Below are 116,208 nucleotides of genomic sequence, written 5' to 3'. Positions count from 1 at the left end.
TTGATTTTTCAAAGTTCATTTCGAATTTCTTTCGTTGAAATGCAAGAGTTGGAATATTTCAGTAGTATTTGGTTGTGGTTTACCTTGTCACAGTTACATTTTCTTAATTTTTCAAAGTTCATTTTGAATTTCTTTCGTTGAAATGCAAGAGTTGGAATATTTCAATAGTGTTTGGCTGTGGTTTACCTTGTCACAGTTACATTTTCTTGATTTTTCAAAGTTCATTTTGAATTTCTTTCATTGAAATGCAAGAGTTGGAATATTTCAGTAGTGTTTGGTTGTGGTTTACCTTCTCACAGTTACATTTTCTTGATTTTTCTAAGTTCATTTTGAATATCTTTCGTTGAAATGCAAGAGTTGGAATATTTCAGTAGTGTTTGGTTGTGCTTTACCTTGTAACAGTTACATTTTCTTGATTTTCAAAGTTCATTTTGAATTTCTTTCGTTGAAATGCAAGATTTGGAATATTTTAGTAGTGTTTGGTTGTGGTTTACCTTGTCACAGTTACATTTTCTTGATTTTTCAAAGTTCATTCTGAATTTCTATCGTTGCAATGCAAGAGTTGGAATATTTCAGTAGTGTTTCGTTGTGGTTTACCTTATCACAGTTACATTTTCTTGATTTTTCAAAGTTCATTTTGAATTTCTTTCGTTGAAATGCAAGAGTTGGAATATTTCAGTAGTGTTTGGTTGTGGTTTACCATGTCACAGTTACATTATCTTGATTTTTCAAAGTACATTTCGAATTTCTGTCGTTGAAAAGCAAGAGTTGGAATATATCAGTAGTGTTTAGTTGTGGTTTACCTTGTCGCAGTTACATTCTCTTGATTTTTCAAAGTTCATTTTGAATTTCTTTCGTTGAAATGCAAGAGTTGGAATATTTCAGTAGTGTTTGGTTGTGGTTTACCTTGTCACAGTTACATTTTCTTAATTGTTCTAAGATCATTTTGATTTTTTTTCGTTGAATTGCAAGTATTGGAATTTTTCAGTATTGAGTTGTTTTGGTTTACCTTGTAACAGTTACATTCTCTCGATTTCTCAATTATCATTTATTCATTCTTTCGTTGTAAAGGATGCGTTGGAATATTTCAGTAGTGTTTTGTTATGGTTTACCTTGTCACAGTTACATTTTCTTGATTTTTCAAAGTTCATTTTGAATTTCTTTCATTGAAATGCAAGAATTGGAATATTTCAGTAGTGTTTGGTTATGTTGTAACTTTTAACAGCTACATTTAAATTAAATTTCATATATAATTATTTAATTAATTCGTCTCTCTTCATTATTTTTTATTTTTAATATGTTATTGGTTTTTTTTTAAAATTAAAAAGTTACATTTTATTTATTTTTAAATTTTCATTTTTATTTTTTTTCGTTTAAATTCAATAGTTGGACTATTTCACTAGTGTTTGGTTGTGGTTTACCTTGTCAGATTTACATTTTCTTGATTTTTCAAAGTTCATTTTGAATTTCTTTCGTTGAAAAGCAAGAGTTGGAATATTTCAGTAGTGTTTGGTTGTGGTTTACCTTGTCGCAGTTACACTTTCTTGATTTTTCAAAGTTCATTTTGAATTTCTTTGGTTGGAATGCAAGAGTTGTAATATTTCAGTAGGGTTTGCTTGTGGTTTACCTGGTAATAGTTATATTTTCTTGTTTTTTAAATGTTATTATGAATTTCTTTCCTTGAAATGCAAGAGTTGGAATATTTCAGTACTGTTTGTCTTTGGTTTATCTTGTCACAGTTACATTTTCTCTATTTTTCAAAGTTCATTTTTAATTTCTTTCGTTGAAATGCAAGAGTTGGAATATTTCAGTAGTGTTTCGGTGTTGTTTACTTTGTCAGAGTTACATTCTCTTGATTTTTCAAAGTTCATTATGGATTTCTTTAGTTGAAATATGTTTTGTCATGCTTTACCTTGACACAGTTAAATTTCCTGATTTTTGTTAGGTTAGGTTAGGCTAGATCAAGTTAGATTAAGGTTAAGTTAGGTTAGGCTAGGTTATCCTACGTACGCGCGCGGTCGTAGGCTATCCTAGCGTAACCTAACTTAACCTAACCTAACTTAATCTAACCCAACCTAATCATACACCTAACTTTGTTAGGTTAGGTTAGCCTACGTACGCGCGCGCACGTAGGCTAACATAATCTAACTTAACCTTAATCTAACTTGATCTAGCCTAACCTAACCTAACAAAAATCAGGAAATTTAACTGTGTCAAGGTAAAGCACGAAAAAACATATTTCAACTAAAGAAATCCATAATGAACTTTGAAAAATCAAGAGAATGTAACTCTGACAAAGTAAACAACAACGAAACACTACTGAAATATTCCAACTTTTGCATTTCAACTAAAGAAATTCAAAATGAACTTTGAAAAATCAAGAAAATGTAACTGGGACAAGGTAAACCACAGCCAAACAGTACTGAAATATTCCAACTCTTGCATTTCAATTAAAGAAATTCAGATGAACTTTGAAAAAACAAGAAAATGTAACTGTGACAAGGTAAACCACAAGCAAACACTACTGAAATATTCCAACTCTTGCATTTCAACAAAAGAAATTCAAAATGAACTTTGAAAAACCAAGAAAGTGTAACTGTGACAAGGTAAACCACAACCAAACACTACTGAAATATTCCAACTCTTGCTTTTCAACGAATGAAATTCAAAATGAACTTTGAAAAATCAAGAAAATGTAACTCTGACAGGGTAAACCACAACCAAACACTACTGAAATATTCCAACTCTTGCATTTCAACGAAAAAATTCAAAATGAACTTTGAAAAATCAAGAAAATGTAACTGTGACAAGTTAAACCACTACCAAACACTAGTGAAATATTCCAACTCTTACATTTCAGCGAAAGAAATTCAGAATGAACTCTGAAAAATCAAGAAAATGTAACTGTGACAAGGTAAACCATAGCCAAACACTACTAAAATATTCCAACTCTTGCATTTCAACGAAAGCAATTCAAAATAAACTTTGAAAAATCAATAAAATGTAAGTGTCACAAGGTAAACCATAACCAAACACTACTTAAATATTCCAACTCTTGCATTTCAACGATATAAATTCAAATGAACTTTGAAAAGTCAAGAAAATGTAAGTGTGAGAAGGTAAACCATAACCAAACACTACTGATATATTCAAAATCTTGAATTTAAATGTAATAAATTCAAAATGATCTTTGAAAAATAAAGAAAATGTAACTGTGACAAGGTAAACCACAACGAAACACTACTGAAATATTCCAACTCTTGCATTTCAACGAAAGAAATTCGAAATGAACTTTGAAAAATCAAGAAAATGTAACTGTGACACGGTAAACTACAACCAAACACTACTGAAATATTCCAACTCTAGCATTTCAACGAAAGAAATTCGAAATGAACTTTGAAAAATCAAGAAAATGTAACTGTGACAAGGTAAACCACAACCAAACACTACTGAAATATTCCAACTCTTGCAATTCAAAGAAAGAAATTCAAAAACAACTTTGAAAAATCAAGACAATGTAACTGTGACAAGGTAAACCACTACCAAACACTACTGAAATATTCCAACTCTTGCATTTCAACGAAAGAAATTCAAAATGAACTTTGAAAAATTAAGAGAATGTAACTCTGACAAGGTAAACCACAACCAAACACTACTGAAATATTCCAACTCTTGCAATTCAATGAAAGAAATTCAAAATGAACTTTGAAAAATTAAGAAAATGTAACTGTGACAAGGTGAACCACAACCAAACACTACTTAAATATTCCAACTCTTTCATTTCAACGAAAGAAATTCAAAATGAACTTTGAAAAATAAAGAGAATTTAAATGTGACAAGTTAAACCATAACAAAACACTAGTGAAATATTCCAACTCTTGCATTTCAAAGAAAAAAATTCAAAATGGAGTATCAAAAATTAAGGGAATGTAAATATGACATATTAAACTACAACCCAACACTACTGAAATATTCAAACTCTTGCATATCAATGAAAGAAATTCAAAATAAACTTTGAAAAATCAGAAACATGTAACTGTTACAAGGTAAACCACATCGAAACACACCTGAAATATTCCAACTCTTGCATTTCGATGAAAGAAATTCGACATGAATTTTGAAAAATCAAGAAGATGTAACTGTGACAAGGTAAACCACAACCAAACACTACTGAAATATTCCAACTCTTGCATTTCAATGAAAGAAATTCAAAATGAACTTTGAAAAATCAAGAAAATGTAACTGTGACAAGGTAAACCACAACCAAACACTACTGAAATATTCCAACTCTTGAATTTCAACTAAAGAAATTCGAAATGAACATTGAAAAATCAAGAAAATGTAACTGTGACACGGTAAACCACAACCAAACACTACTGAAATACTCCAACTCTTGCATTTCACCGAAGGAAATTCAAAATGAACTTTGAAAAATCAAGAAAATGTAACTGTGACAAGGTAAGCCAAAACCAAACACTACTCAAAAAATCAAACTCTTGCATTTCAAATTAAGAAATACGATATGAAAATTGACAAATCAAGAAAATGTAACTGTGACACGGAAAACCACAACCAAACACTACTGAAATATTCCAAATCTTGCATTTCAACGAAGGAAATTCAAAATGAACTTTGAAAAATCAAGAAAATGTAACTGTGACAAGGTAAACCACAACCAAACACTACTGAAATATTCCAACTCTTGCATTTCAACGAAATAAATTCAAAATGAACTTTGAAAAATCAAGTAAATGTAACTGTGACTCGGTAAACAACTACCAAACACTACTGAAATATTCCAACTCTTGCTTTTCAACGAAAGAAATTAAAAATGAACTTTGAAAAATCAAGAAAATGTAACTTTGACAAGGTAAACCACAACCAAACACTACTAAAATATTCCAACTCTTGCATTTTAACTAAAGAAATTCAAAATGAACTTTGAAAATCAAGAAAATGTAAGTGTGACAAGGTAAACCAAAACCAAACACTACTGAAATATTCCAACTCTTGCATTTCAATGATAGAAATTCAAATGAACTTTGAAAAGTCAAGAAAATGTAACTGTGAGAAGGTAAACCACAACCAAACACTACTGAAATATTCCAACTCTTGCATTTCAATGTAAGAAATTCAAAATGATCTTTGAAAAATCAAGAAAATGTAACTGTGACAAGGTAAACCACAACGAAACGCTACTGAAATATTCCAACTCTTGCATTTCAATGAAAGAAATACGAAATGAACTTTGAAAAATTAAGAAAATTTAACTGCGACAAGGTAAAGCACAACAACTCACTACTGAAATATTCCAACTCTTGCATTTCAACGAAAGAAATTAAAAATGAACTTTGAAAAATCAAGAGAATGTAACTGTGATAAGGTAAACCACAACAAAACACTACTGAAATATTCCAACTCTTGCATTTCAACAAAAGAAATTCAAAAAGAACTTTGAAAAATCAAGAAAATGTAACTGTGACAAGGTAAACCACAACAAAACATTACTGAAATATTCCAACTCTTACATTTCAACGAAAGAAATTCAAAATAAACTTTGAAAAATCAAGATAATGTAACTCTGACAAGGTAAACCACAACCAAACACTACTGAAATATTCCAACTCTTGCATTTCAACGAAAGAAATTCAAAATGAACTTTGAAAAATCAAGAAAATGTAACTGTGACAAGGTAAACCACAACCAATCACTACTGAAATATTCCAACTCTTGCATTTCAATGAAAGAAATTCAAAATGAACTTTGAAAAATCAAGAAAATTTAACTGTGACAAGGTAAACCACAACCAAACACTAATGAAATATTCCAACTCTTGCATTTCAACGAAATAAATTCTATATGAACTTTGAAAAAATCAAGAAAATGTAACTGTGACACGGTAAACCACAACCACACACTACTTATATATTAAAATTCGTTCATGACAACGAAATTTATACTTTATTAACTTTGAAAATCAAGAAAATGTACCTGTGACAAGGTAAGCCACACCCAAACACTACTGAAATATTCCAACTCTTGCATTTCAACGAAAGAAATTCAAAATGAACTTTGAAAAATTAAGAAAATGTAACTGTGACAAGGTAAACCACCACCAAACACTACTGAAATATTCCAACTCTTGCATTTCAACGAAAGAAATTCAAAATGAACTTTGAAAAATCAAGAAAATGTAACTGTGACAAGGTAAACCACAACAACACACTACTGAAATATTCCAACTCTTGCATTTCAACGAAAGAAATTCAAAATGGACTTTGAAAAATCGAGAGAATGTAACTCTGACAAGGTAAACCACAATAAAACACTACTGAAATATTCCAACTCTTGCATTTCAACGACAGAAGTTCGAAAAGAACATTGAAAGATTAGGAGAATGTAACTTTGACAAGGTAAACCACAACCAAACACTACTGAAATATTTGACTCTTGCATTTCAATGAAAGAAATTCAAAATGAACTTTGAAAAATCAAGAAAATGTAACTGTGACAAGGTAAACCACAACCAAACACTACTGAAATATTCCAACTCTTGCATTTCAACGAAAGAAATTCGAAATGAACTGTGAAAAAATCAAGAAAATGTAACTGTGACAAGGTAAACCACAATCAAACACTACTGTAATAGTACAACTATTTAATATAAAATACATTATATAAATATCAACTGTGAAAAATCAAGAAAATGTAACTGTGACAAGGTAAACCACTACAAAACACTACTGAAATATTCCAACTCTTGCATTTCAACGAAAGAAATTCAAAATGAACTTTGAAAAATCAAGAAAATGTAACTGTAACAAGGTAAACCACAACGAAACACAACTGAAATATTCCAACTCTTGCATTTCAACGAAAGAAATTCAAAATGAACTTTGAAAAATCAAGAGACTGTACCTGTGACAAGGCAAACCACAACAACACACTAGTGAAATATTCCAACTCTATCATGTCATATAAAGAAAGTAACAATCAACAGTTAAAAATCAAGAACATGTAACTGTGACAATGGAATCATCCACCAAACACTCCTGAAATATTCCAACTCTTGCATTTCAACGAAAGAAATTCAAAATGAACTTTGAAAAATTAAGGGAATGTAGCTGTGACAAGGTAAACCACAACCAAACACTACTGAAATATTCCAACTCTTGCATTTCAATGAAAGAAATTCGAAATGAACTTTGAAAAATCAAGAAGATGTAACTGTGACAAGGTAAACCACAACCAAACACTACTGAAATATTCAAACTCATGCATTTCAATGTAAGAAATTCAAAATAAACTATGAAAAATCAAGAAAATGTAACTGTGACAAGGTAAACCGCAACCAAACTCTAGTGAAATATTCCAACTCTTGCATTTCAACTAAGGATATTCAAAATGAACATTGAAAAATAAAGAAAATGTACCTGTGACAGGATAAACTACAACATCACACTACTGAAATATTCAAACTCTTGCATTTCGATGAAAAAAATTCAAAATGAACTTTGAAAAATCAAGAAAATGTAACTGTGACAAGGTAAACCACAACCAAACACTACTGAAATAATCCAACTCTTGCATTTCAATGAAAGAAATTCAAAATGAACTTTGAAAAATCAAGAAGATGTAACTGTGACAAGGTAAACCACAACCAAACACTACTGAAATATTCCAGCTCTTGCATTTCAATGTAAGAAATTCAAAATGAACTTTGAAAAATCATGAAAATGTAACTGTGACAAGGTAAACCAAAACCAAACACTACTAAAATATTCCAACTCTTGCATTTCAACGAAAGAAATTCGAAATGAACTTTGAAAAATCAAGAAAATGTAACTGTGACATGGTAAACCACAACCAAACACTACTGAAATATTCCAACTCTTGCATTTCAACGAAGGAAATTCAAAATTAACTTGGAAAAATCAAGAAAATGTAACTGTGACAAGGTAAACCACAACCAAACACTACTGAAATATTCCAACTCTTGCATTTCAAGGAAAGAAATTCGAAATGAACATTGAAAAATCAAGAAAATGTAACTGTGAAACGGTAAACAACGACCAATCACTACTGAAATATACCAACTCTTACATTTCAACGAAGTAAATTCAAAATGAACTTTGAAAAATCAAGAAAATGTAACTGTGACAAGGTAAACCAGAACAAAACACTAATGAAATATTCCAACTCTTGCATTTCAACGAAAAAAAATTCAAAATGAACTTTGAAAAATGAAGAAAATGTAACTGTGACAAGGTAAACCACAACAAAACACTACTGAAATATTCCAACTCTTGCAGTGCAACGAAAGAAATTCAAAATGAACTTTGAAAAATCAAGAAAATGTAACTGTGACAATGTAAAACACAACCAAACAATACTAAAATATACATAATATTTAATTAAAACTATATAAAAAAATAATGAAAATTTAAAAAACTATATAATTTACCATTTAAATTTTAAACAACAATAAACCAATACTTAAATATTCAAACTCTTGCATCTAAAATAATTAAATTCATAAGAACATTAAAAAATCATGAAGATGTAACTTTTACATTTTAAACCAAAGCCAAAAACTAATTAAATATTCCAACTCTTGCATTTCAATGAAATAAATTCAAAATGAACTTTGAAAAATCAAGAAAATGTAACTGTGACACGGTAAACCACAACCAAACACTACTGAAATATTCCAACTCTTGCATTTCAACGAAGGAAATTCAAAATGAACTTTGAAAAATTAAGAAAATTTAACTGTGACAAGGTAAACCACAACCAAATACTACTGAAATATTCCAACTCTTGCATTTCAACGAAAGAAATTCGAAATGAACTTTGAAAAATCAAGAAAATGTAACTGCGACACGGTAAACTACAACCAAACACTACTGAAACATTCCAACTCTTGCATTTCAAAGAAAGAAATTCAAAATGAACTTTGAAAAATAAAGAAAATGTAACTGTGACAAGGTAAACCACAACCAAACACTACTGAAATATTCCAACTCTTGCAATACAAAGAAAGAAATTCAAAATTAACTTTGAAAAATCAAGAAAATGTAACTGTGACAAGGTCAACCACTACAAAACACTACTGAAATATTCCAACTCTTGCAGTTCACCGAAATATAATATAAAAGTAAAAATAAAAATTAATAAAATTTATCAGAGAAAATGTAAACCACAAACAAACGCTTCTGAAAAATTCCAACTCTTGCATTTCAACGAAAGAAATTCAAAATGAACTTTGAAAAATCAAGAAAATGTAACTGTGACAAGGTAAACCACAACCAAACACTACTGAAACATTCCAACTCTTGCATTTCAACGAAGGAAATTCAAAATGAACTTTGAAAAATCAGACCTTTGGAGGGGGTGGGGCCGGGGGAGGGGGTCGTTCTGTGTCTCAATGCACAAAAAAGTATAAAAAATGGGGGAGGGAAGGGGGAGGGGAGGAGGGGAGGGGAGGAGGAGGAGGAGGAGGAGGAGGAGGGGAGGAGGAGAGGGGAGGGGGAGGAGGGGAGGGGAAGGGGAGGAGGAGGGAGGAGATGGAGGGAGAGGGGCTCCTTTGGGGGGCCAAAGGGGGGAGGGGCCCTTTGGGCCCCGGGGGGGGGTCTGGGGGAACCTTGAGGGCCGGGGGGCCCTTTGGGAGCCCAGTGGACCTTTGAGGACCGGTGGCTTCCTTCGGGGTTGGGGTAGAGGGATTGGAACCCTTTGGGGTCGGGGTAGGGGGATCGGAACCCTTTGGGTTGTGGTAGAGGACCTTACGACACTGTTAAAATCGAACTTGTGTATCATAACGACCACAGAGTTTTACCCTCAAATTCTCTTCTATAATCATCTTTTAGAATGTCTCCAACTGTTTCGCCGAAATAATTCCATAAAATGGTTAAAACGGTTTCGCCCAAATAATCTCTAAACGTAATTTTAGCGTGTTCCTTTTTTTTAGCATCCCTATGCTTTCACATTTGAAATTACAAAAGAAACCCTTTCGCATGCTAAGATAAAAACATTTGGTCGGAAAAGATTCTTCTGGAAGAATTCCAAATTAATTCCCTTTCGTGAATCAATTGTCTTTAGAACAACAAATTAATTCCCCTTTCATGTCAATCAATCAATCACGACATCATCTGTCATGTGTGATCGAAAATTTGCCCGGAGACATTTCTCTTGGTAGAACTCCAGACATTAATTAACTTGACGTCATCTGTCAGACATTAATTAACCTTGCCTGGAAACAATTTGATTAATGACTCAATAATCCATAAAAGTGACAGAGTTCCTGTTTTTCCATTTTCACTGACAAAGACCATAAATGTGACAAAGTTCCTGTTTTTCCATTCTCACTGACAAAATCCATAAAACACACATAACCATCCAAGAAAACAGACATAAATGTGAGAAAGTTCCTGTTTTTCCATTCTCACTGACAAAAACCATAAAAACAGACATAAATGTGAGAAAGTTCTTGTTTTTCAAATTCTCACTGACAAAAACCATAAAACATCCATAAATTGATGTTGACATCCGAGAAAAACATCAAATAAATTGACCAACACACATAACCGTCCATGAAAACAGACATAAATGTGAGAAAATTCCTGGTTTTTCAAGTGAGAAAATTCCTGTTTTTTCATTCTCACTGACAAAAACCATAAAAACATGCATAAATTATGTAAAAAAGTTGTAGGTGGCAGCAGGGTGTTATCGTCGCTCTGGTACCCCCCTTTCTACTAATAACAGACGGCACACTGAAGTACTACGTAGAACTGGCGGTGTTTGAAATGATGGATCCAAGTGGCGCAAAATACGCATGGGATGAGCAGGAAATCTTAAGAAGGTTCTTCAATAATCAACTTTCCCAAATTGTTATGCCCTTGGGATTTTTCCATGAGTGCTTAATAATGGAGATGGTGTTCACAGGTCTGAGAAGGAGGTGGATGATCGTATTTTGCCCAAACACTTTTGGTCTGGTTTATTTACGGACGTCAAAATCTATAGAAAGAACTGTAACGGTTGTCAGGCAGTCCGTTTGAAACGGGGTCAGTCTATAGTTACATTTGCGTCATAGGGTGCATCTTTATTGTAAATAGTGGGCGAGGTGGCCCTACCCCTTTTCACGTCATAAATGAGACCTCGAAGGAAGAACTCACGAAACAATGCTGAAGGCGAAGGGGACGTGATAGTTCTATACCACTTTTCTTTTTTTGTTATTTTCACTTTGTGACATTTTCTCGGTTCGTTGTTCATTAGCGTTTTGTTTGAAAAGGATTAATTATCTGTTTTGGCGGAGAGCCAAGACACGAGCTACTTTCGTTTGAACCTTTTGGTAAGAATTTGTTTTTCAAATGAATCAGACCTTTCCTGAGCGTTGAGTAATAAACATCCCTGTTAAAATATCTGAACATAGTGAATTTAGATGATGAAAAGAGCTAATGATTTCGGGCTGATTTTGGGACTTTTGTTCTGATTTCTGGTTGCTTTGACAAAATTTGTCATATGCCCTTGGTCATATTAACAGGAAAAGAAGACATTTCTCATTATTTGAAAGAGGTCATTAAAATATGGAACTATTAAATATTGGCTCTCCAAGACAAATAGAGCAATTCGCTGTTTTGCCACAACATGATCTGTGTATATTCAATATAGGCATTATATCTAAAAACATATTTTCGAATGCACTCACTTCGGGCTTTTTACAACAATGAGTGCAATATCGTCATTTCTGAGGAAAAAGAAGAAGAAAAAAGAGCACACGTTTAATGGACTGGTTTCCCAAGACATAATCAACAAGAAAACTTTACTTTGATTTCATTAAACAGACAGATTTTTTTTATCAAATGATCCACTTTTGTAGCATTAGTGTCTACGGTCAAAGCAACTGGAAACATTCAATTCAATGGGAAATCATTTCATGGAACTACGTTTATATTTTGGGATGTTTCCCCGTTTTATCTAGATCAATCGAACTTTGGACTTTCTTTTGCAAATGCTTTTTTGGGGGTATCTCCGACACATTACTCGATGTTCTAAAATAATCTGAACAATAAATTGTTTCTTGAAAGTTCAAAACTTTCGCATGAGCAAACAGCCCAGAGAAGAAATAGATGAATGTGTCGGTTAGATAGTTAGAAGTGGGATTTTGTAAATATCTATTATAAAAAAGTCTCCATAGAATATTTGTACCTTTTGATCAGATGACGGCTAAAGAAGGAGTATTTGACGGCGAACAATATGTTTTTTGGTTTTTTCATTACAAAAAGCAAAAAGAATTGCCCCCCTGATTCTTGATAAATAAATTGTGCCCCCCCAACATTTTTATAAATTGGCACCACGAGCGGCACCCCAAGATTAGACCTTAGCATGTAAAAAAAATTACAAGAAGTGTGGAAATCAACAACAGCATCCCCCAAAACTATTGCTCTTATCTTTGGACAAGACTATTTTTCGACGGATATTGGTAATCAAAAGTATAAAATGCTGATAGCGGCTCTCGTATCCACAGAAAATGAGTGAAAAAAGTAACAACAACAGACTCAACGCTTTAATCTTGATTTATTAAACGATTACTACTTAAACTACTAAACATTCACTACAGCACCAAGCTGCTTGAGGCCAACACAGCTACGCACGCTCCCCCTCTATTCAAAACCTCCCTCTTTACACCCTCCCATGAAATTCCCATTTCCCTTAGATCTTTTTTTATGACATCCTCCCACCCAAGCCACGGACGACCTGCTTTCCGTTTCGCCCTAGACGGTTGGCTGAAAAGGACAATCTTCGGCAACCAGTCATCCATTATCCACAGAACGTGCCCTAGCCATCTCAACCTTTCTCTCATTATAGCCCTAGAAAGCAGGATGGAAACACACTTTTCGTACAACCGACTGTTTCCTATTCTTCCAAACTTCTTTCAACTGTGAAAAACATCCTGAGCCCTGGCAATTCTATATTTACATCTTTACTGCACCCACCGTCTTTACTAATAATACTAACATGGAAAGTGAAGCTGTCCGCTTCATCAATCTTTTTCACCTTTTCATCTTCACTATATCCTAGCCTTAGTAACTTAGTCGTCTTAACATTAATCTTCAAACTTATTCTAGTACACTGAACTCGCAAAACCTCTAAAAGTTCATTCATTTTGCTCTAGGATGCTTAAATCATCAGCATACTCTAAGCCCAGGAAAGTTTTACTTCCCCGTTTGATTCCGTGTTCTCCCCGTGCCTTTCCTGTGCCCCTTAAGACAAGTCGATTAAAATGATCCATATAAAGAGGGATAGAAAAAAATCCTGCTTTAATTAAATTAACTCCTGATTTAATACGAAACCAGCTGTTAACCTCATTTCCTACGTTAACACCAGCACTGTTATTCTCGTACACAACACTAATCTCTAATCACTAATCTCAACACTAATGTATTTTTCTGCTATACCATACAAGGATAAGACCTGCGCTAAAGCTCTTCTAACAACTGAATCGAACGCTTGCTTATAATCTATAAAACTGAGGATTAAAGGTGTTTAATGACTCAGGCACTACACAATTATTAACCTAAGAGTGGAAATTTGGTCGACACATCCTCTACCCTTCAAAAAAACAAACAAATATTAAGCGAATAAACAGTTTATTTACCTGCGTAGTATTACTTAAAACAATGAATCTGGTTCTCAAAAGAAAACTCAATCCTTGATTTTGTCTCAATGTGGTAACGTGATTCTTATGGTATTTAAGTGATGTAGTGGTAGATGCCTTTATTCTCCCTTTATATTGGAGATAAACTCTGGCCCAAAGGTATTTAAACTTTGGTAGTGTGCCTTAGGCTATGACCGGACTAATGAGGCGTACCAGCTGGGTATTTTCGAGGGACTAAATGTAGATTGAAGAGAGGCTGGCTATAACACAATACTTTTATTCAGTTAACATGTACTGATACAAGGTTTGATAATACATATATATTCTACTGGGACTGGTTGTCCCAAGTAGACCACAAGTCTCAGAAAACTATAATAATATATAATAAGATACTTAGACGCTTACAACAATCCGTCAGTATTCCAAGGTATTTCTAATAAGATAATAAACGGGCAGAGGTTCGCCCTGCAAGTCAAAGAGTGTGTCTTCAGTCTCAAAAATCTGAGTATATATATGAAAGACCAACCACGTCCATCCGGTTCATCGACGTATTTAGCCAGGAAATTGGTTATTGAGCAAGTTCCTTCCAAGCTTACAAATTCCAGGATATGCATCTTAATCGTAATAAAAAGTGGTATTTGTAAAATTTTTATTTGCGTCTTAACACTTTTAATAAATAACAAATTGACTTAATAAAAATGCTTTACCAAAATACTCACTATTTAAAGAAGAGTTGTCCCAACTCTCAATATTTTAATTTTAAAACGAATTAATTTTTGTTTACAGCTATTATGCTGCCATCTTTGGGTCATTATGTGCATATACCCTCAATGGGTTTCCTTAGGGTAATGTTTATGGTCAAATATAGGCCATGTTCCTTTTTTTATCCAAGGATTTCAATTTGAAATCCATCCTTGTTTTTTTATTTCTCTTTTTGTAGGAATGAAAAATATTCTTCTTACCCTTATTATATGGATCTTCTGTTATAGCTTGTCCCCAAGTGGCTCAAGCCTTATAATAGTGGTTCTGCTTAAATTACATTACAAGATATATTAAAAATGTTTATGAATTATTTCATTCTAAATTTGATTCCCATTGATAATTGAATTTATCTGGGTTTTTTTGTTGATATACCATTTATTTTTCTTGGTTTAGAAATGCCCTGGATACATTACACATAACATTTTTGGTTTGTAAATTCTCACATATTTTTCCAGCACAAACCATTTTCACATATTTCAATAATATAAGCCATTTAGGCTATGTAGCACATTCTCTAGGCCTAAATTAAGTTCTGATTTTTATCTCACTTTCTGATGAAACTTGTTGTAAAGTTTGTAATACTGCATACAGTTTCCAAAATATCAGTTGATCAGGCATGGTTTGGTTTCTGATAGTATGAGATGTTAGTATCAGTATACATTTGAACTGGCTTCGAAATTTGTTACTTTCCCAAAAATGCGTCAAAAAAGTGATTGAAAAAATGGATCCATTCCAAGGTATTTCTAAATCAGCGGACCAGAGGTCAGTCCGGTATAAAACTAGTATCAGTCTACCCCTTCCCATAAAACTTATCTTTTATACATTTTTATCAACCACACCTTCCTGGACCCAACCGACGCAATAGCCATGACGCAGTGAATTCTCAATATTCCGTTAAGCAGAAACTTGGCAGGGTATGTTCCTTATCTTAATAAAAAGTGGTATTTCAAAACTTTGTATTTGCGTCTTAATATTTTTACTAAATTCCAAATTGACTTAGTTAGAAAGCTTTACCACATCAATTGTTGGCCCTGTTGATAAATGAGCTTGCCAAACCAAGCAATAGACTATGAGAAGTAGCACCAATATTCATCAGTTTCAACTTTTCTAGGTTCACATGTCGAAGTTAGTCGTTATATTGAAGTCGTCTGTTGTCAATGCGTGCAAAAATTTGAATCCAAGCAGATAAAATTGCTCGGTCTTCACTCAGTGAGTTCTAAGGAAGCATAAAGCCTTTTTACCAACGAATCTTCTTAAAATAACTTCATACTTGTATTCAAAATAGATACAGATATCTATATTTAAAGTAAAACCTCCGTACAAAGAGACAAAGATGTCTCCATTTTGTATCTTTTATGAATTTGTACATGTATATTTTATATATTTAAATATATTAATAGCTTATCTAAAGATATATAACAATCTTTTATTTTAAAATACGAATTTACTTGAGGATCTTCTTAAAGTATCCTAGCTTAGATATTTAACGGTGTTATCTGATTTGCGTGTCAGCTATACACCCATTCCAAGAATAAACACATTCTGTTCCGACAATAAAAAATTTCTATAATTATAAGTTAATATTAACGCTGTTCTAAAAATATTGAAGAAAAGATTCATAAACACTTTTTATAAAGTGAAATATGAGACACTGATAGATGAAAACACATTTTTGATCTTAAATCAAGATTGTTTGAATTACCAAAAGATATTTACCATTTCCAAGTGCAAGCATTGAGATTTTTTAAAATTATCACTTCTATTTAAACAATTTTGCCATGAGATTTCTATTATTCTATATTTTGCCATGAAAGTAGAGACTATTAGTTTGCCAAACAGCAGCCAACTGAAAAAAAAACCTGCAAAATCTTTGACGAATTGATGTATCCTTGCGCTCGTCCTTTCTTTTGAAAATTATTTCATGAATGTTTCTTCTTAAAAGCAAGCTTATTCAGAACATTTTATCTTTATAAATTGAAGAGAATTAAAATAATCAATGAAATAAGTATCTTGTGATTGCTTGTCAGTTTTAATCCTATGATTATTTAATAAATATTGTGTACTCAACATGAATTGATCGTTTTAAAAATTGATGGTTAAAAAAACGTGGCAACACCGCCTGTCAACATACATCACCACCATCACGAAGAGATTCAAGGTAGATTGTGGACATCTGTATTATATCCTTTTTGCCTGTGGAAAAAATCGATTACAATCCCAAACTGAAGAGAAAGTTTAAAAAAGTAGCAAATTAGAAAAATTGCCAAATCAAAAGACCTAGCTGGCCATTGATAAGTAGAACACCTAAAAAGTACACCGGGAAATGGGAGCTTGCCGGTAAGGGTCCACACCTCGTTCGTAAATTGTGGTAATATTAATCGCAGAGAATTTAAACTAATGCGTTCCAATATCCCATTTTTATCTGTCTGTATCTGTATCTGCATGTTCAAAATATATTGTAGATTTCCTTTAGATGTTTATTTACATGCATTTTTGAACACTTAAGGAGTTTCAAAATATGCTTATGTCTGAAATTTTAAACAAAGTAATTCTTTGCTAACATTTACCTACATTAGATTAGCAATTAAACACAGGAACGGTTGATGATCACAGGTTTTTTTCTTGATGGATAATTGTAGTCGGTTCAACTCATTCTCATTTGTATGCTAGTATTTCCTTGAGACCAAGACGATTCCTCTTTATGAAACACAAAGAGTTGTTAATTCTATTTATAAAAAATATTTATTTAGAATTGACAAAACCCAGGAAGCAATGATTCGGTATTTTAAAGTATGGCTTTTTTCAAAAGAAAAAATGTGGCGAAGCTTCTGAATTTAACTTAAAACTTCTCCGCGTTATCATTTTGAATTTCATTTTCCACATCAGATAGTAGCTATTTTCAGAAAAATATACACAGTTTCCCCCATTAATTCATTGAGCTAAGGATTTTTCTCTTTAAGACGGGATTCACCTTAATTTAAGTTACATCAAATCAAATAAATTAAGACAACTAGATTACTTACAATCAAGACAGATATAAGATGGATAATTTAGGTAAGATTTAAGGGCAATTCAAGGTCAGTTTTTCATACGGTTCTGGTTGCTGCAACCCATAAAGATCACTGGAAGTCGTTAAAACAAGTCGCCAAAAGGAGTCCCATGCCAGATTAAAAAGACACGAAAGGTGTTGCTCGTGACATGGGTTAGATAGAAGGATGAGGGGGGGGACACTTGTTTTTTTCCTTTTCTTATACCATAATACTCTTTCTTTTAACAAAAAAAGATCGAAATAATACTTTACCTGACAGTTAAAAATCAGAAGTTAAAAAGAAAAATTCGCATAATCCGTATGTTTAATTAGATGGTAAGACGCGTAAAAAATGAGCCAAGCAATAATCCATGAGTGGACTACCTAACATTTCATATTAAAAAAGTCGCCAAGAGCCCTGAGGGCATATATTTTTTTTCAAGTTTAGCAAATACTTGTATGCACTAAATTGTATTCAAGCACATATCGTCCACTTTTTATATTAATATTTACATACCTATGATAAATTTTTCTGTATATAGAAAACTAATTATTATTTGTAAAAAAGTTACTAAAATAAGCTGTTCCCTTCTTCGTAAAATTCCATATATATTTTTCTACAAACAAAACATGTCTTACCACAGTGATATAGTTATAGAAATCCAACCCCGGAATTTTTGAAAGGCATTATCTATATAAATAAAAACGAATGTATCTCTGTTCTGTATGGATTACTACACTGTACGTCTGATAGCTGAGAATCTTTAAGAAGTTGTTGAGTACACTCACGAAGGTTTAAGGTAATAAACATTTTTTTTCACGAAGGCCCTCTTAATCTTCCGAGTTATTTTCGCATAACAATCGCCGTACGGATAAGTTAATAATCCGCAGGTGTTATCTACAATGATGTGAATGCCGTCAGCTTCAAAATCCAAACGCAAAATACCAGGCGAAGCGACAACATACAAGTCCTTAGATACCGGGAAAACTTAAAAAGATGCTGTCAATTACCCAACAGAATTCTTGAATTGACTGGATTTGCCACCGCACATTTTAATATTGAAAGTTGGAGGGCCTATTATTCTTCTACCAGACATCAATCCACCACAACTTCGTAATGGTACAAGAATTTTGGTAATTTTTTTTTGTAAGAATGTCATCGAAGCCACAATCTTGAATGACAAATTTAAGGGGGAAGATGCACTGTTGCCAGGTTTGCATGATTCTACTACACGCATAGAAAAACCTTCCAATTTATTCGTGTACACACCCAAGGCCGTACCCAGAGGGGGGTTTGAACCCTTCCCAAAATGTTTTTTTTAACTCGTAAAAACGCAACAAAATGGATATAAACAAACTTCGGAGGGGGTAAGACCCCCTTCGAAAAAAAATCCTGGGTATGGCCTTGTACACAAAAAAAAAAAAAAAAAAAAAAAAAAAAAAAAAAAAAAATGTAGTGTATCCTAAAGCAAGCGAATAAATAAATAAACAGTACTAAAATAGAAAAAGCTTATTGTTTTATTTTTTTTTTCCTTGAATGACCTTGCCTTAGAGATCGCGGCAACGCGCGACGGGTAAACTAGTTTGATAAAGCTTCCAACTGGTATTTTAGACAGGAGATCGGATTCGTGATAAATCATCGGTCCCCTTGTCTCCTTTGGGGTAGAACTTAAAAATAAACCATCGAAACCCAAAATTATGTTCATGCTTGGAAGGCCTAAATAAATTTTATGTATTCTGAGACACGGGTCGAAAGGCCGCATCTAATACTTATTTGCATTTAGTGGGATATTCCTCATTTATTTTATGTCACAAGTGACCACGTTTTCACTTTTATGCTTAAAAAATTTCTATATTTTTGGAGCGAGTTCGAAATTATGAAGCTTCTAAGGCGGTGCCACATTTTCACCAGTATCGCCATACAAATGTGAAAATAAATAAGTGAAACTAACTAGCTAAATTTGACGAGGCTTTCGTTCGCAAAAATTCAAATATTAACAGTGTGTTGATTCTCAAAGCCAACTACACCTTCAAAGGAAAGCTACATCTTCTTCCTGAAAACCTCCATTTCATAAAATTTTCTTTTGGTTGATTTAAAACTATGAAGCTTTTATTGAGGTATTACATTTTCACCAGTGTTGACACACTGAACCGTGAATATAAATAAGCAAACTAATTATTTACATCTCACAACGCTGTAAAAATTCAGGCACTAACAATTTGTCGGTTCCCAAAGAAAATTACAGCTTCAAAAGAACGATACATCCCCTTAAGCCATTTGGTACCATATGTTTTTAGTTATGCTGATTTTACCCAACGTTCCCTTCTTAAGATTTGGTGCTCGCTACTACCAAAAAGGCGTAACTGTATACGGTGGTCATTTTTAATTAAAAATTGAATTTCCATTATATATGGTTTAATTCAATTAAACCATATATAGTTACGAATTTAAGATAGTTCAAAACATAACTGTATTCAATTAAAAATTGAATTTCCATTTTTTTTTCTTACAATTTCCAAACATAAATACTACTACTACTAACAACTCACCGCAGCATCAAGCGACCTGAGGCCAACACAGCCGTGCACGCTCCTCCTCCATCCCAATCTATTCAAAGCCTCCCTTGTTACGCCCTCCAATGAAGTTCCCAATTCTATTAAATCTTTCTTTACAAAGTCCTCCCAACCCCAACGCGGACAACCTTTTTTCTTGCTAGCGCTAGATGGTGGGCCGAAAAGAACAATCTTGGGCAATCTGGCATCCTTCATCCGCACAACGTGCCCTAGCCACCTCAACCTTTCTTTCATTATAGCCCTAGAGAGCGGCATTGAACCACATTTTTCGTACAGCCTATTGTTTGAAATATCAGCCGGGTACCCAGAACAATCCGTAAGCAATTTCTCTGGAAAACATCTAACAAATCTTCATCCTCTTTTCAGAGCGCCCATGCTTCAGAGCCATATTTGAACACTGTCACCACTGTAGCTTCCAATATTCTAATCTTGGTTTGCAGACCGGTTTTCATATTCTTGCAAACTTTTTTTTTAACTGTGGAAAAATACCCTGAGTCTTGCCTATTATACTTTTAATATCTTCACTGTTCCCACCATCTTTAATAATAATACTACCAAGGTAAGTGAAGCTGCCCACCTGATCAATCTTTTCATTACCCAACGTCACCTCTTCATCTTCACTTATTCCTAGCCTTAGTGACTTAGTCTTGTTGACATTAATTTTCAAACCTATTCTAGCACCTTGAACTCGCAGAACCTCTAAAAGTTCATTCATTTTGCTCACACTTTCATCTAGGATGCTTAAATCATCAGCATAATCTAAGTCCAGGAGACTTTTTTGTCCCCATTTGGTTGCGTGGTCTCCCATTGCCTTTCCTGTGCTCCTTAAGACAAAGTCCATCAATATAATCCATATAAAGGGGGATAGAACACAACCCTGCTTAACTCCTGATTTAAAACAAAACCAGCTGCTAACCTCATTTCCTACCTTAACCACAGCACTGTTATTCTCGTACATAACACTATTCACTTTGATGTATTTGTCTGGTATACCATACAAGGATAAAACCTTTACTAAAGCGTTTCTATCAACAGAATCGAACGCTTGCTCATAATGTATAAAATTGAGGACCAAAGGTATTTGACAACTCAGGCACTTCTCAGTTATTAACCTAAGAGTGAAAATTTGGTCGACACATCCTCTACCTTTTCTAAAACCGCACTGCTCTTCTCTTAAAACTTTGTTTACGGCATCTCTGAATCTAAAAAGAATCCTATTACTATTTAATTTGCTACCTGCAGAGACCAGACTAATACCTCGATAACTACCACAATCACTTTTATCACCTTTCTTATAAAGTGGCTTAATTAATGTTTTCCTAAAATCGTTAGGTGCTTCCCCTTTTTCAAAAATCATATTCATAATCTTCAGTAGCTTATTTCTAACCTCAGAGCCACCATATTTAAGAAACTCATTTACCACACTATCAGCAACCAGAGCCTTATTATTTTTTAATCCTTTTAGTAGTGTCACTAATTCTTCCTCATAAAATAAATATTCCTTCACATTCAAAGTATCACAAACTTTTTCATTTTTCTCTATATCTTTTCCTGCAACTCTATATCGGTTTAGCACATTCTCAAAATGTTCTGCCAATCTCTCTTTAATTCTTTCCTTATCGCTAATTGTGGCCCCTTTCCTATCTTTAACTATGCAAAGTCCGGATTGACTACTCCCTCTCAATTTATTAACATGCCAGTACAATATTTTAATATTATGCCGTCTAGCTGCAGTTATGTAATTTTCCACTTTACCAATTCAAGCAATCAGATATCATTTTCGTTGTCTTAAGTACTTTAAAATGAACATAAATGATTCAATTCAAGAGGGATGCTGCCAATCGCTTAATCCTCCAAATCTGCACGTTAAAATTTACCATATTGTAAGTGGAGGGCATGATCCATAGTATATTGTTATTTGAGCATATTATTATTGAGTGTCTTGTTTGCCTCTCATTCCAGGCAATCTAATGGTCCTATATCAATTTTAAATTCTTGGTCAACCTGCCTGAGACTCTAGGCGGGAGTGCCTCCAAAAACTAACACACAAGTACTTGTCCAATAAGAGTCATACTTACTTTCACCATTTACCCGTGCCATTTAAACATTTTTGTCCCTCAATTACTTGGAGTATCTGTCTTGGCTTTTTTCCTACAATTAGCCATGTCTTGATGCCTACTGCAAAATACTATATTTTCAATTCAAAATCAACTTCAACTTGAAGTTTACTTAGAATATAGTTATGTTTTGAACTAACTATGCAGTAGACATCCATAATATATTTAAATTTCAGCTTAACATTTTGGGAGTTTGATGGGGAGGTACTCTTATCCAATTTGCGATAGTTTTGAATATGACAAAAAAGGTTTAAAAAAAACTGTAAGTGAAATTAAAGAGCAACTTAAAACTGACAGAAACTATCCAATGCAAAGGAGCTGACGCTCACCACTATTTACACTGAAGTTTAGCATGCACTTTATCGAAAGTATAATTAGTATATATGATACTTTGGAAATTTAGCTTTAAAACGGTAGGCTAAGGGCAGTGATAGGCTACCTCAAATATAATGAAATGTATAGTTGTTTTAAGTTGTAACGAAATCCTTTATGTTCATTTGAGAGAAAAAATTACTTTGTTTATATACAAAATTAAATCCCTTTTGTTTAGCGAAAGGCATAAGTTTTTTATATTTTCTTCCCTTATTTTTAACTCTTAAAAAAGAAACTTTCTCGAAGATGATTCAATTATAAAAATAAAAAAATAAAACAACATGCAGCGATTTTAATTCTGATTAATGATGGCCATTTAGATAAAATACGATCAAACTATCGAAGAATATCCGGATGTGTTCTGTAGCAATTACTCAAAGTAAAACAGGAATTACGTTAAGGAAAGTATCTTACTTTGGAGTAAAAGTAGAAGAAACCCCAACTACCCACACAAACACACACTCACAGAAAAAAAAACCAGAAAACCGCAAAACAGCCAGACGAGCCATGCAGCAATCGCCGCTTTTTCAAAGAGTAAAATAAGGAGTTATAGTAAAGAAGATCAATCACTTCGGGATAAAATATGAAGAGCCAAATTACCAACTATCCTCTAGTCCTAAAAAAGCTGATTCATCATTGTTAACATCAAAATAGCGTAAAATTCCTGTTTCACATGTATTGCTATCCTTTAAATTTATACCCTTTAGCATAAATTTTGGTAAAGCACCCCTGCCATATTGTTACTCAAAAAGACAACTATCCAAGAAGCAACATTTCATAAATTCTCAGAAACAAACACAACATTTTGAGAATGCATTATATTAAAAAGACTGCTACTGTTTACAAATCAAAAATCGAATAATCGAGAATGATCGAAAAAATGACATTGTAAAAAAAAGGACATAAGAATAGAAATTCAATATATAATAAAATTCCAAGTCTCACGATTAACTGTTTCACTGGAAGTCCAAAAAAAGCCTTGGACAATGAGAGGACCTCACCAATTGAACGATTACGTCATGGAATGAACATTCATAATTCACACCTGGTATCACAGGCAAACTTAATAGTGCCGGCCATTGTCTACCCGTTTCCTGGAGTTCACCTCGGAGGGGGGTCAACTAGAACTTTTGACAATTTCAACAGGGTAATTTACAATATATTTAGTATAAGGCACATAAGGGGGCTCATATAGACGGTTAATAATTATCATTTTGGTGGCATTGGGTACAGATCCTTCAAACTGTCCGTTAAACCAACTTTGAGCCGATTCTGGATTAGGAACGTGATTTTCACGCCATGACGCATGCCAGGCGCTGAATTTCTCATGACGATCAAGGATGACTCGGCGATGAGACTGTAATAGAAACAATTATTAAAAAATAAATAATTATAACTTTTATAAAGAAAACTAATCATACAAAATTTGTATTCTGATTGTAAATAAAATAAAAAATATATAAAAATTATAAAGATTAAATAATTATAAATCTAAGAAACTCTGGTTTAAACCTTTATATCAATCCTAAGTAATGAAGATTAAAGACACAACAACAAAAAGACAGTGTGTCAATTAGAGGGTTTACCATTAATTTGGATCAAGTCCAAAAAATAGAAGAAGTAATTTTTTTTAGAGACTCTTGAAGGTAAATTACTGCGATGGAATACTATGCTTTCAATTTTAACTAAATGCGACTAGTATATATTTGAAAGACCCATTTGCTTCGATTAGCATGACTTAATAAATACTTGATTCATGGTTGGACTGAAACATGAACTTTTGGCCATATTAGGGTGTAGCTCAGTGAAAATATTAAGAAATGGATTAGATACACTTTAATATTGATCATAATATAAATAAATTCTTCTCTGGTCATTTGCAACGTTACATCATAAGCTATAGATATGAAGGGTATGGGTATAGAAACAAATCTGGAAATTTGTTTACATGATCACAGGACCTTGGCCTCTTAAACACAGTAGCAACAGATACGTGGTTACTGGCTAAAGTGAACAAAGCTCATTCTTGTCGTAACTTCCACCAAGGAAAGGGTAATTACATATACTATACACACGAAAGCCAAGGCATGTCCGAGACTGTTAAGTCATATATATATATATATATATATATATATATATATATATATATATATATATATATATATATATATATATATATATATATATATATATATATATATATATATATATATATATATATATATATATATATATATATATATATATATATGTTATATATATATATATATATATATATATATATATATATATATATATATATATATATATATATATATATGTATATATATATATACATATATATATATATATATATATATATATATATATATATATATATATATATATATATATATATATATATATATATATATATATATATATATATATATATATATATATATATATATATATATATATATATATATATATATATATATATATATATATATATCGGCGCGTACAAACAGCTCCTCTCATTTGATCTGCCATCAGCAGTCCAATTGCCCTGGAACACGTATTTTGGCAGAAACTTTCTCAAAATGCCTTTGAAACCAACTTGAGACTTCGAAACCTATTTTTAATTCCTAAAAACATCTAATAATAACATTGCACTACTAATTACCGATTTTCATGTATGTATTGGAATCAGGGCCGTATCCAGGATTTTTGTTCAGGTTTTTTTTTTTTTACTAATTTTTGACTTTTGGGAGGGGGGGGGTTTACTAATTTTTGAATCAGTTTTCGAATAATTTTAATGATTTTTACCTAGGTTTTAATAATTTTCTACTTATTTTCGACTCGGTCAAAAATTTCGGGGGGGGGGGGGGGGGTCAAACCAGGTAACCCCCCCCCCCCTGGATACGGCCTTGATTGGAATAAATTAATTTAAAATTAGTTTCTTCAAAATTAGTGTTCCAACGTTGAAGCCAAGTTTCGCGTTCAAGAGAGATCTGACTTGTCTACCCGTGAAAAGATCTAATTTCGCTTATTTTTATACCGGTGTATACATTCTCTGGAGTACTCGCACCTCGGTCCGGGTTTTTATAATGGGTGAGATAGGGAAAGATCATACTGCTATTATATATACTGTGCCTGTAACACACTACTCTTTCTATAAAGTGTTCTAAAACAGCGATTAAACATCGTGAATGCGGAAAATTGTCCCAAATATCAACTACATATATGTAAGTATACTCTATGCTCCCATAAGCAACAACTATTTGCAATAAGATACGATAAAGTATATTCCTCAATTTAATAATAATAATAATAATAATAATAATAATAATAAAAAAAAAAAAAAAAAAAAAAAAAAAAAAAAAAAAACAGTCCAGTGAGATTACGGAAATTGGATTTTTTTTTTTTTCTATGTCCTAAAAAATGACCGAATCTACTGTCCTGTTTTTCGAACTGGTATCCTACAACACGATTTACTAAGTGATGAAATAAATAGGGCAAGTTTTAAATAATAAAAGTGCCACTGTTTGAAATCAAATTTTAATTCATGACTTTGCGTGTAAATATTAGTGATATATCAGCACCAAGCTATGAAAAGGTCACAGGCAGATCTTAACCTTCCCCTGGAATAATAGCCTATAATTTTCTTATCAATTTTCATTAGGTTCAGTTAAGTTAAGTTTGCCACTTTAGCTTTAGCAAAATTACATCAAATAATGCTATCAGTAGTGCATCATTGCTGCTTAAAAATAGGTCCCTTGTGCCCACTTTTTCATAAAGATAGCATATTTGATTATCATCCTTTAAATTAATATATAACTAACATGCTTTCTATTTATAGAGAAAAAATAAATAAATAGAAAAAATTATTACCCGTCGTGCTCGATGAAGAGACCCTTTTCTATACATGAAGCTTCCACTTTTGACAACAAAGGCTAGCTTGTACCGATTCGGACTAAATTTGCACTTAGTATTGTCATCAACAACTAGGCCACGCAATTCTGGTCGTTCTTCCATGAGATCCAACCTAAAACAAAACACATTTAAAGAAATCGAGAACCCAAAAAAATATATCAGCTGAATTTCGCAGGGGGGGGGGGAGGTTGGAGTACGAAATGAAAAAAATAAATTTCTAGGTGCAAATTTTTGGATATTTGTTGGGGGATGGGTCTTCATACCGATTTCAGGATAGGGGTATAATCCCTCCTATCCCTCTATGCGTAGATATGAAGAACACAATAACTCGTGTGATAAGTCTATATTTTTATTAGGCTCTTTAAAGCCAAGGATAAATATCTTCAAGAGTCAGGGAGGGACCTAGAACCATCGACTAGACAAGCAAGCCTAGCGACACTGACAAGTGGGTCCACTGATACTAAGAGAAATTAAAACCCTCAAATTAATTTTCTGCAAAAGTGATACTTTTTATAGTTAGTCAAAACATGGCCAACGTTGACTTTTCTTCCAATAGTCCCTTTGAAATTCTGTCTAAAGTGTCGTTTAGTGAGAGAGGATAAAGGGAGGAGGGTCTCCCCCTTGGTGAGACTTCTTCATCTTTTCTTAAGGTACAAAGTCCATAAGCACCAAAAACGGATTCTTTCGCCACTTTTAATATCTGGCTGTGACTTTTATTTTTAATTATGGGACAATTCGTTGAGAAAAAACTGCTTGCAGAAACTAAAAACAAGAAGGAGAACAACAACTGGAACCTCTCTGCTTTGGTATCTTGATAACTGCCTTTAACATCTTTTTATTATCTTGGGGAGGAAGCCAAGAGTTCAGAATTATTTCAGAGGTTTCAGCTGTTTCAGAATTTTTTAGGGGTTGGAGTAGAGACAAATGCTTGAGGACTTGAGCAAGAGGCTTTAGGACTCTTTGCATAGGGGTTTTGCGATCAGTAAAACATATTGGCTGGTTTCAGTAGCTAAGAAGCGATTATGACATAGGGGAGATTGTTAATTACCAATTTTAAAAGTTCTAACTTAAACTGAACTTAATAGTTTTTTTTTCCTATGTTTAAGGGGTTACTCCACGCAAGCGAAAGCTTAAAGAGGGTTAAGTATTTTGCTCTATTACTTTTCTTTTCTAAAAAACGGAAGGCTTCTGATTTCAGTCTGAAATTTACTACTCCCTGATTTCTTGTAGAGGAAGAGAGCAACATGTATTACTTTTGATTTTTTGTGTTCTTGGTATGATATCTCTTGCATTGGGACATAGAAGTGTTTGGGATTAGAGACAGTCCTCGCAGATATCAGATCTGCCATCTAAATATATTTAACAGATTTACGGATAAAAATGTCTTCGACATACAGCAAGTTACCAGGGAACGCAACTCTAGGAGTTGTCTTCTGATTGTTTTTTTTTTTAGATTGCTGTCAGTAGAAAATCTGTTTATCTTTTGAAGCAAGGACATAGAAAATTCTGGGGACATACACTTCAAAAAATTTTCAAACCCTCATATTAGATATTAAATTTCAGCCGCAGAGGAACCGAAAAGTTGGTTAAATCTACAAAAGCAAAAAGGAACATAAGGAAAAAAGAAACAATACAAAAAGAGTATATTCATGTTCAGAAAACAACTTTAAATTTGAAGCAAGAAATAATGTTACTGTTGCTCACTTTTGATCATCAATTGATCATCAATTTGATCAAAATTGATCATCAAAATTTACACACTAAAAGTCTTCATAAAAAAGAGACGGCTCTAAAAACGACTTCCGCAACAAATACCAAACAGTCGATTAACGTAACAAATACCAAATCACGAAGCAAAAAAAAAAATTTCAAATTCGACACTTACTTCCGTTCAGGTTCATCTGATTCGAGTTTTTCTTTCTTGATTTTATCCTTGAGTTTCCGCCAATGTCTAGTATTCCTTCGGAGAAAAATTGGTTTGTCTCCAACTTCCGGAGAATCAGGGACATAACTAAATTCACCAATTCCTATAGAGGCTCCTTGTGAGTAACTGTCAACATAATTCTGCCATTTTTCCCGAGATTTCTTAGTCTCAGATTTATCGGATATTTCTGATGAATCTGTATCAAGTAATTCAATCGTGAGCTGGTTCAGGCCTTGATGCTAAAAACATAAATATATTAATGAATATTGCTTTCAACATTCACGACTTTTGAGGGCATCTAAACAGAGTGGGAGATTATCACAAAATTCTCCATTTTTTAATCAAATAATTATGATTGTTTTTATTCCTGGAAATTCCATTTCTTATATTGAATACTGCTGATAAATATAGAATGTAGGAGGAGGAGGGCATGGTAAACATAGGCATGTCCACAAAATCGTATCCGGAAGGAAGAGATGGGCATAACTTAACAAAGAAGAAGCAAGAACAAGCAAATTAGAGGAAAAATCATTCACCTTTAAGACGCTGCAGGGATGGGGGGGATGGCACGAATCTCCTACTCTCCTGCATAAGAGCCGTCATAAACTGCTCGTATGTTTTTATATTTTTTATTTTTAAGAAAGTGATTGTGAAAATTTTACTAAAAAAAAAAACGAAAAAGAAAGAAAAAATATAATAGTGAAATAGATGAAAATGTTTCAGTAAAAGAAAAATAAAAAAGAAAGAATTCCTTCATTTACTGACATCACTGCAAACATGCAATTGTTTGCATAATCGTCCAGAACTAAGGACAAATACTCGAAACCAACACAATATCTACTGAACAGCCGAGTGCGTCCAAGGTCACGATTTGCAGGCGTTTCGAACAAAAAATAAAGAAGGATAGGAAAAGGATAAGATTCTCCAGCGCCATGGATGGTGCATAAGGCATCGAATCCACGTTCCAGTTGCCGGGTCTTTTTGTAGGGATAGGTAGCAAGCCTGTCACCCAACCTTCTGGCAGCTGTTATCAAAACCCTGGACCCAGTGCTCCCAAGCAGAGCATCAATCCATTGTGCTATCAGAGGGTTAAAAAGATATATACCATCAGTAAAAACCAGTACTTCGCCAGAAAAAAAAAAATACGATGTAATATCAGTGAAAGCTCGTCAGATACCACGAGTCTGTATGGGTTCCGGTGCTCTCAAAATTCACAAGTAAAATTGGCAAGAGAGCCCATGTGGCTAGACAGGCAAATTAACTGTGTATCCCCACCAAGCTTGAAGTAATTCTATCGGCTCCAAAAAATAAGCAGCATTAAACCTCTAGGAAGATTTCAATATTTAGCGTAAAATTTAACAAATGCTGCAATATTATGTTTTTCTAAGTGTATTACTTGGATTGTAAATTTGGTTGGTCCAGCTAAATGGTATCAAGAGAAAAAAAAGTAACTGTCACATGATCTGATATGATTTTAATTATTGTGACTTAGTCAGTATTTAAGCTGAAAATGGATGTTTAATTAACACTTAAGATATTCAAAAAGAAAACTTGAATACAATAATTTGTTAAAGCATATTAAATTAAAGGGTCCACCAGACACTAAATACAATAGAGCCTCTGTTCCACAAAGCATCAGCAGCTAAATAGTTCGGTTAAAAGTCGAAGCTTTCAATCAAACTATCGAACTATTTAATCGGACGAAGTGGTAGTTTGGGCCGTTCGGAAGAGGTTTCTTTACAGTAGAACGATACCTCAGAGTGTGGAAGCCTTATTTCTTTCATTGCGTTTACACAATTTCTAGCAGGATAAATAATCCCGCCCCCCTCCCCATTGTTCAACCGTCAAGACAGACACGAAGGCACACAGCTCGGTCCAACTATCTTAAGGTTGAGGCGCCGAAAACCGAGCACTTGAATAACAGTTTTATTCGATGTTGCTCTTAGATTTGGAACGATTTTCCTGAGGACGTTATCCCTAAAAGTTTCTCTATCAACTCTTTCAAAAGAAGATTCAACAGTCATCTAAGACCTCACGATGGAACAATGTAAAAGACTAGCGGCAAATCAGATATTTAAATGTATCTGACGCTGCGAATTTAGGATAAAAAAAGGGGGTACACAAACATTTTCCCATTCCTTATTTTTGGTTTGCTCAATATATTTCAGTAAATATTAATTAACATATTACCCAAGAAGCGATTATTTATTCTATGGAGAAATAATTTGGCACACATGTGATTTCGGCCAATGAACTGGTAATGCAGTTCAGTGCCAGCAATACTTTTAATGGAAACAAGGAATTTTAAATATAGATGAAACAAATGTCACTGAGGTGGGTTTGAATGAAAGGGCTAAGAAATTTGTGCATAATCTTCCTCAGAGCATTTTTCATAAATATGGAACAATAACCAGGGAGTAAGCCCCCCAACCAAGAAAAAAGATGCCCAGTGTAAGCGCCTGGCAATAACATATCTTTGCTACTCCCTTTTCTTCTTGTTCCTTCTCAATTAATTACAAATTGACATGCATATGAGATATGCAATCCTGGCTTTGATTATACACTATGTAAATCCGTATTTGCATTAAACAAAAAAGTTACAGCTTTGAATTTTTATTTTTGATTACCATATAATCGTAATGCAATCAAGATTCCAGAAAAGATATGACGAGTCACGTGACAATGAGTCACTCTTTATATTGAGGCATAACATAGGTGAAAATTTTTTAAATATCGTAATTACTAACTACTATGATGTGAATGGGATGCGAGGAGGTAATAAAATAAGCTGGCTGTAGAGTCGTCAAGGTCAAAGAGTATTAAAAAAAAACTTACAATATACATCTTGAATACGTTATCTTCCGTAATGAGGGCCTCGCATTTTGTTTGATAGGCAGCCTCAGCAACATGTCTTGGCTGTATAAGTCGCTGCTTTAGGAATTGGAAGAAGCATTCTGTACATTGAATTGATGTCTCCTCTGATACAATATGTTGCAGCTATAAAAGATAACATAGATTACATTTTGTTCTGCTTTGGTCAGGATTCGGACTCGCCTATGTTTTAATGCACTCCTATAAAATCCCTATATTTTGGCTAAAATCCTATTATTCCTATATTTTCGGCTGAAGAGCACTAAGAACATTGCTCATGATTTGCAATTTTCACTGCTCGTTAAGTAAGCCAAGACGTACTTTTCTTTGCTTTTGAATCTGCTTGTAAACTGTGCTGTCTTTCGGTATAGATCGATAATTAATTACAACTATTGAGCTGTTTGAACTTAACTAATGCTTGTGCTAGGCTTAGTAGGTTGCTTCTGCCTGGGCTATGCTGTTGTGTTGGCTTAGTAGCCAATGTTTTGTTTTTTTCATGTTGGGCCTGTCCGAAATGAGCGAAGATCAGTATATAGGATAGCAGTCTCTGCTTAATGAGACTGGAGTTCTTTCTTGCGACTTATACGTTTCCTGTCATATCCTTCCATTCGATGTTCCCAAAATACCCGATAGAATGTCCCGATGTGCGAATAGCGATATTCGCAGTCTTCTTCTGATCACGCTTAGAAGTGACGGACCAAACGTCAACACAACTCACGTGTCTGATCACCGACGCGCTGCATCCTTACTGTAAGCAAATGCTTGTGAAGGACATTCAGTCATATTGTGCACTAGAATTTGACGAGACAACCAACAATGCTGGTATGAAAGAGTTATAGATACGTGTTCGATATTGGTCCTCATACGGAAACGAAATCCAGAGCAGACATTTATGCACAAGTTTTATGGGCCACACGACAAGTGATGACCTGTACAGGAAGATAATGTCAGCCATTGAGCAGAATCAGCTGCCACTTGAAAAAACTGATCACGCTAGGAAGTGACGGGCCAAACGTCAACAAAAGCGTTTGGAACAAGTTCAATGCCGAAAAAAAGAAAGTGTCGGAAAAAGGGAATGTTGAACATTAGTACTTGCAACATCCATATAATCCATAACGCTTTCTTGAAGGGTATTCAGGTGTTCGGAGAAGAAAGTTCCGACTTTGTTATTCTTGTGCATTCATTTTTTGACGGCTGGTCTGCACGTTGTGAAGACTATCAAAGTGCCGAAAGAAAGTGGGAGTAACAAAGAATGCTTTCATGAAGCATTTCCCAAGCCGCTGGCTGACGATCGGACGTGCCCTTGCTAGGATCATGTAGCAGTGGCCGGCAATCTTAGAGTACTTCCTGAACTTCGCGCCGAGAGAAAAAACTGAAGAATATATTGTCCACTCCGAAATTTCTGAAGATTGTGGCTTATATCAAAAGTCCGACGATGAAGGCCCAGGTCGAGTTTATTCTAGCCTCAGCAGAACTGTTCATGAGTTTCACCCAACTGTTCCAGAAAGAAAAGTCTCTCATTCATGTTCTGCACTCAGATATCAAAAGGCTAGTTGTGACGCTTTGCGGACGGGTGTTTACTCCAGATTTCGTGACCGGAGCTGAAAATTTTTCACCAGAAATGTTGAACCTTGCTGACAAAATTTGCAGAAAAGCCCATAGTTTCAGAAAATGTGAAACGAGCTTTCGGTGAGAAAGCAACACTGAAAGACAAGGCCATTTTCTATGTCAATGTGCGAAAACATTCAATTGCGGATATTCGCCATATTTTGAACAAATCGCCTTGTGAAAGCAAGAATGTCACAACTGACACCCATAGTCAAAATTGAGTTACGGACCCTACCAGTTATTTTTTACGAGCTTTCTAGTGGTGTAGTTCATTTGGTTGTACTACGCTTCCCGGCTGAGTAAATTAAAAATTCAACTTTATCGTAAGTGCATATTTTTCGCTTTTGTGAAAGCGGAAATTGTCGAAACTGACCGCAGGACTGACTTCCGGTCAGTTACGACATCAAATGAATAAAGTTTGTTCATCAAATGAACAAAGTGCTGGATTTTCAGCAGGCCTCCAAGATCTATAAATACGCTAATGGACCATTTTCCGAAGTTAAACAACTTCAGTTTAAACAAGGATACTCATAGAGAGTCAGTTACAAACTGTCATTTTCTGACGAATCAGTCTCTGAAATAAACCTTGCTGTAGAGGGTAAACTTAAGACAAGGAAAGACACTTCTTCCACAAAAGTGATTGAGTTTCTTGTTGTTCCAAACCTGTTATTCCTACTGAAAGAATCAAAGATGTGCAATCAGTCTACGGGTTTATGTCTCCTCTAAATGTTAAGTACTGCAAGTGTATTTTTGCAAGCATGAATCCCAAGGCCATACCCAGGATTTTTTTTCGGAGGGCGTTTTACTCAAAAAAAGTTTTTTGGGGAGAGGGAGGGAGGGGGGGGGTGCACAAAAAAACACAAAAAACGCATAAAAAATTTGTTTATATCCATTTTTGTTACGTTTTTACGAGCCAGACAAACATTTTTTTTGTGGGGGGGGGGGGATACAGCCTTGATGAATCAAGACAACAACCACCCACCCACTGCAGTACAGAGAGCAATCCCAGAAGAAGTTGCAACGCCCCTTCCCCCCCCCCCCATTAAAAAATCTGAGAAAGGGAAAAGGCAGTAAGAAAAGACCCAATAAGTTACCTTGCTTTTTTTATTAAGTAGTCGAAATTTCTGAAGTTGTATTATAATCACTATGTATTAAACTCAGTTTAGACGACCAAAGTAGTAAAAAAAGGTAGAAACGCCACATCTGATAAGCCTTGGCTATTCCTGAGAAGATATTGATGAAAAATTGTCGTAACAAAATGGAAAAGGAACGAAAGGGCTCCCTGCACTTTTGTCGTAATTATTTTACTAGCGAAAATGAGTAGGCTGAACTGTCGTATCCGTTTTTTGTTTGACCTTTTGACCTATTAAACTTTATCCATCCGGATGTAAAATCTGCCAAATGATTGCTCTTACTAGCGGCTTTAAATCGGCGTTCCATCCGTTTTTCTATCTACCATACGTTCAGCTCCGCAAAAACTGTTTTTTTTTTTTTTTCAGTTGCGTTATTCTCGGAATTTTAGAAGTGCTGTTACGACATTCTTGCTTTGACAAGGCGAAATGTATTCTGGAAAAGGATGGTTTTCTAAAGGCTTTACGCTGTTTGAGTACGATCAACATGAAGGATTCAAGAAACATTGCAGACATAGCGGCTGTGGCATGCGAGATTGCGATTGGAGTAAGCTCAGACGTCGCCCAGGCTGAGTGGCTGCTTTTGCGAACGGAAACTGGGTCCCGTGAGGACACTTATCAAATCGATCATTTTTGGAGCCATTATTTGGGACTAGTGAATGAGCGCAGGGACAGCAAGTACCCGGAACTTACCAAGCTTATCAAAGCGGTGTTGACGTTGTCACATGGCAGCGCAGATGTTGAGCGTGGGTTATCGCGTTCTGGTAGGATTCTCGGTGAATACCAGGCGTTAATGTCTGAACGCGTTCTGGATGCGAGACTCGTGGTATATGACGCGTTGAGGCTTTATAGAGGAAAACCAGAACGGTTCATTATTACAAAATAGCCGTTGAATTTTTTACGTTCTCGGTATCAACAATATCTGAATGAAATTTTGTTGTATATTTGTATTTGAAAAAAAAAAAAAAAAGAAAGAAAACGCAGACACTCGGGAAATGACAAATTTATGTGACCAGGCATCCCACGCCATCTACCACAGATCTGATCCCGAGGACTTCTGATTCCTATATTTGGGCCCGAGAAATCCTATAAAAATAGGACAGAGCCTGTAATTTGAAACGAACCGACCTGTCGAAACCCTGGCTTTGGTGGATAATGCCCTAAATTATTATCCCCCACTTTATTTGAACACCTTTTCTATTCCCAAAAGGCCGTTCCAGGCTTGACACAATCCAGCCACTAATTCATTTGGATTTTTTTGCACCCTGATCCCATATGACAAGGAATGTGACCACCACTCGTTCTAAATATTTGTTTCTTCAACAACTTTAATTTACAAAATATTTTTCCATTCCATTCTTCGTTAACATTCAAACAGATTATGTCTAAGAGAAGCTTCTTTGAAGACCTATAAATTCCATTATTCATAAAAAGCTCTCCTAAAATACAAAGAGTATCCAGCACACAGTATGAGAATTATAAACAATCGTCAAAAGAATTAAGGAAGTGATTTGCTCAGTCGTAGAGGATGCGATCAATCGTAAGAGAATAAAGAGGATAACACAATGAAGAAGTTATCACGAGATTGAATCTTAGAACAGACCGGCTATATTTTCCTCTTCTTCGGGAAACTAGGATTTAGTTTCTTCGTTTTTATCATAAGTCGAATCTTGTCTTCACTTGTTTATATTACTTGAGACGGCTATTAGACGTACAGCCGAAATATTCAATTAGTCTATTTTGCAATTCACTTTAAAACTTTCCCACTGCATTATCCTTTTATTATTGTGGAATGGAAAGGCAGTGTTGCCTTCGTCGTTATTTACGGGATAACATAAAAATTGGTGGGATAACAAAATGAAGATTACATGTAAAAACAGCCTCAAAGCTACTTGGATGACAGGCTACAATCAAAAGTGGCCATAAACAGTGCTTTGTGGCACTGTTTCCTGAAAATATATACAAAAAAAAGATGAAAGCATAAAAAAAAATCCTTATTTCTGCATTCTTTTTGTTATAACTCACAAAAGCAATCGACATGTATTCCTTCACACACACTTTATAGCTAAATCCAGTTCGGTGAGATGTTACATTTGAATAATTAAAAATAATGGTATGAATTATTCCCAGGGAAAAAAAATCACGGACCTTTCTATGAAGGGAAGGGCAAACATCTGAAAAAAAGGGATAAGTTCGAAAGAAGGTCTAGATTTATCTCGAGTTCAACGCTTTTTTTTTTATAAGAGATACTTTTATTAAGTGAACAAATTTGAAATAAAATAAAAAGGTTCGTAGTAATAATGACACTTCGTAGTAATTTGTCGGATTTTCCTGATTATTTTGCAGCAATAATAGAAGTTTAATCGCAGCAAATGGATTAAAACCTCATCTTATGTAAGATAAGGTAAGGGTAGTTGGGATTTTTTTGCATCATATCTACGGTTTTCTGCAAATTAAATGCGCAGTTCGAATTGCATTTTCTCGCAAAACGCAGCATGTGGGAACTGACGATAAATCTAAGAAATATTTCCACACGTAGCGTGAAAATTTATTGGCAAATCGTATACTTTTTTCTAGTCATTTTCAAATGACGTAAGACAGTACTAGAATTGATTTTGTTGTTACCTTCTCTTGAAAAATCGAAATTTTCCTACAAAAGAGATGTGTACGAGGAAACCGCAATATGTCCTTCAATTTATTTGTTGGTAGTTGCTCTTCTCTTAAGTTGCCTCTTAGCAAGTTAGATCCTGACATTCCATGTATTTTTAAAGAAAAAACCATAATTTGCAAATTAAGAACGAAAGATCTGAAAAACAAATTTAAAATTTTGTAATTTCACTTTACTTTTCAATTTATCAAAAAAGATTTTCTCTTAACAATTCAATGTATCAGTTTGAAATGCACCAAGGCAGGCAAAGGAGGGAGTAGAATCTTTATCTCTCGAGCGGCATAAATGATAAATTCATCTAAGGTAAAACAGGATAGGTGTGGATCTCAAATACTTCCCTTGATTAGCCTTAGTCTTCGAATTCTTTAAACCTATGAACATAATTCAAGACTACAAAAAAGTTTCGAACAAAACTATAGAAATACTTATGGACAATTAATTCATTTTTTAAATTTTATTTTATGTACACGGATCCAGCCTCTTCTTACTTTTACTTTTCTTTTTGATAGAAAAAGATTTATGTCAGAGGAAAATTTTGACTGTGCTTGACTTAGGTGTCTTCTACTAAAATATTTATAAATAATGCGATTCGTTGAGTCAAAGGACAAAATGAAAAGCACCAGAAGTCGCACGCAGCATGCATTGATTTTGCTTTAAATTTCCTTTAAAAAAATTGCTTAAACACTCTTAAGTATGTACAACAGACAATAAATATAGAAAACAGAAGTAAGGAAAGGGGAGAATATGATTCTTACCTGTCGAACCGCATTGATGACAACTTTATCTAAGGTAAAAGAGGGATAGGCATGGATCCCAAATATTTCCCTTGATTGGTCTTCAAAATTACTTGAATCCAAATTATTGTCCAATAGATTTTTCACCATTTCTATCAAACCACTATAATACTCCGGTGGGTTCATACCAACTAAAAGAGAAAAATTTGCAATCCCTACTAAATGGGGTATTAAGGCTTATGCATTCTGTGCAAGTTTTGTGTATGTTATTCTTCTGCAGTCCTATGGCTTGATTTTTCAATGCAAAATGACGATCCCCTACCATTCGACATCCGACATTCAGCTCTCCCAATCTACCAGATAATATTTTTGAATTTCGGTTGTTTTTTTTTGTTTTTTTTTAGATTAAAAAATAAGTTGAAATTGCAAAAACAAATACAAAACGTGCATACAAAAACGTACAAAACAAATAAATCTCAATTTTTAAAAGCAAGTTTATCATTCTTTAAGAAAAACTCAAACTAACATCATAATTCTGGTTCAATGACTGGGCGTATCTGAAATTAATGAATCCATGATATAAATGCCTTATCTTTTTCGTGCAGGTTATAACTGTGAACTTGTTGTAAAACCGCATGAATCACAGAGAAAATACTCCCTAAGATGTTTAGTTAATAAAGTTCACATTTAAACTTTTATTTTTTAGATTTTAACGTCAAAAAAATGAATGACTTTTAAATTCATATACTCCTCGACAAAAATATAATAAGACCAAAAAAATTGTGCCTTAAAGAAAAACTCAAAATAGAGTTTTAAGACAAATGTTCGAATAAGTTCATGCTAAAATCTACTTAAGCATATTCGCAGTGTTCAAACAAATCAGAAAACACGAATATTCCTGGATATTTTTTTCAACTCCATGACGGCCATAACAATATGAAAACCAATCAATTTTAAGCTTCGTTAATTAGCTTGGTTTCTCAACAGATCATATAGTTAAAGAATACACCAAAAGTCACGCCGTTTAGGAACTATTGTTATAATGCTGAATATCTAACGAAATTTTTCGATGTAACACCTTAAATTAGATATCCTTTTATCAGACAACACTACCTTTCTATGACGAGCAAATAATCGTTCAAATGGGGATAAATCCATTTATTTAGACAATGAAAACAGGTATTATTTTGTTTGTAAATACGTTGTTTCAATTTCAATACTTTAGTATATCTACTGATGACGGTCGCTGTATATGTGATCGAAGTATCTAGACTTTTGTAAATAAATAGATTTATCCCCATTTGAACATTTATTTGTTCTAACGAGATTTGAGCTGCAACAGATATCTACACAGTAAAAGGGGTAAGTGGGATCCCCAATAGACACTAAAAATCATGGTATTTTAAAATAAATTACCCAGGAGCTCCCCCCCCCCCTCGAAGCATAAACCACTGTGTATTTATGGAATATAATAACTACCTAGTTTTATCTATGAATGCTTTATACTTTCAGCTGATTTTAATGATTTATTATCAAACAAAATTCGGAATTTTTAAGACAAAGAGTAAATCTTACAGCCTTTTTTTGATATTGTTACTTTCGTCAGGGTTATCATTTTTTACTTCAGTTTTAATCAGTACAATCTTAGCAGGGGCGTAATTTGCTATGAGACGGGGGTGGAGGACAAAAACCCCCTTCAGACCCCATTTTGCCACCCCCACCACCCTAGTTTGCCCCCCCCCCCTTCCCGACCCCAGCTGAAATTTATTTTCTGCAAAAATTGTTGTCAAAATCAAGATAAGCCTGCATAATCCACGCATCCAGATAGACAGATCAATTTGCTTTAGTATATCTTTACCTTTATGGTACTATATGGCTCAATTTTCAATTTTCACTGTCATTTTCACTTAATTTGGGAAAATTGGCTCAAACTTTGCCCCCCCCCCCCCCGGATTTTAACGAAATTACGCCACTGAATCTTAGTAGCACTAATTTGCCTTAGATCGTGTTTGAACCTCAGTAAGTTACAAAACCCTAATTTTCTTTCTAGTCTTTAAATAACTTCACATGTAGTTTTCTCTCTCCCTATCTTATGTTAAGAAGCCAGGACTAGAACTTGGATCAAAGAGACTAGAATATTTTTATAGACAGGGGAAATGACACACCCGATCTATGTCTCAGCAACGAGCTGAAATTCCCCCTGTGGTGCCTGGGGAGTTGAGCTGACAAGGACGGAAGTTTTGCGATTTGAGTTGGAGCCTTCCGGGGCTACTCACTTAAACATATATATAATTTTACAAGCTTTGGCGCTCAAACAGATCACTTTTCACTGTTCTAAATTTTCAAAATAGCACATACTTAGCAATACTTGCGTCAGTAATACCTTGATTCATTCTTTCAGGTCGACAAAACCCGTGAAAATTATTGAAATATCTTACGAATCAACTGATAGCTTAGACAGTATTATAAATTTACTAGTCATTCTTCTTTCGTTGTCTGTTTCCCATGCATTCCTACAAAATATACCAAGTAGTACATGACACGTGTGGTCTTTTCTGGTCGGAAATTGAAGAAGGATGTGGAGGGGAGGGGGATAAGTTAAAGGATGTGAGAAAAGACCAATTTGAGCATTCTTGCACCAGAATCATAATTTATATTAAATAAATTTAAACAATTCTATAGATTAGTAGTAATCCCATCTGATTTTAACTCTTCCTAGTCTTAGGTTTAGCCCTGGATGGAATTACTTTCCTCGCTTAGTTCATTTTGCTTTTGCGGCAGGAAACGGCGGAGAAAGGCAAAAAGCAACAGAGGAAGGTTGAGAGGGGACGAGTTTTTTAGAGGGGAGGAGGAGTAGCTGATGGTAATGATATTGAGGTAAGCAAAAAAAATTCAGATACGTGAAAACAAAAGTATATAATAAATTATTATAAAGATTTCCAAATACCGCTGGGCAGTTCTGACTTATGAAATTTATAAGAGCTTATGATTTACTGAGATTTCCATATGAATCCCTGCTTGATGAATGGAAGGTCTCCACCTGAAAATCATACTTTTTTGGAGTCAAGAATAATAGTAACTACTTAATACCACGTCACGGGCTTCATTACGAAAAAAATAGATAATTACTAAGGATTTCCCAGAAGGACCCAAGACAACTGAGGAATTACTTTTTCCGTAATTCAGGGCAAATTTCCTCTTTTGTGCATGTTTCGCAGATTATTGGCCCGCCCCAAAAGGTGTTCCTGTACAACAGAAAAATTACATACTTGTTGGCCGCATTTTCAGGACAATGGAAGCGGGTATTTCTTTCCCTTCTTTGTAGTCACTAGCTAACTGACTTGCTATACTCTTCATTTTGGATAGCCTTTCGCAAAGTATTTGATGCAATCGCATAAAGGCATACCACGCACTATTGCCAACTAAAAGAGTATAGTCGATTCCACTCTAGAATACAAACAAAATTAATCAAAACTCTAGTAGTTCCAAACTCAAACAAAATTAACCAGAACTCAGCATTCGTAATTATACAACAATACTATGGTATCGGGATGAAATTTATTTAAAGAATTGTACGGCCATCTAGTGTTTGATGGAAAAGAATCCTGGCAGTATTCGGCTTAATAACAAGTAGGTAAAGCAAAAGTGGAAACATTGAGCTGATACACTATACTTAGCGTTTTTATAAAGCTATGGCTTACAGAGCAAAAGTTACTAATTGAAAACTAATTATTCCTTCATTTCCTGAATTTATTCCATCAATCACAAGAGGCGCTCGAGCATGCGAATGCGCAGGAGGGGGGGGGGTTGTAGGGCTCAAGGCTCCCCGTATTGTAGACATTTTCAAATTGCTCGGTATTCCTAGTTCAAATTATTAAATATAATAATAAATGGGAACTTTAAATAAAACGGATCTTCTGTCTCAAACAAAATTCAAAGGCTGAACCGTTTTAAGAACCAGAAAATATTTCACGGTTCCGACTTTTATTCTGGAACATCCCTGATCTACACAATTCCATCAAATCGTCCAGTCACTAGCCAACATAAATGTTTCGTCCAGCACATACTTCCTTGTTATGACCCACCCCATGTTTTAAAAACCAAAGACTAAGCATTGTACTTAAGATATATCTGTGTTTTAGACTCCTCCCCTCACAACCTCTGAATTAAGCTTCCCAAGGCTCGGACCCACATGCATCGTATATACAAATGCTCAAACAAAAGCTTCATCTTACAATTACAAATAAGAAAGACAATTTCCGGAACGGATTTTTTTTTTTCATGATAAACGATAAAAACAGTGGATAATTACACAATGTCTTGGAAATACCTATTCAAGAGTTTTTTTTTTCAAGTCGACATGACTGAAAGTCAGTGTGGTATTCGTAAATATCTAATATTTAAATTAACTGGGATTAGCACCTATTTCAAAGTTCACCTGCTACGAATTCACTTCAGTTTACTGGACTGCACCTCGAGAACAGGATTTCCATTCCTTAATCATAATTTTAGCCCAAAGGCGTACACAGAATGAATTATAGCGGGAATATAACTTCATTCCCGTGGCCTTCGTTGTCTAAATGAAAGAAACAGCACCCATTTTCCATAATAATAATAATAAAAAAAAAACTGGAAAAACAACTTAGAATATAACGAAATAGAGAATTTAGAGGCAAAAATTGAAATAAAAGAAAACAAAAGGGATAAAACAAAAATGAAACCATAAGAATAAGTGGTTGACAGAGGAAAATTTGAAAAGACTTACAATGTGGGATAAAGGACTAGATGCTCGTGACGCTGGTTCGCTTTTAACTTCACCATTCACAATTTTTTCTTCCTTAACTAATCCATTTATTTCTCCATTTGAACTTTTACTTCTACCGTTTCCTAATTGCGGATCAGGCGGCTGTTTTACTGAATTTCCTTTCCTTCCACTTTTCGACACAAACGGACTATTCCTTCCAATGTTTTCTTCTTCCTCATCTAAAGAAAGGAATATATGAATGAATACCATCAATAGTTTTATTCAAAAACTATATTTCCTAGGATATACCACCTTTGCAAAGAAAAGCCACAAGTACTTGTTTTCAAGCCGTACGGTCTATAGAATGGCAAAACAGAACAGGCTATAGCTGCTACTTCTACAGACATACAAGAGGTGTTTCGAGGGAGTTGAAGGAGAAGGCATAAACATACAACTCAGGATTAACAGATTCGACTATATTCATCTCAATGAAAACAAGAAGGTGTAAAACTAGCTGTAGAATCTTAGCTTCACAATAAGCTGTAATCAGACAAAAACTCATGAATGTTTTAAAATCAAGACACACGAAGTTTCTTATAGAGACAATATTTATTAGTAAGGCCGGTATGGTTGATGTCTGTGGTATCTGATGTCTATGACAGATGGCACTCCTGCTCCCTTTGGTTTTCAGCGTGTAGTAATTGGAGAGTGTCTACTAGTCATTTTCCTTTTTTTTCTTCTTTTTTTGTTTCTTTTCTTTGTCTCCTTGCATTCCCGACCATAGAGCGTTGCGGGTGGTATAAGATTATGTTTGTATTTTTATTGTTTTTTATTGCTTAAACTACGTATCATACGAACAGACTATTCCATTCCACTCAGTAAACAGATAAAGAGATTAATATTTTAAGTTTATTGATAGTTTTATTGAACACCCCACAAGTTGAAACAAGCGAGAGACTAAATATTACGCTCTGACGGAATTATAAATGATGTTCTCAATCTGCAAAGATATTGCGAGAGGAGACTTAAACATAGCTTCAAAGAGGGCGGGACAGAAGAAGAATACTACACAAGAGCCAGTGGAGAACTTCAAACTGATTTTTTTTTTGTCTTTTCCCTTATAAAACAAATGAAGCAACATTTGAAAGGGATTTCACGGTGACTCTCGAGAGCTTCAGTGGAATGAACCCTGTCATTGTTAGTTTTTGTGTTTCATCTTCAGCAAGTCTAAGTCTTAGTGACGTTTTAGGATTAAATGGCGTTTAGGACTAGAACTTGTCTTATTTATGCGGACCCCAATTGTCAAATATGGGGTACGATTTAAAAAACAAAGGTAGGACGGAACAAGGCGTGCAATGATGAGAAACCGCTATCTTTTCCTAATACAGTGAAAATGGCAACATTTTCAACAATGCTGGTTTTGAAGACAGTGAAATAAAAGTAAAATCAGGGTAATTTGGCAATACATTCAAATAAGGCCATCAGAAGAAGAAGGAATGAAAATTAGAAAACAAAATCCATAGTACATGCAATTTCATACCTTTTTCCATATTTTATATGGAAAAAGCTGAAATATTCAGTTTTGAGTTTGCTTTATTTTCTTTTTTTTTTAGAAAGCCGCATTTCTTGAGAATAACGTAAAATGTGTCCTAAAATCGTTTCTTTTTCTTTCTAAAACATGACTTTTCAGCCCTCGATTGAAATTTAAGGGAGTTGTGGACTTCTCACCTACTCCTAGTGAAGCCTCTCATAGTATTTCAGTGCCATTTAATTAAACTAAGGCAGCTGTCAAAGCTTCCTACGAGCCAGTCTTTATGTACGTTTTACTCTTCGATCTAATTCTCAAACTGAAAGTGTAGTTTTTTTTTGTTTTTTTTTTACTATCAATAAAGTCCACTTGTCACCAGACAAATATCCCTCCACTTCCTATTTAGCTTTGCAATTGGAGGCAATAATTACTTTAAAATTCAATACACTTGGTGACTTATACCATGCTTCTTACACGTCTGGGTGCTCATAAAAAAAATATAATAAATGTCTGCACCTTACTTTTCTGTAATCTGTAATTTTGATCCACGTTCAACCAGTATTATTTAATTTTGCATTTAGGTTTTATTTAAACCTCTAAAATATCCTGAAATAGTTACAAACACGATTGATTGACTCTTCGATACTTCGGACAAAAAGAAAAAAACTACTAAAAGCTAAAAAATAAAAGAGAACAACTAGAGTTTTTTTGGGAGGAGAGAAACTGAAAGCTCGAAAAGTACTCTTTATGCCGCAAAATACACTATTTAACTTCCCTAGGGGGCCTTTGTCAATTTTTGACTATAATAATAAAAAAAAAACGGAGCGCCAGTCCCTCACCAGGCCAAATTGTACTCAAAGATTCTTTATTATTGTGGCATTCTACGCCAGTTTGCATTTCACAGACAAAATACTAGAATAAATTTAAAGGCAAACAACTTCTTTTTTCACTATTATATACATTCTTTCTCAAAAACCAATTTGAGACCTGTTTCTCATTCAATAATATAGTTTCAAAATTTTGGATCGTACCATGAAATGTCCAAATGTACCGCATTGTACCAGGACCTCTAAACTGTACCAAAACCGGCATAATTGTACCACGTTGAAAACGCTGTCCCTCATCTTTCCTTTCAAAAGTAAATCTATAGCAGTTATAAGGAAAACTTTTCTATCTCCAGGATAATTTACCGCAATTCAACCGTAACCTTAACCGTATGCACGTAAATCCGTCAAAAAACTGATTTTTTTTAAATTTGCTTTACTAAATATCTAATCCAGTTATTCTATTTCTATATGCATCAGAATTTAACAAAGATTACTAAGCAATATTTCGCTTGGAAAGTCACAAACTTAAAGGTTAAAAGATCGTACATTTTTCTAAGTTTTTCTTCTTCTTCTTAGATCAACTGATTTTCTACAGGAAGAGTCATGTTCAGCAGCAAAAGACATTGAATTTCAAAAAAAAAAAAAACAATCATTTGATTTCGATACACAATACTCGCAGTTCTGTATCAATCCCGACATCACCCCTATGTTCTTTATTTTGGTTGTGTTACATGAACCAAGAAAAGCTACAACTATTACTACAAAATAGCCGCAGGGTTAAGCCACTTCAAACTAACATACGTTTCTTCAATTCCACCCAATTTTTAAATTCTGCTTTGGGCAATTAAAAAAAACCCGACAAATTTGAAAGTATTTTATAACAAATTCCGCCTAGTTTAATCTGCAGATTCATGTTATTTAGCCCCCTCCCCCCTCTGTGGATTAGAAATATTACAGGGACGCGTCTCTGCCAACCCAGAGGAAATTATCAAGACATCTAAGCTACTTTTATGATACACATACTGAGAGGGATTTCCTTCATTAGAATCACATTCCTATTGAAGGAAAGTGAAATCCCATTCCCAACGTGATCATTCCTAATGATCAGAAAATGATCAAAAACGTGACTCATTAAGAGTCACCTTTGGCACTTCATCATCAACTTATTCTAACTTATTCAATTCATCATCAACTCATCAAATTATTCTTAGATAGTTTTTTTAAAATATGTCAAGCATCGTATTGCATTCAATACAAAAATATCAAAGCCAATCAAAAATCAATGAATTAACCAGTATCATTGCTTTAGAAGCTCTGCTGAATCAAAACAACTTTTTTTTAACCCAAATATGAACGTGGTTTGCATTACTTAGCAGTGCCTTCAACGTCAGATGTACTCCCCTCCCCCCAAAAAAAAAGAAAAAAATTTAAGAGATGATTGACTTCACCAACACTCTAACGGAAACCAAAGGCCTTTAGACTAAATTGTCCTTAAGAATGATTAAAAGAAAATCGAGACAACATTAAGAAATATACGAGATACTTTTAAAGCACACTCGGCAAACCAAATGTTTATTTGGCAGAATATGATCTTTTTCTAAAAGATTTGTTGATCAGGTTTTTCAGATATGACTTCCGATCAAGCTCTAATTAAACGCTATTGAAAAGGGGCTAAGCATTAAAAACTAACTCACAGCAGTGGATTCTATTTACTACCCAGAACTCGTTTATTATCGCATTTAAAGGTATAGATAATGTTTTAAAGCAATAATCTAAAACCGGTGAAGATCTAAAGCAACTGCATATCTACACCAGAACCTATACTAGCGATGTTATTGATATTGATTCAACAATTTATATGGCAAGTGTAGAGATCATCGCTATTTTCTGTTGTTGTAAAGCAGAAAATATTCTTTTGTATTTTATAAAAATACTGCATTTTTTTCACCTCGTTTTTACTTCAAACAGTACAAAATTATCTTTCTTCAAAAAAGTCATATGTGAACACAGGTCTCAAGGGCAGATCCAGGATTTTTTTTTTCGGGGGGGGGGGGGGGGTTACTAATTTTGAATTTTTCGGGGGGGGGGTTACTAATTTTTGACTCAGTTTTCGACTAATTTTACTGATTTTTACCTAGGTTTTACTAATTTTCGACTCGGTCAAAAATTTCGGGGGGGGGGGGGTTCTAACCGGGTTACCCCCCCCCCCCCCCTGGGTACGGCCTTGACAGGTCTGGCCATACAAATACTCAGGAGTCTATTCCAGAGAGGACACACTATGTCAAAAGCGACAAAAAAGCTGAGTCAATATGAAAAGATATAAACCAACTGAGAAAAAAAGTAGCGTGGTTACGATAATTCAGAAGAGACAAAGGCTTGAGTGACCCCACACTTTTCGATTTATTTCTTTTTCAGACTTCTCCGTAAGGAGAGAGCGAATTCTCCTTACCCCTCCTTCCTCCTTGTAGGCATAAAAACGATATAATTTAGGTTAAGTTAAATTACTTAAGGTAGCCCATTGATAATTTCGGAGACCACACTGCCTTTCGATGACGATAAATAAAAGTTCAAATAGGGATAAAATCCTTTTAATCGACAGCGATAAATTTCACAAAAATACTAGATATTTCGGTCCAATATGCAGCGACCTAAATATCTAGTATTTTTGTGAAGTTTATCACTGTCGATTAAAAGGATTTTATCCGTATCTGAACTTTTATTTATCGTTAAGGTAGCCCACTATCAGAATCGAACATAACCTAAATTTAACATGCGACCAACACATTTGCGTATCCACAAAATCCCACTTTATTAATATAAATTTGCGAAACTATGATTAAATTTTGAAATTTGCATACAAACAACGCCGGTTGAGGCATGAAGGTATCTCGCTTCTCAAGATTGAAATCTACGTTTCTTAAAACGATCGAACAATAGTAATAAAACCAGATATATTTTAAGCGCATGCATTTGAAATGTCCATAATCCATAAGCTACTCACCCTGAAAACGGTGTCAGATCGAAACATAAAGTACATCATTGCGACTTGCCTTGGCTGAAAACCCTATAACGGAATACACAGTTCCTTGACTACAACAACAAGAAGAGGCTACAGGGTTTGGGAACAACAAGTTAATTAAGAAATGTAAGTGTCCACAAATTGTTGAATTGTGTCAATAATACGGCTAGTTGAAGGGCTTAAAATTCATTCTTCTTCAAAAGCTGGAATTACTGAATTGGTGCCTACAGTGGAATATAATCTAGATTAATATCATTTTCAGGGCTTGGCAGCTTACTAAATTTTTACAGCAAAGGTGGCTTCAGAGTTAGTGAAGAAAGTAAAGTGAATACTATAATATCCTTCAGCAAAACTAAAATTGTGAGAATAGCAATTTACAGTTTAATAAATTAAAAGACTATTTACAAACATAAATAACAGAGGTATCTACATTATAAAGAAATGCCAGACATCAGACATATGAGTTCAGGCAACCAAGCATAGCTTACCATCTTCATCACGTTCATCCTCAGATAATTCCTGCCTCTGATGCATAAATATATCTGGAAGAGTATGCTTCACCAGAATTTTTATTTTCTTCTTTTCCTCCTTTTGTATGCTAGCTCTCTTAGCGTGATAAATCAGTAGCTCGGCAGCGTCATCTAGAATAGTTCTATCTGAATAAGGGAGTATCATATGGGGTCCATTCGATCGCAGGGAGCCTCCTCCTCCTGTTTCTGCTTGTTCTTGCCTCTAAAACAAAAAAATTGTTTATACATTTAAGCAAGGAGTATCGGAAACCAAAAAACTAAAAACTGAAGTTAATCTCTTAGAACAAAAGATAAAAATTAACAATATCAAATATTACCTAGAAAAAATTCTTAAGCTGTCTACATTTTTGAATTTCAGTATCTGCTAGTATTGTATCGGACAGCTCGTTTGATACTCCTGGAACCTTTCCAGCTGATACAAAGTACATGTTTAGTTCCTCCGACTAACGTTAGGTTGCGCACTGCAAGTAGCTTGAAATCTCCATTAAACTCATGCTGAAGTGCCAAAGAATCGCTCCTTTTCAGCTTCCCATTTATTTTGCTTTTACATCTAAACTAAAAAATTGTGCAGGGTACCCCCCCCCCAAAAAAAAAAGAACAGCCCCTAGCTTTCTGGAATCTTGCAATTTTTTCCTTCTTCTAGAGAGGATGTTGGTGACCATCCCAAAATTAAGCTGTACATTTCTAGAGACATAAACAAAATTATGTTTCACTGTCATACAAAAACGACCAACGGATAGCTCTGATCTCCTCAAAGAAGGCTTCCTTGACACTAATATTGGTCTTCAGTCTCCCTGTAGAAACTCTGCCTTAGTAGCAAGAGAAAAAAGGCATTTCCTGTGAGTGGATAACCACTCAAAATCAATATTGAGTCTGATCACATGAATTCGAAAGATCTCTTTCAGGCAATATCAGAACAGGTTTGAATGGCAAGAGCTTGCTGCGATACGAACTTCAATGTACACAATCATTGCAAGCACTCTCCAGTAACTCTCATAGGTACAGCATGGAACTGAATGCGATTTTTTACAAAGCGTTTTCGACCACTGCCATATTGAAGAAACCCACCCTCTCTCCACTCGCTCAGCTGAACACTTTCTTTTGCAACTTAAGTGGCTTGGATTGTTTTCACTACCTCTATTGGGATTCTCACTTACACTCCCATATTTCCCATAATACTTCATCCAGTTCGTGAAATGGGCTGTTGAAGAATGGATCATTTTCCAAATATGATTTTAATGATTAAATTTAGAAGATAGATAGTTGATAGAACAAAATGGTATTAAACCATCAACGTTGCTAATTATTATTATTGTATTTCTTATTTTGATTGATGTTTGTAAAGGAAGGAGTTGAGGATTAGGTGTTAAGTTAGTGGTAGCCGGGTATATGATGCTGCAGTTGTTTTTATAAAACCCTATTGATGTTAACGTAAACTAACAGATTTTTTTTGTGGATTTTTTTGATTATCCCTCCTCCATATCATACCGTGGCATTTGGAGTCCTGAGTGGTTGAATTGTGTTAAGCTTTTGTTAATAATTGATATTATTTTTGTTTGTTTGTTAATCTTGTCTTAAAAGCGTTTTTTACATTTCATCTACAGCATGACATTGTGCTTGAATTTTCTCGAGATACTACGTATTTTACTCAAGCTCCGATTCAGGTTTAGTTGTGTTAAGACATTGCTTCTATCATGGCCATTGAAAACTGAGCAATATGCGGCTAAATAAATAAAAAACAAAAATGTGAAGCAAAATGATGTAATATTGGAAGGGGCAGGGCACCGTCCATTATACTAACGATGATACAAAATTTACTATCTGATAATAAGACAACAATTGGCAAACAGCTTTACGTAATTTTCTGTGATGACCTATTTTATGTTAGCGAAAATAGAAAGCTCGACATCAGGAACTGATAGTTTTATCCACTTTGGAAATAATCAAATTAGTCGACCTAAATTGATAATATATTGTGTGCATTAAGTTTTCCAATGTTATTTCGTCAGCACAAAAATGAAAAAGACGTATCACTCGGGAAAAAGACATTTCCCGAGCATGTGATAGAGAGAAAGTCATTCCTGGAGAGAATTGTTACCTATTGATCATACTTGTGGGGACATTTTTACTCCATAGAAACTCAACATGGAAATTCTTCTGCCCCCTGCCTCGTTTGGGCATGTATGTTTACCACCCTCTTTTGAAAATAGCAATAGTCTTCGTAGCCATTAAATAATTGCTATCCGATCGATTGAATTTATCAGTTTGAAGAAAAATCCTATTAAGTATTCTGCGAGAATAATCAACTAAAAAATCAGATTTATATACTGTTCTTTCCATTTATATACGCCAGTGAGAGCTGAGATGCTTGAGTTCGGCTACAAGTAAGTGCAAGTAAGTATACTTGTGGGGGGTATTTTTACTTCTTAGAAAATAAACATGGAAATTCTTCTGCCCCCTGCCTCGTTTGTACATGTATGTTTACCACCCTCTTTTGAAAATAGCAATGAGTCTACGTAGCCATTAAATAATTGCTATCAGATCGATTGAATGTATCAGTTTGAAGAAAAATCCTATTAAGTATTCTGCGAGAATAATCGACTAAAAATATCAGATTTATATACTGTACTTTCAATTTATATACGCCAGGGAGAGCTGAGATACTTGAGTTCGGGTACAAGTAAGTGCAAGTAAGTATATTTGTGGGGGGTATTTTTACTTCTTAGAAAATAAACATGGAAATTCTTCTGCCCCCTACCTCGTTTGTACATGTATGTTTACCACCCTCTTTTGAAAATAGCAATGAGTCTACGTAGCCATTAAATAATTGCTATCCGATCGATTGAATTTATCAGTTTAAAGAAAAATCCTATTAAGTATTCTGCGAGAATAATCGACTAAAAAATCAGATTTATATACTGTACTTTCAATTTATATACGCCAGGGAGAGCTGAGATGCTTGAGTTCGGCTACAAGTAAGTGCAAGTAAGTATACTTGTATTTTTACTTCTTAGAAAATAAACATGGAAATTCTTCTGCCCCCTGCCTCGTTTGTACATGTATGTTTACCACCCTCTTTTGAAAATAGCAATGAGTCTACGTAGCCATTAAATAATTGCTACAAGATCGATTGAATGTATCAGTTTAAAGAAAAATCCTATTAAGTATTCTACGAGAATAATCGACTAAAAAATCAGATTTATATACTGTACTTTCAATTTATATACGCCAGGGAGAGCTGAGATGCTTGAGTTCGGCTACAAGTAAGTGCAAGTAAGTATACTTGTATTTTTACTTCTTAGAAAATAAACATGGAAATTCTTCTGCCCCCTGCCTCGTTTGTACATGTATGTTTACCACCCTCTTTTGAAAATAGCAATGAGTCTACGTAGCCATTAAATAATTGCTACAAGATCGATTGAATGTATCAGTTTGAAGAAAAATGCTATTAAGTATTCTGCGAGAATAATCGACTAAAAAATCAGATTTATATTCTGTACTTTCAATTTATATACGCCAGGGAGAGCTGAGATGCTTGAGTTCGGCTACAAGTAAGTGCAAGTAAGTATACTTGTGGGGGGTATTTTTACTTCTTAGAAAATAAACATGGAAATTCTTCTGCCCCCTGCCTCGTTTGTACATGTATGTTTACCACCCTCTTTTGAAAATAGCAATGAGTCTACGTAGCCATTAAATAATTGCTATCAGATCGATTGAATGTATCAGTTTGACGAAAAATCCTATTAAGTATTCTGAGAGAATAATCGACTAAGAAACCTGATTTATATACGGTACTTTCAATTTACAAACCCATATTTTTTCTCCAAACATGGAGATAAAGGGTCTCTAAGTCTGCAAAGTAAAGGAATAGAAAATATACACATAAAATAGTTAGCATACTACCTCTTCATACAAAGTTTCGATTTCATTCAAGAGGCTTTTTGTCCGTAACAACTTCATGTCATTCTGCTTAAAGGTGATTCCTTGGTGATCCAACGATTTGAGATAATATTTCTCGTTCTGTTCACGCCATATTTTATTGAAACCCTAAAGAAGAATAATGCATAAGGTTCGGTTCACGCCACATTTTATTGAGGCCTTCAATAAAAATTTTGTATTTAAGGTAAAGTCAAATCTCAGACAAAAAGGAAAGCAAATTATTTTTCTTTTTATTCCTGATTTTATTTAGAAACTCAGAGCACCTGAAATTAGAATTTAAGCCTAAAGATTTACAATTTATTAGAGATTTTCAAAAATATTTTGATGTCCACAGCTTTTTAAAACAGCTGAAAAAATAATACATTGTTGAAACAAGTTTGTTCAAGTCTTCCTGCGATTTTCCGGTCCAATCTTGGTTCATACGTACAGATTGGCAAATATCCATATGGTTAGTTCATACTAGCTAAGATGGAAAATCTTCACAGTTTAGTTCTTCTTTTTCTTCTTGTTATTTGAAATATTATGGAAACGATTTGGCATAACCTCGTCACCAAAATCAAATTTTTTGCCCTGTGGTGGGTTGCTACAGCTGAGGTTCACCATACAGTTTAAACTCTATACATTTTAATTATACAGCTAAAAGATTGATAATGAAACATTTTGATCGGCTAGTCTTAGCAAATTCAGATAAATTGAAATACGGTACTGGCTCTAGCTAGCTCTGGAACTTAACTAAATCTTATTCTGAATGGGTCCAACGCTAGCTAAATCTCATTGTAAAAATAATATAAGATAAAGTGTATTTCAAAGCCAAAAATACGGCCATGAACACAAAAGAGGCACAAATATCATAAACCTACATCAGTAAGTTAAGCTTGAACCGTCATCGAAAACGGTTTGTAAATGAAACGGTAGCAAAAAAATGTCCAAAACATAAAGTAACTTTAAGACAATTTATCTTTGCAAAAGCATGCGTTAGGTATAGAAATAAGTATATTTAAAAACAAAAATATTTAAAGATACGAAATAGTTGGATATGTCCCTTTCTCTAAAGCTTTAACGGTTACATCCACGTTCAAATACTATTCAATTAGAAGCTTGTCTCTTAACATCATTAACACTTTTTTATTGTTTGTTAACATGGCGAAAAATTGCATGCAGTTAGAAAATGACAAAAATTATATTGGAGGAAGGGCTCAATTTGGTTTAATCTACGACAGAAGAAGTTTTTCGTTCTATGTATTTCATTTGTTGATATACAGTGTCTTTCTTTTAAAACAGAAAGCAAATTATTTCTAGGACCATTTAACTACGTTATTTTACATCTTTGGATATTTGGATGTTTGGCAGCACAAAGAATAACCTCATACGCATTTTCCATTTTTCATTTAAAAGCATTATCCAAGTATTTCAACTCTCTGAAACTTTGTCTGAAGTCTTCAAACCCCATCAACCACAGGTCTCAGAATCACTGCAGTAAAAATCCATTTCCATTACCTAATTCTTATCGTAGTTGTCACATGCTGCCAATCTCAAATAGCACTTATCCCTCATAAATATCTATTTTTGTGCAATTTCGCCGTTGTTTATAAGTTCTAATAACACGGTAATAAAACAAAGAAGATTTACAGTCTGTGAATAAATTAGGAAAACCACAAATATTTCGCCAAATATATATATAAAAAAAAAAAAAAAAAATTTTATTGCTTGATTCAGATTCTTGTTTCCCTTACTTCGAGCTGTTTTTTATATCTCAACCTCCGTTTCTTTTTCTTCAACTTTATTCAGGCTGGTGGATTTTTATTTTTAATTCTTATTCTATGTATTGTTTTTATTTTCCAAGTTTTTATCGCTTTTGTTCTCTCCGGCTTTTGTTATTTTTGTATCTCTTAGCGCAAGGTCTTTGATGGACTTTTCCTTAATTTTTCTATTGATATAAATTTCCTTAGTTGTTATTCCTTTATTTTCTCCGTCATTTATGGTTTGTCTTATAATTTTTTTCAGGGTTGTTAATACCCTAAGGGAGGTTGTTCAAGCTATTAGATCTGCTGGCATTCATTTCGTGGATAATGTTCCGTATACAGTAAATAACTGTAAACTACATATTTCAACCCCCATCAAACCCCTGTAGTATCATTTTTTTTCTCTCTTTTTTCCTTTCTTTCTTATTATAGTGAATTTAAAAGATGTTATATGTAATATGTATGTGTTTTTTTACCTGATTCACCCCACGTCAACCGTTTGGTTTTGGGTGAATAATGTTGATTTCTGTATGTGAATTGCTGTTAAAGTTAAACAAATATATCAATATCATCAGCGAGAGTAAAAACAAACAAAAAAGTTCATTTTAATGGAATTTCTGTTGTCATCCGTAACTATTTTGGTCGTCCAAAAGCCAAACACATTCCTTACAACAATGAGTTGTCATTGTGACTGAAAACCACAAGATTATATGAAAAGTGACGATTCTCAAGTGACAAGAATGAATAGAAGATTTAATGATAGTACAAATAGAAATTTAGTGAGAGGTGTACAATATGCTATGTCATTGTGGCAGATCCCAGATTTTTTTTTTTTTTTTTTTTTTTTTTTTTTTTTTTTTTTTTTGTGGCAGACTTGCATGTCCTTTGGCATATTCTATGTTCTTGTGAAAAATTTCCCTTTTACCACAAACAGGTTTAAAGGTCCCTCATAATGGGATATAACTAATACCTAGATTAACCTAAAATTAGCATTTAGCTAACATCCTAATTTTAGTTAATACAAAACCCATTGATAATAAGGTTTATCTGATTGGCTGGTTCAAACCAGTTAAAATAGATAGTGTTTACGCTATGGCTGAATTCTTATTTCATATGATCCATGCTTATTTACTAAGGATTGATGATGAAGCTCTCTGATTGGCTGGCCTTAAACAAATTATAATAAATTGAGTTTTGGAGCTGGCTCTTGTTAGCTCGAAAGTTTAACTAAATCGATCAGATAACAAACAGTTTGGTCAGGTAGCAAATCGAAGAAAACAAAGCACAACTAGCATGGAAGGTCGGTCAAATAAAAGAACAATAGAGAACAGGAGTTTGAACAGAGTAAAATAGGAGTTAATACAACAAAGTTTCAAAATAATTCAAAAAGGTATATTCATACCTTTTGAGCTTCTCTCCATTCTTCTTCTTTGGTTTTTAACCTTCTTAGAACAACAGGAACAGCTACGGAAGGGTTTCTTTTTAAACCCTCAATGATGTCAGTTGCCTTCTCGCCGTATATCCTAAAAAATGTTTACCAGGCGTAATTAAAATAAAAAAAATGACTCTATGAAAACTTTTAATGTAAAAAATAAAAACTCACAAAAACGACAAAACGAACTTTAAAACTGATTGAGGAAAAAATATATTCTTGGTCCACACCGCCTATCCCAGTCGCGGTGGAGATCAACCTTACAAAAAAGGAGATTTTCAAAGCTGCTCCAAACTTTCTATAGTTCCGTCACTGAGATGACCTATCAGCCTAAAGTAAGCATATGCCCTTTGAAGCTAAACAGAAACCAAACAAATTTTCTTTCTATCTGGACTTTCTATTACACTTTTACGCATACTGCCTCACCCAGCCACGGTGGAGACCAACGTGACAAAAATCAATCGCTTCACAGTGTCTTTTCTTTCTTTTTTTAAGTTTCTATACAACATTCCTGGTGATGGTATGTTACCATAGAACAAAACCACGCATTTTGAAGCTTATCAACTGCCTGCATCGTGTATCAAAGGTGTTTCTATTTTTTCTCTCGGGATCTATATCCTATCTAGATTTCCAAATGCTTATTTACTGAAATGGAGGCAATAACTATTATGCTGCTTTAATCAAATGTAAGAGTAGGCTACATTTTCAATCATTTTGCAGGCGTTGTTGGATAATTCAGTTAGTAGAAAGCTTCAAAGATCCAATTCGACCTGTTTCACATTGTTAAAGTTTCCTGTATTTATGGGCCAGATCTAGGGTAGCAAGGACTGGCCCCCCTCCCTTCTACACAAAATTTCCCCACATTGTATTCGACAAATGCCTCTTTGCAGCATTTTCATAAACAAACTTTATTTTTGAAATCGCCATCGAAGAAAAAAACAGTCTTCTAGATTTAGAAAACCACATATCTCTCCCCCCCCAAAAAAAAAACGTGAATTGGCGTCACTACTCCTCCATTGCGAAAAACCTGATGAAAATTTATTTCATAGATGACAACCCTCCCCTGAAGTCTAGAATAGGGACAAGATATATATATTAGAAACACATCCATTACAAGGAAGCTAAAAAAGCACTAATTTATTACAACTTGTTCCAGAGCTATTCCTATGGTGGGCGGTACCAGGGTAAAATGAACCTCACCGTCCCCCTCCTTCCCACCGAAGAATGGAATAGTAACGACTCACGAAATCGCCCTTAGAAAACATTGTCACCTCACTCCCGAGTCAAAGCGAGCGGGGCAGCTTAATCCATCCCCCCCCCCCTGAACGGCCATGTACATAATAAAAGATAATACGAGGAGGCTGCCATTAAAATAAATGTTTTAATGTTAAGTAAACACAGTTTAAACAATTCAGTCTACAAAAATTGAATATCTTCATAAGGCCAGTAAATATTTTAACTGAATTTATATAAAAAAAAAAAAAATTAACCAGAAAAGCAAAAGACAGAAAAAAAAGGAAAAAAAGACAAAGGAGACACAAAAACCAAAATAAATAATCAACACAACAATATATTCCACTAAGTAAGTATAGCCTTCCGGAGACGGCTACTGGCTTCAAGCCTGCTAGAGTACTTCAATAACCTTCTGCAGCGACATAAGGATCAGGCACTGAATAGTTCCCCATTATGCACGAATTACTTGTGCATAGTGGAACCTGGATTAAAAACGTCAGATATCTGACGAACACTATCCTTACAGCTAATTTATTTTCACTATTTAATAATTTCAAGAACGGATATAAGTCACTCTGGACTGTGAAGAGGAATTCTTATTACTGAACAGATCCGGTGACATAACAGCTCCTTGTGTAATTTCTTCTAGAACTAAAGCACACTCCAAACTTAATTTACGAGATTATCTAATACAAACTATGAGTATAATGTACATAACATCCAAATGGCAAACAGCCGCACAATTTACTCCCGCCATTGTCAATAATCCGAGAGTAAATGCTTCAACCAAAATCCTATTGCACGTCATATTTTCAGATAGCAAGACTTCTTAAGAGTGATTCTCAAGCAGGGCATTTGACACTATATGGAGCGTATGGCCACAGCCTAAACAAGACTGGAACCCAAACTGAAGGGATGGGGCTTTACATTCAGGCACTGACATCTAAAAACTTAGCTTTTAAAATAGTTTACAAAATCCAGAAGATAGTAATTGGTCTGTAGGAAGATGGACCATCTGCAGACTTATTATTTTTTAAACTGGAGTCATTGCACCTAAGCCAAATATGTCGGGAATAATACCATTTATGGGAATAATCTGGTGATAGGTAGATGATGCGTCAAAAAAGGGCCGCCATTCAGTAAGTGTAACGTACAAATTTGATCAACATCAGCGGGCAGCCTTTTTTCAACGTTTGGCAACGATGTGCTATTACACCACTAGATATCGGGTCGGTTGTTGCAAAAATGAATATGAGAAAATCGACTTAGACACAGCCTATTTGGCACCATAAAAAGTAGTTAATCTACCGTCAGCCTCTGACTAAAAACAGCCTATTTATCAAGATCTAATTCTTTTGAATATCCCTGGCCTTCGAGAGGAACTGTATTTAATTTGGTAGTCTCTAAAATTGGATTGTTCAAACTGAACAAATCTTCCATACTTTGTGGTTATGGTGTTTTAGGGGATTTTCGCCTGAAATAAAAGGGATTTAAAGGCATTAAGGAGTACCAACTTCGCTCTTTGCCTCCATTAGGAAATTCTTCTCAATGAAAAATTTCAAAAAGATGATTGAGCTGCTTGGCAATGATTAAAAACAAAAATTTTTTTTTTAAACACGAAAAACGGGTTTTAATTTTCTAACAAGCAGTGAACTACTTGTTCACTGCTTGTTAGAAAATTAAAACCCGTTTTTCGTGTTTAAAAAATTTTTTTTTGTTTTTAATGGAAAAGCAGTGTGGTCTAAGAAATTATTTGGCAATGATTTGACCAAGTTTCTCACCAAACAATTCATTTTCAACTCTATCAGGTGCTGATAGTTCATTAGTAAGATAGTCAAATTCAGACTGCCTCATTCACACCACTAGCATTCTGCCCCAGTGTCAAATATTATCTAGAAAACCACAAAATTTGACCCAAACAAGAATGTACAACCTTTTAAATCTTTTTACGTAAATCATATGTATTTTAGCCAAGAAAAGTAGTTTCATCTTTTAGAAAGCTGACATTATGCAGTTAAAAAGAAGACAAGGGATGAATGTTACCTTTTAATGGCTCGGATATGTATTGTGGGTGAAGACCCACCTAAAGAGTCATCCAATTTGAACCTCGCTACTTCTTCAGGTGTCATCCGCGCCATCTTCTTTTGTACCATTTCCAAAACTCGAATTGTTGCCAAATTAGCTTCCAAAACAACATCCATCTATTAAATACATTAAAAATATAAGCTATATTTACTTTACTTGTTACAGCAGCAACAGCTACCACAGTATTATCGAACAATGGACAAAAAAAAAAAAAAAAAAAAAAAAAAAAAAAAAAAAAAAAAAAAAAAAGAAAAGTCAGATCTTTGAGAAGGAATTGAACGAGTTAGCAACGATAATTCAAAAGGCATTACGTATACAACACTAATTTAACGGGAACAGAAAACTAAGAAATGTGCTTCGTGGTTTTCGACTGTTATTAACGACCAATTGTTAGCATAGAAGCATTTTTTTAGGCATCCAATATATGAAAAACCTTGAACTAATACATTAAGTTTTAGATACAAAAAAGGCAGAGGATGTGCCAGTAGACTCCGTAGCTCAAACAGGCGATGCTGATCTCCGGTTTATGGCCCTTCAGTCAGTTGGGGGCCAGTCATACTGTGATTTTGAACACACTTCCTGTTTACCTTCCCCAGACTTCTTCTGGCACCCATTTCGAGCTGGCTTTACTCTGGCTAACCTTACAGAGTCACGCCACTTACCCCCGTTTATAACCAAATAATCAGCAATACCAGGACTCGAACCTTATGGACACATGATTGCAGGTTCATCCTGCAAACCACTCGGCTAGTAGCAACTGGTAACACCAGAAACATCCAAGCGTCCCAAGAGAGATATATATAAGAAAAAACCGGCTGAATTAATCAACAGCATTTATTTAAAGATGGGGGACTGTAACTATTATCATAAAGCATATTGAACTACGTAAATACAGTGATTCTATAAAGTTGAGTATGGCTTGTTTGACTTTGATCTTATCATTGATGTAAAAACACAGTTCTACATACATGAAACTCTTTTATGCCCTTAAAAGCTAATACTAACATATAAAATACAAAATTTATATAAACGCTTTAAACGCTTAAATTCGTATACACGCATATACACGCTTCCAATTTGTTCAAGGACTGGAATGGAAATTCAGAACAGCATAAATAAATCCTTGCGAAGGAATGATACGTCCCTGCTCAACAGCCCTGTAAATACAGCCCCATAGCCGTCTGACTATGCTAAACATAAAAGATTAAAAGATGGTAATCTTATTTAACTTTGAAACAAATGTTGCATAGTTATGTTCGGCTCGGTTTTCTTTAGACGGTGTAATACCCTCCCTCTCGTATAAATGGGCCGTTTCCGTCTGTTCTTAGTTTTGATGTTGCTCTTCAATGATGAGGATTCTCTATTATCTGCTTTGACAGAAACCTTCGACAGCATTTGGAATTAAAAAAGTTACAGGACTCTCTCACACCATGACAAGCTTTAGAAAGATAAATGTTGTCCTTTGGGGACAGTCTGATGGGATGAATGAGTCTTTCTTAGTTTTCAGAATACGAGAATGCATAATATGAGAACCTATTTATTCCTGGAACACATGTGTATGTAAATCATGGATACATATAGCCTAAAAAAAGACTGTGGATATACAACTCCAGACTAAAGGGAATCCAGGTCTATAATCAAAAATATATTTGTAATTTAAATATCAGTATAAATAATTTCCTAGCCCACACTGCCTTTTTATTTATAGATAAAAGTGAACTGAAAATGTATAAATAACAGGTAAAACAGTCAATCGAGCCACTGAAAAAAAAAAAAAAAAAAAAAAAAAAAAAAAATTCGGCTTCATGTCCGGAAGCCTTTATCAATAGGATCAATAGGAAATCATTATCAATAGGAAAAAAAATATACCAGATTATAAAGCTAAAACACACAAGAAATAATACACTTAAGCTTTATAGTATCAGAGAAACAGGAAGGTCCCAACAAAATTAAAAGCGAGAAAGAGCAGGAGTGGTTAGAGATAGACGGATGTATAGAAAAAGGTGGGAGACAGAGGGAAGGGACTGAGATCATGAAGGGAAGGGACGAAAGTGGGCGAAAGAACGAGAGGAATACAGAGAGCAAGAGGGAAGGATAGTTATTTGGCAGCTATGATTCACTTCTGTCACTGTATTTTTTCTGACACCCAAATCATTTCAATGGAACCTTTTGGATTTAGCGACTAATGGTAAACTACATAAATTTGTGAACAAATAAAAACTAAAGTCATCCTATTTCCTTAATGATTCGTCCCAAGTGTCCCTAAAGCATTCAGTTCCCTTGTTGGTAAAAACAATCCAGCCAACAAAAGGAAGAAAAGCAAATTAAGTCGACATCTGTCGCCTTTTTTTGCCTTTTTTTTAAATAATTTAAAAAAGACAAATGGTTCGAATCACTTTCCTGTCTAAAAAGTCCTTGGCTCAATTTAGTCTAAGCCATCATAATTTTACACGTTTGCAGATTCTCATTAAAAAAGCATTTAATGTCGTTTAAGATTCAATGCATATTTTATCATTTTCCTTAGAATTTATGACTAATTTTTTACTTAAACTACAAAAAAAAATTGACGATGGAACACTCCTTATTTAGTTTGGAAATTCCAAACTTTGAACTGCTAAAAAGTGGAATCATTCTGAGCTTAATCCGCTCAAGTCTTTCTTGTTCAGTTGGTCTAAAACAAAACGTTGAAGTTCATTTTGTTGAACCATGGAACACCAGAAACACATCAAAACTAATATAGGGAAGGAGTGTGAATTCGTCGAAACACCCGCGAATAGGCGAATTAAATGAAAAGTACGGGGGAAATCGAGAAAATTATACTAATTCTCGTTTGCTTCTCAATCACTACACCTCCTTTCTATCCATCCCCCCAATTGCTTCGAGGGGCATTCATAACGCTCTTGAATGCTGCAAAGCATCCAAGCATGGAATGGGTAAATAAAAGGGGGATCCGAAATGTGTCCAAATATAAATAGACAATGCAAAATTCAGGTCCGCATATACATTAAAAAAAAGTCCTGATGCTGGATCCGGAATTTTTTTAATGATTTTTTTTCGAATTTTGCAAATTAATTTTTAATTTGGTTTTTGAAATAAACTAAACAGTGATCAAAGTTAAACGGCTGAATATTCCATTGCATAAACAGGTGACTCGGGAAAAATTTATATTCTCCGCCTGTGGTATTTAGTTCTACAAGATGTCTGTTGTTTAATTAAGATTGAAAAAAAAAGCTTCAGTACCTGCAGCTCAAGGACAATGAAACAAAATGTTGCATGTTATACACCAAAATGAAGGCCAAATAATCCACTACACATTAATATTTTTAACTAACATAAACGAAAACAGGAACTGTAAAAACAAAAATACAAAACACAAGACGTCTGCTAAAATCCCCTAGTGAGGGGCCACTGCCAATATAAACGTTTTTAATGGATTCAGCATATTAGTTTTTCAAGTCTAAAATAGTATACAAGATATTATTAATTTAAATAACAATTGCTATCTTCTATAGGTCACTTCATTAAGAAATTTGTGCTCTTTTTAATTTCCTTATATTTATAAACATCCAGATATATATGCTGGCCTCGTTATGGAAGAGCACTTCAGCCAAAGGAACAAACTTCAGGCTTATTAACAATAAATATATCTCCAGAAGAATAATTCAGGAGAAATCCCACGTCATTTCAGCTATACTAGCGAGAACCTTTGTCAAATTTTTTCCCCTTTCAAAAAGGTACAACCAATAAGCTGTATTATAAAAGGAATCAATGGCTACAAGAAAACAAAGTCTATCAAAGCTGTGAATTCCCGTTTAAAGACACCAATACACAGGAGGGACGGGGTCGTACTGAGATTTTTCTGGCAGACCGAATCGAACAAATTTGGGTCAAACAGTACGGCAAATCAATGAGTTTAATTTCAGATGAGACAATGGATAGAAGAAAGCGCAATTCACTCCATTTTCCACACTTTTGAAGTGTTATACAATTCAATCAATATTAAGCACAACTTCCCTAGAACAGTAGATCTAAGTCATAAAAAACACAGGTAAACCTTAGAATTAAAGAATCGAAAGGTTATCTGATGCTTAAGACAGAATTGGTTTGCAAAACCCAAATGCCTGAATTTTTACGTAGTTGAATATAATCATTAAAAGGCGGGATGGGTCTGATACTTCAGAAAGGATGTTTTGGGATCGAATGTCCTTGTGTATTTTAGTCCTGTTTATGAATTTTTAGAGCCTTTTTTTAACTAAGGGGAGAAACAGCCATCAATGGCCATCAATCGTTGAGAAGCTCCTCCATGCATAGGTAAGAAGCTGTACAGGAACTTTTTTAATCGCTAAAGCTTCCCTAATCTAGGAGGTCCCCCAGTCAGCAGCATCAAATTCTTAAGAAGAACTACGCTAAAAATTATGCTTTGTTTCATTATGTGTGTGAGTTTTAATGCTCCAAGTGTTAGCAACTATTAATTGCTTTAATCGCAATAAACATATCTTCATATATAAACGTAATAAAAATAAACATAACAAAGAATGAACATACAAATGGATTTATATACTCCAAGAATTTATCTTTTTGTTTGATTAGGTTGACAAAAGAAGGTATCTCAAATTAAGTCCGTTAACTAATTAAAGTCCTAAACTAGATGGTCACCAAGACAGCAGTATTAAGTTCTAAAAAGAACAAGATAGAAATTAGATTTGCTTAATTATATGTTTGAGGTCCAACTTCGTAATTTTAATTACTACTTTTAGCCTAATTCTTTTGTTATAGTATATTATATATTTCATGGTCTGCATAGAATCTCAAATCTCGTTCTTCACCCTCAATAAAAAGTAAATGATAAATAAAATTATTCCTACTAAGAGTTATATCCTAATAATCAATCACGTACACACATATGTAAAAAAAAAATGCCACCAAATTTCCAGAAGGAGAAACCAGTTTCAGCTTCTTTTTTTAGCATGAAGATGAAAGTTAAATGGATAAACTCAGATAGTTTCACAAATTAATCTTCATTAGCATTGATATAAAAACACAAGCAATTAAGATAAGATAAGATTTATTCTTCATTAAATACACATACAGTATTACATGTTATTAATCCCTCAAAGGCTCATTGGCCTGTACAAAGAGGGAAGACATATGAATTACATACTCAGAGATAAAAAAAACAAAAGAAAATTTAAAATGATCACCTACTCACATATGAAGGAGAAGAAAAGAAAATATAGATAAAATGGAAACTATAGAAAAATTAGAATAAATAAACTAAATTAATTAATTATATTAAATAGACTCAAAAAAAAAAAAAAAAAAAAAAAAAAAAAATTAAAAATTTACTATAAGCGAATTCCTATCGTTGAAACAGAATTATGTGTATTGTCAGGTAGAACCAACCTCATAATAGCTGTTAAGATATTATTCATAGCTCTTATCCAAGATATTAAAATATCATAACTTAAGCCATGTACAGCCCTTTTAAACTTATATTTAAAACTATATAAATCCCAGTTCAATCAGCTCTGCTTATTTCTGAGGCTAGGTAGCAAAATTGACGTTTATGGGTTAATTCAGTCATAAGGCTTATAATTATTGAACTGTAATAAAATGGTGCGAAAGCAATAAAATTTATCATGAATGCTACTCCTTAGTGAACTATACAAGTTTCAGCAATAAATATTGATAGTCATACCTGAGGCCTGGGAGTCATACTGCAGAAAAGACCACCATAAAACAAACTAAACATTCAGGGGACATCAGGGGACATAAACTCCACAAAAAAAAAAAAAAAAAAAAAAAAAAAAAAAAAAAAAAATGAATTATTCATTTTGATTCTTAAATAAATGGTCCTTAAGAATCCTATTGAAAGTGCCAAACGAGTGGCATTTCTGTACTGAAGAAGGCAGGGAGTTCCAAACCTGATGACAAGCGATGAGGGGATTGAAATCTGATCGCACAGTGGGAGTAGGATGAATGCAGATATTATGTGACGAACGAAGGTTATATGGAGCTGAATCAGAAATAAACTGAGAAGTTTTTTGAAGAGATTTTGGAAGATTTCCATGAAGCTGATGAAAAACAAAAGAAGCACAAGAAAGAATGTTGATAGACTGTAGATTTAGAAGCGGTCTTGGTTAAGAACGGTTGTTGTCAATAATCAGACGCCGTTTTTCATAATAAATAACAGAACGCTACCGCAGTGTAGAAGGAAAAGTAGACATGCATACTATGGGGCAATAAGAGACATATGACTGGACAAGGCAGAAAAAAAGAAGCTTCAGAATAGATCCAGGAAAGGTGTGTTTGAGTTTTCGAATGGCACCCAAACTCCGTGAAACCTTAACCCTAATCATGGCTATACTGTGTCTAAAAGAAAGGTTTTCATCAAGCAGGATACCAAGATACCAGACCAACCGATTCTTTGGTCTACACAAGGAGCCTTGTGACACCTGAAGCTGTGTCAGTTGAGGGAAAGCTACACCAATTCGAGAAAAAATAAGAAAATGTGATTTGGTAACATTCAAGGCCAAGTAATTCGCCTCAAACCATGAAACTACTCTCTCAAATATTGCCACCAGATTAGACCTGACATCACATTCTGTCCTCCCTAGAGTCCCAAACGTGCTGTCGTCAGCAAAAGCAACGAGGCAATCTTCGTTAGAAGCAGCATTGGGACACGAAGGAACATCCGGATGACACAGATTGCAGCATACTAGAGGACTGGTGATCTTCACTGCTGAAATCAGATCATTGACATAAATCAGAAATAAAACGGGGCCAAGAACAGATCCCTGGGGGACACCATATTCTACTTCAGAAGGGCTCCATAAAGTTGGATCTATTGAAATAAGTCTACCAGAAAGATATGATTCAAACTAAGAGAAAGCATTTGATCTTATACCAATATGCAATAATCTCCAAGGAAGAATCTGATGAGTCAAAGAATCAAAAGCTTTACGAACATTCAAAAATAAAGCTGCCGGGATAAGACCAAAATCTATTACCGAATGAATGAAATTCAAGAGAGATGCGCAAGCATGCTCTGTAGAGTGATTCGCTCGGAATCCAAACTGGAAATCATGGAAAAAATTTTTGACATCCAGAAAACTAAGAAGCCTGGATAGCATAGCCTTCTCAAAAATTTTGCTGAAAACAGATAGAAGAGAAATTGGCCTATAATTAGCAGGATCACTCCGGGACCCACCTTTATACAGCACTATAACCTTAGATCGCTTAAGTGATTCAGGGAAAATTCCATTCACGAAAGAGATATTGACAAGCTTAGTCAATGGTGACAGAATAGCAGGAAGAACGGCACGGATAACCCTTGTAGGAATTCTGTCTGGCCCTGAAGACGATGAACCTTTAGGTGCATTTACGATCCGAGCTACCTCAAACTCAGAAACAGGGCTCAAGACCATTGACTTTAAACATGGGGGTCCAAGATAGGCTCTGAAATCGCAACGAGGAGTTGTAGAGTTCACAGATGAAGCAGTCGCTTTTCCTATATTAGCAAAATAAGACGTAATCACTAGCAGAACATTTTAATAACCATGGACAAATTTAACGTCAACTATAAGCGTTGTTGGAACTGAAGGCTGGGGGGGAGTAGGTTTAAGTACAGAATTAGTAATTTTCCATGTCTTCCCAACATCCTTTCCACACTCAGAAAATTTCCTGTGATAATACTGAGACTTGGCCTTCCGACACAGAGAATTAAATATATTCCTATAGGCCTTGAACCGCTGATGATGAGGAGCAGATGACGAAGCCTTGTATAGTTTACACAGATAATTTTTCCTTTTCCAGCTTTTATGGAGGCCTGGAGTGATCCACGGATTCAGCAGTACTATCCTTTTCGAGGTATGAGCCTTTCGATTCTGGTGGCAAACTTCTAGGATACCTTCTTTTACTTGATCATAAAAGAAATCAAAAGAGCGGTTAAAATCCGATTCAGAATCCAAACTATCGCATGACTGATCAGTCAAACGAGATTTAAGTAGACTGATCTCACTAACACCAAAACGATAAACTGGGAGATTAGATGACGAAACTTTACGCTGCAATCGATTAGCAGTCCTATATCGTGAAATAGCAGGGAAATGATCAGAAATATCACTAATCATCACCGAATTATCTAAGACATCTAGTGACGAAAAAATATTATCAATAAGTGATGCATGCATCTCAGTAACCCGGGGTGGTATACAAACTGAAGGTAGAGGTCCCCCAGAAAGCATCATTGACAAAAAATCTGCAACCGAAGCAGAATTTTGATCCAGCAGGTTAAGGTTGAAATCCCCAATAAGGATTAGTTCGCAAGGATGCTTTTGGACTAAGTCCAAAACCTCTTCTAGAATTTTCATAAATGAAGGAATAGATCCACTAGGGGATCTGTAAACCAAACCGACAACTAAATTCTTACAATCTGACTTAATCTCAATAAAAAGGGATTCAAAGATTCGTTCCTCATTTCTACTCAAATCACTTCGGAAATTATATACAAGATGATCGGCAATATACAGGGCAAGGACACCTTTCGCCATCCGTTTCCGGTTCATCCTCTCCATCTTAAATCTTTGGATATTTAAAAGCATATCCTTTTTTGAATCCAGGAAAGTTTCACACAATCCAATAACATCCAGAGTTCCATCACTGACGATCCGTTTCAGCTCATCAAAAGAGGAACAAAGTCCCTGAATGTTTAGGTGAAGCACAGAGAAAATACCATCTTAATTCATATTGAATGAGATGGAATGAAAATATTTCATTCATATTGAATGAAAATACCATATCATTCATATTGAATGTTCCACAAAATAGGCAAGATTTGATCATATTTAAATCTGAAGGAGAAATACAAGATGTGGGTATTGACAACATTGCTCTTAACATAACTCAAAGAACAGAAAAATCTGCATCATTCTAAGTTTGAAAGACTGCAGGTGCAAAAAATTCTAAAAAAAAACAACTTTTCTTAAAATCGACAGGTGCGTGGATTGTAAACGACGACCGCGAAATAAATAAATATCAAATATCAAGGACATCAACTGAAATTTCTTTTTGGGTGGTCAAACGATGAGTCCTAAAATCAAACAAACTAGCAAATAACTGTTAGAAATAGTCTGTTAGAAACAGACCATTTGATCTCTCAGTCTGTTAGAAATTGTGTTAAGAGTTTACATACATTGAGTTCATCCGTACATTGAAATGCCTTTTCTTTTCCCTTTCTCGCAAGTCTTTCGACTACCTATACTGCTATATGCTTAGGAGACACTCAAACCAGCAGCAAGAAAGACAAATCCTAGATTTTTTCTTCGAAAATACGCGTCTGGAAAATTCTGTATGTCCAATAGACCTAGAAAACCATGAGCCAGTCAATACCACATGCCACTAGACAACCATTTGCAGCCAGTGCTATCAGAATAGAAAGATGGAGATGCTTAGGCATGTCCTACGAATTAGTTACCAAACATTCCGAATGGTTAACTTCACAGGCATCCATCAGAATCCCATCGAAAGGCAAGACCCAGGGACAGACTATGGCGTAACTACCAGACAGATCAGCATAGCCTCAATACAAATATTCAACCCAAATGGGAGGACGCAGCAGCTGAAGTAAATCAAGGGATGATAAATCAAGGGACATTTCATTTGATGCCCCGGGTGCCTCTGGTGGCACGGGCAGAACAAAGGCAAATGTGTTTTAGTATTCCTTTATACACAAAGGCGCTAGGCTACATAGAGTTGAATTCGCATTAACAAATTCCTGGCAACATTTTTACACAAAGGTACTAAGTATGGTGAATTCTAATTAGTAGATGGTTGGCAAATTAGTAGATGATTAGCAGATGTTCTCACTCCTGTAAGAAGACAAAACCAGGTGATAAATTTTTACTACGGATGTATCAGACGTCAATATCTCTGGCACGTCTTCTACACATACGGAATGAGATCTTTTGCCAAAAAAAAGTGACATTTATTTGGGTTTGGACAACGTTTTATACTTTATATTTGATTTTCACCTTCTAGGATACAGGGGGACCTACCCCTTTACCTTCAACTAGGGGAATCCTTTTGTCATATGTCTGTGACAAAACAAAAAATCTTCTCATTATAAGAAATCCACAATAAATACTTTGTAATTAGATTATTACCTACCTCAAACCTTTCATCTTCACATCTATAAATATATTCTTCATATTGAGTTTTCCTTGAGGACACAAAAGTGGAGTCTTCAGACCAAGATGGAAATGACACCCATGTATCATTTAGTACTTCTTTACACAATGCAGTACGACCAGAACATTTTGGTTGCACGTGACTTCGAGGCAGCGCGCAGTAGCTGGCGCCAAGTCTTTTGCAAGTTGAATAGTCTAAAGAGAAGAATAATACAGTTTAATAAACATTGGAACAGTTGAAGATACCTCTATTTACAATCCTTCCTTGAATTATCCCTAATTTTTGGTAAAAGTAAATCGCGACAGGCTTATATAGTGCTAATCAGTGTTGCTACTTTGCTGTTATTGATACAAAATAGTTATATCTTCTAGCAAATTGATCATAAAAATTAACTGATATACCTAGAAAATTAACTGATTTTTTTTCCAAATTAAAACCCCAATATCAATTAAGCCCCTAAAAATTTTCATATTGACAAAAACTATTTTCTGTGAATTAATTTTAATCCAAATTTAGGGAAGTTTGAAAAATTCATGAAAAAAAACATGGATCCAATATTATTTTGAGGCCCCAAAACTCCACTGGAAAAATTTTTCTGGTTCTTCTAAACTGATCCAGTCTGTGTACAATAATGTATACAATGCAAGATGGCAAGTCTTAGTTTACACCTCCTCATAGAAAGAGAGAAAATGGGATAGACCAAGAAGATTTTTCAGTATTCTAGATGAACCTAGACAAAAACACTATATTTATGGAAAACTGGCTATTTGGACTGACAAACTCGCTATATTTTTCAAGTTACAACCCACCCCCTTCAGAAGGAAAAATCTTTTTTGGACGTACACATGCATGTTGTGCTGATATTGATAACAAATAAAAAAACACTGACTACCACTGGTGTATTAGCCACTTCGAAAAATGGTGACATATCATGTTTTGTAAAAATCAGGATTTAAATCTTACAAATTATCTACCCTATAATTTTCACACAAACATGCATAGAGGATTTATGGATGTAATCCTCGGGTAAGGATCATCTGAGACCATCCATTAGGCAAATTTTGCAAAAATACCCATCCAGGCACAAATACCAGATATTGTTACAATGGTACTTTTGTATTATACGCCACTCACTCAAGTTTATGCTGTCTAAAAATCGAGAACAAACCGGTTGCTTTGTTAGTTTCTTTCAGCCTATCGTGAGACAAGACAAAGACAAACAACAGAATATATGGGAAATATATAATGTGGGCTACATATTTGCACATTAGGGGGAGGGTGGGGGCGAAGTATTTGGACAGTTTGAAGTTAGAAAATAAGTCTTACTTCATAATATGCAGAATAATTTTACCTAACACATTTTGCATGCAGACCCGCTATACTTTACCCCCCAGCCCCCTTAATGCGCAAATATGTAATCCCAATTTGTTTCTATAGTATTATATTTTCATCATATTTTGGGGTATTTCATTAGGATTGAGCGTCAAAGAAATGGGTTCTAATTAACTGAAGCACTTGAGTGAGTGGCGTATAATAAACAAGTACCACTACTACTACTAACAACAACTCACTGCAGCACCAAGCCGCCTGAGGCCAACACAGCTACGCACGCTCCTCCTCCATCCTAATCTATTCAAAGCCTTCCTCTTTACAACATCCCAGGAAGTTCCCATTTCCCTTAAATCTTTCTTTATAACACCCCCCCCCCCAAGGGCGGACAACCTGTTTTCCTTTTACCCTAGACGGTTGGCCGAAAAAGACAATCTTTGGCAATCAGTCATCCTTCATCTGCGGAACATGCCCTAGTCATCAAAACTTTCTCTCGTCATAGCCTTAGAAAGCAGGATTGAACCACACTTTTCGTCAAGCCTACTGATTGAAATATCGTCCGTCAGCTTGGTTCCCAAAACAATCTGTAGGCAATTTCTCTGGAAAACACCTAGCAAATCTTTGTCCGTTTTTCGGAGCGCCCATGCTTTCGAACCATATTTGACCACTGTCATCATTGTAGCTTCCAATATTATAATCTTGGTTCACAGACTTATCATCCTATTCGTCCAAACTTTTTTCAACTGTGAAAAAATAACACCCTGAGCCTTGGCTTTTCTACTTTTAACATCTTCACTGCTCCCACCGTCTTTACTAACAAAACAAGCAAGGTAAGTAAAGCCATCCACCTAATCAATACCATACATTGGTGCCTAAAAACCTACTTTCTTTAATACCCCCCCCCCCCCACTTCCAAAACACATTAAACCCACAGAAATTTCGCACAGTTGGACCTCCACATCTGGTTTTAATAGTAGCGATTTCAAGTGCATATCTAAAATCAGCTTCTATAATTCACTTTTTTGTACGATGTATGACAAAGGTCATGGAAAACTGCAAGCATCATTTCAATTGCATCTAGGTGAATCCAATCAAAATAAAAGAAAGATTAGAACGAAACATCTTATCTTACAACTAGTTTTTGTTCCCAGCCAGAGTATCAACAAACACGAGAAAATGAAAATCTTATCAGTGCAGAACAACAACAAAGCATCGATTGCATCAATGAAAAATGTAGTCTCGATCTTTCTGATCATTTCAGACTATTTCAGGACACATTAAATATAACATAGCTTTAACAATTACTTTTTTCTTCAAATTTGACAATTTATTGCTCCTGCTACCCTAAATTACATTTGATCATGATTCAACAGAAAGCATATAAGGCACTTGAGCCCCAAAAAAAAAATTGTTTTAAGGTTAACAAAAAGAAGAGGTTCCCCTCTTAAAAATTAAATAATTTTTCAGTTTTGCATTGCTCCTTATACAATTTTCTTCTATAAATCACTCATGATTTGCTGTTCTGCTGAATTTGAGAGCCATCTAAATTACTGCACAAAAAGAAACAAAATAAACATACAATAAGTGAACAAATGCTTTAATTCCATTGTAGAATCCATCTTAAAATAAAAAGGATGAACATTTTATAGTTCTGACTTGGTCTAAATAAAAACAAAAGGAATGGAGATGGAGATTACATTCTCGTGCTAATTGGCCTGACTTTAATTCGTTTCCAACATATTTAGAGAATTGGAAAATTTGGCTTCATGTAAGTGGTCACGAAATTATCATAAATAATAACGTATCAAAATTATATTGTTTCCCAATTATTAGCAGTTTTCTTATGTTTTCGGGCAAAATAATGCAGTATAGGCTTGTACATTTAGTTCACTTTTAAAAGTAACAACATTTATTGGGGGGAGGGGGTGATATAGAGAATACAGTTTATTTTAAGCGGAAAGGGAACAGAAAGATTGTTTTTTTACAAGTGTGTCAACACACTGGATCTTTATTTTGACATTTAATAAAAACGTGTAAAGGCTAGTAAGACATTTAATTATAATTTAATAATTATAATAATAATTTATTGTTTTGCAAAATAGTGATATTCGTTTGGGGAGGGAAAAGATAGGATGTCAGGGTCTGGAGACCCCCCCCCCCTCCCAACCTTCTATGCACGTTTTTTTTTTTTAACCTGCTTTTATGCAATACCCACAATACGAGGCATGTTTTTTAACTAAGTACCCTTTTACGATTCCGCCGCAGCAGCGCTACGGTCGGCGTTCTGCGCATGCGCGCTGGTTACCTACATCTCTTGTCTACACACTGACGCCATTACAGTCTGATTCTTCATTGTATACATTGTTTACTGAGTGTTTAAGATGCCTCCGGCAATCGTGAGTCCCGCCGATTGTGAAGTACGGGCTGTTATACGAGTTCTTAGTGCTAAAGGCGTAAAACCGATCGATAAGGAAATGGGTGAGAGCATTTAAAGATGGCCGCACAAATGTGCATGATGAAGAACGGGGTGGACGTCCTTCGGTCTTTAATGAAGATTTGGTGCAGAAAGTGGAAGAAAATGTGAGAGAAAACAGACGCCTTACAATTTCATCAATGTGCGACTGGTTTCCTCAATGTTCTCATAGTGTTTTGTATCGCATTGTGACTGAGAACTTGAATTACCGGAAATCGTGTTCACGTTGGGTTCCAAAATTGTGGACGGATTTGCACAAAACCTAACGTTTAGGCAATGCATTGACTTTCCTTGAGCGGTACCAAAATGAAGGTTAAGATTTTTTAGACCAAATTGTTACTGGTGACGAAACATGGGTGGCCTACGGCACACAAAAAAGGAGTATTGCTAGTGGAGTTTCTGCCTCGTAATGAGACAATCAATGTAGCGTCTTATTGTGAGACATTGAACAATCTGCGTCGTGCAATCCAGAACAAAAGCCGTGGCAAGTTGAGTAAGAGTATCGTTTTGCTGCATGACAATGCCCGTCCACATGTGGGTAATCGGACCAAAGATCTCATCAAATCTTTTAAATGGGAAACTAGATCATCCTACATACAGCCCTGATCTGGCACCCAGCTACTACCATTTGTTCCTGCACTTGAAGAAACACCTGGGTGGTCAGCGTCTTCAAGACGATAACGAAGTCAAAACAGTTGTGATACAGTGGTTAACAAGTCAGGCGGCAGAATTTTATGAGGAGGGCATTCAAAAACTGGTGCCACGTTATGACAAGTGCCTTAATATTCACGGAAATTATGTACGTCTTTTTTTATTCCAAAACGGTACTTACTTAAAAACATGCATCGTATATATGCCTTACATTCAACCTTACTTAGAACCAAAGTATCTTCAAATTATAAGACATGCAAGAAACAGGGGGAGGGGGGCTTTGGGGCCGTTCCCTCCCCACAAAGTCTCTTTTTTTACAAATTTCGCCCCACTTCTTACAATATTGGCGTAACTTATTATTTTCTAGGCTTTTGACAAGTTCCCCCCCCTCTCACTGCAAACTAAACCCATCAAAATAAAATTCCCTTATAAATAAACAAATTTCTTGTCTAAAACCTTTTTTTTTAACAGCAATGCAGTCTGAAAATTGGGATTAGAAAACAAATACCAAACTATATTTTAAGTAATGTATCTCTTCATCTTTCCCAATGGAGGACCTCTGAAATCAGTTTCTATACCTTTGTTGTGTTTTTATAATAAGGCGCAAAACTTCTAAGCATGCAGCAGTACTGAAAATTAGTTAAAAGAACCACAGTAAGCATAAAAGTCAAGAATAGACTGTACTGAATAATTTGAAGAAGAAAAAAACTATTTTAAAGATGTATTTTACACATTCCCTTTAATAAAAAACAAGGATTTTTTTTCAAATCTGAACTGAACTGTTAATATAATTTCTATTAGCCTACTAAGAGTCTCTAGAGACCGAAATTATTTTCCTTTTTATATTCCTTATTCATTAATAAAAATTAATCAGTTTTCACCAAAATTATTCTGTAGACCACAACGTATTACATTATTTTGCAAAAGTGATACAACCTTATGACACGAAATTCAACATCATCAAAATTTCGGATGATCATAAAATCGAAACAAGAAAAATTCTAAAAAAAAATAAAAAAAAAAAAAAAAAAAAAAAAAAAAAAAAAAAAAAAAAAAAATGGCTATGTCCACGAAAAGAATTAACCACACAGAGTTAGTCACAATCTGAGACAATGGATGTCATGACTTGAGTGATTTCACATAGAACTTTCCAAAATCAACTTCCTCAATTCCCAATGAAAGCTAAATATCAGTTGAAGATGTGGACTACATAACACCAGCATTCATTGCCATGCTGACTAAACTTGTAATTTCCAAAAATACAGTCTTATTCATTTTCTGCGAGATTCACAAGAGTGAGATTAATACTTCCTAATTAATTAAAACTATGATTACGGTTATTATCTTACTAAATTAACTACATATAATACACAACCCACTTCAAAGAATTCCCATGTCTATAAAGATTAAGGAATATTCCTTTAAAATCGAACCTTCCCTGTCGAAATCCAACTAACAAATGAAGTGACAGAGAAAATCCGTAGGGCGGTCTCAACCAAGCTTGCTCCACAGATAAATTGATTTTTAGCTTTATAGACCAGCTGATCATGACTCGGAGACTAAACACTGCAATCAAAGTAAAACCAGGTCTGCCATAAGACCAAAAACTGTATGTTTATACGAGTAGATCCAAACCTGTCTGTTGGGCAAACATCAAAGGAAAAACGCCGATAGATTTTGAATAAATAAAGAGAATACATCATAAGAAGATATTTCATAGAACAGCCTAACGTACAGAATGTAATGCATAAAAAAGAACGTCAATATGAACTTCGATACAAACTAAAACCTCAGCTGATGGATAGGGGTGACAGCGGAGGGGGGGGGGGGGTGGTGTTCTCGATTTCGAAAATAATTTTTATATTTTTACTAAAAATATCGAAAAAATTGCCCCCCAGCTCCTAGGTTCTAATATATACTATTTTTTGTATCTTCAATAAAAAAAAAACCGAAAACAAATCTTTACCCCACCCTCACATTTTCGCGAATTGACACCCCATTGGAGGCATGTCAACACAATTCGGCTATATATAAACAGAAGTCCCTGACACAAATAACAAAAAGTAGTGTAACAAGGAATCGCTTTAAGACAGTGAAATTTAGAAGAAACTTAATTAATATTTTGGCTCTATGTCTAAAAGCCATGTTCAGGAAAATAAATTATTAAATATAAAATAGAGCTTACATTCAAATACTTATTTTATTGTAAGTTTAATTTTATGTTTATATATTTATATTCCTGAACACGGCTCTTAAACATAGAGCCAAAATAATTTCACTTAATTTCAATTCATTGTTACATTACTTTTTGTAGAATGGAAAGGCAGTATGATCTTTGTCAGTATGTGGTGCCTTAAGCGTTAATTTTTTGCAGTTAACAGTTAAAACAAATTGGTTAAGTATAGGAAAATGAGGGGGGGGGGCGTGAATGTTATCCAATAAACCGAAGCATCTTGAAAAGACAGGTTGAGTAAAACTACTTATTTTTTAAGTTTAAAATACAAAAGACCCCTTACCTATTTCAAGTGCTTTTTCTGCAGTAAGTTTTTCCTGTTTTGCTACTGTACTGGGCAATACATCCACAGGTCCCAGCGAGCTCACAACTTTCTCTCCATTGGAATCCTCAGTTACACTGGTCTCATTTAAGGAGTCATTGAGCCCCAAAAAATCTCTAAACCACTTTAACAAGTCTGGAAACTTCCCTAAGAAGGAAGTCACTAACTGAACTAATTCTCCTCTTGAAATCAATTCCTGGTTAAAGAGTAACAAGCACCGAAGGAAATTCTCATAAACGTCTGTTGACTTTAATGCTCGTCTCACCTTATCAAAAAAGGCAAATTCAGAAAGAGCCATACTTGGGAGCTTCTTCTATGGATATATCCTGTATCACATCAGACGAGGCAGGCATGATCTTTGGTTTCTTGGGCACTGCTCCCTGAGGAGATGGCTCAAGTGGTCTTTTAGGTACCGACTTCACAGAACTTGGTGTTCTACCTTGAACAATTGGCTACTGCGTGCGGATAGGTTGCAGCACAACTGCTGGCTTGTTGAACACAGGACAGTGTATAGAGGGTTTTGTCAATCTGACAAGTGTCGGTGCTTTTTTCTGGTGAGCAGCAGCTTCATCGTACAACATATTTTGGTGGCTCTGCAAATAATTTAACCATGGAATTACTAATATTCAGAAAAAAATGATATTACACAATATATCCTTAGATAAAAAAGCGTAGGGAGGAACGAATGTAATGTTGCAAAACCATGATATAATGAAATACAAGGCCCCAAGCGAAAATCAAGGTAAAGGCTTACAATCATTAAGTTAAAGTCCAAGCTTGACCAGTAGTGACACAGCGACTGGCACAAATGCACAGATACATTTGTGGGGTTTCTGAAAACACATATATGTAAAAAAATACAACAGATAAGATGGATGTTTTAGATTTTATTAATTTTGTAGGTGAAGGAAAATAAGGCTCGAGCTCCATTAGAAAATATGATTAAAAAGGAAAGATAGGAATTTTGTTAAGAAGGTAGCCTACCTGAATGCAACGGAAGAAACGGAACACCGTTACTTTCTAATAATCCAGAACTCCGCTTGTCTATATTGGCATTTAATTATCATGACCTACAAAAAATTGTTATTGATGTTCTTTATTTGATTAACGTTTGCCTGATATTTAGGGGTAAAGGAAGGGGGTGTGTTCAAAACTGAGCAGATATTAAATACGTAACCTAACCGAACCGACCCAAGGGACCCTTTTCTGCCCCTTCAACCCCAAAAAACTCAACTTTAAATCTTTGTCACGGAGTGATCAACACCTGACAAGTAGCAGAAACTTGTTTTTCATTAAGCATCTCAGTCTTTCTCGATGCAGTCTTTCTCGCGTGTTTCTGGATTTTTAAAAAGTGCCGGTGTACCAATTCACAAAAATGTAAGGGGCAAAGATTTGTTCAAGAATACAAAAACATATTCTCTAAAATCTAAGAGAAGGGGGGGCAATTTTTTGTTTGTTTTTTTGTTTTCCATTGAATATACCTAAAAAAAGAAATTGTCCAAAAATAGGGGAGGTACTTGCCCCTCCCCCGACTGGATTCTTTGTCATGTATCATTCACTTCTTTTCAAAAATGAAATGGGCAACGCTTTTTGTTGTCTACCAAAGAACAAATATAATATACAAAAACACAGTGTGTGGCTTAATAAACAAGAATTCAATTTAGTATTTATCATACCAAATTTAGCATGGTGTTACAGAACAACAGTATGAAATCATTTAGATAATTTGTTTCAATAAATTCAATTTAACACTATCTCGAAAATGTTTATTTTGGGATTCTGTGATTGAATTTTAACAACAAGGATAACTCCTTCGACCTCTGCTGGGAGGGTAAAAAGCTTAATCAATAAGTCAAACAAAAGGAAACGCAAACTCAAAAACCACAATATACAGCTGAAAACTTTTTACCAAGCAAGAAAATTCTTCTCTTTTTCTCCTTATTGCTTCTTATTATGGACCTTAACATTATGATAATGCAAAATCAAATTTAGTTTTTTACGGCTTTCAAGTAGAATACAAGAACAATGAGGACACATTGTCACAATCATAGAACTTCAATGAAAAAATAGTTTCCACATTCACTATTTACAAGCTAAACTAAAGCTCCCAAGACATTGCTAATCATCAACAGTAAATGTCACAGAAGCATCTAGAAAAACAATAGAAATCGTTTCATCGAATAAAATTCAGAGAAAGGTGACAGACTAAAATCAAAACAGGTTTGGGCATCGAGTTGTAAGGTTACGGGTAAGGCTAAAGGGTTTTACTAACATTTTTGGCATTGACAAATTACATTAAAAATGAAGAACAGAACATTTTAAAGAAGTTCCTTAATTTTACATCACTAGGATGTATCAAACAGAGAAAAAACAAGGAGAGACCTATTGAGAGCAATCACATACTACCATTTTCCCTTATAACTAATCCTTTGCTTATTAGTTTAAAGTCAAAATTTAACTAATAGGTTAAATAGAATAATCGGTTCATCATTCCGGGTCAATCAGTTAGCTACTCTCTTGTGTCATACGGTTTACAGCGGTAGCTAACTGGCTTTTATTTCCTGTACAAGAGCATTGATCCAATAGACTGTTCAAAGCACCCTTGAACTTCGATAGGTTTAAAGTCCAGCCCATATGCTCAGCAATGGCTAGGTAGGATTACAACAACAACAACGCCAGTTAAAGGAAGTTTGCTGCTATATATCAAGATATATATCATATATATATATATATATATATATATATATATATATATATATATATATATATATATATATATATATATATATATATATATATATATATATATATATATATATATATATATATATATATATATATATATATATATATATATATATATATATCAAATAAACTAGAACCTCAAGAGTAAACTAGGGGGATGTTTTAAAGATACTATTTTGTTGTTAAGTTTCATTTTATTAATAAACTACAACTAAGCAATATATATATATATATATAATCTTCTGGCCTGCCCATGAATTTGCAAAAAAAAAGTTGTTCTAGGGGCGTACCAGGAATAAAAATTTCCAAAAGGCTGGTGTTAAGCATTAACTAACTACAAAACCAATGCTGCGTTTGTGCATTTGCTTTGTAACCTTGAAACCTCATTCTTCAAAGATTCAATTGGAACCTTTGAAGCTTCATTCGACAGTTAAAATCGTTTGGGAAGATTTAATTACTTGCTGAGAAACTGTTGAATGGGAAGGCTAGGAAATTGTTAATTACTTGGATTCAATACGATAATGATAGTTGGGGGGTCCCAGCCCTCAGAAATTACGAAAATCACGTGGCGCATGCCAAGCATCGAGAAATTGTGTCAAGCGTTATTGTGTCGAGCGTGGCGGAACAGTGCGGAACACGTGGTGCTTCAATATGTATACAAGGCAGCAGAAAGGGGATGAATCCTCGAATAATGCCAGTCTCAGAAAAGCTGTATTTCAGAGCTGGCTGTTAAACACATGCACGAATGTACGCTTACGGCTAGTGAATTAAATAAATCTTATGAGCACCATTTTCATAAATTTTTTCAGTTTTTAGCTAAAAATCGACCTTACAGGACCGCCAATTAAAGGAACTTCTATATGCGTTTAATAAGTAAACTGGATAATCAACCTGCCCCCCCCCCTCCCCTATTACGTCCAGGTACCCTTAAGCAGATAAATTATTAAATTTCCGTAATAAACAAGAAAAACACATTTGGCTTGTAACCGACACATATTTTACGAGCATAAACTTTTTTTTTGCTGTTACGATACATTTAACCCAAATCCCACATCAGGGAGGAGGGAGGTATCGAAAATAACTCCCCCTACTATACTTAGGCGCCTTTAAGCAGATAATTTGTTAAATTTCCGTAAAAAAATACATATTAAAACAAATGCTTACAATAGCAATAGCAACAGAGCTGGTGGCATCAGGCAAGAACTGTCCAAACTCGGCGAGTAAATCTTCTTGATGATGAAACAGTCTGGCAACTTGGGAATAGACTTCTTGCTCCGTAAGAAACCTCGATCCCGGAGGAGGCTGAATACCTTCTTTGATCATCTTTTGCTCTTTCTTATAGGTGTGAAGTATTTCCAGGAATTGTTTGTAAATATCAGGCTGTCCGTGGAACCGACTCTGTAAAAAAAAAATATATATATATTGTTCCTATTTTATTTTTATTGTTATTTGTTTCTTTTACTATTTTACTTTTTCAAAAACCTCTACAATTAACTAAAAACTGGCGTAGCAACATGTCTAATAATAAATCAGTTTATTTTTACCCTGGTTCTTGAAATGCACAACCATTGAAGTGTACAAACAAAAATCTATTTCACCAAAAAAAAAAAAAAAAAAAAAAAAAAGACATTATGAAGCCTAGTTCTTTTCTTTTTTCTTTTTTTTTATTCGCCGTTAGGAATTACTCTAACTCCGGAATAAGGTTTAGGATATCAATACTCTAACTCGATAGAAATTTATACGTCTGTGAAGAAAGCAACCCTTGATAAGTACTGCCGTTGCTATACCCTGAAAGGTGTTCTTTTAAAGTGTCCAGGGGCGGACACAGAATCTATGTTTGGGGGGGGGGGGGTTTACTTAAAAACTTGACACCCCCTATTGGTATTGTTCGTCCCTGTAATCACAACAGCTTCTGAATCCTAGGAAGGACACGTGCCCCTGTGTACCCCCTCAATACATTCCTAGATCAGGAACGTCATGAAGAGCATTCTAACAAGAAAAATACAATGTGCGCTTGACAATGCGCACGTTGTTTAAGGGCGCATAAAAAATTTATTGAACATATTTGGCTTTCACTTACAGAACATTTTTTCTGGTAAAATAGTGAGGTTCATTGTAGTGGATCGGCACATTTTTTGCTGAATTTTCACCCCCACCTTTTTTTTTCTTTTTTGACACCCGCTACTACCAAAGCCTGCATATGGAGGTATTTTTTAATAAAAAATGAACTCCCAAGTTTTGTGAACTTTTTAAAACATAAATATTTGTGCAAGTTTCCATTTGACCATTCAACCAATGAAATTCGCCTATCACACTTCTTGGGACTTAAATGTTACCGTATTCTTAGCTCGTTTTCAGAAAACAGGTTAATAAACTATGGGGGCTATTTGCGCTTCTTAGGGGAGGCAACACGTGACGATGTTAACCTCTGGGAAAAGGATGTCTTAAAGGCAAAATCTGATAAACACGCAAAATCTCATCTTCCTACAATATTTTCTTTCTGAAGTAAATATCATTCAAAACTTAGCCCTCTTCTCCATGATGTTAGCCAATCAGGTTTAAATTCACAAGTTAAGTCTAGACACTTATCTTCAACTTTTAGGATCGACCGGATCACGTCCTCCATGTTTTTCAGAAATACTCTGATAACAGGAAAAAAATGAAAAAAAAAGATACAAAAGAAAAGCAGCTGACATTGATTTTATTGACATAGCTTATTGCATGATTGTATTCCACAGGCTGGACGGATCCTTTAGTTAAAGCTGACAAAGTCCCTTGCAGTGTTGTCTGCTGTGATATCGTCAAGTGACTACGTGGTGGCGTCTGAGCTACTGGAGGCACAGGAGGTCCCACAGAACTTGGTGGAGTTGGACTATAAAATTGATTAGCAGTACTAGAAAAAAAGATAAGTTAAGGATAAAACTAATAAGTTAAGGATAAGATAATAAGTTAAGGATAAATTTTAAGTGAGGAATAAAGTAGGGTAGCGTGTCACTTCTTGTCTAAGTGAATTTTAGCATGTCTAATTCATAAAAGATCTCTGCACAGTGTTAAGAAGAAAAAAAAACAGCCTCGCGGCTGTTTTTATCCTACAGCTGAACAATACAGTAACCTAAACTTCATAATATTTTCAATTACCACCAAAAATATAAAAATAATCTTCATCCCTCCTTGTCTAAGTCCGGATAGTAGTAAAAACTAAGGTTTTTTGGAGCAGAGGTTCACGACATTTTTTGCTTTTTGGGACCCTTAAAATAATTCATGTATTAAGAATGTCCTTCACAATATATAATATATATCTTCCATGGTTTAATTGTTGTCCACGTGGTTTCATTACAGGGGTATATAAGAAAATGAGCTCTAGCGGACGTCGAAGGCGGTCCAGAAAGCATTATGTTACCGCCTAACAGGCAATAAATTTTTAAATAATTTAAAATTCTGGTTTTCAATTTGGAAATTTCTAGAATATACGGAATCATTTTAAGTTGCACCGGGCGCGGAGCGCAATACCCCGGAGGAGGACTCCATGCTCCATCTCCATGAATTTTATGATTTTTACGATTTACTCCAACAGTTCAAACAGGGGCCTTTTTCTGTCTTGTTACACCCCTCTCTCTTCCAAAAAGATTCTTGGGTACTCGTATATAGAGGCAGCTTTCCCCTTCCCCCAATTAAAATTTACTTTACCGGTGAAATCTTGAGGACGTAATTTTAAGATGAAATTCACAATCTCTTAATTGATACAACGATGATTTTTTAATTAAGGAAAAATAAAAGGTTGAAGCTAGACTCGATTCTATGTTGACTTGTTAAAACAAATCAAAAAACATACAGACTATGACTTGGCTAAGCTCAGTATTGAACTTTCAAAAAAAACAGATAAAAAGAAATAATACTAAAATATCAAAACTAAAAGAAAACTAACAAAGACAAAAAAAATTAGAATATTTGTCGATACACTTTGTTTAATTTATTCCTGGGGTCTAATCGAGGTCCATTTTTATAGATTTTAGAAGACATAAACTGAATAATAAAATTTGTTGAAAAAATCACTCGAAAAATAAGATTCTTTTTTCTCGTTGTTATTTCTAAGTTTAATTTTCTCAGTTTGAGGGAAGAGTGGAATGGATCAAGATCTTAGCCAGGGTAGGGCGGGAGAATGCCAATTTTTCATTGGGAACATGCAAACCAGCACTCTTTCAATCAAGCATCGTGAGACCCAATCCTATAATACAATCAATTTTTTAAACGGGTTGTGGGTCAAAACCATAAAAACTGCACTTTAAGGCACGTTTTCAGTTTCCTTAGGAAAGGGATTCTTTCAACCAATATCAAAGGCCAGGCAGGGCGGAGGGAGGGATATGCACCACCGCCCAGGCTTCCCTGGTTGAATTGCCCTAAAAAATAAAATCTATTTGACTTAAGGAATCGAATACTTACACTGTCATTCCAGGAGAGGGAACAGCGGGTTTTACACTCATCGGTGGTGTGGGTGCAACAACTGGTCTATTTAGAGATATTGGCGGTGTTGCAGCACCTCGTTCAACTAAAGCAGCAACATAGTTTACAGATTGTCTTTCCACCTGAGGAACAGGATACGTAATAGCACCACTAGCAGAGATGTGGTGAATTCCACTCGGAGCATGAACCACAGTTGTTGTGTGAAGATTGTTTAAAGCTCCTCCTGAAGCCGTTGTAGCCATCTACATAAGAGGAAATTAAATTAATTAAATATCACAATAGCGATGCTAATAATTGAGAAATATTATGCAATATATGAACGAACATTGTTACTATGTGGGTTCCATATATCTACTGAAAGCTAAATTTTTCGAGATTCGTGATGATTCTTATAAAAAAGAAGACTTCTTTGAATCCCTATCTAAAAAATAACACCAGTTGTGAATTTTACAGGAAGCTAAAATTTATTTTATATTTATAATTTAACCGGCCGGCAGAACAAATTTGTTAACTTTTATCCGAAAGAGAAGCAAATCAAACATTCACCACCACGGAAACATTTTCTCATCGGGTGACGTGAGGTAAGGCTGCCGACCCAACTTTGGCTTCTCTTATAACTTAGCTTTATATCAAAACTTCGCATACAATGCGGGTGCTAAGGGACTAACAGCTCCCATCTCATCGTCAAGGCGAAAATTATAACATGAATGTAATTTTAGATAATTAAACATTAAATCTAAATTCTCTCTTATATAGGAAAATTTGCCTTATTTCGAAAAAAAGAAGAGTAATATCCATTACAAGATTAACAGGAGAAGGTAACCAAAAATGCGAGTTTTGTTTCAGAAAAATAGAAAACTTTTTTTAAGCAAAGAATTTATAAGGAATATGAAAAAAGAAATAACAGGAAGCCAGAATATGAAAGAGGAAAGTTTAAACAAAATACTTGTAAAGAAAATTTACTATTAATCTAAAAAAACTATATATAAATACACAGGTTAATTGGACAAAGTTTTTAAGCTGGTTCATTTTATTGTTGGGATGCTGAATCCAAATATGAAATTAGTTTTGCTGTATTAGCTATAATTTTTGAAACGTAGCACTATCATCCACAACTAAGTTTATTGCTAAATCAATCTATATATCAATAATGTACACTGATATAACGACTAGTTTCTGTATTTTTATCTGGGTAATGTAGGAGTGGCAATGAAGCTGGTTAATTGGAGGGGTCTCACCATGGCGGTTAGGTGGATGTGTCTCAGAGGCAATATTTTTTATCAGAGTAAAGTTTTTATAAGTTTTAAAACTTTGTCATAAGTATGATGTGCTTTTCCTATGACTATGTTTTAGATTTACAAAAATAAGTTCGGGTTCAAGTAGAAGAAGTTGAGTGAATGATCCCGATGCATTTTGCTACATACGTAGTGCACTTTCACAAGGAAATAGGGAACCTATTGCTAACTTTGTAAAGAAAGCATATCTTGGGTATTTTGGTGTTGAACTTGTCGACCAAGATAATACAATGACACTGTTTGTAAACCCCTGCGGAACGTTTGCAACATCGGACTACAGGGACAAGGAAAAGTCTCAAGTTTGTTGTACTGATTGTTTTAGAGGGAACCTACAACAGTACCGGTGATTGCTGTTTCTGTGTCGTAAATATTAATGGCATAAATAGAAACAACCACATTAAGTGGTATTTTCCTGATTTATCCTCTGCTAGACGACAGTTGCTCACGACGATGAGGTACCAATACAAACATTTCATCAGCAACCAGCGCGGAAGAATATTGATTCTTTGACGACTCTCTTGATAACAATGATGGCGGTGATTGAGATTAGGAGGGAGTTTCATCATTCCCTCGACGTTTTAACCAAGACGAGTTGAATGACCTTGTTAGATTTCAATCTGTCAAAAGAAGCTTCAGAATGACTTGCCTCCAGATTGCACGACAAAATTTACTGGAATAAGGAGCCTAAATCACACCTTACTGTAAAAGAGAAAAGAATTTGCGACCCTTTTTCAATCAAGAACACAATCTCGCATTTTCTGATGATACTAATAGCCTGACTAATAGCCTTTTAGAAAAACGGATAGTCTAAAAAAAAATCACCAAATGACTAGCATCTATTCATTGACAGTTCCAAGCGAAGTCTAGAGTCTGAATTTGGATTTATACCAATTGCCCACTTGACAAAAATCAAAAAATAATGTGGCCCTATATCTTCAGTTTTGGAAAAAAATTAATTATTCTAAACATCTGGGCGATTTGTGTGGAATTAAATATGACACATTTTCTTCTTGGGCAGCAAAGTGGCTACACGAAGTTCCTTGTTTCTTGTGTTTTGGGGACAGCAAAAAAAAGACAAAAAAAACGGTTTTAGGGGGGAAATATGGTTCTAGGGAACAAGAATAACACTAATGAGACTTTAGTTGCACGAGAGAAAAATCATCCTCCTCACACTGTATTTTAAGCTGGAAATAAAGAAGCAGTTTGTAAAGGCTCTAGATATGAAAGGATCATGCTTTGCATATATAGGAAGAAAGATGCCTCACGTAACCACAGAAAAGATTAAAGCTGGAGTTTTAGATGGCCCACAAATGAGAATACTTATGAAAGAGCCTGTCTTTCAAGATTCCATGAATGAGGCTGAGCAAAAAGCATGGATATCATTTGTTTAGTCATAAGAAATCTGTTGAGTAGCCGCAAAGCTCAAAACTATGTTACGCTGGTAAAGGAGATGCTTATAGGTTTTAAAAATCTTGCTTCTAACACGAGCAATAAAGTTACACTATTTACATCGCCGCTTAAACTGTTTTCAAGAAAATTTGGATGCCACAAGTGAAGAACACGGTGAAGATTCCATCAAGACAAAGACTATGAAGGCTTGGTCTACCAATGAAGATGGGATGCTCATATGAGGGTAGATTACAACAGGAGTTTGGAAAGAGTATGTTCCAACAGTCCATTCAAGTGTCACATGATTTGGCACTGTAAAACTATATTTCAACCTTACCAAATTGTCTTTGGCAATAAAATTAACATTCTTAATCAAAGCAAACTAATGCCATAAGTAATAATCATGCCCGGCCTTGTTTTTAAATTTAAAAGAATGTGGATGCACGATAGCAACAAAAATTACATTATCGAATTAATATAAGTGAAAGAAAGAAGGCAAAAACAATTTAGGACAGTTACACTTGAGGCATATTCTCCAGCTGGATTAGCTTTCCATCTAAAATTCAAGACTAGCGGAAAGCTGCCAGGCTGATATTCACGAGAAGACAAGATCTGGCTAGACTTCAATATTAACTCCACGCCATAGTGGAGAGAATATACGGTAGCGACTTCTTTTTCCAAACATGACACATATTTCATACCTCGCGTAAAGACTCTGAGCCGTGTCGTCACAGTCTAGTTCAATTTCCATAAGCTCATCATGATGTGTAAATCGGATTCGTGCGTGTACGAAGGCGGAGTATGAATCTTGCATGGTTTTAGATCTGTGTCACATATGTTTAATGGTGAGTATAACCTTTGTCACTACTGTATATTCTCTTTACTGTGGTCCCTGTCACTGATAGAAACTTTTCCCAGCTAGTAGTATTGAGCGTCCAATTCAAATTATTAGACTTGCAAATTAGACAAAACAACTTGCAACCTACTACTTTCTTTATTTTGTGACTCAATGACTTTATTAAATGAAAGGTATTTACGAAAACCTTTCAAAATCATTACTAATGCTATTTTATTAGAAGGATAATTAGAATAAAAGCTTATCAGAACGATACGAGCATGGTCACACAGCTCTAGAACACACTGCCTTTTCAAACAAAAATTGCGATAATTTTCACTAGCCAATGTACAAGTCAGATTCGATTACACGTGGAGATCCGTAAATGACACTTTTTTACCTTTAAGGTATATGATCCCTCTGAAACAAGAGATTTTGCGACAAGCCTACAACGGTAAATTCCCCCAGAAGGACAAGATATGTACATCATTGGTTTCACTAGTATCAGATCTATCCATTTACACAGCCAGAATTTATAATATTACTTAAAAGTTTTATTGGAAAAGGATCTAAATGCGCTTTAAAAATAAGAAAATTGTCTTTTTTTCTAAATTTTTCAACTAATATTCAACATGTCGTACATATAACAGTTCAAATAAAGATAGATCCATTTATTAGACAGTAAAAAACAATGAAAAAAATTCTGAATATTTGAACAACATACACAGCGACTCATCAGCAAATTAACAGAAGTTTATCTGCTGATGACGTTTGCTCTGTAGGTCTATCCATATTTGAACTGTTATTTATTCATAATTGAAAGGCAGTGTGGTCCCCAAAGATACTTGTATTCAATATGTTTTTAATTCTATATTTAGGTATGATGTATAATATGTAGGCTGAATCCCAAATATGGAATGATAGTAAAATTTTTTTTTTCTGTTCATATATTAAAACCATAAGAGATCAGAAAAACAAAACACGAAAAATTACACAAGTACCATAAACCTCAAGTCACAGAGAGTAGCAAATATCCTCCTGTAGACTAAACCTGAAATAAAATATTAACTTACATGATTACTAGATTTTACTTCAATTTTATATCCGGGGGGGAGAGATGTATTGAAGCCAACTTTTTTTCTCGTATGACCTTGAAATAGCGATTATAATAGTTAAATAACTCCAATTTTATAAATAATTACAATAAAACAAACGTGTACAATTAAATAATCAAATAAATAAAAAAAAAACATAGACAATTCGACTTAAAATCTGAATCTGTAACTCTAGAAACAACTGTAAAATTATAATTGTAACCAGTTGATGTTTAAAAAGGAAGTAATAGGAAAGTATGATCTAGCATCTCCGCTTTCGGAAATAAAAACTTAGTTGAGATAAATAAAAGCGAAAAACTAGGCTGTGACAGATGACGGTAGATTTTGTCAGGTAAAAACGAATGGGAAGTAGCAATGTTGATTCAAGTTGGTACGTCTAATTGAAAGCGAAATTCGATGAAATCCTTCAACAAAATATAATAAAAAAACTTCTTTGAATACCTATCAAAAGCCACAATCAATCTAAAATTATTATCGATGAATAAATAGTAGGGAAAGCGAGCTAAATATTCGCTCACGCAAAACTTTTTCCATCGAGCGACGTGATATCCTGCCATCTAAGCGAAATTCGACCTTGTAGAGCATACCTTCTTCTTTTTTACCTCGAAAAAATTCTCACGAGGGACGAATATCTGTACGTTCCTTACATTTGGTATTCATCCACAATTTAGTTTATATTGACATAAGCATCCGTCCTCTGTTTGACTTAGAAAAATGATGTTTAAAGGAAAACGAAAATAAGGTAGTGAAACTATTCAACCGACAATAATATAAAGTATGTGTTTAGCACATTTCATCCCTTCCACACTTACTGCCATTACCATATCCAAAAGAGCCCAGGAGCCATTTTGGAAATGGGCAGAGGGGGCACTTGCCCCGGGAGCACAGAATTTTAGGGACGCACAATTACCATAAACAATTTAATGGTTATAATTATTTCGCAATTTTATTTCTATTAAAATAAGTTAGAGGGCGCAATTAATGAATGAAAATAATTAATAAATTAATAGAATAAAATTAAATTAGAACATAATCAAATAATAATAATAATGATTAAAATAATCAAATTAAAATAATTAATACTTGAAATGATTAATTTAAAAATGTTAAAAAAATAAATTATTAATTAATAAATGACAAATAATTTATTAATGAATAAAATTTGGTAATATTTTGGTCTGAAGATTTTATAGGAGACAGGAGGGGGGGGGGTCACTAATTAAGAATGTGCTCCGGGCGTAAGAGACGCCAAAAACCACCACTGAAAAGAGTCCTCCAAACAGAATGGTATATACGACAAGGTCTTACCCCCATAGTTATCCAAATAAAATATGGCTCAAGTAACCATTGGATAAATTGATATGGTCCTCCAAAGGAATAGATTGTGTAAACGCAATTATAAAGACTAAATCTGAATACTTAAAATCTACTTTCGTTTATGCATGAAATTAATTTCCTGAACGGCTTATTCTCACAAGCTCTCTTTTTACCTGACATTTTGAGAAGAGGATAATAACGTTAGAACACAAAATAAAAACATTCCAATTTACATAAAGTTTGTCTTCAAGATTCCTCTCTTTCTAAAAGTTTACCAAAATAGAGAATTTTCCTTTAGTATAACTCTTTATAGTAAACTTGAAAATAATTAATTTTTCTACCTGAAGGTCACCGCTAATTTCACAAAACGAAATTCGGCGAAAAGCCCGATTTTCAGGCTTCACCTTGAACTCGAAATAATCTTAAACATTGAGCTGGGAATTCTCAAAATATGAAAGCGTATATATGCACATTTACCTTTGGACGGTCATGTTATGGGGAACTCTTTATGAAAATTGGAAAGAAAAATACATAAGCATTGAAATTGTGTAGATGAATAAAAGGATACAGTTTAGAATATTTTTCTATTATGCAATATATTCTTATAAGGACAGGCACTGAACTCTTTTTAGAATTATTATTATTATTTTGTCACACATTTCTTCTGTTTGCAAAAGTAAAAAAGACCCGATTGAGATTTCTTTTGTGCAATAGCCATTGGGGTGGGGGGAAAGGGACAAAGTATGATTATTGGGCGTGGACAAAAAATCAATTTTTCCTACTTATTTTAGGATTTATATATTCATACTCATAATTTTCTTAGCAATCAAAGTACTTCAGCCATTCCATCTTCAACTGCGCAGTTATTGCATGAATTTCCTACTACGTCGCGGTAAATTTAATCCAACAAAATTACTTTCATCTTGAAACAAAACTTAGCCAAGTTTCACAGGGGTCAAAGAAGAAAAAAATTAAGGAAGCGCATCTGCTTTACCACCTTCTCAATTTCCTACCTTTCAAAGGCAACAACAGACCAAAAAAAGAGGGTTACAAATCAAAATTTTGAGCTCTTTTTTCTAGTTATGCGGAAGAGGGGTTTAAAGATACACGGTTAGACTATAAATATTTATAAATTTATAATTCTGTGGTATTACTAAAACAATGAAGCAACAAAGTTTATCAAATCTATTTTTTCCTTTCAGGTTAGACAGTTTTTCAAGGCTGAGGCTGTTCATTTAGGTTACAAAATACACATAGGATACTTCAGACTCGTAACCAGGAATTCAGTCCGATGGAAAGGAGAGGGGGATAAAAAATGAAGATCAGGAAGGCAGGTTACGTTCTTTTACAAAAAAAAATAAACTAGCGACTTTTACAAGACATTTCTTTCGCCACAAGAAAAAATAAGACAATTAAATTTTGAAAAATATTTAGTTTTTCCATCATATTTTGATCACAATTTTTGCAACACGAAGAACTCCTGAGGAGCTTCAAGAGGAAAAGGGAAATTTATTGAAAATACAAGACGGAATGACTAAACTAGTTTAATGGCCACCCCATAAAGTAAAAAAATCCAATGGGGTCCCTAAAATGCATTGATGTAACGCAAATGGATATCAAATCCAACCCAGAACACACCTTCCAATCAGCGCCAAGCACCATTCAAGTGCATGCGACCCTTAAATTTCAAGCACAGTTGATTCCTGAAACATGTTTGAACATCAAAAATATTTGAAAATAGAGGGGAGTAAAGACATGTACCCAAAAAAGCCTCTTCAAATTTCTATACATTAAAATGTAAATAAATAATCAAGTTAACGAGACATTTTTAAGTGCTTCCAGATGCTTTCTTTAAATACGTACCAAGAGTTTGTTGAACACCATCTTATTTTTCAAGTCTTGATAAAGTAGCATATTGTATTTCTTTTTAATTTATAGAAAAAAATAGCCTTTTCCCTAGTCTGGAGCAAATTTACATGCGCTGCCAAAAAATATAAGTTATAAGTATTTTAGATATTCGAAATTTCTCTTGGAAATTCCCCTATGGTCTAAAACAAGGGTCTCCAAACTGCGGCTCGTGGGCCAGATGTGGCTCTCTCATCTGGCCCCTGGAGACCTTTTAATCACCAGAAAAAGGTTGCGTAACATCATTTCATTGACTTTTCAATTTCATGGAATGATATACCATCATCTCATGGAAGAGTTGGCTTCCCCATATAGCATGTATAGCACAGCTACTGGAGAGGATATATTCAATGAACTAAAAAAAAAATTGCTGATTATAACTTGGACTAGACTAATTTCTGTTGCTTGGCCGTTGATGGAGGAAAGAACATGATTCGCATAAAGAAAGGCTTGGTTGGATAAGTGAAGCAGATGTGTAAAGAGAAACTCATTCCACAACCAATGTTCCTGTTCTGTATTATTCATCATCAATCTTTGTTTGCTAAATATATGGGTATTTTGAGTGTATTGAATCCTATGGTGAAAATGGTGAATTTAATAAGGTCACATGGGCTAAACCATAGACAGTTCAGAGACATGTTGAGAAATACAGACACAGAATCACCATATTACACAGTAGTAAGATGGCTAAGTTGTGTCTCAGTTATGTGCATATGAGCTAAGAAAGAAAAATACATGACTTCATAGAAAGCAAAGGCAAGTCACAGCCATTACTGTCTGATGAAGAGTAGGTATGGAAGTTTCTGATCTATAACCTACACTCCCCTATATGCCTTCATATCTAAACTTATCTTGTTTTTGGAACAAGTACAGGCCAGCAAAATGACGCACTTTTGGCATTGAAAAGTCTACATGGCTGAAGCAACAGCTCAGTTCTCCACATCATCTAGTCTCGACAACATCAAAGACCTTCAGATGCAGTTTCAGTAACGGTTTCCTTACTTAGATTCAAAGGCAGAAGAAGTGAGGCTATTTCAAGATCCATTTGAAGCAGATATGGCCAGTTTCCCAGATTAACTACAGCTGGAGGCCATTGAGTTGCAAACAAATGACATCCTTAGGGACAAGTTCAGAGTAGCACTTTTGTGTTTTTACCAGTTTTTGTCTAAGGAAGGCTTCCTAATGTCATAGCTTTTGCAATACGGTAACTTTCAATCTTTGGAACAACATACTTTGTGCAAATAGACATTTTAGAGGATGAAATAGGTGAATAGTAATTTGAGAACTAAATTGTCTAACGATTCTCAGGTCACTGTTGCAAGGGACATTAAATCTAAAACCAGAAATATCTACTATTTTGGCATCCAGGAAAAGATTTCACCATTCCCACTAGTGCATGTCTTCATGTGCACCGATGTATTGTTAAATAATATACTATTATATAATATTAATGTTGTAAATATAATACTATGAATAAAGTAATTAAAAACAACATTTATTTTGATTCTTTCTCATTTGGACTTTTAGTGTTTAGTCAGCCCCCAACCTGCTCTTCGACAGTTAATGGTCACTCCGGCAGAAATATTTGGAGACCCCTGGTCTAGAACAGGCAGCTGATCGTCACTTTCAACCTTTGGCTGAACCCCTGGTTGCAGCTGAGAGTCACCGCCAAAGATTTTTTGAAAGACTACATCAGTCTCTTATATTTCTCCAGGCACTGATTGGGTGTTAGTTTATCTTTTATTAGGGTTCTGGTATGTTCGTTTCTTTTTTTTTTCTGTTCACACCATTATAACATCTTTGTGCAATGGTGGGTAATAAACTTGTTGATTCATTCAAAAAGATGACACTAAAGATTGAGAAACGATTACTTATTTCAACGAGCTTTCCTAAACACAGCATTTCCCAAATCTTAGGCCTGTTTTTTCACTCATCAATGTGCTAAGATCTTACATCTTTTATCAGAAAACGCTTAAAAGTGAAATCTTTGAACCAAGATCTCACATCTTTGGTCGTTCTTTTGCAAACGTCTTTCATCATTCTGCTCTGATCAGCGGTCTGAGAACAATGGTGAGTAGATCATCAAAGTTCTCTCATCATTGTTCTATATGGCAGAGCAGTGGCGGTCTTCACACTTTTTGGTAACATCAGTGAGCTGTAAGATCTTAGAACAAAGATGAGTTAAAAAACGATAATCTTTGCAGAAAGATGTAAGATCTTAGTGCTAAAAAACGGGGCTCTTGTTAAAGCCTTGACAAAGAATTTACCCATTATTCATTGTCTGAGCACACCGCTTGAGGATAATTTATTTGAAAACAAAAATTCAGTTCTAAACAAATATCATATTTCTATACATAGTCTATTCTTTTTTCTTTTTTTTGTTGCTAAGTATTCATTTTTATGGGTATATCCAGCAACATTCCATGAAAAACAGAAAGAGTTTAAATAAAAAGCTAATAAAATTGATATTTTTACTGAGTTAAAACCAATGACATTGTGTGTTTAAAAAATAAATGATAGCTATAGCCTATTCTTTTCGAGACATAAAAAGGATTTAGAAAATCACGGCTTATAGGTACGCAGGCTTTTATAAAATAAAATACACAAAAAAATGAAATAAAGAACTAAAAAGGATACCAAGGTACTATCACACAAGAGTTTCCAAAAAAACATAACATTTTAATCTCATTTTGTGATTTTTATTAAAGATTCTAAAAATATGACTATTAAGGTAATTTGATACTTTTGGGACTACAAAATCTAGATATTTGTAATAAACGTGAAAGCAGCTAGGCTTTATTTTTATTTTTTTAAAGAAGTATGGGTCATTTTACTTGAAATATAATATTTCCAGCTTGATTTTATTTTTTTCGAGTTCATCCAATATCGAAATTGAGTTGGATTGTTTCACGAACACTTTCAATATGCTATTTCGAGGTCACTTTAATAAAATCTGCCAAAAGAATATTATTCTCAAATTTCAGGAAAAAAACCTCTATTGATAATAACAGGAGGACAAAGGTCTGAGCCTTGGATATGCTGCTTAGAATTAAAAAAAGGACTTCTTGTACTACAAATCTAACAACCCAATGCAATCTCATTAAGGAAGCAATGTTTTCCTTTTCAGATCTATAATGACATTAACTCCAAAATAATCAAACGAACAATATTTAATGCCATAGATACATATACCTAAAACAGAAGAAGGATATCAGAGGATTCAATCGGGTGGGGGGACTGAAAACCCCTCCAAAATCACGGTAAGACTAAACTAGAATCAAGTGTGCTTATTATGTAACCTGTGGAAGAATTGCTCAGCATATGCATTGGATCCGTATGATGTCAAATTCCAAAGGCTGTCGACGTCCTGCTGACAAATTCACAACAACATTTTAAATAGTCACCTTCCTTCACAAATTGTTTTTTGTTGTTTTTTTATGACAGATGTTTTCAATTCTATTCGAGTTATTTCTGCCCGACTGGAGGGGGGGGGGTGTTCAAAAATCTTAACAGACGTGGTCGGGCCAAAACGGTGCAACAGACCACTTCAAGGAGGGTGAAGAAATTCCCGCACCCGCTTTTACAGCATACATTATGTTTGTGAATATTCCAACACAAACCTCATCCAAGTTGCAAATTCTTAATATTGCAAAATGATTTTTTTTTTTCACGCGACCTTAAGTTACTATTTTCTCTTTTGAATACCTTTTTTTAGGGTTTCAGAATAAAGCAGTGCCATATACTTTTTCACAGTCTGCGTCACTTACTTGGCCATATGCTGATTATACACTGTTTATTGACTATCCAAATCATGCCGTGCAAGCCTGTGCAACTCGGATCTGAGCCAATTTTTGTTACCACTTCGGTGATCAAATAAATTTAGGTAGAAATTCATGAAAAACATCCAGCTGATCAGTGAATTAAAGGCAACCTACATAAAACCACTTGGTACTTAAAGCAGTTGCATAGATCTAGATAGATTTTATGTGGCAAACGATATACGAAAGAGTCTAGGGAAAATGTTTAATGCCCCCCCCCCCGGAACTTTTGAGACATTTAGACAAAATAAAATTCGGCACGAGGTTAAGTCTCCCTCCCTTCTTAACAATTTAAGCTATATATATTTTTGTAAATACAACTTTTCAGTTAAGTCAGTCGCCTGTCTGGTGGTGTTCCTGTATATCTTTTTTTTTCTTCAATATTTTTCATTCGTTAGTCCGACTAATTTATTGTCCTAATGTGTAAGATTTCAAACTAACGGTTATTCATTCATCTATTGTGAATTGTTACTTATCTGAGGCATGTTGTAAATGTAGTTTTTACGAGTCAGACAAGAGTTCGGGGAGGGAAAGAAGAGGTACCGGGTTTGAATCACCCCTCCCCGAAACTTTGTTAGACTCGTGAAAACGTAACAAAAATATATAAAAATAAATTTTAGATGCGTTTTTAGAGTTTCTTTTTTGTATACCAAGGCTCCAATTTTGTTTGTAAAAACTTACCTTTGAGATTTAAATTCCTTCATAATATCCAAGAAATCATTGTAAACTTGAGGTTGGCCACCAAATTTATATTTGACTTGATCCAAATAAGACAAAGCGTCTTCTACTTTTAACCTCTGAAATTGTTGCTGCTGAGCAGCAGCTGAGGCATTTGATGACAGTCCCACGGGCTGAGATGCTGATGGGGATGCAGCTGAACCAGTTGGAGATGGCGTTGCAATAGGTGTCCCACTATGCAACTGAAATTGTAAAAACGAAATTTTTTAAACAATATATTTTTCTATTTCCTACTGCACAATTCACTCTATTTTTTAACACGTTCGTTTACTTTAAGCTTAGGACCTTTTTTTGCGAGCTGAAAAGCAAAACCGGCTAAGCTTTCCAATGTTTATTTTCATCCAACTAGCAGAAAGCTGCAAGAAATTATTCGCGAGAAGATTAGAGTTGGCTAGAGGTAAAAATCGAACCCAGCCTGCTAGTATTAACAGTTTCTGGCTAGTGGATTTTGGCGCAAAATTCAAATAATTATGCTCACGAGTTTAATAGAACTTCCAATTTCAACTTTGTCTCCTTGTTATTGTCAATTACTTCCAGAAATGAATAGCATCTTTGAAAACCTTGTAAAATAATGACTGAAACTAATCATTAACAAGGTTTATCCATAAAAAATTGATGACAATGGAAACGTGGTCAATTAATTTTTAAATAATTTTCTTTTTCACTCGTTATCCGACACTAGCTGGTATAATTTTCCCTAGCCTGTCTTATAAGCCAACTTCACTTGCCATTGGTTTTCACGAGTGGTGCTTTTTAGCCGCAGAGACTTGTCTTGTCGCGAGAAACTGGCTTTAGTGTAAAACAGGACTTACAAACTGCTCGCATTCCTTGACAAGAACCTGATTTTCTGCAATTAAATAATTCTAATTTAGTAAACGTCATTATATTCAACGAGCTACCAGCTCGTTGAATAACAGACACCTTTTGAAACGTAATATTTTGAACAATTTACAGAGCATATTTGACATAAACAGAAAGAAACACAAAAACCATGCATACGATTTGAGCGATTTTTTGGTTTCATGATGATTTTGGTCGCGATCTATTTATTCGACATTAACGCAGCTCGGAAAAAAGCTAAAAGAAGTTATATGCCAAAAGCAGACATAGCGGAACTGAGAAAAAAATTCTCAGTTCACATTTTGGCGCTCTTTTGTCAGATTTTTTAGTTTGAGTACTTGAAACACGGTACACGATTCTCTAGGGTACGTAGACTATGGGATAAATGAGGGATTCACCCTTCTCTTTATCTCCCTTCTCTGTGTGCAAATAAAATAAACCTTTACTTGCTTTTTTAGTTATCCGACACTAGTGTCGGATATTTTGAAGTCAATGTGATGCTTCAGAATTCGACAAAATAAGCGGGCTATTTACTTATTTGAAGTAGATAAAAATAGAGCAAGCAAAAAGGATAAACACAAAAATGAAATTATGTGCTTAAAAAAGAAGCTTGGTTGTGGTAACTCAGGCATCATCTGGATATTCAAGAGGGGTCCATATCTGGATATTCAAGGGGTATGGGATATATAATAATTTTTTCTCCACATTATTGGTGGGGGGTAACTGCCCCCCCACCCCCCCCCAAAAAAAAAAAATTATACTATTAATTAATTACACTATTAATTAAGTGTTTAATACAGCTTCCAGGAAAAAGCACAGCTTTTTTTTATATCGTATTTATATCGCAAATAAAGAAAAACTTTGAATCCCCCCCCAAAAAAAATCCTATTCCTTTTTATACTAACAGTGAAATATTTTTCTTTTTTTAGGAAGACATATTTAAACCTAAGATCAAACAACTTTGCTGCAAAGGCTCCAAGTTCCGGCAATTTCTACCAGTGGAAAAACGCGAAACGAAAAAAAACAGGTATTTCGACAAATCGTCTTCAGTGTTCAGAAAAAATAAAGAAACAAAACTAAAATCTAACCTGTTGAAGTAAAACTCGCAAGAGGAAAAAACTGTGTTTTTGTCGAAAAAACTGTCGAAATATTTATTTATTACCGTTTCATATTTTTCCACTGGCCGACACTACCCTCGTTTTTCTCGCCTATTTTATTTTATTTTCTTTTCTTTTTTTTCTTTGCTTCATATGTCATGTATGAAGTGGTCTTAGAATCTATTTACGACGATTTCTGCAACAGAAATAACAAGACACGAGATATTTTCAAAACCAAAAAACCTTTGAGCACCTTGCAAACCAAATAATATAAAGGAAGATACTAATCCAGTAGACCCATTACAGAGTGGACTATGTACCAGCGGCGTCAATTGGGAAGGGGCTGTCCATCACAAGTTTTTTTCACCCCTCCCACCTCCCGGATTTCTCGAATTTTTGGGAGCATTTTCATTTACAAAAATGAAAATGGAAGGGGGGATTCCCCCCCTCCCATATATTGGAAAATATATTTTGCCCTCTCCCCTTTAAATTTCAAGATTGGCGCCACTTCTAAGTGTAAAAAAAATGATGCCTGAGTTACCACAACCAAGCTTCTTTTTTAAACACAAAATTTCATTTTTGTGTTTATCCTTTTTGCTTGCTCTATTTTTGTCTACTTCAAATAAGTAAATAGCCCGCTTATTTTGTCGAATTCTGAACCATCACATTGACTTCAAAATAACGTATTACAGTCTTTGATGCATTTACTTGCTTTTGTTGCTTGTAATTTTTTCCGTGAAAGTTTCTCCACACATTCTACTATCAACCTTTCTATCTTCGAATGAATTTGAATAATTGATAATTTCAAGGCTAAATTTTCCAACTAAAAATTATTTTTTATTTTTTCAATATTTCTTTAAAATACTCTAATTAGCTAATGAGAAAACATGAAATAATGGCAACGACAGGAAAAAAAAAATCAAATTTCCTTTAAATTTTTTTAGCATCAAATAGAGGGTTATATTCCCATGGAGTACTTAACAAAGTCCATGCCCTGATTATCATTTGCTATCTATTTTTTTTATATTTTAAACTCCAAAGGAAACAAATTCTTCATGAGGACAAGGCTTGTGAGTTCTACTGAGGCTTTCTGGGACCATTAAAGAGAATATTTTCAAAAAACATTTCCAAAAAAATGTATAGAATCCAAAACAAGCTAAGATAAATCAAAGACAAGCTTGGATAAGTGATAAGGTGAAAGTGAAAAAGATAAAGTGAAATTTGCACACAGAGAAGGGAGATAAAGAAAAGGCTGAATCCCTCATTTATCCCATAGTCTACGTACCCTAGAGAATCGTGTACCGTGTTTCAAGTACTCAAACTAAAGAATCTGACAAAAGAGTGCCAAAATGTGCAGAAAAGTAACCTATATATTTCGGGCTGAATATTCTTTCTATGAAATTTATGAGAATATAAAAACAAAATGGTCATATTGTTCATTTTACAGTAACAGGCGCTTAATTACTCATTCGTATAATTTATTGAATAAAGATAAAAAAAGGTAGAAAGGAGTGAAAAAGATGCAAAAAGTAGTTGATTAGAAGAATAGTTAATGAAACAAATTGAGGTAACACAAATATAAGACAGAGAAACAAAAGAAAATCAGTCACATATTTATTGTAGACCTATGGTTCAGAAAATGTGTCTTTTTTTCTACTTACAAAACTTCCCCAGCTCTGCTTTCCAAAGTCAAAACATATTCCCTACACATTAAGCAACAGCACTTTGAACTTGCTGTGTTGGACCAAGGCCGTATCAAGAGGGCGGGGGTGCGTTTTTTGAGGTTTTTTGTGTAATCCCCCCTCCGAAATTTTTTTTTAGTACAACCCCTTCCGAAAAAAAATCCTGGGTACGGCCTTGTATTAGACTATATAAAAATAATTATAGCAGGAGTGGGTGAGGGAAGAAAAACTGTGTACATTTTTAGGCTGCTATTTTTGTGCATCCTGTCTTGAACAATCCCCCTTCCATATGCTTACAAACGTTCATTTATGATCATGTACTTAAACTGTTTCAGCAATAAAAGCCATGACAACTATTTCAACAATTAAAAGCCATGACAAAGCCACAAAAGCCATATAAAATTACAGCCATGACATTTTTGGTTTGCCAGTCAATTCGTAAGCTTTTTTGAAGTATTTGTCTAAACAATATCATTAGTGAGTGGTTTAATATTTTGCTCTTTATCTCATATCAGTTTTACAAATTTGAGCAATAAGCATACTTTTTCTAGACAAAGATATACCATTTAGAAAAAAAATATCCGTAATAATTCAAAAACAGTTACAGATAATCCCTAGAAATAAATCACTCACAAAAGCATTGTGTTTCAATAGATGTTCAAACCATTCAAATTTACAACACTGTTTGGTTTAGCAGTGTATTGCATTATTTTCAACAATAAATGAAGTCAATTTATTGGGTCCCATCATTCTATTTCCAACGCCCATCAATCTTTCTTTTTTTGTTTCATGAGAGGGGGTAAACCGTATTGAAGCTGATCACAGACAGAGGAGCTCACTTTTTGAAAATTCTACAGGAGAGCATAAATACAGCTTTCAAGCATTTCACAAGAGTGGTTTTGAGGAAATTTTATTTTTTACGTAAGGGGGGGAGAAACTATAACCAGATGCTTGATTACACTGCCTCCTATCTGAACCAAAATTTAGAAAGCAAAGCAAACCTTTCCAATCCCAACATGTGCCTGTCTCATTTGTTGATGAGCCATATTTGGATGATAAACGTGTTGCTGATGAGCTGTTTGTAAATTTACTGGTTCACTAGAACCTTGGATGATCTGCTGGTTTTGAACTTGATTAATAGACATGTGAGCTGGAATTGGACCAGGTGAGTGGAGAGCTGAAGACTGAGAACTCCCACTATGCAAAATTCCCTGAAAAATTGTTTAAAAATGGGTTAGTTATCCGTTTTAATAGCACTGCAACTAATTAATTATCTAGACACAATCTACAGAGAAAGGTCACGAAGATCGATGTTTAGCACATTAAACTATGACACTAATGAAATGTAAAGTGCAACTTTTTTCTTTTTTTCTAAGAATTCCCAATGCCGTTTTTGCTACACAGCATTTCTGCTCGCTGATGGAAGAGGGGGGGGGGGGGGGGTGATGAATTTCATTCCACGCAAGGATTTGTCAGAAACTAGCATTCTCAAAAATTAGTTAATTTTAGTTTTTTTATATTCGGCTCCCTCTCCATGACAAAATTATACCCTCTTTAATAGTCAGACCTGTCTGTACAAACACACATACTACATAATATACCTTACTCAACATAAAGCCATTCCTATTTTATTTTCTATTTCAAATTCATAAAAGGTCTGCAACTGAGTTGAAAACAACAGTACTTTTGGAAATTTCATTGTTACCACAAATTTTCAGGTCACATGAATAATGCCAAAGTGAAAGCAATGCTAACCCTCCAGAATTCTTAAAATCTAGAAGCTGTTCAGGGTATTTGAACATAGACAGCTTCCAATATAATCTTACCAACTACTTTTACACAAAAAGGGGTTTTCATGAAAAGGAAACAAAAAACCAAAATACAATTTGATCCATAAAACACGAGTTCCAACTTCCAACAGGGTTAGTTTCTCGAGTTCAAGTTGGAATTCTTTTAAATTTTGGCTCTAAATACACTTTGTGGTTAAGTCATCCTATACAAATTTGGAAATCTTGGGGTCTTCTTTCTTTATTTAGAGCAGATAGTTTTCCTTTGTATACTTTTCAATATATGGGAGAAAGTTGTCCATGTCCTTCTTTGAATCTGCTTCTTAATAGCTTCTCTAATCTAACATTGATCTTTTGACTACCTGGAGACACGCTGTCCTTGAGGTTACATATAATAATAATAAAAAAATAATTATATCCAAATAATTAAGGGTCTATAATATTGGGCTTCCACTCAAAATGATTTTTTAGATGGATCGCACAAATTCCTAAGGCCACAGTCAGAGGATATCAGATCAGACTTTTGCTTCAAGATCTTGCTCTCTTGCTAAAACCATAGCTTCATTATAAGTGACCATTACCAGCACCCTCCTGAAAGTCTCACAGAACATGCCGAAAAACTGACTTCACTCCATTTAGGTGCAGAACGTCTTCGACAATGCTGGATTTAACGTCACGCCCTCGTAATCTCACCTGTTCGGGATTCTATTGTTGTTGGGGAGGGGAGGTTTCTTACGTCAACAGATGGATGAAATTAAGCTTTCTCTTCTTCAACCAAAGTGGCCAAATGGGGCACATTTGGTCATTTTTGTGCTTTTTTGAGGTGTTTGTGCATTAAATATTTCAAATCGGCGCATTTTTTTTTGGGAGGGGGATCGTTCATTCGGCACATTTTCACTAGAAAAATGGAGCTTTCGGTGCATTTTCACTTTTACAGTAGCTCAACTTCAAACTGAACGTCTGGCAACACTATCTTCAACTAGTCAGTTTTAAAGTTATTTTTGACATGACAATTCTTTACTGAAACTCAAAATAAAGTCTAGTTGTATTGACAGTCATTTCTACTACGTTCGTAGGAATAAGGGTGATCATTAATTAAACAAAGGAGGCATCACAAAAAAAGTCCTCTGGGTGTGAGACGAGTGGTGTGTCTTGTATTATAAACATGAAGACTATCGCTAATGATAATGTAATCAGATCATTAAGTGAGAATAAGTTCTAAAAATAAATAAAACAAATTTGAACTTGCTCAGAAATGAATGCATTAATAAGCCAATGCTGCTTATGAAAATACAGTGGAAGGGCCTAGATAGATTTGATTGGACACAAAAAGTTAATTTTGATAAGATAATAATTTGGAAATGAACACTTGTCTTAGGTAATTTCTTGTTATATTATAAGAAATTAGATTTGAAACTGTTGCAGATAAAAGAACAGGTTATTAGAAAAACAGAAAATCTAATTAGTCAAGACATCTTAAATGCAAGTTTGTCAAAGAAGAAGAGTAATTTGAACCAATCTAAGTTTACCTCTCAACGACTTCTTAAATTTTTTTCACAATCTATTATTATATTAGGTATTCCAAACGAGGGGTATATGTACCTTGGGGATCCAAAAACGAATGTCAGGGGTACGAGACAGAACAAGGGGGTGACTTGAGAAAAAATTATTAACAATGATCTTCTATTATTTAAAGTTTTTTTCTGTTTCAATCTTGTAGACATCGAAAGACCGTGAAGTATCGTGGTGTAAAATTCAAAAGTCTACAGCCCTAGAAAATGTTTGGAAACCCCTGATATGGACTTACGAATTTAACTTTTGAACATGAAAAGCACATTCAAGGACTAGTATGTCTTGAACTAATTCAACTGGCCATTGGAAAAGAAAAGTACAAATACCACAACAAATAATCGATGGAAAAGGGCCAGGAAAGACCCAAACTATTGAAAAAGCTTCAAAAAATCATTAAGTGTAGAAATTCTTAGTTAGGCAACCACTACTAAATTAAGCACTGGCGCTGTTTCAGGAAAACATAAAAAGATAAAAAAAACTAGATTGCTATTGTTTCTGCTACCTAGTCGTTTTTTCAAAAAAAAAGAAAACAGCCCTTAGGAAACAGGTATTCTCTCTTATTTTTTGCAGTAATGAAAACGAATGAAGTAGAACTTAGTCCTTTATATCTCTAAGACTTAGACTAATATACAACCAACTTTTCTTTGTTACAGTGCCACACATTAACTATTTACGCATCATTTGTGTTAAAGCTTAGACATTCCTTGATAATGCTTGACATCGTAACCCATTATTATGAAACACAGAAAATCAAGATGAGACAAATTTAGACAAAAAGTATAGCAAAAGAAGATAAATAGAAGAAAGTCAACAAAAAATGTAAGAAATTTTTTATAGTATAGGTCAGAAAGTCTTATAATGTCCTGAACGAGCTTTCAAGTCTTGAACCCCCCCCCCTTCTCATTTGGCTTTATGCTAAAACTTTACTTCAAGGATATGATCTAATTGTGGGTAAATTAATGTAGCTATGGATAAATTGGTCTAATTATGGTTGTGGCATCTTCTGCAAACTAGTAAAGAACGAAGTCGAGCCCATAGTAACAGAAAAGTTGAAAACACGTTATGAAAAAAACTGTAATATGTGGAAGAATCGCCGTCTGAAGCAAAATTCAGGAACGGTTTCCATGATTTTGATTAATCTTAGTGGTAAGAGTTTATTGCAAACACGAATTTACGGGAATTTCAGAAAACAGCCTGAAACCCAATAAAAATGGTGTCGAATCGAAATGAAAACTACAATACTGGAGTCACCCGAGTCGAAACCCCCCATTTAGGAGAATTACCGTCCCCCACTTTGAACTTTTTCCCATGGAAACCAGCGATGTGTCTTCTTTTTTATTATTTTTTTCTGTCACTAATCGGGCACTAAAACAAAATAGAGATGTTTAAGGGTTCATTCCAAAGTAAATTCTGTGTCTAGTGTCTTTGTAAGAAGCAAAAGACAATATTAAAATAAAATACATTTTTTGACAAAGATTGTATACAATATAGATTATTGGCTAGCAGATTTTGAATCATTCAAACGTCAGCTCCTATTACTAGCAAACCAAAAGAAGGCAGCCCTGCTTAGAAATCCTTTGGCTTTGTTTATTTACAATTTCATAACGTATTGCTTGATTTTTCAGACCCTCATTTTGCCTAAACTAGTGAGTGTTTGACTTTAATTGACTTTCCCGATATTCTTAGGTTACTTATCAAAACTATATATAAATGGCAAGGTTGTCATGGAATTCTTTTTATTATCACAGTCAATTGAAGTTTTATGAAGAAAACTTGCTTCAACTTATTTTTGGTCGATCATTACAAGTGCTTGTATATTTGATAGCAAAGGAAGATTGTGTTATTCAGGGGTATATGTAAAAGCCAATGTAATTTTTCGGTGAGAATGGGGGTAAACAGGGAAATACAATATTTTGTGTGGTTAGATGGTATATTCCGAAGTTAGGGGAAAAACTAGCATGGCATATAAAATTCTAACATTGTTACAACATTTTATGCGTATGGAGAGAAAAGTTCGCCATAAAAGAAAAAGAAATATATTACATTGGCATCATTGAAAAAAAAGAAATCTCTCTATTTTAAACGATCTGTAAACTTATTCAATCACAACAGAAAAGAGGGGGATATTAATCCCCCCTCCACTAACGAATAAAGCTGATAATACGAATTTTGGCACAACAATTAGTTTTTTTACAGACGGGCTATGTCAAGTTCTTGTTAGAAGGATAACCTATATTCTAAAATCTTCAATACTAGCTGATCTGGTAGGTTTTTTATTTCTTACTCTCAAAAGTCTACTGCAAGCAAAAAGCATTTTATCTTTATGATATCTAAATTGATATCCAAGTGCTTCAGTAATATTTTAAATTCTTGTCCAGTGTTGAAGTTATCAGGAACGCAAGTCAAATTATAAACCACCTCGGGGTTGCACACTTTCTGCCACAGGGTGCACATCTCAAAGCGTTGCATGCCCCGCAGAATCCTGTCACGCGTGGTACAATCCCCACAAGTTTTGGCACAGTTTCGCCACGCTTGGCACGCGCAACCTAGTGTACGTGATTTCTGAAAGTTGGCGACCCTTCGGGGAAAGCTATTGCTCTTTATTTTCAATGTGTCATATTTTTCCTATTCTATGGAGTACTGACTTTTTAATGAGAGTAAGGAAGCCTTCTTCTATTCTTCTGAGTCTATTAAAGAGGCTTCAGCACCTCTTCCCACGGCTAAAGGAGGCCCAAAACTGAAAAACTGTGCAATATCTAGACCCATCCACCAAGAAAATTTCCAATGACACCACTGGCTAAGGGTTTTCTTCTTTGGGTTTTGGATTATTAATGATGGGGCTATGGGACAAATCATATGGCTTAGAACCAGGGGCGTCCCGAGACTCATTTCATTGGGGGGGGGGGGTGACCTTCGTAAATTTTACCGAACCAATACCTGATTTATGTCGAATTGTCTGCAGAAATCAAGAATTTTGCAAAATTTCGGGAAATTTTGCAAAATTTCTGCCGAAATTTTTGCCTTCGGCAAAAATTTTCCCAATGCCAAAACTGTTGGAGGGGCGAAACGCCCCTCCCCCCCCCTCGGGACACCCCTGCTTAGAACTATTTCTTTTGTTTTCACTATTAAGTATGTCTGTTTCTTTTGTATTCGTTGACAAAATGGCAGGTTTGGATTAAATCATACAAGGCTAAGTACTAGAATGCTCAGCATGTTTTTCTCTTTTTTAAATTAAACTACAATGTCTCCCCAACTGACTGATATAAGTTTATCAAAAGAGGTTTATTCTTATCGCAGATGCCACTTTGAGGAGGACCAGTACAGTACACCCTACAAAAATTTACATATATGTAGCAACCATTGGGAAAATTCCCCAAAATGAAGCAGAACAAGATTATACATGCAGATTTGTGCCCCTCCTCACCCCTCGCCCCTCACGAGTTCCTAAAATAGTATCAGTTTAGTATACGTGAATCAAGTCAAAACCCAAACGTATTTCAATTCTCAAGCCCTTATCCACAAAATAACCCTTTGTATTCACTGTCAGGCAAATAATGCCAAACGTAACAAAAAAAAAAACAGAGAATATGCAGTTTAACACCACAAGTAATAAATATCTTTACCCCAATTTAGCTGCTTATTGAATCTGTTGTTTCTGTATTTTTGGGAGGGAATTTAACAGACAAATCTTAAATCAGCTGATTCCTAGCAGCTAACTACCCGTCAAGAAAGAAACCAGTTTTGGTGAACCAAATCCAGCGGCTAAAATGGATGGAAGCCACAGTCGCCTCCCAGACTGAGAGATTGTCTCAGTCTTTAAAACCCCAACAATCATATCGAAATTTCCTTTCGCATTTAAATGAGTCAGTGTTTTTGGCAAAACGTGATGAATGTGCTGTTAAAAACACAAATAAAAATACGTGTCCTTAGTAATAGTTGTCCCTTTGTCGAAATTTACTATTGTACTATTATTCATAAGTAATGGTATTCTCTTAAAGCAAAATAGACTTTTGTAGTATAGGACAAATAGGAAATAACATTGAAACGCGTCTCAAATCTGTAGACTCGCGACAAAATTTGCCAAGTAGACAAATCCCAAGCAGCTACTGGCTAATCCCCCTCACTCCTAGTCATACCCAGAAATTGCTCAGTATTTCAGAGTAATGTAAAAAAAAGTAGATTTTAGGGAAAGTAAGACATACAAGTTTGACTCCTTCCATGCACATTATCAAAGCGTAACTTGGCCGTCAAATTCATTACGCGTTTCCTTCAGTGAGCGTATTATTGGAGAGAAAACATTGTGAAATAGAATTTTGGTAATACAACATAAATAAAATTGTGTATATTTAAATTGCTGTTTTGGACATTTCAACCTCAAATTACAGCTTTTTTTTAGAAGTATTACACTATTCCTTTGAAGATGTCTTAAAATCATTCCCACTGAACAGTTTACTCTATAATAATTAAAGGTTAGTTTAAAGCCCAGATCGCTCAATCTGAGAACAGTATTTATCTTCAATTCTTTCTGAAAGAGGCACACTAAATTTATAACTTATCATATTAAATTTACAGAAATGTTCAACCTCCAGGGGCGGCTGGAGGGGAGGGACAGAGGGGGCACTTGCCCCAGGCGTAGAAATTTTAGGGGGCAAAATTTCAAACAAATAATCTAACGGTTATAATCATTTTGTAATTTTTGATATTTCATTGATAAAGTACAGGGCGCAGCTAATAAAAAAAGCAATTTATAACAAGGCTGTACCCAAAACTTTTTTCTGAGGAGGTTTTACTAAAAAAAATAGGGGGGGGGGGGGGTTAACACAAAAAACTCTCAAAAACGCATACAAAATTCAGCATCAATTAAAAAAAATCAAGTAAAATAATCTATAATTATTGAATAATTCAAATAATAAATTAAAATTATTAAAAATAGATTATTAATTAATTAACAAATTGGAAATATTTTTTTAATAAATGATTTTTTTAATTCGGCCGGCAAATTTTGTGGGAGACTGAAGGGGGGGGGGCTAATCAAAATCTTGCCTTGGGTGCAAGAGGCCAGAATCGCCACTGTTTATGTCCCATCTCAAATTCTAGCATGTGCAACGAATGTCTTTAATTACCGAATTCGCCCTATACACCGCGTTTTTTACAGAAAATATAAGATATTTTTATCTGGTGTGTTTAGTCCTAGAATTATTCTTTAGATTGACCATGTGGCAGAAAATGTGTATTAACTTTTCAATGCATCGTTTATTTATTTTGATATCAACATTCATCTTTTTTTAAGTTCAGCATCTACTACCTGTGCAGGGGAGCCTCCTCCTGTGCTTGCAGCTCCTGGATAGATCGCATTGGAATGATGGGCGGTGGATGGCTGATGATAGCTTGTTGTCAAAGGAATGGCAGTGTCCTGAGCTTTGGTCAGAGTTAAACTACTACTCTCTAAAATCCGTGTACCTACAAAAAGAAACCTGAATTATCTCTTGTACGTAAATCAATTTGGATATATTACAATATTAGGTACTTATCTGTTATAACACCGATACCCAAGTTCTTCATCTATTGACGCATTGTAGAACCGGTTTCTTTCAGCTTAGCGTAAGACAAGACACGTGACAGAATAGATGGGAAATATATAATTTGGGCTATATATTTGCACATTAGGGGGGTTGGGGGTAAAGTATTTGGACAGTGTGAAGTTAGAAATCAATTCTTACTTCATAATATGTAGATTAATTTTACCGAACACATTTTGCATGCAGACCCGCTATACTTTATCCCCCTCCCCCTAATGTGCAAATATATAACCCAAATGTGTTTCTAAAGTATTACATTTTCATTGTACTTGGGTATATTTCATTGGGATTAACCTAACTTCACTTCAAGAGTGTCGGCGCTATAACAGATAAGTACGCAATATTAAATACAAGACTAGATTCGATAGGCCGTGAAGAAAATTGCATTTATTAGTACAGTGTGTATAACTTCAAATACAAGAATTCTCATCACATCTCATCTCCCAAACAATGTCTCATCCAGGAAAGAAATAATCTTCTCTTATTCAATCAATATCTCTCATTATCTTTTTACTGATACAAAAGCCAAAAATCAATATTTATCAATATGAATCCAACAAAGTTACGTTAATTTCCATTTTTTTATGTTGGAAATACTTGAATCGTTACTATAGTAAAAGAACTATGATCTTAAAGTATGTGGATGAACTGAATCAATGTTGTTTTAATAGGTTATTTGATAGGCAAACAAAATTTTCTTCAAACGGTAAAAGAAATAAACCGAAGTTCCGAATAGCAGGTAGAATGCAAATAGTGAGCTTTCAATATGGCAATGACAAAGCTGATCAATGAGTTGTATACCAAGCTAACATATCTGGTTTGTTCATGTGTTGTTTCTTCTTATTCTTCATTTAATTAGTGTTTTAGGTCTGGAAATCTTTTCTTCTGGATAATCCTAGATGAAACTAAGGTTTCATTAATATTCTTTAAAATTAAAACGAAGGTATCATAAAAAAAGGCAATGCTTTTGGCATACAAGGCCTCTAAGCCAAATAACAGAAAAGTTTAAAAGAAGTCTTACCATCATAGGACAAGTTAAAAGCAATATAGAAATAGAAAATAGACATCTGCTTTACTGGCTTCAATTTGCAGAAAGGATCCAAATCACTCGATGACATAACTTCGAATTATTTTAGATAATCTGGCAGAGCCAAAAAAGTATACTTGATATTACTGGTCTGCAAAAATTTATTTTTCTTGTTGCATTTAAGGGTGCTGAATCATAGAAGAGAAAAACTATTACGCTTCATTTTTTATTTCTTTTTTTTTTACTTAATTGTTCTCGCCTATAACTAACTTATTCTCGCTTATCTCGCCTAACTTTTTTTAGAACCCACTAAAGACACTTGTATTAGGGAAATAATTAAGTCTTAAGAATCCGAAATAACAAAATTTCACTTAATTATTTTTCAAAAAGAAATCACCTAAAAAATGTGCAAATCCAAATTTAGAATCTTCTTTCTTCTTTTTTTCATACCAGTATAATCTACATAATGATGAAAAAGGTGTTTGCTTTCAATTTTTGTGGTCGGGTTATTTAACCCCAACTTTCTGGGTGCAAGACATGTTTCATACTTTTTTTTTGCATTATACTATCCAACTAATATACTGAACCCCACCAAAGATACTTCGCTCCCATTTTGTCAAATAAATCCATTCAGCTTCTTCCAAAAACGTTCCCAAGAACCTAATTGAATATCCTACCATCAAACCATTTACCACGCAGCAAAATTGATTTGAGTCTCACGAGCTCCTTGTTCATAAAGGTGGGATGGAATCAATACATGTTTCCAGCGACAGACCAGCAGAAGCAATAGCTCCAGTGATAAACTAGCATTTGCTCCAAAGATGTTATCAAGTCAATAGAATCGCGAAGGCGTTATATTGGTCTCTTAATGCAATACTAACACTTTACAGAACTTATGAAAATGGCGAAGGGGTGGTATGAAGTTGCATACAATTTAGCAAGTACCAACATGGCACATACACATTGGTGTCCTGAAAAAAAAATCATATTTTGTAAGTTACGCATGTATACTCCCCTCCTGAGCCTACAAGGCTTATCTCGAGAAATCAAATTTTGGCAACGCGCATTTTTCAATGTTACATACTTTTTGGTGCGTTTTTTTTACCCAATTTGAGGTTTTTTCTTATTATCCATGTGGTTTAATCAGAAAGATATTGTTTAGGGTGAAAAATTATCTGAGTTGCAAAACATTAAAAGTTAAAAATATTGAAAACACGTTTTTATATGCTTCATTATATGCTACCAGCTGTCAAATTAGCCAAACATTGGAGTGAGGGTAAATGCGTATACAGACTGATTATTTTAATGACCATGATCGAGATAAAAATCGATGGAGGTAAAAATCATGCAACTTCAACGCCAGGTTTACAGACTCAAGACCTCGATTTTGTCCACCATTTCCAATGCATCTCTATAATTTTAAGCTGCAACTGCTGAGAAACTGATTTTTGCAGAGAACGCAGTTGCTTTTAGATGGCTGATGTGAACACAGCCCCAGCCCCAGAGACCTTTTCTCATGAGGGATATATACGCCAAAAAAATCTGGGGTACAAATACCTAAGTTTGTGCAGATTTTGCTTCATTCCCTCGGAATTTTAAGATACAAAGCAGCACCCTTCACATCAAACCGGGCTTACGCATCTGTCCATACATTCATGCCTCCTCACCGCAACTTTTCACTATTTCTTCTTCTATTCTCGTACAGCAATTTGGCATGTATATGTAGTATTTATAATAATATTTTAGATAGAAGTCAAAAATTTCAGTATTACCTTGTACCCTAAAATTACCATTTTGTATAAGAACCTGCATGCATTGAGGTCAAGTTCCTGTCCCTAAGAGGCTTTGATCACAACTTATAAAAAAAGCAAAAAAAAACTTTTCCATGTCCAAAAGTCAGAATATTTTGGAATTGATACCTTTTCCATAAAAAAAAATCCTATATTCATTTCTAATTTGTGAACTTTATACTGGGATTGGTTTTTGATTTAAAATATTGCATTTGCAAGCCTAGTTGGTTATGCAAACACGACTACCATAGGATGCAAGTAAGTAGGTTCGATCAGTCTACCTTCGTTTGACTAAAGCTATTGACAAAAAGAAACTCATTAAATAGCTGCCATACTGGTTTCAACCTCAACATCCCCGGTGTCCCTCCATTCCTCCATAATACACCTCTGATCTTACCCTGAAATTTGGACTATTGTGTAACATTGAATGTAACTTATATCTCTAAATGAATTTGTTTACACGCCATTGTGTTTTTAAAAAAACTAATCAACATACAGAAAGTACAACCAGCAGTTCCCTAGACTAGCTGGAAAATTAATTTTCGTTCCAGATGAGTATAAGTCAGAAAATGCGCATTACGGGCTTGGCTTTTGGCAACAAGCCTCCGCATCTCATTCGTACGATTCAACAGTTTCAAATACTAACAAAAAGCTAGCTGAAAACTATGAGGTGGAGATTTAGTAAGCGACATTGACAGTGAAAGCAGAAAAAATCTTAAAAAATAGGGCAGATCCCATGAATGAAACCACCAGCCGTGTTTAAGCCAAAAGGACAACGTGATTTTATTTAATCACACTCACAAATATTAAAGATGATGTCAATTCATCGTTAGGTAAAATAAAAGAAGCAGTAGGAAGATGAGACAGGAACTATTAAATGAGCGGCATTCTAATTCAATTTTGGCACCAGCCTGCTAAATAACTTTTAATACTAAAATTCGATTTGAATTTTTCAATGGCTTTTCATTGTTTTATACATAGGTATGTCCTGATCCACCACTGCGAGGCGGAAGGAGGATTTTCCCTGACAAAACGAAAAAAAACCGTAAAGAAGAGATAAACGAGGATAATACAAGTCAGTGCTCTGCATACACTGAAAAATTGAATTTCTATTCAGTATTGTATTTTTATTCAGTTACTCTTTCATCGTTACTTTGAGAGGGTCTTCATATTTCAGTTTTTGTGTTGGTTTTAAGGTTAGGTTTTTTATATTATCTTGGGATTTTTATCAGTATTTTTTTTAATATTGTGCACTGAGGACGATCCAGCGGAGGTCTTGACTGAAATATTTACATTGTAATCTAAGTTTCTCACTGGTTTGTATTATCCTCGTTTCTTTCTTCTTTACAGTTTTTTTTCGTTTTGTCATCATTAAAAAGTGTGGTCTCAGAAATTATTTAGGATTTTCCCCGAGAGAACATAAAAAGGAAATGTTAAACACGACAATTTTTCAGGACTCCCAAAGCCATACTCCCCCAATGATCTGTCAAGATTGCTTTAATGTTTCCTATGTTTTCAGCACAATGTTCTTGTTTTTGGCAGTCTTGACATACACCAACATGAAAAAAGCCTATGTATGTATCTGTTGGTATTACGAACCTAGGCAAAAAAAAATTAATGTAAACACGTTTTAAAATATATGAGTCATGAGAGCCGTTTATAAAATTTTAGAGAATGTTAGTATACAAGTTGGATCACAGGGTGCTCCCTAGTAGAGGGTCAACATAAAAAAGACATATTTTTAGGTCATATATTTATAGAGGATATAGACCGATTGGTACTTGTTAATTATACAGAACAAACCCAAGAAGTGAACTTAGGCTAATCCTAATGAAATATACCAAAGTATGATGAAAATATAATACTTTAGCAACAAAATTATGGAAACTACAACAGAAAATATAGGAAGCAGGCCGCCCAGAACACATCAAGTTAAATACCTAACATTACCTAGACATAATCTAACCAAAATACCAACTCTATATGCTATATTAAATATTTAATTAAAACATACCTACAACGTAGTTTTTCCACTGAGCCTAAGCTTATTGTCTCCAAATACAGACAGCTAAACCGGTTTTTCTCCAATCTTACATATCAAAATTCTTGACTGTGTTCTGTATAATTAACAAGTACCGACCAATCACATGGTCAGGGGAAAGATCCTAAGTTATCCCCTTCTCCTATATAGTGATGAAAAATACTGTGAAAATACTGTGATGACCCTTTATCAATTTTTTCATGGATCTAAACTTCCCAGTGAAATGAATTGAGAGGATCATGTTGAGCCACTATCAACCATCAGCAACTTCAACTGATTGTCACATCACTAACCTTGGGCACTATTTAAAATATCTCCCTTACCAACAAAGTTCCTCCTGTAAGCTTAATTCCAAAATAACTGTAGCATATTGTGCACTGATTGCCTTATTCAATACCAGAGGTGTCTAAAAAATTCCAGTCCGTAGACCTTGAGCAACCTCTAATGCATACTAACGAAACCCGCAAAAAGTCTCAATAATATCTAAATTGCTTGATTTTTTATCATGGAAGATATTAAAAATATTCAATGCAAGAAAGTAGTCGAAAATGAAAAGTAAAAAAGAAATATTTCAGTAACTCCAGAAGTTTCTAATAACTTTTTTACCTATTTTTCAACAGGAGAAATGACAAACACAGAAGTAATATTATTTCACACATATGGGTGAGGTTCTTCAAAATCAATTCCAACATGGTGACAAACATCAATGACATGTTGAATGTACGATTTTTTTATCCTTTATAACTTCTTATTATTTTAAGTTTGACAACTGCTTTTAGTTTAAGTAAATAAAATGTACAAGTCAAAATAACATTGCATTACATTTTTGCCCAAATAAATCATTTCTACTGTCATCCCTGCCTTTAGTTAGCATTTCTTTTCAAAGAAAACAGAAAACGACTAATTACCCCCACTTCCATGCTGAAGAAGTCCAGTCCCAGATGGCAATCTATAAACTCCATGACTTGAAAGTCCAATTTGGTTTTGGCCAATAGCCCCAATGATAGTGCCTCTTTGTCCATAGTGCGAAGTAGCCCCACTCGTGCTGCCACTTTCATTTTTTAAACTAAGCGGTTCCTCACTCCGCCTTATCATTGTATTCACTTTTTTAGTCACTCTCACCTAAAAAAAGGATTAGACCATCATAATCAAAGAAATATAAAACAAAGAATCACTTTTGATTCAATATGTGACAATTAATGAGGTTTTAAAACAGTGACAAGACGATGAATCGGAAACGATCATCGGGGGACCCCCACTTACTATCTGGGCACGTAGGTAGTAGAAGGCCTTAGGGCCCATTTCCCGACTGACATCTGGAAGTATTTACGTATCTCCTCCGTGTAAAATGTCCATTTTAACTTTTTTTTTATTTTGTAGCTCATCGTGTAAAACAGATGATCTTAGAAAATTCCGGTACGGTTTATTTGATCGCAGTTAAAACTTTGAAGGCCTTTCTAAGAGCCAAAACTGATCAAAAAGCAATGCAACACGCCTTCAACGCCTTTGTCCCCCCACAACCTGGAACAGCAGAAGAAGAACAAAAGCATTTTAATCTGGACGGTCGAAAGGTCCAAAAAATATGATCAAAAACTTCTGGGCTTGCTGATTTCTAATCTGAGGCTAATATCCAATATATACATCCAAAATCTAAACAGGGTGGAGCATATAATAATTGATAATTGATGGATAAATCTCATTTTGTTGAAATGAGTCATGCAAGGATTTTCTAACTCTCTAGCAGGAGACACAAACAGGGGATCTTAGGCCCATTGCCTTTTCAAACCTCTCCCCTCACCCGCAATTTTGCACATTATCATTCGAAGATTATTTAGCGAATATTTCAAATGTTTAAACACTAAGCATTAAATTGCACTACAGCTGTACTAAGTCAAAACAAACATTCACAAATGGTCAGATTTTCATAAAACTGGTTTTTATGAGTTTTTGACCCTGTTGGTTACAAAAACGCGGCCAATATTGCAGTATAGAGGCTCGAAATTACATGATATTTGATTCCAACCTATAACAGAATTTAAAGATTTGAGGTTGTTGACAAAAAAGACCTCCAAAATCAAAACACGTTTAATTCATGCTTCACTAGCGTTGGACACCTTACATCTTGACAAAATCAGTCACGAATGGAATTACAATATATTTGAGTGGATGGCCCAAAGTGGGGCCATTGAGCCTGGTGATGATAAACATGAAATTTTAGTCACTGAAAAAAATTAAAACCGAAATGCGACTGTCTTACATCCGAACACATGATAGACATAGTCCACAGGTGGCGCTCTAATTCTACTAAGCTTGGTATGTGTAAGTACCAAGGACATTGAAATGAAATACCACTGAACTGGTCAAGTGGAAACTTAAACAACCATACAGATTTTAAAATATTAGGATAATTTTTATTCTTATAGGAGACATTGAATAGAATTTTATAGGAGAATATTACGAGAAATATTAGGAAAATATTAGGAGAAAGACGAAGAATGAAAAAGACATCTGTAGGCACTTATGCAGTTTTTGGCGGTAGCAGGTCCCAAACTTAGTTGAAAAATCAGCAAAATATCAGCTACTATACACCCAAACAGCTTAAGGAATAGCTTTGATGTGAAGGTGGAGTGGCCTTTGGGAATAAACAGATTGTAAAAGTTTGAATTTTCCTGGATGAAAAGCACTGTCAAATTTAGTTAATCAGTTTAGATTATTTATTTCCTTTGTTCAACTTGGCAACACTGATGAAAATATGGTACTACCCTAAAAACTCCAGTTTTGAAACAACCTATAAAGAAAAATCTAAGAAAACCATGTTTTTCAAGTATGAATAGATTTAAGATGGGTCCGGAGAGCAAAAATGTTTTTAATGTCTTTTGTAAATTTAAGGATTTCTGATCTTATTGATTATAAATCTGAGCCTAATTCTGCAATATGGAAGCACAAAATCAAAACATTAAGTACAAATTAATAAATAGAGCTGGATTCACACTGTAGTTGGCATTGGGGGTTTCCTGAAGTTGTTGTAATATCATTTTGCAGCTACTCTTACCAGGGATAGTCCCACCATGACAATCACATTACTACAGTAAATATATACAGAAACTAAATTACCTTAATTCACACTTCGGAACGAATTAAAATAAGAAGAAAAAAGAAAAATGTTTCCATGAGAAGTACAGAACGAATAACATTATATTTAAGTTTCAAACGAGCAGAAATTGGCTCTAGTCAAAGCTAAAGTAAACAGATTTTACTATGAACAAGAAATAAAACATAAACATACAGAAATTAATGTAAATGCCTAGAATAGCAGCTCTTCAGAGGGAGACATGGTAGAACAAAAAGAGACACATTTTTAGATTGCTAGTTTTGTGCTCATTTTAATAGTTTTCTTCAAATTTTTGACCATTCATCCCCAGTTCCCCCCCTTGAGAATGGGGGGGGGTACCCTAGATTAATGTGGATGAAAAAATAATGTAGATAATAATATATATATATATATATATATATATATATATATATATATATATATATATATAT

General features: G+C 34.5%; 1 protein-coding gene across 1 annotated transcript; it reads right to left on the bottom strand.

Moving 5' to 3' along the window:
- Window positions 1-23,311: 23,311 nt before the first annotated feature.
- Window positions 23,312-113,778, bottom strand: Sin3A (SIN3 transcription regulator family member A). The gene is given in 23 exon segments (XM_089095017.1): window positions 23,312-23,864; window positions 26,381-26,534; window positions 28,308-28,585; window positions 31,182-31,343; window positions 37,379-37,548; window positions 40,627-40,804; window positions 42,123-42,340; window positions 47,964-48,207; window positions 51,909-52,052; window positions 55,089-55,209; window positions 58,395-58,552; window positions 68,604-68,818; window positions 75,594-75,925; window positions 75,927-76,084; window positions 79,542-79,775; window positions 81,072-81,270; window positions 82,815-83,080; window positions 87,431-87,507; window positions 90,766-90,770; window positions 95,194-95,432; window positions 99,871-100,080; window positions 107,534-107,688; window positions 113,574-113,778. Coding segments are annotated over 23 exon segments (4,344 nt in total). The 5' UTR covers window positions 113,761-113,778; the 3' UTR covers window positions 23,312-23,624.
- Between the last annotated feature and the right edge of the window lie 2,430 nt (window positions 113,779-116,208).

Source organism: Artemia sp. Qi Xiang Cuo, chromosome 9, assembly GCF_049724085.1.
Source record: "Artemia sp. Qi Xiang Cuo chromosome 9, ASM4972408v1, whole genome shotgun sequence".
NCBI classification, from domain to species: domain Eukaryota; kingdom Metazoa; phylum Arthropoda; class Branchiopoda; order Anostraca; family Artemiidae; genus Artemia; species Artemia sp. Qi Xiang Cuo.
The sequence above is the reverse complement of the archived record's forward strand: the minus strand, read 5'-3'. Positions and strand labels throughout refer to the sequence as shown.